Source organism: Sphaeramia orbicularis, chromosome 13 (assembly GCF_902148855.1).
Source record: "Sphaeramia orbicularis chromosome 13, fSphaOr1.1, whole genome shotgun sequence".
NCBI lineage: Eukaryota > Metazoa > Chordata > Actinopteri > Kurtiformes > Apogonidae > Sphaeramia > Sphaeramia orbicularis.
The window spans coordinates 27673430-27817608 of record NC_043969.1 but is presented as its reverse complement, the minus strand read 5'-3'; the positions used below and the strand labels follow the sequence as shown (position 1 = coordinate 27817608).

The window sequence follows — 144179 nt, the reverse complement described above, 5'->3', positions numbered from 1 at the left end:
TAGAAATCCACTCGAGTTTTGCTGGAATGAATATAAAGATAGCTTTGCAGCACCTGGAGGATTCAAATTCAAACTTTATGAACTGTTGGGGTCCACAAATACACAAATAAATGTACCAAAGACTAATAAAAGTGGGTTTAGCAAAATATGACCCTTTTAAAGAGCTTTTAAAGACCTTTTTAAGACTACTTCGAACAGAATTTAATGCCCATTCCACAGCCTATTTCACAGCCATACTGGCAAAAATGTGTGACTCCTACAATTTAGGAAAATGTACTTATTTACCCCAACGCCTTTATTCTCATCATTCAGAGTCATTTCTCAAAGTTGCTGCAAAGTTAACGGTAATTGGTTCCTAATTTCAATATAAATTGTTGCGTGGGATTGGTTGGAACTGAGTAGACTAACGTTACTTTCTTTGCAGCTTAGACATTTTACAAACACATTTAAACACAATACAAGTTTATGACTACATAACTTAAGACCTGCTATACCTTTTAAAGACGTTTTTAAGGTATTAAATGCAGATTTATAAATTCAAGACTTTTAAGAGTTTTTAAGACCCCGCAGGAACTCTGTTGGTAGCTCCAGCCCTGGATATTACATTAATAGATATTCCTTTTGAGTTTATGTTGTGGTGGGTGATGGTGTGAAGTGGGTGGCCCACTGAGCTATAGCCTCGTTCAACTGTAAAACCTCAGACTGCCGTTGAACCAGACTAACGTAAACCTACCTCCTTACATAACTTTCTCAGAATCATTTAAGTAACAGCTGAACTCTGACTCTACATGAAAGAGCAGCTTCATAATCAGTTTTGATGTCTTAAAGTTGGTGAAGGATTTCTTGAGCGCCCTTCTGATAATTACCAGCATAATGACTGGAGCTCAGTCCACGGGGCGGGATTATCGTGGGACATTAACCACATCGGTCAAGTCTGTGGGGTGGGAAAAGATCCAACCAGTAGACTGTAGTCCACTTTGTACATTGTCTTTAGGATTAACTGTTACTCAAGCTCTTGTAATACGATGCAATATGTCTGGGGCCCTGATTACAAGACATTCACATGTAGACTTAAGTAGCAATTAAGCATACTTCATTATTTTTTGACAGAAATCCAGAAAAAGAATTTGTATACTTAAATGATTTGTTCTTATGCAATAAAATAAAGGTGCTTAGTGCTGAGTCGCCAGGATTATAGCTCACATTTTGTACTTTATTTTAAAATAGGAATAAAATTAAAAGATCTTGTATCTGAAAACAGTTTTTTTCTTAATCCTCCTGAGTAAAGCCTTTACAATTACACCTGCTGCACTTTGCACTTTATTGTTACTGCAAAATTATGTTCATGTCACAACTGCTCCAGTTATGTGGTGGTGACCCATGTGGAAGTGGAAAGACTGGTCACTGAGTGTGGAATATTGTGGATTTAGCAGAACAGGGAGGAGGTCAGGAGAAATAATTACATTCAGGATGAGGATACAGTGTGGTATAACATAAGGAGGCATGTGTACACACACAGGAACCAATCAAAACTAGGAGAAATTATGGGCTATGTTTTTGTTTTATCACTAGCTGCAGCACAGATGTACTCGCCATTACATCGGCTTGTGGTTCTCAACAGTGAGTTTCCTGCAGTGGTCTGAACCTCTGTTCATTAGAGGAGAGTATGGTTTCACACTGTACTATCCAATGTTGAACCCACATTAAAAGCTACATTTTTAAGAGAAGATGATACAAATATCGTCTAATGATCTGTTAGATCAAAAAAAAAGTTATTGCGTGTGTAAAGCATTGACTGCACTGACTTCCTCAAACATTGTTTCATGTCCATGTGAATTGATGTATTTGACTTTACATATCGTTAGCCTAATAGCATAATTACCTAAGTCATACACTACATGGACAAAAATATTGGGACATGTTGAATTCAGGTGTTTCTTTTCTAACAGGGATCTGGGCAACAAAACAGTAATGACAAATGTCATAATATAGTTTTATATTAAGTTAAATATCATTGCATTGCATTGGTTAGTTTTGTTTAAATTATTATCTTTGCTTCCAAATTGTCTCAGATAAGTTTTTTAAATTAATTTCTCTCAACATTGATTTTGTTTTGTTGTTTTTTATCCATGACCGTGATTTTAAATGTTCGACCTCTAACTTTCTAAAATATTTTTTCTGCTCTAACCGGAAATAATAGGTTTTGTTTTTATCACAACTAACCATCTACTGAGGAAGAAAAATCTCCCATTAAACTTTAAGGAAATATTGATGTTTATAAACTATATAGACAAAACATTGAGACACATCATGGCCACAGCTGTAAGACGTCCTGTTCATGCTGATTTGAGATATAAACATCAATATTATTAATCAATATGATATTTATCTCAATATAAAACTATATCATGACATTTGTCATTATTGTTTAGTTGTCCAGACCCCTGTTAGAAACGAAACACCTGAATTCAACGTGTCCCAATACTTTTGTCCAAATAGCGTATGACTTAGGCTATTATGCTATGAGGCTAACGATATTTACAGAATGTATCAGATGAGGTAGTTGTAGTTCTGCAGCTCCTTTCTTCTGCCACCAACCTGCCGTTAGCTAACACTGTCGTAGTAGGAGTGGCCTGTCTGGCTACAGTATGGAGTTTGCGAGTAGGATTATGTTTTAATAAGCTTATATAAACACCCCCCACAGTGAAGTCTCATTATGGGAGGCTAATTGAGTCGCTGTGTCTCAGGGTCAGCAGGGCCTCTTTGAACATCTCAATGTTTTGCTATAAAGAGGCCCATCTCTGCCTCCAGAACATCTGTCCTGTGGTCTGTACAACATGTGTCTTTGCTTCAGGCACAGTATTTGGACATGATCATCTTTGCCTTTTTCTGCATCTGCACATGTACAATGTGTGTGTGTATAGGTGCTTCAAATGTAGCCTTGAGGCGACACTTGGAGAATAACCATGAAAATGACTACACTTGGTGACCTTATTGCTCACGGAGTTAACTTCTAAAGCAATTTAACCATTTGACAGCAGGACATAGTTCACAATTTTCTTAATACTCCTATTTTTCTTTGTTTCCCGTGGCTCTATTGCATTTCAGTGTGATTTTAAACAGTGGTTGAAGGCTAAACCTAGTTTAACACATGTTTTGCATCATCCAGTTTTTGCATTTGTTTCTATTCATTCTGTCTTTATCTTTTACATGTAACCTACAAAAAAATAAGGCTATGCATTTTGAAAGTAAGTCATCTCTTACTCTGAATATTTCATGTGTGAAGTCATGACTGTTTTAGGGACTGTATTTAGCATCTCTATCTTTCTTCCAACTAATTTGTCAGGATAGTATTTGTCATAATTGTAGAGTATTACACTCTACTAAGTTATTAAGCTATCGTCAAGTATTCATGCACCCACTTGCATGTGTGCACTTGTCACATGTACCTTTAACAATATATTGTTATAACACCAATTGCAGAAGAATGTTGTGTAACTTCACCCTGTTTATGGTTGAGCACACAGCTGAAAAGATAATTAACCTGTTAAAGATAGAATGAGATGACAGAGGTGCCTCCATATCTCTGTCTTATCTGCAGCTACACAATAGAAACTCCTTTCCATTGAGGATTGCCGTTAATAATTAACACATGTTATGTCAGAATATGTTGTGGCTCAGATTCATGGGTAAATATTTTGCATTTATATTCTCTGGTGTTTAGAGACTAACCAGATGCTCCAAGTCTCTTGATAAGGAAAGCATCTGCTGTTTGCAGAGGTTCTCAAGTTGCCTGTACTGTACTTGGTTTCGGTGCTTAGTCCCAAATTGTATCTGGGGCATAAAAAGTCTTTGCCTGACTCTAGAAAGTGATATTGCTGATGAAACTGGAGCACAGGAGTGGGGACTTTAGGGTCTAATTCAATAAGGTTTTAGTTTCCTAGAGAAACCACCTTTTTTAAACATTTTTTTCACCTCCAGTAGATTATGTTACCTGGTTTGAGTCCAACTGTACATCTGATGTCACTAACAGAGATCCTGATTGGCTCACAGCTGCAGCCCAGTTGGCTGATGTTATCTGATTGGGCTCTAGAGACATACATTGTTCTCTGCAGAAATGGCTCATGGGCGTACTGACCTCATTTACTCTGGGACGTATATGACTATTGCTTCCTTGTTTCTCTCTCCCTTGCTGTTTTTTTTTGTAACCCCATGCTTCCCCTTTCTTTCTCTTGCCTCTATCACTTTACTCTCTCTTTATCAGTTTATTTTGTTGGCGTTCCCTCATTCTCTGTTTGATTGCTGACAGCCTGTGGAGCTTTGATCTCTCATATGGGACAGATAAGAGCCTGGGTGTGCGTGCGTTTAAGCTCTGGCCTTCGTGTTGTCATCCACCACTGTTTGGACTGAAAATCCAATAGCCTTCAGACTGCAGATAAATTTTGAGTGACTCAAATGTTTTAATATTGATTGTTTCCAAAAATCTATGCAGAAACCTTCAGAATCCACATTTTCAACAAAAGTGCAATTTTATTCCCCAAGGTAAACAAACTCCAGGGGAATCAGTCTACAGGTTTAGTGGTTACTGATAATGTCTGAGGTGGGAGCTGATTATTTACCCACCACTGTGACTCATTAGTGGCCTGACCAGCTCAACACGACCCATGGACTAAAGTCTTCTTTGTTGCCAAAGTAAACATAGATAATTTTGCTCAACAAACACAGGATAGACTGGGCTTGAGGTCATCAATTCTAGATAGAAATTCTGAGATTGCCCTATCAGAGAAAACAACATCAACAAATATAATGATGTGATGATAAATGGTGACAATCAAATAATGACGCTCTTTAGCTTCTGTAGTAATGATTGTCCTTATCATTGGGAGCTAAAAAGGAAGTGTTACAGAGCAACAAAGTCCCCAGATGAAAGATTCAGATGAAGTTAAATCATTAAACTAAATGACCAACTGTCTATTAGTTGGTGTTGATGTGAAATATATGCATATGAAACTGGTGCCCAACCTCAGCTAAATATTAGAGCATGATGATTCACTTTCCTTAAAGCTGTAGGAACCAAAATAAGGGAAGAAAAAAACACCAGAATTTGAGACTACATACCACTCTTCTGCAGATCGCTCCTCTCTGTTCATATAAAAAATATAAATATAAATGCAGATTAAACTGCATTTTATGTTGTGATGGAAAATGACTTCTGCTTCCTTCTTGAGACACAGAGCAGAGCAGTGATCTGATTGTGATCAGTGATTGGTAAATACAACTGTCAATCACGTATTTAACTCTCGTACTGGTCTGAAAATGCCTACGATTAGAAAATCTGGGCGTGACACAGTGGATTTTCTACAGCCTGAAAATAAAGAGGTGCAGAAATCTTGTGTTGACCACTTGAATTACAATATACCAGAGGTGGGAGGGGGTCACATGTGCAAGCAACAAGTAAGTCTCTGGTCTTAACCTTTATGTCCAGCATGTTATATGTTTCTATAGTGAAAGTCATGTCAGTGTCAAGCAAGTGACGAGGCAAGTCATACAAACTTCTGATGATCTGTTATCCATGAAAGTCAAGTGGTTTTACTATTTCTGTCTGTTATTTTGATTATGACTAAATCTCCAGGCTTAAAAATTAAGACTTAAGTCATGTGATTCAAGTCGTCCAACCTATGTAATATGCTAAAAGGTAATTATTACTTTTTCTTAATGCTACAAAAGTAACTTATATATATATATATATATATATATATATATATATATATATATATATATATATATATATATGTATACATAGATAGATATATAGATATATAGATATAGATATATATATAGATATATATATAGATATAGATATATATATATATAAGGTGTAAACTAGGGGTGTCAAACATGTGGCCAAAACTGGCCCTCCAGAATTTGGGCCTACATAATGACTTTGCCAAAATTACTCAAAAGACATTGATAGTCAAGAGTCTCAGTTGTTTTGATCATAAAGTTAAATGCTATATTTCTCACTTCCAGATGCCTGTTACTAATCTTTTTTGTGCTCTTGTAGATCTTCTGTGATCTGTAAGTTGTAATGTACAAGTGTGAATGAGAAACTAAAGCATAATATGTTAAAATTGTAGTTATTTCCCCTGTCAAATTTGAGGCTGTTAATGGTTGTTCATGTTACTCAAATTTTTTGTAATATTACTTTTTGCTGTTTAAAAAAGAGAGAGAATAATTACTGGTAAGTATGGTGGACTTGTTGGGACTGAACAGAATATCTTGTCAAACCTGTTTGTGTTTGAGTCTGTTGGTCTGGGAGCTGGTAGGTTGTTAAGGTTAGCCGCCACTGTCTCAGTTGCCCATGTTGAGGATAAAAGCTTGTGTACTGATTTCTGGGTAGAAACTCAGGTCAGGTTTTCAACAAAAATCTTAACGTTCACACTTGAGTTCTTCAGTGACTGTGTTTCTCTATAGCAGCAAAACTGGCAACCATTAGCTTAGAAATATAACTGGTTAACATCAACAAACACACACCAGACTCCAAGACAAACTTAATGGGAGCGCACATGCATACCCAAATCTCACAGTATTTCTAGTTTTCCCTCTCTTATTCCTTACTCTTTCATCATAGTGTGTTGAACTGTAGTCTTCCAGTTTACCTCATGTTAATCCATTTTAACAGGTCAGTGCCTGAAGCTGGGAAATGTTATGTTCCCTGTCATTGGTTTCAAACTGTTTGAAATGAGTAAGTGGATCAGTGTTTTGGTGACTGTGATCTCTTTCTCAGCTCCTGGAACTCAACCAACACATATCCTCTCCTGGTCAGACAGAGGAGATTCATCTTGACAAAGAACAGAACAACTCATGATGAGGGACTCTCTGTTCTTCCCTCCGCTCTAATGTACTTACTGATAGATACATGAAATCTGGATCTGGACCCATAGAGGCTTTAGAGCTGCAAGCCTGGACCAAACCAGCTGCTGGCAGTTACGGGGGCCAGTTACGTAAGCACGTCCCTCTCTCCCTATGAAGCCCGGCTGCTTGCCTCACGCCACACTGTGCAGAAAGCTCTTTATCTGTAACTGAGATAACACCTGCAGAACTGCTCCACTTGTCCCTGTGAAGTGGACCAATTTTATAACCCACTGGAAAACAAGATTCAACTTGTGCTTTTTATGTACTTTAAGTTCTTGCTTTTTCTTCTGTACATTTTGCTGCTGTCTCATTGGTTTGCACTCATCTGGGCTGCTTCTCTCCTTTTATGTTCTTTCATTCTCAGCAGTCTTTGTCTTGTCTTCTGCTGTTTCTTCCACACCCACATGTCCTCCCTTTTCACTCCCCACTCTGTTTTCTTTCTAAACTCACCCTTTATCTTACCGTGAATTTGTGCATTCATTTTCTTGATCAAATAGAAGAAACAACTTAATCTTGAGCCTCTGGTTGGCAGAGTGACCTTTACCCTCTCCTCTTTTGCCCTCTCAATCCCTCTGTTTTGTGCCTTTTTTGGTTGCGATGTTTGTCCCAGTTTTTGGATTAGTCCATTTTATAAAACTCCTCTTCTACGCCCTTACTCTGTCCTCTTTTTCTTCAACCACGTAACCTCCAGCACCAGAATCTGCCAGACCAAGTAGTCTTTTATTCCCAACAGTGAGTTCACACTGAGGCTGTGTTTGTCCACTGAAGTCAAAAGCAGAGCTGCTCTCAGTGATTGATTGCTCAGTAATCACGCGGTAACAACATAACACACGCTGACGTTGCTGTTCGATGTGTGTGTGTCGTTGCACAGCAGGTAAGTAGACCCTGGAGACTGATCACATCACAGGACCGGAGCTGAGCCCTGTTGATCATCATTGTCCTGTTCTTTTACCAGAGGAAATAAATGCTTCCATTTTAGTGTTTAATTGCGGAAGCCATTACTGTGATCCACAACGACACGGCGGCCCTAACTAGAGCTGAGCTGCACACTGTGACCCTGCGACCTCAGCCCCCAGCAAGCTTTGAAACCTGAGAAAGCAGCCCCGACCTCTGACCTGCAGCCTCCCACCTCCCACGGTAAGAGGAGCTCCGTCCTTCTCCCCCTTCGGACAGGATGTGACCTATGAGGAGTGCTCTGTAGGAGGGCCTTGACCCCAGACACTGTCCAGACTAAATGTCTGGACCAGGCTGATCTGAGAGTGGCAGGGTGACAGCAAGACCTGACAACAAGATGTGAAGGGTTCAGATTAGTGGTAAACGACACAGTGTTCACTTTGTTTTGTAGTTAATTATGTAAATCACAGCCCATCATTTCTCAGATCACTACTTGTTGTGCTTCAGTTTCTTGTTAGTTACTTCTACCTTACACACAGCTACTGGTTTTCATTTGTTTCCTTATGCTGTTTTTAGAGTTTAGAGCTGAAATGATTAATCGGTTAATTGTCTCGAAATGATTAAAACAATTATTCACTTTCAGTTTTCCTGAACCTAAGCTTTGTTTCCTTAATTTTGCTGCCACTAGACATTGGCTCCACTGTTGTGTTTCACACGGACGCATATTGCGACACACATTATGCCAGGATCACCACAGAGTTGTATGTTAGTTACATCTTAAGGTGAATCTAAATTTGTTGAAGATTGTAGTGCAACTATTGTTTGTAGATATAATTTGACTTGTTTTTTTTTTTTGTTTTTTTTTTTGAGTGTGTGTGTATATGTACTTTTATACTGTTGTTATTTCTATTAGAGCTGGGCAGCGATTAAAATTTTTAATCGCGATTAAGCATGTGGATTTCTGTGATTAATTGTAATTAATCACATGGTTATATTGGGGGGGGGGGGGGGGGGTTGCCAGCATCAACAGCGTGTATTGCCTTTCAGTGATATTTCAGACTGGAAGTACTCCAGTGATAAAAAAGTAATTCCACATTGCACTGCTTACAGACAGCTTTGTCCTTCTCAACCCCACCATCTGAAAACATTTAAAATGAAAATGTCCATGGAAAAGACCGGTACTTTTCTCCATGTTTATGTCCACACCAGTTTATTTCCGGTTGTGAGTGATTGACAGGAGTCTTAAGCCCACTAATAAGTACTAATACTAATAAGCCCAATAATATGTGATGTTCAGTTGTTCAAAGCAAGCAAAGGGGGCCCTCTAGTGGTCGGAATAAGTTGCACTACCGTATGTTTTGTCCTTGCGGTGTTCCCGTAGCCAGTTCGGACATAAGAAGGAACTAACAGACACATTTCTTTCACTGTGTTTGTGTGGCCCCAAAAACGTTTGCCTGTGAGTATTTTATGTTCAGATGTTGTAAGAATGAATAGTATTAAATATCTCTGATGTGAACCTTTGTCGCTGGATAAAATGACATAAATCTTAAATTAATCTGTAAATGCTGATCGTTAGCGTGTCTATGGGTTTTCCCATTCAAGTTAGCATCAAGCTAGCGGTCTTTTTCCCATTCATTTAAATGTATAATGCCATGTAAATGTACTAAGGCAATGAACATAACTGAGGCATATTTTGTATGTATGTTGCAGTTTTACAGTGAGTCTACAGTAAAAGATTTGGACAGAAGTTTTGGGCGTCCGGCTTTTCTTGGGAAACCTGTTGTCTGTCTGCCGAGCTAATCGCTACACACACACAAGCTGAGGCAGAAGAATAGGAGTATACTGTCCTCACTAAGACGTCTGTACTTAGTCTGAGCTAGACAGCGAGCTAAACTCTGAATTGACAATGCAAGATATGTCCTCTATGAAGTTTGCAGCTTTAATGTACATACCTGACATCATGCAGATTGACAGAGTGAAACTATAAAATAAAGACAAAATAATTCAATTAGTTATGTCTATTAATGATATGCTAATTCACAGAGAATGCATGGATGTAATTATTATAAATTTAAATTGACTGCTAAAACAACAATCACATCGTAAATAAGTAAAGGTTAGTTCAAAGGCTGGCATATTAAACACAACCAATGAATTTACATAAACTTAACATGAGCCTGCATAAACAATTAGCAACCCATCTGTGACTGCTAGCATAAAGGAATTAGCTTAAACATGTTAATAACATATTGTAATAAACACATCCAAAATAACGTCATAAACATATTTCTAACGGCAAGTTTGCATGTGAAATTATTTAGCAAACAACAGAATGATTGAAACATACAGGTATTGAACTGTAGGAGTTAAAAAAAGTTTGATTCAGCATTACTCGGAAAGTTCGCTCACTTTCCTTCTTCACCGGCGTGTGGAGTGCGTGTGGAGCGCCAAAATAAAAGCATGAGTTTCAAAATAAGAGTCCGTATGTATAAATGAACTAAGACTTGCTTGAAAGGCAGAACGGCATTAACAGGAGATTTTTTTAAAAAATAATAAAAAATTGTCGGCGTTATTTAATGAATGCGTTAACGTGGTAATGACGCGTTAACTTGCCCAGCCCTAATTTCTATATATCTATAGATATTTACATACTTGAATACTGTTATTGTTATTTCTATATAGATATTTGCAGTACATGCTTTTGCTTTTATACTTTCTGTGGTTGTTGTCTCAGCTGGTTCTGGAATAAAGGAAAAGTTGTCTTTTTCATATTTTACTTTTTTTGCTGATTCAAATAATAGTTTTATTAAATTGAACTGAAGAAAATAATGGGATAGTTTAATTGATTCCAAAAATAACCAACAGTTACAGCTCTAGTAGAGTTAGATAACTTATCACTGAGAACAAAACGTCCTCTTTTTGGCCAAAGTTATTTTATCATTGTGTAGTTAATCAGCTGAAGAGTATTACCAGGCAACAATAGTTTATCTTCGACAACAAACAGACATGATATGATGGCTTGCTGAGGCAAAGCAGGTTTGATCAATTGGAAAGAGTTCAACAGACAAATGGACAGAAAGTAAATGCATATGCACCTTACTGGGTCACATAAAATGATGGTTGGATTTTAGTGGCAGATTTTAGGTTAAAGATGTGAGCTTCCTGTGGTGTTTGACATCATCACATCACTTTTATCCTCTTAATGAATTTAAAATTTGCTCACACCCTAACATTTTTGTTTTACTTTCTTTTCACTGTCTTCTTTTACCTATTGTATGCCCTTTCCCATCCTCCATTTGACATTATGATTGTGTCCGGTCACTGCCAGTAAAGTTTATAAGAGCAAACTCTCTTTGTGAAGTGACTGAGCAAATTGAATCCACCTCATCCATTCGCTTTTGTCGCACTGTTTAGCTAAGGCTTTTCTCAGAGTGCACCATTGAAAAGTAGTCAAACCACCATCCAAGCTTCGCTATTCATTTAAGAAAATGGCTTTGATGCTTTTGATTGAGGTGTTTTTGTCCCGTTCCTTTTCACTTTGGACTGTGGATTCTTTCTTTGTTGGTCTGCAGAGCGTCAGCCAACAAAACATTAGGAGGAGTTGAGTTGTTAAGACCAGGCAGAGGGCTTGGACACGTAGGGAACGAGGTTGTGACGTCTGGTGTGTGTCAAAAACAAAGCTGCTTTCACCACCACAAGAATGAGAACAGAACAAAGACCTGCCGTAGGATTTCACTGAGCCCAAATACCTACAGTTCAATAATATAATGTGTTGTTCTGGTAAATGACAAATGACCAGATCAGTGTGTTAGTTAACAGTTTGCACAATGACATTTCTTGAAGGGGAATGTGTTCAGGGGCTTTCTGACTCACTTTATGTGGATTGTGAAAATCATGTTTTCATTCAGTTTTAAGGAGGTAGAGCTTTCATTTACCACTGACTTGACAACAATAGAAACACCATAAATCCAAAACAATAAAAGCAAGGTGTAAATACTGATTTCTCATGTGTTTTATTTACAGCTAGAATAGGCTGATGTTAAATTCTTCTCAAAGGTGACTGTGAGTACAAAATTCATCCATAGTGAATTTAATGTTTATCCCATTAAATAAGGAATGGTAATTAGATAAGGGGCAAAAAACGACATACTGTAAGTCAAGTATTATTTAGAAACTTTCAACGTTGGATGGCATTTAATTGTCCCCCTCTCCTCCCAAAAGTGCAGCATTTATTTGTGGTAAATACAGTGATTTTTACCCAGCACCCCCAACAGGGAGGCAAGGGGTAGTGTTTTTGGTGTGGTTTGTTTGTTTGTTTGTTAACACTCTAGCAGGAAAACTATTGGTAGAATTCATACCAAATTGGGTTTATAGATTGCCAGTGACCCGGAATAGATCTGATTACATTTGGGAAAAGTAGGTCAAAGTTCAAATTTTTCAAATCTTTATTTTTCCCATTTACTTAAAATAGGCGAAATTTAAAATGTCTATGAAAACATCAATTTTGTTTCAATGTACTTCAAACTTGGCACATATATAGAGGCACTTGATATGCTGGCATCACCACAGACATAGACATGATGACATCAGCTGGGTTGATGCCAAAATAAGCTATAATATGTGTGAGGGGCGGGGTTTGTTGTGGCACCACTTGTTTTTCTTATATTCAGTATCAACAAACCATCGTCACTGTTATGTATTAATGTTTTGGGCAAAATATGACATAATATCGTGTGAGAGTAATGTTTTTTCTCTGTAACATACTTCTTGCTTTCTGAAATACTGTAATCTTATTAATGCATTCTAAATAGATCTGTGGTTTAGAATTGAATAACACCATACTGTGAAGGTACAGTATGTACTGGATAGATGAACTACAGTCAGCAGCCTGTTGCTCAAATAGTTGTTTTTGTAAGTGTGTTTGTATATCTGTCACCAGTTGCATTTCCTCAAAAAAATATGTCATGCGCATTTTGTTTTGTAGTTTGCCTTTGTAAATGCTTTTTGAGTTTAAATTCAACATTTTCCTCTTAAAAAAAAAGATCAAATGTGCATGATACTCCTCAGATAGTCCTATAATATGCTAAAACCTGGCTGGTAGCAAGAGCCAAAAATGTAGCAAAAGGTTGTTTGGATTGATGAGAATGCCAAATTAATTTTTCATCTTATGTGTACATGAAAAAATACAGTATAACAGCAATTTAAAGCTGTAGGAACTGAAGTCATTAGAACAATAAACCCCAAAATATGTAAATGCAAACTTTGCTTCTGCAGCTCTCGCCTCTCGCTCAAAAGGTTAAATAGGGTACAGATGATTGTGACACTGTTTCATGCCAGTATGGAAAAATGAAGGTACTTTGGTGCTGAGTAGTTCCATTGTGTCCATTGCATCTAGAGGACTCTGATCAGTGATTGGAATTAGAGCTGTCAGCCTCCCAATCTGTCTGAAAATGCCTTAGTTTAGACAAACACCTGCATCGTGGGGTAGATTTTCTACAGCCTGAAAATTCAATCTGTCTCACGCCACTTGAATTACAATATGGCAAATGGTAAGTATAGATTTTTTTGCTCACTTGTGCTAGAAAACTATCAGAAACTTCTGCTTTACCCTGTTGAGCCCCAGGGCCATTTATTTCTTGTCGGAATCTTTTCAGTGTAACACAAAACAATGATAGCAGAAGCATCATGTATATAAAACCAAGTTGTGATCGGAAAACAGCAAAGATAAGACCAAATTCGGGATCATTGCATCAAAATTCTACCTTTACTTTTTGCTTTTCTTTGGCTCATTCAGAGGGTTGTAATGGTAGTGAAATAATACTTGTGGCTTTGGATCTGATTAGTGACACACACTTCGTGCATTGGTCTTTTGTTTTATGATATTATTCATGACATACGCTGGTCGTGGGCTGTTAGCTTCTTTTTGATGTTTTCCCATTTAAGTGCTTGTTCTTTGAGTTGTTTTCTGTTGTCCCACAATTGGTTTGGTTGAAGTTTTAGCTGACACCTCTGTTTATGTGGATGTATGGTGCATGATTATGGCATTACCATGGCAACACAGATGGAACTGCAGATTGAGGAGGCTAACTTTGGTAACTTTGATACTGCCTTCTAATGACATTATTAGGCTTAAATTATTCACCTCAAACCGGTTTGAGGAGATGTGCAAAATTATAATTAATAACACATTTTTTAAAAGTTTATTTAGTTCAGATCATTTCATTTGTACTGTACAGGCAGTACACTGTGTACTCACATGCAGTGACTTTTGGTATGTCTCCCATTGAACAGGACCATTGTGTACCTACTGGAAATGATAGTTATAACATTTATCAGATTTCTTTTTTATTGCAAGGTGTAAATGTGGTCAAAGTACGAGCCCGCTCATGTGATGTGATGTGACGACTTCATGGGACCAAAATGCAGAACCCCATAATGTAAATCATAATTCAGGTGGAGACTTGAGGATTAAGGTTAGGGTTAAGGTTAAGGTAAGTCTCCAGGAAATGAATATAAATCCATGTAATGTACCCACAAGTGATGGATACAAGGGTCTGAGTATATGTGTGTGGATTATGGGAGTGAACCTTGGAGAGACATGAGGGGAGGGAGTGAAGGGTAGAATCAGCTACAGACAGTCTGGGAAAGTCGGATGGAGGCAGAGCACAAGCATACTAGACAATGAGGGAGTAAGATAGGAGTAAAAATGAAAGAGTGAATCAGAAGTGGTGCCATTTTGCCCGGCTGTGGGAAAAGAGTCATATGACAGCTGCAGCCAGCAGCCAAATTCAAGGAGAAGCTGTATTTATTGTTTTTAAGGTTTTTGTAAAAATGTGGATCGTTTCCGAGGACAAAGTGAGGCTTTATTCCTGGTGGGATTTGAGAGGGTTGGAGACAGAGAGGGGGAGACAGAGAAGTAGAGAGATTGAATACCTCCTTGCGGCAGCCTCCTAATTGGTCTCATTACTGTGTAACTTCCTGGTGAATGCAGGCTGCTCTGACCTTGGCCTTTGAAATATAGACCCATGGCGTCTCAGAGCTGCCAGTCGAAGGAGGACCGAAGGAACAACCGGCCTCTCTGTCAGCAAGTGCATGCCTTGTGTGTGTGCGTGTGTGTGGATATGTGAAAGAACTTTATGTGTGCCTGTGTTTCGGAATAAGAATTGGCCTGAGTAGGAGTCAGTGGATTCAGGCTGAGACATCTGACATAAATCTAATACACTGACACAGAATCTATTTCCATGTCCAGGGTGCATATGATTATGAATAGTGCAGTGGGACGCAAGGGGATTAGAAAGCCAGAAGCAACAGTTTGTGTCTGTCCTGTGACTGTGATGACTGTCGACAAATCAGTACTTGAAGATTTGTGCGTAATCTTATGAATAAGAGGCCTATAAAAACGTGTCTCTATTTCTTTCCACATCCTTCCTTATTTTTTCTCTATTAGACTAAACCAGGTCAACTGAGTCCGTAATAAACTTTGCAGAGTTTTCTTCTCCTGTCACACATATGGATGCATGTCACTTGCTTGAATGCAGACCAGGAAAAATCCCCCAGGCCAGTTAATGGACCATCCGTAACTTGTCAAGATGAATAACTCCTGTGTAATCGTAAATCTTCACTCGTCGTTTCGTCTATACCCCCTTGTTTTCTTTTTCTTTAGGTCTTCCTCTGTCTTTGCCTGAATTTCACTATGAACCTACCATTAGCTCTGTCCTTGGACTTAGTTGTGGGAAACTTCAAGACAAGACATTCAATACCTAGTGTAATAAAATTATATATTCTTGGAATTTGTGCAAGAGGTTTTCAGATTATACAGGATTTGTCTTTAAACCGCATTATGTCATGTTTGAAGACAGCTCTCTGTAGTTTGTTGTGTGTATATCTATTGCCCTCAAAATTCTGAGAATCTGAAAGTACCAAGACTGTCTTATTTTATTTATGTGGTTTAATTTGCGTTTATCCTGACCCCTTTTCAATAGGCTTTACTTCTTAACATTTCTTTTATCTCCCCTGTCATTCACTGCAGGGAACACACTAATTCTGTCTAGTCATCCTCTTTCATTTGGACATCCTGCCATTCTGTGTACCCGTCTGTTTCTTAAAATGAATGTTTGCCTGGTGACTGTATTGGCCAGCTGCTGCAGATGTCTCAACGGACCTATAGATAGAATCACTGTAGACTGGCAAGACAACCTCTGTGCTGAAATCAGCTCATCTAAGTACACACACCGCTCCCACTGAAAGTTTTAAGGCTGCGATACATATCACACTTCACCAGAAACACCCCTGAGTGCAATGTTTACATGATATTCTGTAACTCCACAGTCAAAGCAATAGCAGGTTTTACATATCAAATGCCATAGTAACCTGATTGTTGTCATTAGTATCACATTGCCATTGAGTGAGTTAAGGTTGTGCAGAAGCTCTGTCGGACATGGAAAACCTGAACCCAAGCGACACCTGACATCTGTTTAAACAGTGTTGTCATCAGGGTGTCTGTCTGCTGTTCCACCTGGTGATGCATGAAGAACAATGCACCTTCATTGTTCCAAACTGGCTCTAATAGCTCTTCTCCACAGTGGATGACTATGAACATACACTTCAGAGTTCATCCATGTTACTTAGATATATACTATGTAACTTTTCTACATTAAAATACCCCAAAACAGTGTGAGAGTTGAGTAACAGTTGAAAGAGTTTTGTCTTTTATTTGGTACTAACATGCTAACAGTTACATGAGAATGAAGAGACAAAATAGATATAGGCCACTAAATGCGACATGAATAAAACATGAATAAATTACCTCATCTCTGAATGTTATTTCTGCCTGAGTCATGGCAGATAGATTTTCATCGGCAGTAGCAGTGAAAACATCAACTCCCTTGAACCCACGCTACTTCACAATGCACTTCTATTATTGCTGTTTTCAAGACCCCCAGACCTCCAGCAAATTTCATGGAGTGTCTTTAAGAAAAGATATGTATATGGTTTTTACACCAGTATTAAAGGGGTTATATGTAGTGTTGATGTTCCAAATTAACAACTGAAGAGGAAAGTCAAACAAGAACTCATGGCTGGATATTTAGACAGTTGGTCAAAATAACACTGTGTGTCCAATAATCTTTACGTGCTGCATAAGCTGTTAGTTTACATAATGGCTGTGTTAGGTTAGCACTGTTTTTGAACTGAAAACCGCCACAAATCACCTACATTTTCTTTTAGTTTGTGTTGTCAATAACTGAAAGGTCTCTCTGGAATCATCCGAACAAGGTCAGAACTATCACTGTTTAGTCTGAACTGTGGATCAACAAATGATAATGTCATATAATAACTTTATACCTTCATAGACGAAACGCTGTGATTTCAGCACCAAACTCCATTCGTTTCATTTCAGAGCTGTGTCCAGTGGTGAAAACAACAACTGTGCTTCCAGCTTTTTTGTTTCTTAGCGGTTCTCGTCCCATATCATCTCATGCTTTAAGCAACTCATTACTCCCTCTAGTGGTCACATTAATACATCAGACTGTGGGTATGAACTGATTCAGTTCCTGTCTCTATAATCCAATACATTGGCATCGTTGGTATGACTTCAGAACTCTTTATTATAAAACACTCTAATGATTATTATTAAGTTCATTCATTCATTCATCTTCTGAACCTGCTTTATCCTCACTGGGGTTGCAGGGGGTGATGGAGCCTACCCCAGCTACCTATGGGCAAAGGCGGGGTAACCCCTGAACGAGTTCCTCGCAGGGCTGACATATAGAAACAAACAATTATTTCAAGTTATTTTTTAATATCTGAAAGCAGAAATAATACATATGGCCTCTTTAAACCCATTATGTCCAAGTTTTTGAATTGAAGTTTTGTCTCATTAATGGAGGTGGGATACAAATGGGAGTGTTCGGAGGTTTCAGGGTCAAATGGTGGGAGGGAGAAGCAGGTTGACGGATGGCATACAAAGTATCTCTGTCCCTGTCAAAGAGCTTTATTGATGAGTTTGTGGAGCGTAGACGTAGATAAACAAGAAGAGGCATTCTCTTATCCCAACGTGTCACAGCATGGAAAGACAGTGTACAGTATGTCCGCCCTTATGCATTACTCTGTCCTTCCATCACCCCCACTGTTACATAACCCACCCCAAATCTAAGCACTGTAATGCACTATTCATCCACGCACTTGCACACACACTGCAATGAACAATGGGTTGACTGATAGGCACACATGCATACACACCCACACGCACTTTGCAGACAAGCCCGACTTTCTGTACAAATTTAGAAATGGATTTGCACACAATTTCAAGTGCCTATGAATTCAGTGTTTTATAAGTGTCTAAATGTATCAGACAGACTTATTTGCTCAGACACTCACAGCTGCTGGACCCCACTGACAGAAGAGTGAATCAGACACTAGAAACACCCCAGTAACATAAATATAGAAAGATAAATGAAACTCAGATGGGGCCGCTGGGTTATATAAAGCCTTCGACCTATTTAAGATCTGGTGGCTAATGCAAACGGTGCCTCATTTCTATACATGCAAGGACAGCAACTTGGAACAAGTTACTCAGAAATTATAGAAAATAGGTCATAAAACAATACAGTGGCACTGTAAGTGTGTGTGTGTGTGTGTGTGTGTGTGTGTGTGTGTGTGTGTGTGTGTGTGTGTGTGTGTGTGTAGGTGTGTGTGTGTGTGTGTGTGTGTGTGTGTGTTTGAGGTGATGGAAAGTGCAGCTTTATGGCCTCTTGATTGACAGAAGCCTCAGGGTGCAGACGGAGGGGGATGACATAACAGGGGGATAGAGACGTTAATGATGGGCACAGTGGTGTAACTCCAGGCAAGAAAGTAGTCAGGGCTCGGGGGAGAAAAGGGGGTGTTGAAAAGAAAGGAGATAGGGAGGACACAAGGAGGAGGGAAGCAGATGAGGAGGGGGCAGAGGGAACAGATAAGGAGATGGAGGTAAAAACAATATGGAAACTTTGGTGAAGAGAGCTGAGAAGTAAGAGTACAAAGAGGAGAGATGTTATCATAAATCTTCTCATCGGAAAAAAGATATCCATAAAAAGAGTCCCCAGAATGAATTGCTGTTAAATATACACTTGAACTCCAGAACACTCAGCAGTATCTGTGCAGTGCTGACGTCAATGTCTCAGTAAGAGGGAGAACAGTAAATATCAGGCCAATTCTGAAAGCGCTTTGTGAGGATTAGGCCTAACAAAGCACACCTGCTTACCAAAGAAAGTTGCAAGGCCATTTACTGGAAGTTGAACACACTCCCTCTCTCTTACTTTGAAGGGTTATTATTATGGTGGACTTTGTTCATCTATTAAACAGAGGGAGCCCCCTCCAACAGCGTAGATAAGACCAGAGAGTCCTGTATGCCCGTGTGATCATTGAACCATAAAATAAAAACAGGTCTGGAACGTCTGTAAAAGTCTCTTTGGTAATCTAAGTGCACTAACACACATACAAAGCACATCTGAGTGGACACAGTAGATGGAACAAAAGACTTTTTACTAACTATGTGTAGTGTGTTGACCCTCGGTGAACAGCTGAGGCATCGATAGTGTAATCAATGAGGTGGCTTCAAAAACAAAACATTGCATAACATGTAATCAAAAGGAAAAATACTGTATGTGCATCCTGTACTGTAGCTCTGTGTTCCCCAAATTTAGGGTCAGCAATCAAAATAGATTCTAGAGTATATGGTAAAAATATGATATGTGAATTCATCTTTCTAATTAAAGCTAAAGAAAAGCATCTTCTGGAAATGTTTATAATATTACTTTCACCAAAACCATGCGAAATACAGAAAAGAGGCCTCAGATTTAACAAAATTAAAATAATGTAAAGCTGTAACAAGATGGACTGATGTAAAAGATTAAAAATATGTAAAAGGCTAAAAGATTCAAAAGAAATAAAAGATGCTAGATGATTAAAATGATACAAAAGATACAAAAAGAAAAAAAAAAAATTTCAGAGACACAGTTTTGAAAGTGAAAGAGTCTGTAAAAACATAGATTATCGTATATTTTAGTTAAGTTCTGGCCCTGAGGTTTGTAGAGTTTGTAAAGAAAGACAAATTTTGATAACACCAAAAGTGTGTGAAATACAGAGATGATGTGTCAGTTGTAAAAAAAAAAAAAAAAAAAAAAAGAACAAAATCAAAATTACAAAAAATGTAAAAATGTCTACAATAAATTACATTGTTACAACCATTTCATGAGAAGAGTAAAAAAAACATTTTATTCCAACTTTATGGCCAATTTTCCTGTATGGAGTATAAAGTATAAACCTGTACAAAATAGAAATGTTGATAGTCGTACTTAAACAGTACTTGAGTTAAAGTACTTTTTGCATTGCAGCAGGCTTTCACAGAGAGAAGGAAGATGTGATGAATAGTGAAACTGACAATAATGAAACAGCATTTTACTGTTGCATTCAGTTTTTCACATGAAAGGTGTGATTGAGTCAGTTAAGTTAATTAAGTGACAAATCATCTTGTCACTTGTTAGTTTTCTGAGGTAAAGCCCCAGCGTAGTGTGAAAATAAGGCCAAACAAAAAAAAAAACAAAAAGTCCGATTAAGGCCACAAAGTGTGAACATAGTCTTACACAAGATACTTGACATCACACTTTGACATTTATCCACTGAGAAGGAGAGTATGAGCAAGGAGAGCTGGAGAGAGGAGAGAGATTACACACCCCCGCCGGGCCAATGAGGGCAAATAAGGGGCATGTCACACTGTTGAGAGCAGAGCCCCTTTAAGCCCAAACTCAGGGTTTATCCCACAGCCCAGGGCTTTAAACCACATATCACTTTTAATGCCAAATATCAGATTTAAGGAAGCACACAGCATCATTTTTATGCTTTCAGTTCTGTTATCACTCCAGCCTTACACGGTCATAGCAGCATGTGTGAGTCTGTAAAAGGTTAATCTGAAAACTCATCCAAAATGAAAGCTGTGTTGAGTGAAACTGTTATACTGTATTTGGTGTTTACTGAATAATGTCTCAATAATATCCCCTATGACCTACATAACCCTGAGTCTGATGTTTTGCATAAACATATAGACACGTGTCTGATGTGAGCCAAACAAGTGTCAGTGTTCAAATATGTTCAGAGTTCACTGAAAATCAATAGAAAGAAAGATGGGGTGAAAATAGAATCATTTCTACAGGAACAATACCCAGTTTACATTCTACTTTTCATAATTTGATGTTATGTTCTTTTGTGTTACTTTCCTCATTGTCCTCTCGAAACAAACTCCTTTATGAGTGCATTGTTTGGAAACAAAAGATTTCATCAGCACCTTCCTGTTTGCAGTGTATCCTCCTCTAACTTACGCAGACTTTGTTTTCGTGGAAACACACAAATACAGGCACGTGTCGATCAGTGCTTGGCACAAACAAGGAGGAGTGTTGTCTGATGTTTTATTGGAGGAGCATGTTCGGGACAGCATCAGCATCACTGTGGCTGTAGTATGAAGACCACCTACTGTCAGTGGTTTAGATAGATAGATAGATAGATAGATAGATAGATAGATAGATAGATAGATAGATAGATAGATAGATAGATAGATAGATAGATAGATAGATAGATAGATAGATAGATAGATAGATAGATAGATAGATAGATAGATAGATAGATAGATAGATAGATAGATAGATAGATAGATAGATAGATAGATAGATAGATAGATAGATAGATAGATAGTCAACCGTGGGAAACACATGACAACTGGCTATCTATGTGTCAGGCATCTGCCCATATGTCACATGTGTACGCAACACACATAACATGTGCACAGATATGAAAAACACACACATACCATGTTCCCCAGCTGCTGTGGGTCACCCTGTTACTGTGACCCGTGTCGTCTGTTGCCTGGTAGAAAACCAGAGCCAATCTCCAGTTACACACAAACATCTGTCACATTTGATGTTACCCTCCCTGTACTCGTGGTGTCGGAAGAGGTACTTGAGTAAAAATGAGACAACTGGTCAGTAAAAAACAAATTGCATGAAATATCTCATAGTGTGGTTGTAGAGTCATTCTTTGCTAAACTAGCTCCTCACATCTCCAAGCTCTTGCCCTGGCACACTAGTAACTTTAGCACTAGATCATCTGAATGTTCCCAGGGTAAAGTCTGAGCTATTTATGCACTATGGGAATGGAATGAACTGCAAAGCACCATAGTAACAGAAATACTCATTTAATAAGATGGCTTAAAAGAAACATGTCACTACTTTACAGAACATCTGTAGAAGTGTATAGTATAGTCTGTATGCCTCTCTCTTACTCTATTTACTCCTTGGTCTTACGTAGTTGGTATGTTCATCTGGACCAGGACCCTCTCAAAGAAGAGATCATATATCTAAGTGGGGCTTTCCCAGTTATATAAAGAATGAATGAAGAAATACATTACAACATACAAAAAAAACCACTTAAGTCAGAAATGTACACTCCCATTAATGTTAAACTTGTTTCTCTAAAACATTTCCATTAACGTGTGTTTATCACAAGAATCTGGCTGTGTGAATGTGTTTCCACTGAGCCACATGAGCATTAATCCACTCAGTCACTGATAGTGGATGATAAGGCCTGATTTGCAGCTCATCCCAAAAGTGACGACTTTGGAAACTGAAACATACGGGAATGGTGATTTCTTAACTTGTTTTTAGTTTGTTTGCAGGACATGAACTTTGGCCTGAATTATTGCCACAGAAAGCTGTCTCCTGTCCAAAACAGACATGTTTGTTGTAGCGCTGATGTCCCTCAGTTCTGGAGAAAAACAGTAAAAGAGAGTCTCTAATTAAAACGGGTTAACTCAATTCCATATTACACACATTTTAAAAGCCAGATAATGTTAACATTAATCTAAAAAGTATCTTGTGTCTATTTCTGTTAAAGTCTCCTAATGTAAATATTTGCAGTCATCTATGAACTCCTCTTTTTATTCCACTGACAAACAAATATTCATGTACCTGTAAATCATAAGTATCTATCATGTAAATATACTTGTTATTACAGTGTGTTTGCAAAAATGAAATCTAGTCTGCTCATTCCTCCTCAATTGCAGAATTGGGGGATTTACTAAAACAATACACAAAAGGCCAAAACATTTGTTTCAGGGGGTTTTGGGACTTCATATATTTATATAATGTTTTCTTTAAATATGAGAAAGAAAAAATATCATTTTACTTTTTGACAATGCACCAAATTCCCCCTGGTTTCTCCAAGAAAATCCCCCATTGTGTTGATATCCCAGCACACAAACACACACACGCGTGCGCACACACACACACACACACACACACACACACACACACACACACACACACGCACATGCCCTCCTCCCTTTAATTTTCTCAAACCAAATGTTCAGCTCTTATGATATAACATAGTCTGTAAATAAAAACGTAACACATTCAGACTTGTACAAAGCCATCATTACCTTCACTTCTAATTGAGAAATTTGAGTGCAATAAAGAGCCACACAGCACATTTAATGACCTTCTCTCCGTATGCAGTGCCAGAAAATGTGTTAATTTACTCTGTGATTTAGTGTAATTACAGTAAAGAGCAGGCAGAGCAGTTCATTTACAAGAGTTACTGCACAAAGGACAGTAGGTGTTTTCAGGGTGATTTTGCAGTTGGTAGAAACAACTCAGGTATTTCAAAGACTGATATTTGTTTTAGAAAGCATCTGACATATGTCTGAACCATTTCCTCCACACCTTATCTTTGCATCAATTAATCAACGACTCACGTCTGTTGGGGACATGCACACACACATGTACACACACATTCCTGTGGTTGCATGAATAGCAGCCATTGATGAGTCTCCCTTTGAGGCCTTCACCCAGAGTGAGTGTTGTGCTGAGCAGGTAAGTGGTGGTGGGTAAACCGATCCACCCCTGAGCTCAGCAGCACCCAACCAAGTACAGTACCCACCCAACCACACATGCACACACACACATGCACACACACACACACCACTACTATTGTTCCTTCCTTCATGTTTTCCCATGTCTCCCTGCTTCCTGGGCCCCTGCACTACCTGCCGGCACATTCCTGCCCGGCCCTGTCAAATCCCTTTGTGTTCACACTCTTTGTTGCTCTGTTTCCACTGTCACTCTTTCTTTATTACCTTGTTTGCCTGATTCTCTCGGCCCCCTCTGTGTGAGTTATCTGTAATGCTCTGCACACCGCTGACCAGCCGCTCGCCGCCAAACATGACATGAGGTCAGGACATCATGACAGTGGCTGTGGTGCATCATCAGACAGCTGTCCATAATTTTTGTCATTGTTTTGGAAGCAATCTTTTTGAGGGCTCACTCTGTAGTTGAACTGTATTGTAATAGTATAGAATAAGAAATAGTGAGCATCTTAATGAGCTTCATAGTGTAAAATATACATTGTAATCTGTATTTAGTACAATAAAGTACAGTTAAACACATGGTTATAGTTGTAGTTTTCAGGTGCAAAGTTTTCATGAGTTCAGGGTTCTGATGAGGGGTTGTCTCTACACTAATATGAATTCTCTATTTGCACCAAATATAACTTAAATGGTCAAACAATTTATGTTTTCTAAGCAGTCACTACATCAAGGCATATGATTTTGGATGCTTTTTTAAAATTTCACTTTCATTATTTTTTCATACAGGGTCAAACCTTGAAGTTATTGTGTTTGATTTTTGTCAATGTTAAATTTTAGTTTCTTTTTAAATTGTTTGTTTGTGTTGGTTGCTTTAACACACACATATCACGACAGCAGTCCTCTCAAAAGTTTATTTCAATGTGCATTGTTGAGCAAATACTAAAATTGTCCTCCATATCATTTAATTATATCAGGTTTTAAACGCGATTATGTGACACGGCTGGGAATTGAATATAAAATATGAAAGAATATGAATGTATTAATGTCACGAAAAACTAATTCTATGATGTGAGTCCTTGAACACAGCAAGGAATTCAAGCTTCAGCAAAAACTTTTTTAACAAAACAGCTCAATGACAGCTCCTACAGTGACACTCTGAAACACTTGTAATGCTTTCAGACTTGATGATGTGTTGGCACAATCTGACTAGCGTTATGGAGCAACATGAAGACCATGGGAACCTTATTTGGTAGGTGATAAAGAGAGATTTACAACTCTGGGACAGAACCAGTGTGTCACCCCCACTCACTCCACCACTAATGTTTTCACTTCACCCTCTAGCAACAACTGTAATTGATTTCAATCAGTGAGGTTTTTATCTCTGAGATGCCAGAACTACATGAATCAGGTGAAACCCCTGCATTCAACAAAGAGATACAAGCTCCTGGAGGAGTATTTTTCTGCTTTTTATTGTTTGTCCTATAGTGACCCCAAGACCCACTCGTTAAGTTTAAAACCACCTCTCCCCCATCCTTCCAGTTTCTTCCCATCCTCCGCTCATCTCCACTGCATGTCTCTGATCTTCTTCCGCTTCCCTAACCTGCCATAACACTGTCCCCTGAAGTCTTAGCCCCACACCCCTCAGCCATCCCATCCCCAGGGGGCCCCCTAAGAGCCTGACTGGGTGGTCCTCCTCTATGCCCAACTCAACCCCCCTCCTCGGGGTCAGAAGTCAGAGGTGAGCCCCAGCAGTGTGTGGGAAACGTGCTGTGCAGTATGCTGAGCTGGGCCAGCCAAAGGAAAAGAGGAAGAAGTTCAGGCCGTCCTGCTTCCTCCTTGCACCCCTCTAGAGTTGGTTAATGGGGCTCCTGGGGTCAGCGGGACAAAGAAACACAGGCGTGGTGCTGGTGTCGGTTACAGTTTTGATTTATTGGACCAATTTCTTCTCCAAATGTGAGATTGTTTGGGTTGAGAAGCAGGCAGAGCAGACTGGCTTAGGCTGAGAGGATCAAGCGAGACGCCGAACAGGATGATGGGGGGAGATTGTGTGTGTACTTCTCTCACTCGTCTTGTGCTTATGTGTATTAATGTGTCTGATGTCTGTAAATGTGTGTGGTAACCTGGATCTTTCGTGGACTGTGGGTTAACTTGAAGCATTTATTAGGGGCTGTCTAGCCAGTGCTGTGTCAGGAGGGCTTAAAATGATTTATTTGAATGGCTAGTGGAAGCCGGTTATTTTACTGGCAAATTGCTGTGTATTTTATAAATGATGGCCTTGATTCTGTCCAGCAGAGGATAACAAGGCTGGCTGGCAAGCAATACCTGTGCTGAGCTGGAAAGATCTGTGATAATAACCACTCAAGTCAGCTAACTGAGATGGTATGATACCACCATTACAATATAGTAGGTCTTAATAACTCAAATATACACAGTTAAAATGGAGGGATCTACACTAAATTCACCCAAAACCACTCACAAAGCCAACATGTTGGTTTTAGTAATAACATTATTAGTAGAACCACCATAAGTTGTTATATACTTAAAAACCCTTTTTAAAATTCACCCCTATGTCATTCTAGTCCACAGAAATGTCCTGTGTTATTATATTAAGTCATTCTCATCACTATGGAATGTCTCATGTAACAACATGAGTTTGTTTACTCATACCACATGTTTTGATTTTTTTAGTTTCATAATTACAGTATTTTTAAGAACACTAATCACTGTGCTTAGACGTCAAAATGGTAAAGTTTTGATTTACAGTGAAAATTGGTATTAGAATATCTATATGTACGGTTTGGTTGCTTTTTCCATTATAAAGTGTCATGAATAACTTGACATACCTTTCAGATCACACACATACAAGTGCTGTTGCCTGTTTAGACATAAATGGTGCAAAAATCAATACATTTCAATAGGAATAAATTTGAGTCAGTGGCTGTTATACATAGAAATGTCCACATTTAAAATCTAGATTAACTTGACTGTATTTAACAATAGGGAAAGTCACACAAAACAGTTTTAGGAAAAGTCAAGCAATTCATCTTTATTAAAACAGAGTACAGCTGTAAAGGAGCTGAATGTGAATTCGCCCTATTGGTGGTTCTACTGTTAAAGTCACAATACTAAACCAATAAAAACAACTGCAGCAAAAATAACATTCTTGTCTGGTTATTTTAGAGCCATAATGAGCAAACCCCTGGAGTAGCAGTTAATACATAGATCTCAAAGGAGTTAGACTCATCTATAGACAGACTTAATCTCTGCATTCCACTTCACTGTATTGTGTACTTATGTATTATGACATCTTCTGACAGAGACTGAGATGTTATGAAACGGTGCTACCTGGTGTATTTATTGTGTTGAAACTTCCAGTACTGTATGTGTGCATTCCAGTGTAAGTCCATAAAGAGGCCCATTATGCCCATACTGTTACAACATACTGTACATCCATGCTGCCAAAGTTGTGTAACATATGTGCTCCATTAACCCATAGTTTTGTGTTAATAGGGATGTCAAATGGTTCCTCCAGAAGGTTAGTAGGGCTGAGACACAGACTTCAAGTGGAAAATATAAAACAGACAGTTCAAGATGATCATTTGCTACAGACCCAGCTAACTCTTGGCAGGAAAAAAGGACTGTTTTTATTGACTTGCAGACCAGCCCTTGCAACACAGATAAATATTAGACTTGCTTTTGACAGCTATTAAATATGAGGCTGCTAATGAGCATGTTTATGATGATGCAATGTTTCCACTGGACAGAAGAACATGATGATGAGTTTCTGTTGTGGAGGAACATTGTGTTTATTTGGGACTATGTTCTGGCCCGGAGCAGTCAAATGTCACTTAACAACACAAGAGATAGAAAACTTCTGTCTTTGCAGGTGTGCATACAACCTAAACCACTCACAAACAGATGCAAGTAATCCATATAAACATACTTACTGTTGCAAAGCACATGCCGTCATTCAATTCCATATGTGCTGATAGATTTATGTATCACTCACACAGACACACTACATTTAAGGCAGTGAAAATCCACTCCTCCAGTCTATATTATTGTTTACAGAACAGCCATCCCCCAAAGCTGTTCATATACAGCACTTCCTCTTCATGAATGGAAAAAAGAAATGCATTTAAGTTGTTGATATTGTTGTAGTATACAAATTCATGTCCCACAAGCAGTGATATTATCAGTGAATTATCTGTTTTCTATTTGCAGAATCATCAGGCTTTTCATGGTGACTTCTTACAACCAATTGTCTGTTGAGTTGTTTCAAGATAAAACCCTGGAGGCAAACACAATATCTGGAAGTCAAGAACAAACTTCCTGAGTTACTAAGTCTCTGTAGAAATCCACAACAACAAATACCTAAAAATAGCTTCAGGTTATGGTAGCCTATGGTGGCTCTCCCCCGTCACGAGTGTGGTGTGCTGAAATTTGGCGTACAAATAACGTGCATGTTTTTTTTTCTTCCTCACTTAATGTTTTAACCATCTTTCAAATGTCACCACTTATATTATAACAATATTATTAACTACCAAATCATATTTTAACATTATCAATACATTTGTGAATGAAAAACACACAACCAGACAGTAATGTTTGCAAGTTTAACCCATAAAGACCCAGTGTGACATTTGTGGCAGTTCCCAAATGAATTTTTCTCTATATTTAACCGTCCTTAAGGGGTTTATCACCATTTATTTAAAATTATCTTCTGTACCTAGAGTTTTTTTCAATAAAAATCAGGTATTTTCCAACACTCCCCTTGTGGGACTAATAAAGGCATATCTTATCTTATCTTATCTTATCTTCTTATCTTATCTTATCTTATCTTATCTTATCTTATCTTATCTTACCATTTAATTTACTAATCATGTAGATGTTCATGAAAGCTCAGAGTAAAATTGAGGATTATTATATATAAAAATGGAGAAAACTGAAGAAAATCAGATTTTTTTCAGCAAAATCTGTTATTAACTGAATATAAACCAAGTGTCTCCATCCACTAGCATTGATCCAACTCCACTGGGTTTACTGGTGAATCAATGCTGTAGAGGATGACGGTGTTTCCATGTTCCACTACCGAGCCTCTGAGCGTCCAAATGGGTCATATTTGGTGACCATGAAAAGAAGACAAACTTAATTTTATACCAAATATATACATTGATTAGTGGATCAACAGGTATTAAACATTTTATATCAGTAGATGATTTTGGTAGATGGTGGATGTTTGGGTCTTTATGGGTTAGAACATGAAGGTCAGTGTATAGATTTGTGTGTCTAGGTGGAAAGTGTGTGTGTGTGTGTCTGTGTATGTATGTGGGGATTCTAGAAGAGGAAGTGACATCATGGAAAGTGATTACTGTGCAAACAGAGGGCGCAGTCCCCAGGTGGGCTCTCTGATTAAAAGATTACTGAGGAAATCAAAGCGCGAGCACACACACACACACATGCATAGCCAATAACTAACCTGAGCCTTAGTGTGTGTGGATGTCTAGAAAGTATTGGAAGTTGTGTGTGTGACTCAGTGTGTGTCTAGAAGGTAAAGGATGTTAGGTCACTGGGGTTGCCTTTTCTGGCCGACAGCCACTCACGGCTCTGAGTCAAGGAAGAGGCAGCTGATTCAGCATGGCTACAGGCAAACAAATCCTAAATAATCCTCCTCTAACATCCATTCATTCACACACACACACACACACACACACACACACACACACACACACCAATAACAGTCTCCTGCTGACTTTCCTAAGGCTTTAATTTCATTTTTTATCCTTGACAGTTAAATTTCACCTTTCCTAAAAGCACCACCCAGATCTGTCATTTTCCACCTGAGCGACTTTGTTCTATTATGTGGAGATTAATTAACTGTACAAGCTTCATATGTTGTGTACTTGGTTGCTGTTAGTTACGTCTGAGGTGATCAAAGGGAAGAGCTTACACAGTTTCCATCGAAATCACAACATCAGGTTGATATTTGGCTTTGGTTTCTAATCAACTCCACATTTTCAAGACAAACGAATTGTGTTTTCCCTGAGAGTTTTGCACTTCAGGCAAAGAAGCAGGCATCTTGTGAGGTACTTTGCACATGTTGTCCATATGTTCCCATTGTTTACTGTAAAGTAAATTCGCACTTTTAGACAGATATGCACCAAAAGGTTCTCATCTCTCCTCCACATTAGCTGCTGGACACGGGAACATGATGAGCAGCTCTGCACTGCTCTGCCTCCTGCTGAGTCCCAGTGGAGGTTATTTGTTTGTGCCTTCAGGGGCCATAGGGGAAAGGGGAGTGGGTGTTCTGGTGTGGGTCCCTGTAGAGCAGGGGTGTCAAACTCATTTGATTCAGGGGCCATATTTAGCCCAATTTGATCTCAAGCGGGCCAGACCAGTAAAATAGGGACTTAATAACCTATAAATAATGACAAATCCAAGTTTTTCCTTTTAGTACAAACCCCTCCCCCCAGTTACATTATGATAATATTTACATTTTTAAAAAAAGATGTGAATAACCTGAAAAAACAGAAATTTCATTGAAAATTAGTGCAATTTTAACAATATTATGCCTCAACTCATTATTTATACATGTACATTACACACAGTGTTACATTAACATTTAGTAACAGGCAGAATATTGTTAACATTTTGGAGTTTGGAACTAAAATTTGAACAATTACTACAATATTACATCTCTTATTATTAACACAACTACAGATCACAGTGGATCCATAAATGCACAAAACATTTAGTCACAGGCAGAATATTGTTAAAATTGCACATTTCAGGTTGTTCATCTTTGTTTTTATTTATGTATTTATTTGCATTTTATTGTGAAAGAATAGTTTTGTAAATGTAAATATTTTCACAGTGTAATGTTTTGTTTTGTTCTTCACTTAAATTTTTTCCACATAATTTTTCACAAAGAAAATTTGTAGTTGTCATTATTTATGGGTGATTGTGTTGTTATTTTTACTGTAGATCACATTGGTCTGTTTGTGGAACCTGAACCAAAATGATTTTGACAACCTTGACTGTTCAAGTTAATTTTTGCACTTTCATCCCGTGGGCCGGAATGGAACCTTTGGTGGGCCAGATTTGGGCCCCGGGCCGCATGTTTGACACCTGTGCTGTAGAGAAACTGACATAGCCTAAAGATCTGTGCTTTTGTGTCTGTGGATGAGCAGGTTAATCAAAAATTAAGTGTGTAAAACTGGGGGAGATCATTATAAGGAAAAGGCTGAGCAAAACAGGATATGAGGATTGAGTGGATTATAACGTGATGAATGTTTACTCTAATGTGTGAAAGAAGTGTGAGGTTGAGACATTGTTGTCATAGTAACCAACAAAGGGATCGACTAAATTGCCACTTTCCCATGTTAGCTCAAAAGAACTCCTGACCCTACTTCTTTGCCTCAAAACTTGTCACTTCCACAAAAGATAATCTTTCTGCTCCATTGTGTCCTTTTTACCCACCGTTCAGTCCCCTGGAGGCGTAACTCTGAATGGTGTGGCTAATCAACCGCTACGCTTCCAAAGGCTTACTGTTGGTCCAGGTCTTAAACTTTATTGATCTCGGGTTCTTTAAAGCAGTCAAGCCAGCCCTGACCCTTCAAGGAAATGAGTCTCTCTGGAATTATTCAGGAAAATAGTGACATAGAGGCCAAAGAGAGAGAGAGAGAGGAGAACAGGCGTGTATGAGTTTAACTTTTAATTAAGCCAAGATGACAAGTCTACAGCCTGTGTTTGCAGTGGGGGACACAGAACTGAGAAATGATGAAAAGGTAGTTAGACAGAGGAGGCTCAGCAAACACAGAGGCACACTCCTACTGTAAATGAGAGACAGTTTTGTTTGCACAGACACTGTCATTTGAGGTGAGGAGCAACTGCAAGTGAGAGGAAATAAGGACAGAGTTGCAGCTGGTCTCCATCAGACTAAGATGACAGTGCAATTTACCATCATCATCTCACCACAATAATCCAATCTGATAGTGTCTGTAATTTTCTTTTTTTTTTTTATTCTTTGTAATAAATTTCATCTGCAGCTGGTAAAGAATCAAAGATCTAAGTCTGTGTGAGTATCAAAGGTAGCATTACTGCACTGTATGATTGTTGTTAAAGTAAGATTTTATTAATTATTCAAAACAAATGCTTCAGTAGTATGCTGTGTGTAATCTTTTCCCCACCATGCTGTTTTCTTTTCTTGTGCTTCATAAAAGATTTACTTATTCTCTTTGAAAGGGTTTGAAAGGAAAACTATTGATGTTCCAAACTCACAACTGCAGGGGGATGTCACGTACCGTAACACACTTAGGACTACCAAAACCACCAACAAATCAACGCTATGTATCCACAGACTGTGTCACTCACTGAAATAAATATAAAGCTCATTGTTCACACACATTATGGAATCATCAGGATTTCTCCTTAAACAACAATTCATAGCTGATTACTTTGCCAGTCGGTCAAAATAACACGGTGTCTTATAGCCTTCTCTTCACATGCTGCATTAGCTGATAGTTTACATTATAGCTCTGTTAGCTTAGCTCTGTATTTAGACAGAAAATAGTCAAGTAAAACCATAAACCACCTACATTTTCAGTAGTTTGTCTGAGTTCACAACAAACAATAAACTTAGTGAAAATGATAATATCACATAATAACTTTATAACCTCATAAGCCTCATAATCAAACTTAGCCGTGTAGAAGAAACCCTGTGGTTTCAGCATTAAACTCCATTCTCGTCATTTACAGTTGTGTCCAGTGGTGAAAACAACAGTGCTTCTAGCTTTTATTAGTTTCTTTGACTCTAAAAGTTGTTTCTTAGCTGTTCTCATTCCATGTCATATTCTGATGTTTTGCTCAAAGGCCAGTGGTGTTATGTTTACTCACCACCAGCAGAGTGACTCACCACTCCCTCTAGTGGTCACATAAAGCCATCAAACAGTCAAGGCAAGGCAAGGTAGTTTTATTTCTATAGCACATTTCATGTACAAGACAATTCAAAGTGCTTTACAAAAAACACTAAAAGCAGTACAGTAGAAGCAATAAAAAGTATAGGCATGAGAGAAACAAACAAACAAACAAACAAAACAAAACAAAATCAGATAAATAGATAAAACAGATAAAAACTTAAAAGAATAAAAACTATTCAAATGCAGCTGAGAACAGGTAAGTCTTTAACCTGGATTTAAATAAACTGAGTGTTTCAGCTGATCTGAGGCTTTCTGGGAGTTTGTTCCAGACATGTGGAGCATAGAAGCTGAACTCAGCTTCTCCATGTCTGGTTCTGACTCTGGGAACTGACAACAGACCAGATCCAGATGACCTGAGGGGTCTGGTGTGTTCATACTGAGTCAGGAGGTCACTGACTTATTTTGGTCCTAAACCATTCAGAGCTTTATAGACCAGCAACAGAACTTTAAAGTCTATCCTCTGACGGACAGGTCAGTATGAATAGAGTCACTTCATACCTCTGTAATCTAATACTTTGACATCTTTGGTATAACTTTAGGACTCTGTACTCTAAACACTCTAATGATAACTGAAAGTAAAAAATAGTGCATATAGTCCCATCACTGTTAAATATGAATCTTTGTGTATATGTGTGAGGTTAACATAGACCTTTGTTTTTGTCCAACAGCTAACCTATTGTCATATAATTTGTCTGACTTTCCACAAACTGAAACAGTACTCGTTCCACTGAATGAGAAGCATAAAGGCAGTATGAGGCAGGGCGGAGTTCGTGTTTGGGGCTTTTCAAGGGGATGTGTGATGAAAACACAATTACAGGAGCTTAAAGGAAGACAGTGGAGATGAGGGTGTGCTACACACTCACCTGCAGCAGCGGTCTGACCAAAGCACAGGTGCTGCACACCTGGGGCTTTGGGAGTCCCCATTACCCACAGATTAACCTGATTCACTGAGGTCACTGACCTTCTCTCTTGTTTCAAATTGAGAGGGGATTTTGTGTGGTGGAATTAGTACGTATTACAGGTTTAAATGTCTCTAAACTTACTGAGGCATTTATTGTATGGACTGTAACACTTCACTGATCAATCTGTACTGCGTAAATATATCATAGAAGACTCTTATTTGCATCATCACTGTTTCTTTTGTCTGATCCAGAAGTCAAAACCCAAACATTCTCCTGAGACCCAGCAAAGCATTTTTGTCCTCTGTAGTGGACAAGACTTTCACAGGTTTACTCTAAAGAAAAAAAAAGTCCACTGAAAAGGACATTATATTAAAAAATGTAAATAAAAAATGTATCTGTTGCATCATGCTGTTTCCAATCAAGGCAATTATTTAATGTAAAATGGCAAAAATGTTTACTTACTGGGTCTCAGACTTTGACCTCTGAATTTGAGGTTAAACACAACAGAAGAAAGCAGCTGCATCTCTTAAAATACCTATAGTTATGTTTCTGACAATTCAATAACATGAACACTGCATTTTAACCTCACATTTTATGTACTTTAAAACATCCGAAACATTTGAGTGGTGTTTAAGGTTTTAGAGACACACAGAGGATGTGCACAGACATCTCTTTGATTTGTGGACTTGTGGTTAGTGATGTCATCCATCATGGCCCCTGACTTCATCCTCAGGGGGTGACTGTTTTCTCTTAATGACACATTGCTGCAGGGCCGGCCAAAGGCTTGCATCAGCTTGCAAGGGTGTACAAATTAACACCAGGAGTTGGAGAGGGGCTCCTGTTGACATACTCCTGTTTGGGTTTCATTATAAAGAAGTTACACTGACCTACATTGTGCCTCTTTATTGTATTTCTGGGATATATTTTAGAAACACGCCCTTATTGAATTCCTCAAGAGTTCACTACATAATTATCCTTTCAGGAGGGGCTTTGGATAACATTTGTATCTAGTTCATTGTATACAGTAAATGGAAGGTTTTGTAAATTGTTTTTGGGAGAATCAAATAATTATGAGATTATATTTGGATGAAAAGGATAAATTCACAGGCTTTCTGACAAGTTTGAGAGGAAGGATATGAAGGTCTGATATGTATTTACACCTGAGGGTGGTATATGAGCTGTGTGAGAACGCGAGAGATGTTTTCAAAATGAGCAACTGTGAAGGAAATACCAAAAGAAGCTTGAGTAATTAATGATAAAGCAGTGATTTTTTTTTTTTTTAAGTTTTTTTTTCTCTTTCTGCATATGTTCTATATCTAGATTCATAAAGAAAATCAGACAATGAAGTTTTCTGGGTTAAAAGAATTTCCTCCCTCCCCCACATGCAAACATTTGTACAATGTAAAGGAAAGAGCCTTTTCTTCCCAGCAACCATCAGCCTTTGTGTGCGTGCAGTCTGGCATGTTCCTGGATAGCCTGATGTTTTCTGGAGGGCTCTGTTCAGTTAAGTGTGTGTTGAAAGACAAACTGACAATCACATTTGCAAAGTACCCTCAAATGAAGAAATATGAGGTTCACTTATTTGCTGTGCTGGAACAGAAAAGAGAACAAGCTCTGACAGTGAGCGCAAGGAGAGGGGAGATGTGCCGCCTCGGGTTATTCTTTCACTTTCTACCTTGGGGACCTGCAAGATGATCTTATGTACCCTGTACCCTGCATGAATTCCTCAGATTTTGAATGACATCATGCAAAGATTCCTTAACAAGTTGCATCCAGCAGGCACGCACTCAGAGCACACGATAAGACCTTCCATATGTCAATATTTGTCATAACATGAAGCAAAGGATGATGATTGATTAGTTTAACGGGGCCAAGAGAAGGCAGGAACATATCAGAGCACGTTGATAAATGAAATATCATGTGGTAATGTTTTTCACTTACGAATTCAGAAGTACACTTTGATTGGTAAGTCCAAGATTTTTTTTTGCAATGCTGACTGATTCAATATGTGAAAGTAATGATTTCTACTTAGCTGAAACTTGACGTAACGCCTTCAGAGAATGTATCACGGCTGCTTACACCTCTTTTTGTCATACTGAATGCAATGTCTGTTCTCAAGATGTGTGCTGCATTCACTTTCACTCACTATTCCCTTTCTCTCCAGGAAAAATAATTATTTCCTTCTCTCAGAATTCAAGCTATTCAGTAGCTTGAACAAGCCTGCACGTGAATAAAATGTCCTGTACAAGAATTAAGGCTAGTCCGAGATTAAGACTGTTTTTTGTATTATTAGCGCAGGATGTCTGACGTCCTTACGTGCGTTCAAAAACTGCTACCATGTGTTGTTGTTCATACTCAATCAAAGACACTTCTTGTATGTTTCTTTGCCCAAGACAGTTTTCCCTGTGGAGAACAAATCAGTTATGGGTCAACAAACATTATGAAACCTTGCTGACAGTTCCAAACACTGGACCACAACCAACATTTGGCTGCACTCCTTTCCACCTCCGGCCATCAATCCATTTTTCCTGCATACTGTGGTGTGACACTGTGAAAAGCGGAAGGAAAGCAGAACTGGTGGTTTAGAGGTGTGGAGAGGTGAGATTGCACACTGATAGAAAAAGACATATGAGATGCTACTGGAGCTTAGATAGTGATCTGTCACTGGTGGGGTCAGTAGGATTGTCCTGTCCATGCTCTTAACCTTTGACCTCCTTCGACCACATCTCAAACTTAACCGAGCTCACTCACTCTGCAGAGCAAAGCATATTTATTTACACATTAGTTTCTTCTTAAGCATCTCACCAAACTAAATTGTTGAAAATGATGATGATGTTGAAAACTGTATCATAATTTAAGGCATTTTCAGGATGTAACTATGCCATTATTTTGCAGATTTTTGGCTTTTCTTATGAATTTTCCATGAATTTTAATGTTTCTGTTACCTCATTGTGCTTCTATAATTAACCCATAAAGACCCAGTGCTACTTTTATGTCAGTTCCCAAATGATTTTTCTTTCTATTTCACCTTTCTTACTTAGTTCATTGCTGTTTATTATAATATTCTCCTTTATATTTTGTGTTTTTTCAGTGAAAATCAGGTATTTTCCGAATTTTTGATTTACTGATCATGTAGATGTTCATTAAAGATCAGAGTTCAGATCAGGGTTGTTATATCAGAAATGGAGAAAATTGAAGAAAAAGTGACTTTTTCAGCAAATAATAGCATTAACTGAACATAAACAAAGTGTCTCCATCCACTGTCATTGATTCAACTCCATGGGTTTTACTGGTGAATCAATGTTGTAAAAGATGAAGGTGTTTCCACATTCACTACGGAGCCTCAGAACGTCCAAATGGATCATATCTGATGACCATGAAAAGATGACAAACCGTATTTTTTACCAATTACTTACATGGATTGATAGGATTAGTGGATCAACAGGTATTAAACAGTTTACATCAGTCGATGGGTTTGGACGACGGTGGATGTTTGTGTCTTTATGGGTTAATACGGACAAATCTTTGACTCTGGTACAAAGATCATACAGAATAAATTTACTATGTCAGTGCCCAGATATTACAAAACTCATCCTAACGCTTTCTTTTACGTGACCAACGTGTGCAGAAGAAGACGTGACATCACGTGAAGCACACTGTGTTTACGTCCCACTTCTTCCAGGGCAGAACTCTGATGTCTGTCACATTTCAGTAACAGAAGTCAAGTGAAAAGTGACATGACCATTCAGACTGAAGTCGCATTGTAAAACATGTATGTATCATATTTAGGACCACATATGAAAGTGGCCTGGGTCTTGTTTGTGAAAAAAAACTGTAATTATGCTGTGTAGTTTAAAAAAAGTCAGATATGGGGCACAAAAATGGGTCAAAAAAGTTGGATTTGGGCCACTTTTACCTACAGTGTGAACGTAGCATTACACACAACTCAAGGCAAAGAAGATTAGGAAGTGACGCTAATTAATAATTAGCATCTGACTGAATAGAGCCCATAGTTGCATGGTTGTACGTGCTGTTTTCCATGTACAAGCAGGAGTCTGAACCCGTTGAAATGAACCAAAGATCCCACTCAGACCAGTAAGTAAGAACAGACAAAGATGCTGCAAAAAACACTGAAAAACAAGAAAAAACACCAGATTGAAATTTGTGCCCAACACCAAAGAAACCTTTAACATTTAATTCAGCAAAACTCCAGCCCTGCGATGAACTGGCGACTTGTCCAGGGTGTACCCCGCCTTCGCCCCTATGTAGCTGGGATAGGCTCCAAGCGACCCCCGTGACCCTAGTGAGGATAAAGTGGGTTCAGAAAATAAATGAATAAATGAATCAGCCAAACTCGGAGAAATCCACAATATCATTTCTCCCAGCTGAAAGTGTATTTCTGTTTGTATTAAAGATAACCATTTTTATGCTAAAAATTGTATTTTAAGATACATACAACTTTGATTGTACAAGTCAAAATTCAGATCAACATATCTAAAGGTCTGTTATAGTTCATATATATTGCAGATATCTTTAATTAAATTGTACTTGGCTAAAATTTACTTTTCTGATAACCACAATTTATCTGTCATTTCAGAAAACCAAAACATTAACTCATTACATTTTCATGTCTATTGGACTTTTAATTTCAAATATCTATGATTACAGGTTTGATATGAGGAATGAACAGTTTAGATACTCATAAAACCCAGGTATCTGTAATCCATTGTTACAAGTCATAATATTAACATGAAATATAGTAAAAAGGATTTATAGAAAATACCATTGAAAACATTATTGAAGGTATCCACAGCTGGCAGTTGGCATAAAGACTGGTAAAAATGCTGTTTCACAAATCAGATTACATTGGAAATAATAGTAGAAATCAAATGTATTATGAGTAACAGGTGAAGATCACATGATGGAGGTGCTGAATAAAATGAATAACTATAATATATGTCCAGTCTAGCATCCAAATGTTAAAATTACTTGTCACTGTCTGACCAACAGCCATCTGAGTATAATCTGGAGCAACGGCAGCTGTGACTTCAGTGCAAGGGGTTAAGTGGACATTTGTTGCAGAGGTAGTCACACATGTGCAGGCAACAAGCAAGTCTGGAGTCTTAACCTTTAGGTCTCAAGTAATGTTTCAGTTTCCTGTGTTGAAAATTTAGCAAGTCAAGTCAAGTCCCTGCTAAAAGCCAAGGCAGACAAGTCCAGTTATGTTCAGGTCAACCAAATGGAGAGTCAAGTTATATGAGGTTCTGATGATCCATTATCCTATGTGAAATGTTCTAATAACTCTAACAGTGTACCATGTTCTTCATTCCTTCTCTGACTCTTATTTCAGTTGGAGGTTGCTTTATGATAATTGGTGTTCATTGCATTAGAAATCGCTCTATCGTGTCTCAACATGGCATCTTGGTATCTTTCTACGCAGGATATCTATATTGAAGTCAAGTCAGGTGAAAACAAATTCTAGGTCAAGTCAGGTCTTTTATCTGTGTTACTCAAGTAAGTCTCATGTCCTAAAAATTGTGAATTACTTCATGTCATTGAAGTCCTTCACCTATGATCTGTCAGATGTTGGTTTGTGTGGTCTACGCGCCTCAGCTTCATCACCAGTGAGTAACATCAGCCCTCAAATCAACAATAATTTTGACCACTAATTATCAATATACTTTAAAAAAGTGAATTAAACTTAAGTGAAGTTCCTCAGCTTTTCAGTGATGTTACATATATTTTATTTGGACATGCAGAGCCTCCGCTGTCAATGTGTTTTAACACTAAGCAACACTGATTCATCATTATTTCCTACTTTGAGTCAGTAAATGACACTAACTTGCTTCGGAAGTATTAGATGCAAACAGTAATGTATTTAGTGGTCTAAGATAATCATTCATTCATTCATTCATCATCTGAACCTGCTTCATCCTAGGGTCACGTGGGTCGCTGGAGCCTATCCCAGCTACTTATGGGTGAAGGTGGGGTCTAAGATTTTAACATTCTATTTTCTAAGTAAGAAAAAAAAATTGTAATAGGTTCTCTCTGAGTATAATTGTAGAAAATATCACATTTATTTTGATTCTTATTATTTTTCAGGAAAATTGTGACTTTAAATGAACCGGATTGAAACTGAGGTACTCCTGAATAAGATGATGTTGACTTCTGATTCTGATTATACAAAGGAAATATTTCAGAAAAATCAGTAAGATGGTACATGTCAGGTACCACAAAAACCATTCTAAGTCGCTGAGGGTTAAATCAGGTTGTGCTAACAAGGTTACTTTTGTTGGAGTCTTATGGGTTTGTCTTGACCACAGACTTTACTGACAGCTGTTTCTTTGGAATTATTACTAGAGTACCAACTGATGGATGAAAACTGACTTGCAGCCTCATAATAAAATCTAAATATTATTTATTTCAATGAATAATCAAAATCAACCCAAACAACTATGTGACCCTCATTAGCTTCATGTCTGTAGGTTTGTGGGTCTCTGGGTTGATTGTACTTCCTATGACTTTATGGATCACATGTCTGTATCATTTGTTTCTCATAAAAGAAGCTGCCTTTAAGCATGAAACCACGATTTGTTTTAAATATCAGAAGTCCCCCAAACTGAATATGTCTACACTTTTACACTGTATAGTGTTAAATAAAAGACACAATGAAACTAGTAATGTGATAAGAGAACAATCAGATAGTCACACTTTAGACTCCTATTTTCTTACATAAAAGACTGGGTAGTAGTAGACTACTTATAGCTGACTGCAGGGGATCCACACCACTACATGTCTCCATAATGGAAGGATGAAAGAGCATGATCTATGAATAGCTAAAAGGAACCTGATAGGCTGCACCTTTTATCTCTTACTCTAAGTATGATGTTAAGGAAGACCCTTCTAGTCTTCTCAATCATTTCTTGAATTTCAAAGATTGCACTCCAGCTTTGTTCACACTGGGTGCCCATACCCTCTTACAGTTACTCAAATAGCCTGACATATCTCCCAGTGTCGCAACTTAAAAGCAGTTGACTGTCTTGAGCAGCACAAAATGAACTGAAGTGAAGTGGGGTAGAAACTGAGGTGGATGCCCTGGCATGCAAACAAATAATTGCACAAGAGCTACTGTGTATGCATATAAATACACCCCCTCAGACTGAATAAGCCGTACTGTTCATTCTGTACGCCAACACATTGGCAGCACACAGGCCTGTCTGTCACGCATTCAGTTTTCTGACAATTACATGTTGCATTTCTGATTTTTAGTTCAGTACAGGCACGGTGCTGCCTGTTAGCTCTGATACTATTACAGCCACTTGAGGTGTCTTATATTTTTTTCAACTCATTATTGTGTTCACACCATATGGCTATGTTTACAGCTCTGTGTCGTAATAAGCCCTTACTTCATAGAATCCTTTTGTTTCTGTATATAAAACAGCATGTTGTCAGGGATCCCGTTGTTTTACTGTATAGTTAATGACTCATGTGACAAACACCTTTGTATTTACAGTGATGAAAGCCAACTGCAGAGCTCACCTGTCTCAAAAATGATTCATGCAAACTGTTTTCTGGAAAATGACTCATTGTTTGTTGTTAACATTGTGGATGCTGAGATATCTCATGAATGTTCATGGGTTTTTGTGGGGTTTCCCCTATGTGCTCATCATGAACTCATCCTTTTTGATGTTGGATGGAAACTGTCTGGACTGGACATGAAAGAGTCTGATTTCTATGTCTTTTCCCCCTCCTTTTCAGTTATAACAGTTTATGTCAGCCCCTCTACTTTTAGTCTACTGCTGCCATTAGTGACACAGCGATTAAAGACAAGGTCAAAAGCACCAGACATCCTGTGCACAAACAAATATCTGCCTTAGTAATGGCACCTGCAATGGACAAGGGGACAAGAAGTAGAAAAGACTGAGAAACAATGAGCACTGAGACACTAACAAAGGTAAACAAAGCACCTAACGGAAGCACAAACCTCCCTCTTTTCTTTCTGCCTGCTGCACACCTTTGAGGCTGGTCTTTCTTGTAGCCCACCTTAGGAAAACATCCGTGCCCCCACACGACGCTGAGCCGAGTGTTTCCTTCTGTCTTTAATCTTAGTGAAAAGAGCTTTTAACAAGGCTGGGGAGGATGAGGGGATCTGCCAAAGCAGAACAAAGGCAGGGAGGAACTAGTAGAGATAGTAGCGGAGTGGAGGGCTCTGTAATTTATCACCTGTTGCCCTTGGGCAGACCTGCACTCCACACCATGGACTTTGTGTGTGTGTGTGTGTGTGTGTGTGTGTGTGTGTGTGTGTGTGTGTGTGTGTGGGTATGGAAAGGTGATGAATGAATAAGCAAAGAGCAAAGAGCAAAAAAGAAAAAAACATTCCTCATTCCTTTTAAACCTCAAACGACATTGCTTCTTTGAGCAATTATTTCCAGGGGAAAGTAGTTCTCCTCTTGCCAAAGATACCACATTTATGCATAACTCCCTCAACCACAGGTTGTGACACTACATGTTGATGTTCTGATTAATACGACGAAGAAATATCTGTCTAAGATGTGGTGACACACTGAGTAGAATTGGCCACTTGCATGTTTTCTCGTAGGAGATATTACATGGGTATTGATTGCAACTGCACATAGATAAGATACAGGGTGATGCAAATACAAAATAAATCAAAAAATATTGTATTATGTATATCAAAAAATCTAGACACTTTATTCCTGATATAAACATGGACGTGTGTCGCATACAACAGCTTGACGTCTCCAGAAAATTCCACCATTTTCCTTTATCCTTGTCTGCCACCGTGTGGCCTTCTGTTGTAACTACATACACACAACTCCACAAACTAGACAGGGTTGCAAGTAACAGGGCAACGACCCTCGATTTAGGACTATAAAATTACCAAAATTCAGATTTTTTTTTTTTTTTTTCAAATACATAAGCTTTGCATTTTCTCAAGTGAAACATGTTTTAAAACAGAATCACAACAATTAGTTTACTAATGTGTCAAGGCACAGAATGGTGTCGTTCAAGCTGCGTTCAAGTCACCACTTGAATACTCTTCGCTGTGTCAAAATATTAAATTCTAATTAGAAAAACAACAGTCTATGGGCATCTATTGTGTTAATACCATCATCACCGTACCTTTAACAAAGCACACTTGAGAAACGAGGGTTTAATAGAAATTATACTAATTTTACTCTAATAATTGCTGTCACATTGAATCTAAAAGGCACTAACTCTGTGTTGTTTCCATGTTCCTTTTTCCTCTTTTACTTGTAATGTAAATTATTTCTATACCATAATAAATCAAACATATTTTTCTCTTCTCAAAGAAATGCCAGTTTTATTGCGAGTCAGTCATAAAACTTAAAATTCCAACGTGGCCGAATACCATGTAAGGCAACACGAATGACGTAACACGCAGCTGCCGTGGTTGGTTGTGGTCGGAGCAAAGGAAGCTAGGAGGCGATAAAGGAAACATCTAGCATCGTAGATAAACACCCTAAGAAGGTGTGAACCCAGCGAGCAGACAGCTGCCACAACCCCAGGAGACCAGAGACCAGTAAAGACACGACTGAGTCCTAACAGCGAAGTACAACATGTCTGAGACGTACGGTATGTTACAGGCCGACAGACTGTAATTTCATGCTTGCTAACCGTAACATGCACTCAGCTCAGTGGTCTGATGTGACAGCCTGGCTAGTTAGCTAGATGTTTAGCTTAGGTTAGCTGTTGGCTAATGTGCCACCTCATCATGTCTATAGATTTTAATAGTGATAACTATGCATAGTTGGTACATTTTCATTCAAATAGACAGTTATAGAGGGCGTTCTCCTTTGTATATTGACTGGTACCTGCGTACGATGGCGGGGTGTCTTGCTTCCTGAATCGGTCAGTAATAAACAGATGGTGATACGTTGCCAGGTAAAAGTTGGGCAAACTTCAGTCACACAGATAAAGACACAAGTGGACACTTTGAGTGATGCGTGTGCAGACGCTGAACTGACCTGAATGTGTTTAGATTAAAGAGTCGGCGACCTTGCAAACTGTAAAAATGATGCATTTGTTTCTTGATGCTATGAGTGTTTACTTAAGACTTAGCCAGTGGCTTCAAGGCCTTCACGAGGAAGTCAGGTAGTAACCTGCGGCTGATCTTTCTGTAATTATGGCACAGCAGCCAGCTTTGTCTCTGGTTTCCATCACAACTAATCTTATCCTCTGTACAAGCACTACTACAGGTATTTAAATACAAGCTTCACCGCAGATCAGTATTGACAGAATCAATGAATTGCCCTTTTTTGTATGACTTGACATTGATGTATGAGTCTTGAGTTAATTCTAATTTTCTTTAACAAATTTTAACATGAGTATACCCGATTGTATCAGAAGAACAATATGCCAGACACTCTAGACTCACTTGTTTTGAAATAGCACACCATCACCTTCTCGTTTTACACTCACCACACACACACACACACACACACACACACACACACACACACACACTCTCTCTCTCCATCAGTTTCTACTTATACGCTGTCTCCCTAATTCCTTGTATGAAACTTTATTCCAGTGGGCGGTATGTGTAAAAGTGCCAGCATTAATGGCATCTGTAATAGCCCTTTATTGATTTCTGTCTCAGTCTCCAGTATTTCCTCTTCGAGGGCATGTAGTGGAAATGACAAAAAGCCTCACATGTACAGCTGCAACCTTTGTAGACACTCGGTGGAGCGCATACCTCAGACAAGGCCCTTCAGCCATGTAATTAATCAAATGGCATATCTCACAATGTAATGCTTTTATGGATCTTCTCTAAAATTTGATTGTTTTCTCCAAGGGCAATACCTTAACCCTGCACCAAGTTTTATGAAAGTCAGTGCAATAGTTTTTTCCAAAATCCTGCAGTGAGACTAACAAACTGACAGTAGCAATAACAGTGTTCTTGGTGAAGTTAGTAAATGCTTTGTCAAGTTGCATCATCCTAGATGAAATTCACCCAATTTGAAGTCATCGCAATCAGGCATTTTCATTAGCTCATCCTGCATACTTTCAGACATAAAGAATAAAGGATGAATAAATACATGTTTCATGGTGATGTTGAGTGTTTTCTAGTCTGTAGCAACTGCTAATTATTCATTTACTGATCTAAATTGCTTATACAGAGAGCTTTTTTCCCTAAATGAGTCTTGCTAGTATTATGCTAGATGTTAAAATATTACAGTTTGTGTTCAATAGGCTTCTCTTACAAATAATGTTCATCACTAGCAAAATTCTAGGTATTTCCTGCAGTCTTCATTTAGTCTCATTTGTGTTGCATTCTCAGACCATGCATATATCATTTCAAGTGCAAATGCCTAGTGAATTTGGTCAGTAGTTCAGACAACACAAGAGTTGTCGCTATGTAAATGAATGCACAGAACAGAACAGTGCAAGTCTGTTCCCTCAGGGGTTATTTAATATTGATGTGTAAAGAATACAATAGCCTGAAAAACTGCTGTTGAGAAGGCAGCATAGCATTCCTTTCTCCCCATTGCTTTGACATATTGATGGCTTGATTGTTGTATGCAGATCTCACATGGGACTATGTGATGTCTGGAAAGATGCTAAAAAGCTGAGGCAAGCTTTTAAACCAGAGCAGTTGGCTTTTGATTCTGTCAGTTCTGCTGTCATGACTATTGACAACATGCAGTTGAGATGTAACACAGGCCGCTGTTGGAGATGAAAACAGTCTTTCCAGCTTTGCAGTGTTTTAGCAGTTTTAGATCCGTGAATTTGACCTCTAGCTTGTGTTGCTTGAGAAAGCACTCCCTTCAGCAAACAAAGGTGCACTATAAACTAGGCAGGGACGCGCGTGTGTGTGTGTGTGTGTGTGTGTGTGTGTGTGTGTGTGTGTGTGTGTGTGTGTGTTGATGAAGGTGGCTCCAAGAGCACTTGCATAATAAGTTTAAATGTCACACAGGAACTAAAGATCAGTCTTACTGCCTCTCTGTCTTTTCTGAACAACTTTCTCCTCTGCATGTTCACCTGGCTGCTAATCTGTGCAGAAGCTACTATTCATTTGCCAGCCAAGCACTTCTCCCTGCAGAGCCAGCACTTAAGCCTAAACTTAAATCGCACACTATCCTGAAATTCCAACTGAAATAAGCTCTCAAGAGGAAAGGTGTAGTTTACAATCATTATTCTCTCAAAGCTTCAGGAAACCCCAATCTCAGATTCATTGTTATTCTGTATTAATTACCAAACAGACTCTCTAATGGCTTTTATACAGATTTGCTGACATATTCACCTCATCATAGTGTTTTATATCTCATGAAATCTAGTTCAACCTGCAGTACAGCCCATATGTAAATAACCCCTGTTCTATCTGGTCACAGCACACAAAGAATATTTTTACTCTGGAGATGACTGTGCATGTCAGGGGCCCAAGTCATTTGGGCCCTGGATCATATGCGTGGGTGGGATTGTACTTTCCGGAGTGCAGGCCCACTCTACTAAAACAACAACAACAACAACATCTGTAGGAACAGCTGGCCATAGTTATCCAATCCCTCAAGTCAGTTACTGTAAGCCATGTTTAATAACAATAATGCCTTGGCTTTGCACTAATGACATGCATTAGTAAGAACTGCTCTTTTTATACACTTAATTTTTCACCTCATGCAAATAAGTAAATGAAATTTGTATCAGTTGTAGCATGACTACAGACTGAGGCTTAGTGATTAAAAGGCTAATTGTTGGATGCTAAATGTAGGGGCTCAATAGGATTAAAAGGAATTCAAGGATTGTCTCTGAGGAGGTGGAGCAAATTGCAGCAGGTTTACAGTCTCGGCTGATATTTGTGTACATTGATCTCTCTGTATCTCCTCTCCTTTGCCTTCAGATTTCCTATTTAAGTTCCTGGTGATTGGCAGTGCTGGAACAGGAAAATCCTGCCTCCTCCACCAGTTCATTGAGAACAAATGTAAGTTTCAGTTGGAAACTCTATTCAGCTACAAAAACTGAATAAAATGTCATGTGAATGCTACAGTCATTTTATTCCATGGTAGGAACCCACACAGTCATGTAGACTACAAAAATGTCACTCACCTGCTGAATTTTCATTTCCTCATATGGGTTACTCATTGACTTTCACATGGTTTGAAACCATAGTGGTAGAATAATTTGTGTTGTATGCCCGTCCATTTACAGAAGGTAAAAGCTGATCCATGGAAATGTAATGCAAGACACCACAGTTTTCTAGTTCAAGCAGCATGAAAAAAGCTACTGCTACTCCAGAAATTCAGTGTTTTGTTTAGGTAAAGACATTTGAGAAATCAGACACATACACACACATATTAATTAAAGACGTGTTACATCCCCATGCTGTCAGCGGAGAAAAGACGGGAGGCCAAGGTGACGGTGTTAATCTCCTCTGGGCTCCTGCGGGTCCTCTGATGTGGATAAGATAACAGCTAATGTATTTTAAACAAGCCCAGCACACCAACTTATAGATCTGATCAGGTTTGATGTGCACACCTGTACAGGGACATGGAAGGACTACACCATGTCAGTTCACAAAAAACACTGAGCTTTCCCAAAGCTCATGTCATGTTTTATCCAGACAGAAGAAATAATGTGAAAATATCGATTAGGTTCAAAATGCTGAAGTTCTACTTGATACTTTTTTTAGTTTGTTCATCTGAAGTAAATGTGATCATTAATACATATATATTCAAAGCCTTACCAGTTTCTTATCTAATTGCTGCTAAAATGTAAAACAAAACCTTAATAAAGATGATGGTTACTTCATTGTTGAATCTTTTATTTTCAACAATTATCTGTACACTTTCTTATGACCAAATTTTGACTTTGTGCAGCATTAATATATTCCTTGTTAGAGCTGTATTTTTTTCAGTTTTACTCAACTAATATCTGGCTACATTAGCAGAAACATGGTTACATAAAACTATCAAATCTGCCAAATCTGACCTGAAAATTATTTCAGACTTAATATATTACAAGACACAAATAGCTTCCAAAGTCACGGAGGAATAATCTTTGAGTCTGCAGTTGAGGCATTTTTTGGTAGCCTTGATTAATTGAATTAATTAAATGTATTGCCCTAGTTTCAATTATATCTAGTGAGTTATTTGGTAATGCAATGAAAATAACTGCTACATACATAGCTAAAGTTGGCTCCAGAGCTGGAAAAACAAAGCAAAAAACTGTTATCAAGTGAAGTGTTACATTTAGACTATTATGAAGAAAACTTATTAAAGCTTCCATCATGGTATTACTATAAGCATGAGCTGACATTACTATTAGCACATTACCTTTCCATTTTCCACATTCTTCTACCACCTCTTTTTACAGTCAAACAGGATTCAAACCACACTATAGGCGTGGAGTTTGGTTCCAGGGTGGTCAACGTAGGAGGAAAGACGGTCAAACTACAAATCTGGGACACGGCCGGGCAGGAGAGATTCCGGTAATAATGGATTTAAGTCAACTTCTGAATACATATGCTGTCAGTGGTTTATATTTTGTACCAGTGACATACGAAGTCATGTGGGTAAATCCAGAGTGACCACAGTCTTGCATCATAGGAAGTGCAAAATTAACTGGTATTGTATGCTGACGATAAGAAGAGCTACCAATTCACCTTCAACAAAAAACATTAAAGGGGTCATATTTTGCTAAACGCACATTTATTAGTCTTTGGTAGATTTATTTTTGTATTTGGGGACCTTAACAGTTTATAAAGTTTGAATTTCAACCCCCCAGCACTCAAAACAACTTTTCTGGTGTTTTTAGTCAGAAATAGGGTTGGAGGTGGACCTGTGGAGTTGAATTAATGAAGAATTCAGAACCAAGCATAGCAATTAACAGTTTATGTAGACCACGGGGAAATATTTTAAAATGCATAATTCCAGGTTGTTTTTGTCTAAGACAGCACTGTCTTTTTATGTGTTTGTCTATGCTGGTTTGTGTCTATGTATATTTGGCTGTTTATAGTGACATGTATATGTGAAGGAACAGAAACTGTTTTTTTATTTTTGTCACACATGGCATAACCTTCCATTCATGGCTCTCCAGCCTCTTGCTTTATATTTGTATTTATTCTTTTTATTTTTTAGTGTTCTTTGAAAAACTCAATAAAGATATGCCCAGAAAAAAAGCTAAATATTACTCCTTTAACTGAACATGAAACTGTAAATATAATAAACTCATTTCTTCTTTTCCTTTCTCAGTTCTGTGACACGCAGCTATTACCGAGGAGCAGCCGGTGCACTACTCGTCTATGATATTACCAGGTAGAGCCATACCCGGACTGTCATGCCACTTTTTTGTTTCCTTTTGTAACGCATGAGGAGCATGCGTAAATTATTTGTTCTTCATATTGTGGCTACTCTGATAGCGTGTCTTTATTAAATAACAAAATGATTGGAAACTGCTGAGAAAACACAGCAGTTAGAGAAGCACACCTACACGTTCACACCATTTTCAGCTTTTGAAATTGGATCTGGCTGAAGTTGGATTAAAATTTACTGACCCATAAAGATAGATGGTAAATAGTATTTCACTTTACTCACTGTTTACTGATCTTTTTTTTTCTTTTGTGTGAGCTGTTCAGTGACCATACCATCCATGAATTGCACAGTTTGATGACATTGTACCGAGACCGATGTGATATGAATACCAGAACCCATTCACAGGCCTGTATTTCATAAACTGTGGGTTTCCATAGAGGGAATGGGAAATCAAGACAGAGCAACGGCAGTAATGCAGAGAGACAGAAATGTAATACAGTTTGTGTTTGTAAGAATGTGTGGGCTTTTGTGGCATGGAGAGTGGCAGGAGCTGTTATTTAGTGATATCGTATCACATCATCATATCACATCGTCTGGCAGGCTGCAGTGGTTGGGGAAGCACGAGTTCATCACGGAAATTGTCACCTGTGGGGAAAAAACAGGAACGGAGAAAGCTGCTGGGGGGAGGGAAGGAAAACACCAGACCAAGTAGTAGACATAGATTTGTGGCACATTAAACAGGTGAAAAGATTAACAGGAAGATGTATGTGAAACTGTGTGAAAGAGGAGCGTGTGTTGTATGTAAAGCAGAGTGCAGCCGAAGCTTTGGGATGAGAAACGACGTCATCCTGTAGCTGTTTGTGAATACAGCTGTTAAACATTATTCTGCTGACCCACACCCTTCTGCTCACCTCATGGGCCTCATGCTACATGGACACCAGAGGGCTGTTGCCATGGTGAGGTGACTTCAACGCCTCCCCCCACCAAAAAAAAAATATGTATAGTAATAAATGCATATTTGAGAATCATTTTAAAACCATATGATTTCATTAACTGAATGGAGAATGACAGAATTGTAAGTAGCCCTTTACTGACCTGCTACAGTCTGCACATATGGACTATAACCAGCCCTATAAATCTAGTCTATTACACTAGTAACCATGTAAAAGTGTCTGTTGTTACAGAATGTTTCACACAAATCAATAAGCCCATCATTTCAGATTTTTATTCAGTATATCCCAGCAAACTATGTTATTTGTTTGCTTGCTCTTTGAAAGACTTCCATTACTTAAACCCTTTTTTAGGATTTATCTTCTTCTAACTTACTGTATGAAACGTTAAAATATAACATTTGCATAACTAACTTGTTTTCACTTACTTTGAAATGCGATATATGCTAGCCATTTCAGCATAGCTTCAGTTTGTAATGTTATTTGATTATGTTTTATATTTATTTATTTATTTTGCTTCAAATCTCCTTGACAAGTACCTTATAGTAACTACAGTAAAGCTCTTGATATACTCACTAGCATATGTAGACAGTGGCAGTATACTGTTTACTGCTGCGTAGATGGATGGACATGTTCATGATGCACTCTGAGCTGGTTAATCTGGTCAGTATTTGTAGGCAGGTGCAGAAATGATTTACGTCAACAATAAACTGCCCCATATTTATATTGTAGCCATTGTCGCCATATGTCTTGTGCTGTCTTACAGCCGGGAGACGTATAATGCCCTGACCAACTGGCTGACAGATGCACGAACACTGGCAAGTCCCAACATTGTTATTATCCTGTGTGGCAACAAGAAGGACCTGGACGCAGACAGAGAGGTGACCTTCCTAGAGGCTTCACGCTTCGCTCAGGAGAACGGTAACTGATTTGTAAAACCTCCTCTGACATCAAGTCTCCATCTCTTCTCATTCGTCTTCCTTTTGCTTTGTTTGTCAGAACGTATGCCTGCTTATCTTATCTTTTTTTTTTTCCCTCTGGCTTGTTATATTCATTGTTTCCCTGATGACTGGATGTATTAAATTTGCCTTTGCAGAGCTAATGTTCCTGGAGACCAGTGCTCTGACTGGGGAGAATGTCGAAGAGGGTTTTCTCAAGTGTGCTCGCACCATTCTCAACAAGATAGATTCAGGTACAGGTCTTCATTTGTTTGTTAAATAGGTGTGTCTGCATTGAGAGCATATGCAAATGTTTGCATGTTTTCTGAGCTGGTTTGGAGTTGCCTTTTAGGGTGTGTGACAGGTGTTATGTTATGTTTACTGTGTCTGTTATTTCATATCATTCAGTGGCTGCTTCAAGAAATCCAATAATGATTTTTATAATAAAAAAATCATGGAAAGGAATGCTTCTAGGACTCAAATAAGAGTTTGTTTGAGGTGCTCTTTGGAAAAGGGATTCATAAGGTAGATAAACAGGAAGAAAACTCCAAGGCACTCTCTTTAGGCAGTAAAATGCCTTTATTCTCACAGCATGGTCATGTGTAGACCTTAAAAAACACTTAAACGCATTTCAGCTTCAAGCCTTTCTGACTTCCTGATGAAGGCTTGAAGCTGAAACGCATTGGAATGAATTTTATGTCTTAATACAATGCTGACAGGTCTGGAAAAATATATTGGATTATGAAGTTAACATTATTTCTATGAAGCTACTTTAAGTTTAATCTGCATTAAAAAGTATATTGGAGCAAATGTATGTTTATTATGTTTAACACAAATGCAAAAACAACACAGAAACATTAGCCACTGAAGCAGCTGGTATGTTACGATGTATGTGCACTAATGCATGTTTCCTCTCCTCTAAAAATATCGCCTCCACAAGTAAAAAGTAAATTATACATTTAGTGAAGAAAGAAATCCTGTTTGGCAATTCAGTTTGTTGAAATCTGCAGAGATGCAATTGCAAATAACTTTCTTGTATTATCTTTTTAGCTCACAGTGTGATTGTGTTGTTTTTCTAAGGTGAGTTGGATCCAGAGAGAATGGGCTCAGGTATCCAGTATGGAGACGCTTCGTTGAGGCAGCTGCGACAGCCAAGAAGCAACACCACACAGAACAAACAGCAGTGTAATTGCTAGGGAATGGGCCCCACCCTCATGTCAGCCCACAAATCCACACAGACCACACGTCCCCTACAGGTCAGTGTCTTTTTTTTTTTTTTTTTTTTGTCAGTCTTTAAATAGAAGTACTTGACACTTTTCCTGATTGATGGTCACACACTGTTCTACCTTCTGTCCTCACGTCTCAGCTCCAGGTGTTTTGGGGTGTGTCGGACCCTCCTCTGCAGTCTCACACACCTTGGATCACCTGGATTTAGTGGTCACAGAGATCACTGCAACCCCTGACCTCTGACCTCTGGTAAGAGTTTCTCCTTCTTGTCTGAGGAGGTCACTTTGCCCCTGCATCTGGACCAGGGAAACCCCTCAGTGTGAACTCGGTAGGATAATAAAGAAGAGGAATGGTTTCTCAGTTACTTACCAGACAAGGACGTGTCACGGGTTGTGTATGGGCTGCCCTGCTGTTTTATCCTTGTGCTTTTTGTTCTGGTTTTTAGTCACATACTCCTACATGCTTTGCACACCATTGTTTGTAAATTATTATTTTGAAACTTTTGGCATTTATGCAACATTCAACCTGCCCAGGTATGGTTTCACCTTTTTTTTTTGACATTGACAAAGGTATCATATTTTCATTATTTGATTTCTTATTTGCACTCAACAGAACTCCTCTTAAATTAGCCTGTCCCTGATGGTGACAAACTAATATACATCTCCTCTTGTAAGTAAAACTGAGTCAACATGAGTGTCACATTTTGATTACGTGTCCGTATAAGTATACTTTGACCCAGATGCATTTCAGATCTCTGTGAAGGTTTCTGCAGTTGTTATTCATTCACTTTTACTAGATCTGATTGAAATTGAAGCAGCTCATTTGTGGAATTTGGTGTATTTGAGATCTTTAAGTCATTTTTGGTTTGTATTGAAATTCATCATGTAGAGTATTGGCCTTAGTAATACACTCAATATTGTGATTTGATTTGATTTGATTTGATTTTTTTCATTTTTTTTTTTTTCATTTTTCAGTCACTGTGTCTCTTATTTGTCAGTGCCGTCTTTTTAATGGGTCAGGTTGAAAGCACAAAAAAAGACTTTCTGTTGATTTTACTGCCTAAAGTCCTGAAGTCTGTAGACTTGCATTGTCAGATTCAGACCACGTGTAAGTCGCGCGTGTAAAACTATCTTCTCTTTGCAAAACTACCGATGTCTTTGACTCCTCCTGCTGGGCTTTTTCACCATTTAATCTTGACCTCCCTTAAATTCATGCTGCTCTACATGCACATACTCTACAAGGGACGTCACAGGAAACCACAGCTGGTTTAGCCTCAGTGCCATGTTTGGAAGTTTCACCCACCCACCCGGTTCCCTTATAAAGGCTCGACACTGTTTTAAAGGTTGCTTGATAAAAGTGAACATTCTGTTTTTCACTTTGCATTTTCGCCTGTTGTTGCCGAGCACCGACGCAGCCCTCAGTCCCAGCAGATTGAGTCACCAAGCTTGCCGAGCTGACCCAGATGTTTTCTCCTTAGAACAGCCCCTGTGTTGCTCTAGAGCGAAACGGGGAATTTCCACTGAAGCACGGTTTCCTCTATGTAACCCTGAGAGCGGGGTTTGTAGTGTTGCTGGAGGAGCATGATGTTAACGTAAAAACATCCCAAAGTCCCGCCTGACTGAGTTAAAGGCACTGCTTCTGTCTTAACCACCAAAGGCAGGTTGCACTGACCCAGCCACAGGGAGATCAAAACAAACTGCCTGAAAAACGTATTTCTCCTCAAGTGTTAGCATATGTTCACGTACACAAACCATATGAGTTTAAGCTCCAGTGAGCCAGCACACTTAAGGAGGAAGGATGGTGGATTGTGCAAACATGGAGTAAATGTATGATATCAAGAGACAGATGGTCAAACAAAATTCATAAAATATTGGCATTGTGTGATAGTTTGTCTCCTTCTGCAAGTGCACTTTTACTTTTGAAATTTCATTTTTGTTTTGTTTATATGCTGTAAGTATAGAATTGTACATTTTATTTTACTTGAACTGAATACTGTAATAAAGATTTTAATTGTAGATGTCATTATTTCTTACTAAATAACAACTGAGATGGTAATTAGATTTCATAATTCTGTTACCACTAAAGACTGATGTGAGGTGACAACTCCTGCTATGTGAGAGTTGATTTGTTGATGGTTCACTGCAGACGTGGATGTAATGATGAAAGGATGTAGACTTCCTGAGCTGCAGGAGGCTGTCAACAACCGAATCATTCATATTCACAAGTTGTTGCAGACACAGTAAAGTGTTTTCCTCTAAGTGGTTGTATACTGTTGAATTTACTTAGAATACATCTGTATTTATGATCCTGTACAGCTCATAACAAACACTCATTATAAGTCATTTAAGCTTTATTTTATGATGGAGTTTATAACTGGATTAAATCATATAATGAACACAATCCAACTCAGTTGTTGCTTAGTAACAAATGTTATATAATCAACCTAAATACTACTGTACATCTGAAGTTATGCTGTAAATAAGATTTGTCTATTGTCAGTTGAGGGTGAGTGTTGCTCATTGATTGTAATGAATATGCAATTCCCAGTAAACTGCTTGTTTTTTCAGTTATCTTTGACTTGTCTCCAGTTTTTAGTCCGACATTTCCGCCCTGCTCCTGATTATTTAATCTCAGTGCTACACCTTTACTCTGTGCACCTTGGCCATGAGTTACTGCACATAAAACTGATAACTAGCTGAATCAAAGGGCCTTGAAATTTAACAACAGAATCTATGTGTGATTCATCTTCCCTCTACATTGAAGTCATTTTTCTCAAAGGCACTCCAAGTGAGGTTAGGATATCAAAAGACTCGTATGATGAAGAGTAAATGCCCTCTGTGTCAAATTGTCTGGATTTATGTTCATGGGTCGATAGAGCAATGGCTAGAGTGGTTTAATGCAGCTGAAGTGGATATATTGACGGATTTATCGATCCTACACAGGCTGTCAGGATGACCTCATAACTAAAGTAAATGTTAAACTGATTCTCACCACTAGATGGCGTTAATACATCAAAAAGAAAATTCTGAACTGACTCAACGGGAGAAGCGTGACATTTGTGTATCACTTCATCTGTTTATTTTGTTATTTACATAGAATTGGACATATTGACGTGAGTAGCTGGATAGGAGACAGTAACACGCACACATCGTTCAACAACAAACTCACAGGAGGATGAGGAAAGGGAAGCAGTACATATTTCACTATTGCCTAATCATAAAAAAAAAAAATACAAAAGTTCAACAACGGTAACATTTGGAACCACCTTTGACACCTTGATAGATATGGATGAAATTAAGTGTGGCAAGTAATAACATTGTCCAGCATAAGAAAATGAATACAATATTTTGCAAAATGTTTATGAGGGCTGTGAAGGAATTAAAAACCAAATTACTTTATGCAAAAGTAACTGCACCATTCAACATACTGCTCGAACCTTACAGTGAGCCAGAACCACTCTTTCTGGAATGAATGTATTAATTTCACAAAAAACAAATGTAAGAGACACATATATACATACCATTCAAAGCAAACGTCACAGTACTGCTTTAAGTAAAATATACTTTATATTATCACTAAAAACACTCCAGTTCTGCTGTATTTTTGCAATCTAGGTGTGTTTAAGTGTTCTAAATGTAACCAACAAGCACCATTTAATGCAGCTTCGCATCAAATGATGATTTGAGATGCGTGTTGAATGACTAGAACAGATAAATCAACAGTACAGGGGTCTCATCTAATGTGACCATCAAAGTTTATCTTCATCAACCACAAGGAGGTGTGACAGTGCACAGGTTGCCATAACACACTATCAAAATAGCTCTCGATCCAAGTACACTCCATTCAATTACGGACTCAGCGATGGGTCAATTACTCTAAAGGGCTTTCAAGTTGTAGTTTGCTTGCACTGAGCACATGATGAGTCGTACATCACTCCACTAGCAAGGTCTTTCTTTACATAGGTTTTATCCAGGTTGAGTGGCTGCTGTCTGTACATAGATCATAATAGGCCTTTTCTTTGTAGATGGTGCTTGTTAGTTACAGTAGTGCTTTTAAATGAATGTTGAGGCAAGAAAGGGGGGAGGAGAAGAGGAGGGACGGGGAGAACAGTGCCACACTGGTGGATCGACATCAGCGTTTTCACACTGCACAGCAATGAACGAAAAGACAAACTATTTAATATATGAAATACGGAATTTCTGCAGCCTCTGGCTTTTGGACAAAAGAACAGAATATCAAGGTGAATGTAGTTTAGGCAGTATTTGAAATGTCAAAAGGTCACATTTGTCACATTGAAATGAACAGCCTTCATACTGGTTAACCTCATTTAGCAGTACAACAGATAGAGAATACTGCGACATGACAATCAGACTAGTTGAACTCTACATCATATATCTATATGTAAACAATTCTATGTATGCATGTCTGGTTAAAAACATCCTACTCCTGTCTAAGCTCTGAAGAGGCAGATCAATCATAAAGGGGTTCCTTCCAGAATATTGTGATCGAGTGGTGAGGTTGGTTTAGGCGCCAGGGCAGCAGGTAACTGGACAGGTAGGAAGGATGGCTGTTCTTTACTCAAGCGACTGGAGCATGAGGAGCTGCTTCAGGACCTTGGTCTGGCTCGTCTCCCTGATCTCTCCTGCTAGGAACATCTCATCCACCACCGTGTATACCTTCAAGCATAGACACAAATGCTGCTTTAGAGAACAGACAGAAGCCAGCAGAAAGGATCAGCTCAATTAGAAAACTAATTCCACAAACCCAGGGCTCAACGATGAGGATTACCCGATTACCCAGGGAAAATTAAAATGCCAAGTTGGGCTAATAAATCTAGTAAACCGCTTGCCCAGTTGGGAAAGTGGTAGAAAAGTATGCACACATAATGCATTCTAGACATGATGATGAAATATCAAAGGAGTGAACTGTTTCACTTCCCTCTCATCTGTAGTGACAGTTGTACATGCCGACTAAACATAGAAATTAGAGCTGCAGTGGTTTATAATTGTTTGGCATCATTTGGCAGAAAGTCCCTAATTAAAGAAAATTTTAAAGTAAGTAGAACCTGAGTATTCACCTCACTCATTAGACTTGGTTTTCGGCACAAATCTACACTGCGATGGGATGTTTTGACGGGGGTGTTTTCAGACAAAAGCATAGTTAAAAACAGTACATGACTGACAGCTGTAATCTATGGTCCGGATCAGATTCAGTCAAGCCAAGGCCAAGAGAAGAGATGCTGGGTATATATTTTAAAATGTTGGTGTTTTTTTTCTCCCCTGGTCTCAGCTCCTGCGACTTACAATTGTGTTATTTGATATCCTGTAAACCACTTGAAATGTAGTTAAAAGTGAGAGCAATTTGACCATTTCTTCTTCTGTGCAAATGAAAAAGTTGGATTTCATGAAAAACCTACCTTCAAGGTGTCATCTACACACTGGTCATCATTATATAGTTCTACAGATGTTATATCCCAAAAGTAAAAAGAACAACTGAGTGATATGGTGGAAAAATCCAGATGAAAAATAATTAACTATCCACGTTGTATAAAAATAAAATGTGACACTATTTTTCTCTAGGGCATCTACAAATGTTGATTTCTTTTCCATTTCTTTCACTCTGTGGTTGTAACACATTAAACTGTACAGTGAGTGATGCTTTGTTAAGTCAACCGGGATGGCTGACGTTCACACACCTTTAGTAATTAACAAGCCCACCAGCAGCAGTGACAGAGAACAAGTTCAGAAGTGTTAGTTGCTTAGAGTTTTTTTTTTTTTACTACACACTGACGTGCATCCCACTCCTCCAGAGGGATTTATGACTTCTGTAGCTGTGAATGACAAATCAGTTTCCATGGCATTATAATTAACATTCGTGTCATCTGCTTTCTCTTGTTTCATCTGACAGATGTGTTTGCACAACAATTTATGTGTGGAAAAATAATTATCTCTTGGTGTCTTTACCTTGTAGAAGTTGAAAACGAGGTCCAGTTCACACACATTGTGAAAATACTCATTCAGCACCTTGGAGAAAAGAGACAACGGTATTTTAATTTAATCACAAAACAGATAACACATTAGATATAGTGTGGTAGTAAGCTGTGATGTGATGCATTACAGCAGGGAGACACTGACATTGTGGTGTATTGTACAGCAGATTCCACTTAACAACCATGTAATTGGCTGATTTCCACTACAAGGACATCCATATAAAACATGGCGGTTTAACATTAATGTGATTCTCCTCTCATCTTGTTTCCACAAGGGATACTTTTTGAGAAGTGATATAGTGCCATTTACAGTGTCAGAATTACTGACCTCTAATTAAGTTAATGATTAAACAAGTATCACCAAGCTCTGCCACGAGCTGCTATGTGCTTCATCTTGGGTTTATTTAATCCTTAATTTCAAACCATTTTGCATTTGTGTAAAGTTTAAAAAATATCACACTCTCTCTCTGTATTTCTACTGCCTTTCAAATTACTATTTGTCTTGACTGTGTGAACACCTCAAGCTTCATAAGCACAGATTAAGACTGGGCTGTGCATTACTGTGCACTTGTGCATTCCTTTTAAGTCAAACATTATATGAAATGACCTTCAGTCCTGAGGACTGTGGATACAAAAACAGACTAATGTTTGTCTTAGCAAGAAAACAAACAGTACAATCTAGTTCAAGCTCACATTGGAACTCCCTGATGCAATTAAAAAAATAATAGGTTTAGAAAACAAATTGGTCTGCAATTTAGCAAAGATATGTCTTGTTTTATACAAGTCATATTTGAACTGTCTAATGCCTCTCAATAACAATCAAATCGCTGTTTAATAGAAGTAACACTCAGTTTACTACATGTCTCAAAACTCGGCTCAATTACAACCCTAATTTCTGAGGTGACTCCAAAATAACAGCAGATGGCCAATGATGTCAGATGTATGCGTCTCCACAGTGAATTTATAATGTTCAGTACCTCCATTACTGAGCATATTTAGTCATACTGTGACAGGCTGCAGCACAGGAAAGACATGAGGTTTTCACACCTACTTTAAGCCGCATTGGCAGAGGGGCGAAAGGATCCAGGGCTTGTCCATCAAGCCACCTCTTTTTATTATTCACAAAACCATTTCTGTCACTTCACAGGTTTACAGCTCAGTGCAACACAGGAATTCCTTTCAAGGCTCTGGCTTGGATTTGTCCATTAATCTACATTTAATATATTCATGTTTATCTTGAGTCACTTTATTCAACATAACATGTAAAACATTACTTGGTTAGAAATGTTTAATCCCAGAAAATGAATAATAAAACCATGTCCTCTGAGTAGGTTCCTTATTGAGAAATTTGTGATCTATAAACTGAAAAAATTGATTTATAATCAAATGCCATAGATTCCTTGTATACTTGCCACAAACATGTGGACAGGACTAACTTTTAAGAACATTTTTCATAATCCAGCATCTAGTAACTGTACACAAGCAATCAGAATCAGATTAAATGACTGACCTCCTATTAAGCAACATATCATATAGTTTTTATATACTTTTTTGCAGTAATAGTACTTTTAAGGCCAAGATGAAAACTCTAAATGCAGGCATTGTGCTGAACCAGGCCAAAGTTGTCACATTATTAGGAAGTTGTAAACCCTTTATCTAAATAAAATGCATACAAGTCTGGTCAGAAAAGAATTTGTTCATCTCCAGTAAACAATTAATGAAAACATCAAGTGAATGGTTTACAGTATATTATCTGTGTAGTCAGTTGCTTTATTGCTGAAAGCTTAATCCCAAAACCTAGCACTGTCTAAACTTACAGTGTACAATACAGTTATTGTGTTTTGAGTTACTTCACTAGACATTCACTTTAATCTGATGACGTATTTATTTATCTGTTTCCCTTAAGAACATGACTATCCTGCTGCTGAAGGAAAAACAAAGCCTCTAAAACACATAAAACTCTTGTAGGGACATAAAACTCCAAACCACAACTACCACAAAATGTCATCTGACAAAATGCATATTTAATGTTAAAGAAGTGGAAAATAATAGACGGGGAAATTCTCCATGAAATCATTAACCGACATTCCTGGAAACAATCAGACCATGAGAACAAAATCATCATAGTTCATTTACCGAGTAAGTCTATGTATCTCGTGTTGCATGTGTAATTTACCTCTACAAAGTTGTGGATTCCCTCAAGGTATGCCAAGTTATTATCAGTCACATCCACACAAATACAGAAGTATAGACCAGCATAGCGCCGGTAAATGATCTTGAAGTTTCTGAACTGTGGGAAAAACACAAATAAAGCCTCTTAACAACTTTTTCTTATATTATGGCAACAGTATTAGCTTTACAAGGGCTTAATCTACCCAGCTTTCAGCTAAAACACACCAGCTTACTTCTAAAAATCTTGGGACAAATCTCATATGAAATCTCATAATGATAGGCTTTTTTCCTTTGATGGTTAACTTTCCCAGACTGCAATCAATTACTTTCTTCAATACGAAATTCAAAATTGACTAATAGTTCTTTTTAGAAACCAGTAAATAATGCTTGTAATATTGACGTTACATGAGTCATTTAATTACTTCTCCCACAGAAGTGATGACAGAGCCTCTAATGACAATGTGGTTGTTATATTGCAGTCCTTGATTGGTTTTATTAAAAGTCTTGAAAAGGAGCATCCCACATAAAGCAAACACACATGCGAAGTTTTTCAGACCCATACCTCCACAAAGTTAGTGTGTTTAGCATCCCTGACAGTGACCACAGCATGGACTTCCTCAATCAACTTCTGTTTTTCATCATCATCAAACTGCATATACCACTTGGCCAGTCGTGTTTTTCCGGCTCTGTTCTGGATCAGGATGAAGCGGATCTGCATAACAGAAGAGACATGAACATCAACAGTGCACCTCTGTGGATTTGACTGTAGACTTAATGCTACTTATTGAGTCTGATGCTTATGATTCATAATTACGTACTCTAAATTCCTTATAAACACGGATCTGTTAGGAGCAAGTAACACACATCTATAGACACATGAAACCCTCATTCATGTATGAAATAACTACCGACTATAGTTGTTCGGATACAGATATCGATGTTTTTAGCTAACATGTCAGTAGCATTTAACAAACCACACCCTTGTCAACGAAATGACCGCGCAACAATTATGAACACGTAAAATACAGACACAAACGACTTAAGTGACATTATAGGTACTTACTTTCTGCGGTAAAACGGTGTGACTGCACATTTGTGGCCTGCATTAACCTGCTATAGATCTGAGCTAACTAGCTAGCTAATATCTTCTACTGAATGAAGAGGATATCTGGCTAACTGTTAAACCCTTGCGGTTATGTGCTGTTACGAGTAGAAAACATAGTAGTGTTAATTCGTGACATATTTACCATTTCGTCTCCTTGATGTGGACCTTAAACACTCCAGAAGTACTAAGTTTATGAACAACTATGCCGCAATTTTACACAAAAACATTGATACTTTTTTAGCCGCTCGTCCGCTGTCGTCTCCGAGCTAACAGGAAGTGCAAGGCTACCACAGAGCGCGTTGCTTGATGGGTTATGTAGTTTTTATTGCGTGAATTCACAACGCACCAAAGGTACGAAGGCACTACAATAACCACAATTCTTCATGGGTGTCGCATGAGCAATCGTACTTTGGATCACATGAGAAGGGAAGCCGTGGTACTGTACCTCCACGAAAAAAACTACAACAGTTATGTATTTGCAGATCCCCCCCCCCCCCCCCCATATGGTGACTAAAATAGATTTTTATATATTTTATGATTTTTCATAAAATATTTGACTTAGATGAGAAGTTAATATGACGAACATAAATTAACATCAATAATAAAAGCCTTTTAGGCAACACAAAAAGGATCACTATGCTTAAATTCACTTTATTCATATATTCTTGAGGTCTATTCTTATAATATCTAATTACAACACAGTAATTGCAAAAGTTGGGAAAGTGTTTATGATAATAATGGAACAGTAGGCTTCTATTTCAGTTGTTAATGTGCGTGCCGCATTTGAGCAAAAATAATCTATTACAGCCCATATACAACAGAGTATGAAAAAGTATATACATTTCCGCTCTCTTGAGGATAAATCATTCGGGGCTGCTTTCTGCAGACCCAAGCTTCAGAGTTTGTTTACTGGTGTGGTTGGGCAGCCAGTTCACCGCAAACACTGCCCAGACAGCTTGGACAGCTTTCCTAAGAGTGTTCTGGGTGTTTAGGGAGTCAGAGGGGGATGGGGGAGCTGTGATTGTCAGGGATTGCACAACTGAGAGGAGGAATGCGCCTGCCCTTGGGACTCAAAAATATTTCAGCTGCAAATATAGAGAGGGTAGAGGTGGGATAGGGAAAAATAAAATCAAAGGGGAAATTAACCAGTGAGTGATGTGTTTCGCCGTAACCCTGCTACTGTGTTTTGATACTGGTAAGTGTGATGTGGAGAAAGAACAAGAATTAAAAAGAACACAAAGACTTATTTCATACTGTAATGATAAAGTGGATAAACACTGTATCATAAAAGACATGGCCCATTATGAAAAATGGGATGTAAAACAGAGACTGATTATTCAGTACAAACTTTGACCCTTTCTAATCTTGGTCTGTGTGATTGAGGTCATGTAAATATTGCTGAGAATACAATGACTAATGTGATTGGACAGACGCTTGTGGACTTACTCAAACAGAGGGCACTGCACCTTGAACCCTGCCTGACTTTGTATTAAATGGGGCCTAATTTTTCAACTTGTCAAATACACATAGAAGACTTTGTACTTTTACTTTTATAAATGATGTGGGAATAATAGCCATAAACTATTATTTCTTATGTTTTAGTTTTTTTAATCCATCTTCTAGTAGACTGATTGTTTCATAAGAGCTTTTGTCTAGATGGTAACTAAAAAATGCGCTTTGAATAAGGCTCGTAGACTGTTTGGGAAGGACTGTTTCACTTCTAGATATTCTTTAGTGTCAAATTTCTTTTCAGAATCAATAGTTTTGAGGTCATGGGCCATGTGAAGTATTTGTTTTCATATCGCACAGGGTTTAGATCACAAGATTTCAAGTGCATGTTTAAGTTCAAGCAAGGAGTGCCAGGGAGAGAGAGGAGAATTTCTGGAGAAAAGTCCAAATGAAAGACACTAAACATCTGTTTGAGTTGTTTGTAAAAGAGGCAAACTTTTCAAGTGCACAGAGATGCCTCATCATTCTAAAAATGCAGAAAATCTTGTGAAAATCGTGAATATTTCTTTTTTTTTTCCCCTTATAATATTTCCCTTTTCTTTATCATGTTGTATATCAATCAAAGAAAAAGTTAATACATTTAATACCTCACTCATCCAGGATCTGAAATCATCGAACAACTTCACAGCAACTGTTTTACTAAGCTGTTAACTCATGTTTGAGAGTAACCTCTGAAATGATTGATTTTCTGAAGAAAGATATTACACATTTTCCTTGTGTCTTGGTTGGTGAGGGTTTTTTTTGTTAGGGGATCTGCACAGCAAATCTAGTACAATTCATGTGGCCATGGAGCATTAAAACCTGCTAGCTATAGAGGATGACTAATATTTGCATTTGGACAAGGAAATGGAGATCAGTTGTGGAAGGAAATGGGGTATAAGACATGGGGCCAAGAGGGCAGATGGACCAAAATAAAGTCAATTAATTATAATCATGACAACATGAGCACATTCCTTTTTTGCTAATGCCTGGAAATGGTGTTGCAATACAACAGACTAGAATGTAGGAGCATAATCTGATGATGTGTCGCACATAAACAGGCAAGTAAACTGCTAATACAAACAAACACTAATAAACTAAACTAAACTGATAAAATGAGTCTTGGCGGTAGATTATTGCTGCTGAACCAGTATTTCAGAGTTATAAATGTTATGGCTGGAGGCAAAGTTTATAGTTTACAAGATATATAAAATGACTCAAATGAAAACTAAACCTGATTGAGGCATTTGCTTTGTTGATGCTTGTATTGTGTTTTTTATATGTTAGAAATAAAGCATTTATTATTATTATTATTATTATTATTATTATTATTATTATTATTATTATACCACCCTTCAAAAACCTGCAATGTACCCCGTGTAAAGTTTTGTGGATTCATCACTTCTTTGTGGTCATATTTTTAATATTTGTGCTTTAAATAATGTCTACACCAATGAATCTGTGTAGTTATAAGATACCATATTCATGCAACAAACTTGAAAAAAAAAAAAAGAAAAAAGATAGATGTTACCCTACAGCTTTCACTCTGTTTTTATAAGCGTAGTCTCTTTGTGTTGGACCTACTCTGCGTCCTTCCTCATACATTAACATGGACTGGAGTGATGAACTAAGCAGTCACATTCAGGAACACATCGTGTGTTGTAATTGTGTCCATGAACCGCTGGGCGAGACTCTCTCTCTCTCTCTCTCTCTCTCTCTCTCTGTTCTCTGTGAATAGGAGGGGAGATGCTGGATTCGGGAGAAGGTCCGCCATTATTGGGAAGCCGAAAAAAATAGACTTAAACACACCGTCACACATTTAGCCTGTACGGGGCTTAACATTAGAAAGGAAAATTGTACTGTTTCCGTCGATCTGTTGTCCAGTGAATGCACCGCGGGTGTTAATGAAGGCAAACCTCGACAACGCTTTTCTTACGGACTCTTTTATTTTTGACACAACAAAGGAAATAATAATTGGTCAAAACAACGTGGTGGTGAACCAAGAAGGAAAAACACACTGAAACAGCGCTTTCCAACGCCTCCCCCTTTTCTCCTCGCAAGACATTTCTAGCCGTGGTGAAAAGCCTGGAGTTTGGACAGCATTTTTTTTTCTTTTCCTGAGGAGAATTTACTTGTTTTTTTTCCTCCTTTAGTGATAATGCATCTCGTTTTGGAAAACTTCAGACACATGAAAATGAGCACTTAATGTGTGAAGCGATAGACAGACAGGCTGTGTACAGAAAAAGTCATCGATGTGAGTGTTTGTAGGGAGTGTTTTTTTTTTTTTTTGTCTGTTTTTTAAAGTCTTTCACCGGCTGTGAGTCGCAGAGGACCGGAGAGAGAAAGAAAGGAGTGGACGGAGCTGGAGAGACGGGGGAATGCTATGGTATGTAGGCTATCCTATACTCTATTCCTTTACATCAAATAGGCTAACACGTCAGGGGACACTTAGGAGCTTTAAACAAGGATAAAAACCACACATTTCGAGGCGTTTACCTCCTTTAACATTGCAGCCTGGATGGATTTGCACTACTGCGACTAACAAGAAACTGGGAGTGAACCCAGTTCCCCTGAGGCTGGTGTGATTTGAAGAGATAATACTAATAATGATTACTGAAATGATGATGTTTAGGTGCATAATATAAAGGCAGTCCTGCTGTAGGCTGCTTTCACCCTGTGCTTGTTGAAATAGGAAGTTTAGAGAGGAGAAAGGGGCTCATAAAAATGGATCTTGTTTAAACATTAAAAATGTTTGTACAACAACACCTGGAATGCATTGCTCTTGTCAGGCCTGGAGAAACTCCTCAGTATGACTTGAATATAAGCAGCAGAGAGGACTTTAAAACTGGATGAGGGTTTGCACTATAGGACTGTCAAGTAGCTGTATGTTGCCTTGTCTTTAACTAACAACCAATTGGATTAAATAGGCTTGTGGTAAGTTTTTGGTCTGAATCTAATTGTTGTGACTATTATTCGACCTAGGATTTCATCAGCCACTCACTTAAACTCGCATTTCTCAGAGCATAAGTTCATGTTAATCATTAGACATTATTCTATTCTCTTTAATTACATGTCCCACTAATTTTGGAACTAGTTCAGCTTTATGTAGCTCCAGGATTCCTTGTCACACGGTTATCTGAAGTGTGTATGCCCAGCTGAGGAGGTAACTCTTCTCAGTTGCCTGTTCTATGTGATTGTACCTGTCATACAAACTACTCTGATACTGATGGACCTTGTACATGGTTCAATGAGTTTTTTATTATTATTTTTAATCGCTTAAATATCTGAGGTGGGGATTTACACTTTGGCCCCGCTGTGATATAAGAAGGTACACACTGACTAGATGGGATGACCTAATGACATGTAACAATTAACACTGCCATAAATCTATTTTCGTGCCCTGTGTAGTCAGTCACCTGTGTGTCACAGTTTGAGCTCACTACCTCTGCAATGTGGCCGTTGCCCTGCCACCACTCCCTGTTTGTCAGAGTCTCTTAACTGGACTTCAGTACAGTGTTTTTTCAGTTCAGCTTAGATATTTGTACCTCCTTCTGGAATATTGATTTAAGATAGACTGTGAAGGATTTGAAGGGTGAGGTGAAGCTGTGAAGCTTAGTGATATGGTATTAAAACATAAGTGTGCAGCTACAGCTTTGGTCTGCACTGCTGTGTCACTGTGGTTTGAAGCAATGGGATATTGTCAAAACAGGAACTATGAAATATGGAAAGGTGATAGATGGTTTTAGTTTTGACATCCTCCTGAACAAACCAGTTGTGTCGTAGCTGCTCTTAGCTGTGCGACAACTGCTTTGTGATTACTTTCCCTCTTTGATCCTAATCAACCTTATTGGGAAGACCACACTAAGAAGGAAGTAAACACCCACAGATTCACACACTTCTTGGATAGAAGGTCTCTTGGCTCTCAGGTAAATGCATTAGCGGCTGTCAGCACTTCTGTTCTCTGCTTGATTGGGCCCTTTGCAGTGCAGTCACACCTCTCCAGGAAGCCTCTTCTTTCCCTAATAGCCATGCCATTTGCCCAGGCAGAAGGCTAGCTACCAGCATACCCACTCATCCCCGTCTGTCTGCCTCAGGGCCACAGATCGTGTTGTGAGTCTCTGGACTAGAACATGTTTGTGGGATTAGAGGAGGGCAGGCTTTATTCGTCAGAATATAGGCCAGAGATGTGGATCCATCCTCTGATGATGGCGCTGGTTTGTTTCTGTGAGATAGAAATGGGATTCTGTCCCATATGCAGAGGGATAAACACAGGGTTGCTTTGTAAGAGGAACTGATGAGGGATATCTACTGCTCATATCACATCTAATCCTTAGTATTCACTTAACTTCTCAAAACTGGACCAGTAATCAAATGAGAAAGGTGCTGTAATTGAAATGTGCTTGAGCCTTTCAGTGTCAAACATGCCCCTGATCAGTAAGCCCATCCAAGTGGGGTATTTTAATAAGGAAAGATGTGTTCCTTGCTAATACCACTCCATTTAAAAATCTGCCCCATACCATATTATTTCCATGTCATCTCAGGCTTTTATTTCCACAGACCACTGTGCTGATGAATCAAACAGTGGCTTCTCACCTGCTCATTTGCAGATTTCACAGCTTGCATACCTGTCATCGCAGGGGAACTCCATATGCTGAGGATGGAAAATATCCCCACTCATCTAAAAATGTGGCGTTCACTAAACTCTTCTCTCGTGTATTACAGGAGAGGTTTGCTTGTGAGTCAGTGTAAGCCTGTGTTTGATGGAGAAAGGAGCTAATTATAGCGGGCAGCTTTGGAGTTTGGTGGACCAGATTACAGTCACTCTCCTCTCAATGGCTGCCTTGTTCTAGTGGCCGATTATTAGGCAGAGAGAAGTGCATTCTGGGATGATTGTATCTGAATTTCCATTAGAAAGTGTGCCTGCTCCAGTTGAACTGAGGTTCCCTTCTCTCCCCACTGTTTCAGCTCCCTCGCTCATTACAGATTTGCAGATGGGGACAGCTAGATAGAAAGGCCTCTATTCTGTTTTTGAGCCAGTCTAACTCTTTATCCTGAATGACCGAATTATGTATGAGGAGACTAAACCGAAACCAACGATGCTGAATGAATCCTAATTTATATCTCAGGAATCTAGAAGATGAAAAAATATCTCCATTATTCTCAGGAATATTCATTATTCCTTTATGGCAAATGGTTTCCTAGATAATAATAATTCAACATGAAATTAATCTGTAACTGAGATTGCATTTGCCCCTGCTATATCCTAGCTTTACCTTTATGGTATTACATTTTCAGTACAAATGTATTTTTAATGACTAACGTGGGTGTAAAGTAAGAGCTTTAATTAAGATTAAAGGCCCAAATTGTGGGCCTCTGTCTTTAACTACTCTTTAGATGTTTGTACAAAAAGATGGCAACAGTATTTCAAAGCTTGGTGACCATGGAGATGAAGAGCCAGGATGTAAGCCACAGAGGAACGATGACCTCTGGACATGAGCGGCCCTACCCTGCTATTCCAGATACAATTACACAACAGAAGGGCAAGGCTAATGGGGTGATTTGGAAGAGCTGTCGGGTGGGAACAGGAGGAAAGAACAGGGAGAAACCAGGAAAAATGACAGTGACACAACAGAGTAGTTAGTTGAGGAAAAGAAAAGGATGAGAGAGAAAAAGAAAAGTGCAAGCTATCCTCCACTCAGCAAACTGCTGCCAGTTTGTGCTTCAGGCTGTGTTCCTGGTATGTGCCCTTTCAGCTTTGTGCTCAGGGATCAACCAATCAATGACAGCCATAAGTAACCCAGCTGCTTGGCTATTGGCCACAGCTGAATTCCATGACTCAGCATGTCCGTAGATAAGATGTTATGATTGAGTCACTGCCAATGAAATGAGGCTACTGCCTGGAGTTCAATAGGTTGGACTTTTAGTGCTGTTGTTGTACACACAAAGTTTTCTTTACCACTTACGCACAGTGCCAGCAAATTTTCTGGAATGCCTGTAGCCTTTGTCTTATGAAAAAGTCATACATAAATGCATGCTCAAACATATGAAGACATTAGGGATATAAAAGTCTAATTGCTTTGAGTGAGTCAGTGTTTACAGTGAGTGTACATGTCCTAGACACTGTGAGCCTTTTGCCCCCAGAAAGAAAGAGACGGCCCTCAAATCCTCCTACAGAAGTATTAAAGGATAACAGGGCTGGTTGTGGTCTGTGGACACGCACTTATTTCCCGCAGCACTTAGTTTTCATTTTTGTCTTAACCTGTTGTGCTGACCTACCCTGACACAGGTCTCACAAGTCCCCAGGCTTCATTGCCTAAATTGGACTGCAGTCAGGAGAAGCCCTTGTGTGTCATTGTTTGACTTTCTCTCTGGAGATTCTCCTTCTTGGCGCCCCTAGGTTTCCTGTAGGAAGTCCACCTATGATGCCTGGTAGTGTTTAGGAGAATAAGAGGCCAGAAGAAGTGGACAGGGTGGAGGAGAAGAGGACAGTTGGAGGTTAAAGGAGCAGAACAGAGCTAAAAGGAGGGCAATAGTAGTGCTTTTTTGATTCAGAGTATTAGCTAAACTAGCAACAATGCCTCGTACGATGACCTTTATTTAAACTACTGGCTTTGGGTTTTAAAGCATTGTTAAAACCCAACCTTCTACCTTTGCAGAAGATAGTTCAGGATCTTGCTGAAAACTTTTTATATATGTACTTAATGAATCATGACTGGGACACATTGTTTTATTTTATAGCTGTATAGTTGTGTGTACTTGATCACAACTCAAAGTTTGATTTGTTGAACAGGTAAGGAGTAAGTGTGCCAAGCGCTCTATGCAAGTCCACCCTTACACATTAAAGAGTGGTGGAGATGAGGTGTCATGGTTACGCAAAGTGCATCAGCCATCATTATCGTTATGAGTCAAAAAAAGTCCACTAGGCTATCTAGGAGTCTGAAGGGTGGGTGGGTTCTCTATCAAGCCGGCCTCTGTATGTAAGCTACTTCTGTCTGGTATAATATTACAACTTACAAAAAACTCCCGGCTTTCTTTCCTCACATCTGCACTTTTTCCTCAAACTGTTCTGTTAACACCCTACAGGAAAGCAGAAGGGGGTGTAACTACAGCTATTTGCTTCCTTCATTCACTTTTCCATTTTTGCCTTAATTGCTTGTAAAGTTAAGTACATGATAGGTTTTAGGTTCTGACAATTTACAAACAACACTGTTCGCAGAAACAGGAAGTGAGGTTATGGTGATTTTTAGAATAATCCTTGGCCATCTACTTTAACTTGTTTCTGCCTCCTCGTGGCTGAAAAACAACCGCTTTAGATATTTGACTGCGAATGCTCATCGTTAATGCATGTTGACAGGACTGGAACATGGTATTTAGTATGTGTCTTATCCTCTAGCGTTGTTATTTATCATGATGTCTCCTGCATGCTGCTTCTGTCCAGTGTTCTGACAACTTTATTGAAAGTGTCTTTGTACACCTGCAGTGTTTAGGCAGAGACGAGAGAGGTGGAGAGTCTGAGGCAGAGAGGTGTTCTATTTCTGATGGGCTCTAATTAAAGCTGACAGGTTTAATCACAAACTGATGAGGAGAGGAGAGGAGAGGTTCACTTGACCCTTGAGTTTTTCTTACTTTTCCCAGGTTTCACAAACTCCTCTTAAGCTCAATCGATTGTTGTTGCTCCCTTGCTTTATTTTCTCGTTCGTTTCTTTTTCCTCAAATATTCCATTTCACTTTGTTTATCTGAGTTTCAGTTTTTTCTGTCTTTGGAGCACAGTGCAGCATTATTGTCAGCTGTGGTTAAGGACATGTTAAGGGCACCACCTTGTCATTAGATGTTTGTCTCAGATGCCACTTTAGGGGGATGTTGCCACCACTGTGCTGGCCTTTGGCATCTCCCCGGTGAACATGTACTGACACTGTCTGTCTTCCCCACATTCACATGAAAAGCCTTGTATTTGGACAGGAAGTACCGAATATTTTGCAATTAGGTATTCTGAACTTGGAGCTTGCTCCAGGCATTTTAATAATTGTAAATCATTACCTTGCTGTCGTTGTTTAGTATTCATAGTTGATGCAATTCAACTTTGAGACTTTGGAAATTGCTTTACGAATATGTAAAACTATTATGAATTAACTATAAAACTATAAAGTTTCTAGACATTGGAGCGTAAACGTAGACAGCAGAGGCAGTGTGGTTACTTCAGGGCTCATGGGATGAGAGTGTGTGCAGAGAAAGCAGGTCCTGATGGATGGAGGATTGATCCTTGTAAGAGCATAAAATTAATTTAAACTTGTGTCATCTTCCACTGTAGGTATCAGCTTGACTCACCTTGAACTGGCTCAGCTTTTTTTGTGTTTCCACGGCGTCAGAGCAGAGAGTATTAGATTCTATTTCTAACGCCACCTTCGTTGGGGTTCCAAACAAGCCAAAGCAATACTAAATGTAGCAACGTGGAATACTGAGCTAAGTTAGTGGGAAGTCTCGGAAAATTTTGGAAGAAATTTTAATGTTGGCTCTATTTTGATAAATTTACCACATCTTTGAAGTGTAAACAACGATATTCTTACCTGGAAAAAAATTCTTTGTTTCTTTTCAGATTTTTTTCAGAAATTATAGCTAAAGTTTTAAGTGTCATCCTCCTTTGTTGCATTTTTATAGCTTCTGCTGCGGTGGAGATATCACAATAGTTTACTCTGAGTTGCCATGACGACCAGCTGTATTGTACGAGTACTATATCTGCAGTGGAAATGCTGCATGCTAGCGCCTGAGCTATGTTGAATTGAGGCGCTATGGTGGCATTTGCTATGTATCAGCTTTAAAAGACAAGTTCGTCTTTATTCTGGTTTTCTTTGCCTTTATTTTGGTGAAACAATCAGATGCAGTCTGTAAAAAATGACAGGTTTTACTACATAAATTATCAAAACTCCAAATAAATTCAGCAAAATGAATAATTTCTTATTTTCTTTGTTGATTTTTTTATCACAGAGATTAGCACAGCTGAATTCTAGGTAGTATATATGTTGACATTGTTGAAGTCTCTATCATATGACAAGACAATTTGATATGGTAGATAGTTAAGGGTAAAGGTCAGTGTGCACGAGGGCTTGTCGTAATAGCATGCACTGGGGTCTAGCATATATACCTCATGCCACTGCTGAATATAATATGTGTATACACACAAACAGTGAGCGACAGTGGCTGACCTCTTCTCACCTTCATAACCGTAACTGTCAGAGCAGTTCGGGCCGTTAGGCAGCTGTGTGACAGTGGACATCATATCCTCTTTAAGGTGAGAAGATAAGGTGGCTGTTCATAGCTATTTGTTATCACAGGCAGCGAGCCCCCGACACCTCCACATCCCTTATCTACCCCGGTCCCAGTTTCTGGCTAAGGCTCATGCAGGCCCAGGGCTGATGAGTAAGCACTGCTCCGCCCGTGGATGCCTGGGCCAGCCGTTATTGATCGCAGAGCCATCGCCTGTCATCCAGCCACCACTTAGCTAATGATGTCCATACTATTGTCTCACGGCTGGGAAAGCAGCCATAAAACACAGTGTGGCGACTAACAGTGGCGTCGGAGGGAGAGATGGGTTTTTCTGATAGAGGAGGCACACCCAAAGCAGGCTGAGCCAAGTGATACTGTGTTCGGCAATCTCAAGACAGTAGCACTGTCATCCTTATTAATGCTAGTGCTCTCTCCCCCCTCCTTTTTCTGTTGTTGGCTGTCTTTATTGTGGCACTGGTGGGTCCATCTGCATGAAATAAAGACAGACCGCAGTTTCCATGAGTCTGCCAGTCTGCGTGCTGGCCTGGTTTTGACCTTGTTACTCTGAATGTTACTGTTGTTGGGCAAACAGTACATTTGTTGGTGCTAAATAAATACTCCTAGTGATGAATCACCTTGAATGCTTGTATCTAGAAGCAATTAGAAAAGGCTGCCATGAATGATGTCAAGATATACCAGTGTGCCATTTTAGGGGATTGTAAATGGATTTTGCTCTGTGTTGGATTTTCATGGGGCGACATGGGTCATTTCTCTTCTTGGTGCCATAATTTCCCAGGATGCAGTAGGGGCCCCAAGGTCCATAGCTCTTATGTCAGAGTTCATTTCCTGTTGCAGTGCTCTAGCAGCTCCTGAGGATCCACCATTTTGTAACATTCCTGTTGGGTACTGAAAAAATGTGTCTCAATTTATCATCCATTCTTCAAGTTCGCTTTTTTTTCTCCTTAAAGAACACATTTCACAACTTAAATTATTAAGAAGCAGTACACTTCATCAAGGTTGAGAAATGAGATTAAGGATCCTCTCACTTTGTTGCAGTCAGCCTTACAGTGAATAAATTAAATTTAGTAACGGTTACACTAAGCAATAAGCAGAAGTGAGGAAAAAAACATCCAGCTTGGATTATCCTGTTAAGGTTATTGCACTGACTCATACATTTGGACAGTTTTTAGAACAACGACGGTCTTGCAACAATGTGTGTTTATGTCTGAACATCTAATAATAATACTAATACATCATCATTGAGTGTGAATCTACCCAGAACCTGAGCCTGTGCTGCCTTTACTTTTGCTGCTACGCTGACATCCATGTATGTCATAAATTGTGGAGATAAGTGGGGGAAACATGGGTGAAGAATATAAACATTTGTAGGACTTGTTTTTGGTTTGAGAATTGTTCAGAGCAAGGACAGACTCACCATACCATGGCCCACATTAGTCACAGTCGCTGAGGAGAAGAGAATGCAGACCTTTTTGTCCAATGAGGGAGAAGGTTGTTGGGAATGCAGTCTGTCAGGTCAGGACGAGCCGGGCCTGTTGTGGCTTAAATCCATGTGACGAGCAGAAAATATTTAAAAGGAGGAAGATGAACCTCCACCGAGCTCGTTGTTCGTACAAAATGCATGTCAAAAGTTCAGCAGACTGCTTGGGTATGCAGATTATTTATTTATGTTTCATACCAAAGGAAATTTCCCTGGGGGTGAATTTTGATTTCAGTTACTTCTATTAAATGGCACTGCAGTTTTCAATAATTACTATATCTTTGCTGTTATGCCAAAGAGATGTTCATATGGTCTGTATAAAACAGATTTAGGCCACATATCCTTTTGTGCATTAGCGCAATATTTAAGTTTTGCTCTGTTTTAAAATTATTGCCATCTGTAAAGTAGTTTTTAGTAAATAATTACAGATTTTACAAATTGTTTACTGAAAATAATAGTAAGATGGATTTTAATTACATTTGAATGTATCATTAAATAAAAGCTACCCAATAATAACACATTAAAAACACTACTGTTTGACTATTTAATCACCCCTGGTTGTAAGAGAGATGTAGTTTTTATTATTATTATTATTATTATTATTATTATTATTATTATTATTATTATTGTTATTATTATTAGTGTTGTTGTTATGTGTAACCCATTAATTTGATTAATTGAGATTTTGTCTTAAACTCATGAAAAATGCCTAAATCAAATTGAGATTACTCCATTCTTGCTCCTAAATAAATACAAATTAACAAGCAATCTGTTTTCATCTTGTGAACTTAATCATGTATGGCATATAGTTTTAGTAAATAAGATAATTTTTTAATTGGGTTATGTTTTTAGCCAGAAGACAATCAATTAAGCTGGAAAATCATTCAAAACTTTGTAAAAAAAAAAAAAAAAAGGGTAATTAATTTAGTTAATTAAATAAGATTCAATTTTTTTTGCCCATATTGCCCAGCTCCAGTCTGGAAACCCTGTTTGTTCATGGTGGCTGTTGTTTTCCATTGTACAGTTTCTCCTAAAAGGCAAAGTAGTTAATCACTAATGACTCTGAATGACTAATGGGCTGCTCATTTTGCACTGATTGTGGTCTAAGAATGTCTTTTGTTCTCAATTGTTGATGATATCTGGTCAATGAGAAGACAGTAATTCAGAGTATCTTTGAACAATCAAGAAGACATTAAACACGCTCAGAGACATTGTCATATTTTCGTTCACGCAGAGATCCAGCTAATTTTCTCATATTTCAAATGGGTCATTTCCACTCTGACTCTGCTGTGTCAACCTATGATTTATTGGTTTGACATTAAATATTATGCAGTAGACTGTGAAAATAGTTTATCCAACATATAGCTTTGTCCGTTGTGGAACTTGTGAATTAGTTTGTTGTCAGATGTAGGTTCCAGTTCTTCACATCTGTCAGAATGTTTACTAAGTTCCCAGCTGAACCAGTTCCCTTTAAAAAGGATGGATATTTATTTGGCAAAGCTAACCACTGCTCATTAAGAGGAATAGAAACTTGTCCTTTTATCTGACAGAGTACCATTTCACCTACTGAAGTTTAATGTTTGATAATAAATGTACTGAATTATTTAACCCTAAATGAGTGACCTAAATGTGTTGCTTGTATCTTGCAACATCAATGATAATGTCAGTTTCCTGCAAACACCAAATGTGTTGCTTGTATCTTGCAACATCAGTGATAATGTCAGTTTCTTGCAAACACAAAAACAAACTGCGTCTATGTAAGATTTTTCCACGGCTTTAAAGATAATCAACATTTAGGCAGATTATTGAAAGCAGTAGCAGTCTGTGTTTTCCTATCAACATACGGCCTCAGTCCTATTCTGCACCAACTGCATAGTTTCATCATGACATTAGTTTACATTTCCAGGATGCATAGGCTAATCATTGTTATCAAGCCTCATTCCTTGTGTTGGTTCCTTGTCCATATGTTGCAATAGAAAACAAGTACACAAGATAATGAAAACATTTTGTGATAGTAGGAAAAAAACAGGTCTCAGTAGAGTGAACTTAATTTACTGAAACATACAATGTAACTAAAGAAAGAGGGCAGAAATAATGACTACAAAACTAGGCTCCATTCTGGTCATGTTGGGAACATTTTATTGAAATGGTGTCTTCCTTTTCAGAATCATGTGATAGAAGAAATTGGCAATGCCTTGCCTTTATGAGTTTTCTGTCAGACCTCTGCCAGAAATGACTCAAACACGATCATTATATGAAGGTTGTTGTTCCCATTATTTCTACCCCCCGCTGTGAACTTATATATGTGTGTGAGGGAGACATCAAACATGGGGAAAAGGGAATTTTTATTTTACTTTTCTATAAAAAAAAAAGAAAGAAAGGAATTGTTAGAAAACATCTAGAAGTATATCATCAGCGTAGGAGTTGACATAAACATGTAATTTGAGTCATGTTGTTTTGAAGGCAAGGCACTTCTGTTAGTGTGGTATTTAGTAGAACAAACCCAACAACTGTGAAAGACCAGTTTAACCTGCCCTTGAACTGCAACTCATGGTATTACGCGTAAGCACACTTAATGTCAGACCTTAAGCAAACTCTGTTTCAACATACTCCTATATTACGGAGACTCCCATCCAAAGTATTTTAGATTTGCTTCTCAACCATGTAAATATATCCTTTTTCTGTCCCTAGTCTGTCAGTGTTTGGCCATAGTAGATCAGATTCTAGGAAATTGTGCAACTCTTGGAATATTCACGTGCAGCTTTAGACCACAGAATAGAGCTTACATCTAGGACCTTGTCTTTTCCTCTGTTCCTTTCCCTCCACCTGCTCCCCCCGAGGTCATAGTTGATGGGAGATGTGCATGGGTGGGTGATGTCAGCCATCTCCTAAGGGGATCCGGGGGTCCTCAGGGGGTCTCATGAGGTTGGGCAGCAGCTCTAAAGGGAAGACAGGAAGCAGTGATGGCAGAGAGGGGGAAAGAACAGCTAGCTGTTGTTTTACTCTGTTTTTTCACATGTCAGTGCTAAAGAAGGAGACACAGGATGTTGATGGTTAGGGCTTCACTGCCAAGAGGAGCTCACTCCTCTGGAGATATGCGTATGTGTACAGTATAAGGCCCGTCACAGTTATTACACAATTTCCTTTTTCTAATTCTTTAAGCTAGCTGCAATTATTTTGCATAATTGTGGTAATCATCTCCATTCATCTTTATAGTACATCTGGATGAAACTAAAATTGACATATTTCATCACTATTTTACATAATCTTCCAACATTTGATAATTGACTGGTGCTCTTTTAGTGACACCATCTCCTTTTACCCCCTTGATCTTGAGGTGCCCCACTTATACTGGTACCTGGTGCTAGTAATTTATCGGTACATTATACTATTAGCTTTGTATGTTTAGATATTTGTATTATCTGCCTTACTGTTTACAAAGCCTAAAGGGAAAACATTTTTTTGTGTGTAGGTGTTCCAGTATTACTTCATTGTATATACCATATGTGTGCAAAAGTTAGTGTTTTATATTGTCCTACTGATTTATTGACATGTTTTTTTGCAGTACTCACTTTGACAGTTTGCCATAAGTTAAGGAAAGGTTGTTTAAGGGCACAATGTGTCATTGATTTGTTCAGGACTATAATGTTTAACATCATGTGCTTAACACTGGGGCAGCGGTTGTGAGAGTTTTGTGAAGGCGGTGCTGTCGGGGTCCCCTGATGATGTGCTGTGGTAAACAGCTCCCACTGCTTGCACAGCTGGGGCACAAGTAGAGGAAGGGATGAGGACGAGGAGGAGGCCGACATGTAGAGAGAGGGGGGAGAAGTGGAGAGTGAGTGGACCGACACAACACAGGAATCTGAGGTGCTTTAGGGCTACAGACAAACTGCAAAAAGGATAAGCGAATGCAGGGGAAACAACAGCAGGAAAACTGATTATAAATGACAAATCCCCAGCTTCTGCAACCAAACAGTGTGAGCTGCTGTACCCGGAGGGTTGGAAAATACAACAGTAATAGCCCTGACTCCAATCCAGTCCCTTGTATGCATTCTGTGCGCATGTGTGTGAGCACGTTTGTTGTTGTATGAGGCCTCCCTAAATTCAACAGACAGAGACAGGAAATTTTGCCCCTCCCCTCCTCTGTCCTCCCTTCATCCCCTGCCCTCTGCTCACTGCCTGGCGCTGATTGGCTGGGGGAAAGCGAGGGATGAGGTTTTGTTGTCTAATCTGCCAGAAGATCGCCACTGATGGGCCTCTGTAGAATGGCTTTACTAAATTACTGTTCCAGGGAAGGGCAAATCCCTTCTATCAGATAGCAGCTCTCTCTTCATCTCTCCCTCCTTTCCAAGTCCTGCACTCTTTCTCTTCACTGCATCAGTCAGGCTTTGACTTTATCTCTTTATCACTATCTTGTACTTCTTTTCTCTTCTCTGTAGCTCTTGGCCTCTACTTCTCCACCTCTTTCATTGCTTCGTTCTTTCTTTTTGTCATTTTAATACCTCATGTTGTGCAGCTTATGTGGATGTCTGCAGTCGACCTGTGTTTCTCTGCTTATGGGCTTCACACCTGGAGTGAATCAGATGAGTTTGTGTCACAAAGAGAAGCTCTGTTTTTTTCTCTGAGGCTACTCATTGACATCACTAGATTTCAGGCCACGTGTGAACAGTTCCTCCCATCCCCTGTTGTGTTTGTGCTTGTCAACAAGATGAACCAGTTTTAAGGTCAGCCATGTTGCTTTGCCCAGCCTGAAAGCACACGAAACATTGCTAGATCCTGCTTCATACCAGGAGGGTTGTGTTTGTGGACTAGAGTTTGTCCTTTTTGTTGTGCCTGTGGTTTTGTTGTTTTGCATACCTGTCTGACAGAGGGTAAAACATTACCAAGACAGATGGACAGATAGTAAAACAAAAGAACTTTTGGTGTTTTTGTGTACCTGTATCCGGCTGTGCGCCTGAGGTGGGGAATGTTGCCTGGCTTGGATTGCTGAGTGAAGCCTTATTCCCCGTGACCTCCCACGTTTTGTTACAGCTACCTCTAACCCCTCCTCAGTCGTGTAAAGCTGCCAACGTTGTCTTTTTGTGCTGACATATGGCAGCCAGGCATGTCTGATGTCACAGAGCACTTCTGCCCTATTGGCTGCTCTAGTTCCTAACAGAGCGATAATTAACAGGTATAGAAAAAGGTGGGGAGGCCACACACACACATACTTGTTTTATTGCTGTGCTGTTTGTGGAGTGTTACACTAAACAAGATTTCCAATAACCCAAGCCAAGAGGAAATATTTTTGTTAGAAAACCTTTTGTAGCTCCATCTTAGTTTTGAAACATATTCTGATTTTCATCATATTTGATTTGACATTTATAGCAAATGTGGAGAATCTGATTATTCATTTTCCATTTTCTTTTTTTTTTTTTTTTTTTATCAGTATGCACATTTTTATCAGCCTTGGATGGTTGGTCTTAGTGATGTCTGCTATCACTTCTTAGTTAAAAGTCAGAGCTCAGCAGTTGAAGATAAACCCATTTCAATTTCTGTCTGTCTGAACACTCTGCTTAGTTACCTGTAACAATGAATTTTTAATATATAACAGATTTCAAATGTTAGACTTAAACATAATTTTCAGACCATCATTGTGTCATATCATCACCTTTATGTTTTATGTGATTCGGTGGTTAAAGACCACATACTGTGTAGTCATTGTAATAAGGGAGTACATTGTATTTTAGTTTTTGGGGGTGTTGGCAATGTATTGTGGAAATTTCACTTTGTTTTTTTTTTTTTTTTAATTTTGCTTAATTATTTTTTGTAATATTTACATGGTGAGATGGGTAACACAGAACAACAGAAGTTTGAAAGGGAAATTTGTGTTTAGCTTATTCCTTTCATTAACTGATTTTTAAAGCGCAGCAATGTGGGGGAATATAGAACATTTAGCATGTCATACATTAATCATGTATTTGTATCACTGGTGGGTGAGTTGTTATCAAATCATGGGCCCAGCAGAGATTCATACCTCTAGTTAAGTCTGGATTCAACCAATAAAGAGCCATAAAGCTCCTTCTGTACTGTTCCTGTTAATGTGTGTGTGTGTGTCAATAGGCCACATGCACAATAGACTGCTTTTAGATATTGAATGAATTTGATTTTCCCAGAGAAATGGCTGAATCAAAAAAGTGTGCTTCTTGTAATATTTTAATTACCTCCGCCAGGAGGTATTATGATCACTTTGCTTTGTGTATGTGCATGTGTGTGTGTTGGTTTGTTTGTTTGATTGTTAGCAAGATAACTCAAAAAGTTATGGATGGATTTTCATGAAATCTTCAGGAAATGTTGATACTGGCACAAGGAAGAAATGATTAAATTTTGGTGGTGATCGGGGGCGGGGGGCAGATCTGTCTTGGCGGAGGTCTGCGCTCTCCGAGTGCTTTTCTTATTGTGAATGTGTTTCTTCAGCATGTAGATTAAGTAAAGAGTGTTTTTGAATCAAGTTTTGTCATGTAGCCAATCAGTTAATATTCTGAATCCTCCATAACACTGAAAAAAAAATAGATTTGATGTTTTGCAGCCTCAACCACTTAGATTTTAGGGATTTAATAAGAGATTATAAGATCTAGGTGCACACATACAGTTTTAGGCAGTGACTAGAAACATGCATAAGACGGAGCATTTAATTTTTTTAATGGCAGTGTCCCAGTTAGTGCAGTTGGAAGTTTCTGAACACCAGGTGTCAAGACACAATATTAACATTTCTCACCCTTAATTCCATAGTCAAGACATCTTACTTGTTCTACAGATCATGTGTGGTTTTAGAGTGGAACCTGGACTATTCATAGGGAGCGGGCTGTTGGTTGTAATCCTGGCTGGTGTGCGACCAATGATTAGAATGACTCGTGTTGTTTAGGAGGACTGGTGTTTGGTGAGCCCCACCCTTCTTTATCGACTCTCTCTCCCTGCAGTCTGGAAAGGAAGCATCTGCCTGCCCCTCTGCCTCCCTACTGCTCAGCACACATGCTCTCTCTCCTTCTCTCTCCACAGCCGACACTGCTATCGCCAAGGCTGCTAGCTATCCAGCTCACACTGATGTCAGAGCCTCTAATCTTTCTAGCATAAAGGCCATGCAAAGGGAATTTATGTTAGCCTGCCACAGCAAGAAAAGGAGAAGCGGAGAATCGTTTGAGCAGGTTGACAGATAAGGCTCTTGTGCTTTCTGTGTGGTGCTTTTTAAGCCATGTTAAGCTGCTTAATTAGACATAATCTACAGACCCCAGACTGAGGCGGAACTAATGAAGTTAAAAGACTCAAATCCCATCCTACCATCACACTCTCCTCTACTCCACACCATCACTGCTCACGCCTCTCCGTCTCATCACCACACTCCCCTCTCTGCTGCCTACCATCACACTCTGCTCATCACGGCTCACTCTGGCCTCTCTTCCTCCTTAGCATCCCACTCTGACACCCATTACTGTCTTCATCTCATCCAGACATGCTGTCCTGTACACATTACAACCTTCAACTCTCTGTCAGGAACATCCAGCACTGTGATCATTAACTAATGTTTTCTACAGCTCTGACAAGAAAATTTGCTATATGATGCATTAGAACAGCGATTATTCCATGCTCAGGCTGATGCAATTATACACCAGTATGTATTAGAAACCTGTGCATATTACAATAACCAACTAAAATTCAGCAAAACAAACTGAAATCTACCTAGTTTTCTCTCTCCGGCTTAAATTAAGGTGCTGGTAATGATTCCAGGAACATGTTTTCTGAGCCCTCACAAAAATTAATAATTCACAATTTAACTTATTTGGAATTCCTACTTTATATTCAGCACCCTGTATGCTGATTTGTTTCTCATTAAGAAATGCTGGCTCTGCTTTTCTGTACCTGTGCAGCCGGGTTTTCTCTTGGCAAACAAAACTTGGAATGAGAGAAAAGAGGGTTGACAGTTTATTTTATCCGCAGCTTGAGAAATAAGGGCTGTATAGGGCATTATAAACTGATAACCCTATATATTATAAGGTGATGACCTGTAGAAAAAACCTGTAATTATGTTGTTGTGATGGCAAAAATGTGTAAGGCAGTTTAAAGAAATTCACTGCCACAAAGTCTCAGTCCAAGCAAGGCATCTATAGAAAAGTAACCCCACAAATCTGAACTTGCATTTCTGTGATAAGTTCTTCATGAGGATGGCACATAAGAAAAAAATGTGTAATGAAGGCTTTCCGAGGTGAAGCATTAATGGTCTCTGTGATCAAATTCAAAAGGCTGAATCCAGACTGAAAACCTGGGGGAAGAAGAAGAGTGTTATAACAAGTTTCTTGGCAGTGTCTGGTCTCTTTCTGCACATTTTTATCTCTGCGGCTGTTCTGCTAGCAAACTCTGTCTGCCCTTGTTCTTAAGCCTACCCTCACTCTCTTCTATTAAGAGAAAAGATTTTTTTCATGTTGGTAACACAACTCCCTTTCCTAATCCCACCATGAGGCAAATAGGTGCTCCGGCTAGGTCTATGAATATTTATCTTTAGGTGGATGAGCGACTCCAACATTTTTTTTTTTCCAGCTTACAGAACACGTCTTTTCCTACACTAGCTCTTCATGTACCCCCTGTTATTGCTTTGGCATGTTTACATATCCATCTTATCTCCACATCTTGCAGGACCATCTTCTTTGTCGTGTTTTGAGTTGTCCCTGAAGCTGAACAGCCGTTATTTTGCTCACAGGAGGTATGGTTGGCACACTAACCGTGAACGCTCATCCTCCATCCAAGAGGAGATTGCAGCTGACCATTGTTGGGTTTCATCATCATCTTCAGTGCTCTGCATTAGCACTGATGGACTGTCAGTGAATTTTCCTCAGCCCATTATCTCTTTGCCTCTCCTTCGTGGCCTCCTTCATGCCCTGCTCTTCTTAACCTGTACTGGTTATGGCCTTTTACAGTGTCAGGCTCATTCTCTCCACCTTGTCATGCATTTGCTAGCATACATTTACATTCATTTAGTGGAAGCAAAGGCAAAATACCTTTGTAATCAAACTTATCCTGATCTCACATGAGCCCCGTCTAATGCTGCCTCACTTCCCAGTAACAACCCTGTCGCCTCCTGTGCCATGCATGGGTCCCATTGCTACCTGGTATCATGCTGCTGTTGAGTGGATCAGAAGGCTGCTGCATTCTGGTCTTGCTTGATTAGCCAGTGTGTGATGCTGTAGGCAGCTTTGTTTTGTTGCTGAATGGGCTGTTCCACTGAGAGCACAGGAGACGACAAGGAGCAGGGGAGGAAGGAGGCGGGGGGCGAAGGGGAGAAGGGTGGAGTGGAAAAGGAACGCAGGAGAATGCTGAAAAAAAGATTAAAGAAAAGAGGGGAAGCATATGAAAGGAGAGGTGGGGAGTAGATAAATGAGACAGGAGAAAAGGCTGGAGCAGAAGGGGAAGGCAGAAATGAGGAAAGGAGAAGACGGCGATCCAGAGGAAAAAAAGAAATGACCTCTCCTTCTGTGGAGAGGCAAGATAACTGCGAGTGTTTAGAAATGCTGAGGTGGACAGAAGCCATATCTTCCACCAACACAGCACCTGCTAGTCTGCCTGCCCCCTCCCATTCATTGACCGACTTTCTATTGTGGGTATTTGTGCGTTTATGTGCGTCGTCCCGTCTGTGGTCTGTGTGTACTTATGCATATACATACAGTTAGTGGAGCATTTTTGTTTCAACTCCCAAGATAACAGCTCAAAATGTGTTAATGACAAATCCGTGAACCCCTGCACTGCACCACTTTCATACATGCATGATGGGATTTAATAGCTTTTCTTGTAAAATATATAAAGCATGCAGAAGTTTCTCACTTTGTTTCCCTCTATATTACATCCATATCATCCTTGGATAAAACTTTAGGCCTCATAGACTGAAATAAGTGTTTTATTTGTATGCATATAGATGAGTGACAAAGGAAAAAAACAACAAAAATTATAGTTGAGCACCAATCTTATTGATAACTCCGTCATATGGAGTTTTTTAATTATTGTGCTGGACAGCTTTTTCTAAAACGCTAAATTATTTTCATGCTCTTCAAACCATTCATTGACTTCTCATGCCTTCAAAATGGGTGTATTGTCATCCTTGGAGGGGACCATTCTCATCAAAATAGAAATGTTTCATCGTGGGCTTAAGGTGATCACTCATAACAGCTTTGTATTGATTTGCAGTGACCATTCCCTCCCCAAGTGCACTCATACCATGCCAACTAAATTCCCTCACAGCGTAAGAAAGCAATCAGATCCTTTCACTGCAGGGTTCAAGCATTTAGGCCAGCACTGTTTCCTGGTACACATCATACATGCACTCACTGACTGGTCAAGAAGATGGTGAATAATGATTATCTGACTATCACTTCCCTCCACATTTCTGTAGACTGGTGCCGGTGATTTTTGCACCACTGAACTCTCAAATGTGCATCCATCTTTTTAATGAGGGGTTTATGCACTGCTGTAATATCCCTCTCTATTTAATTGTTGATAAACTGTTCTTGTCACATCCTACTCTGACATTCTCAGTCACCCAAAGAAGCATTGCCCTTCTGTTCCTTACAAACTGCCCTAATACACAATCATCACAGTCATTAACCCATAAAGACCCAAACATCCGAAACCATCTACTGATCTAAAATGTTTAATACCTGTTTATCCATTAATCCTGTCAATACATGTAAATAATTGGTGTAAAATGCAGTTTATCATCTTTTCATGGTCATCAGATATGACCCATTTGGACGTTCAGAGGCTCCATAGTGAATGTGGTAGCACCGTCATCTTCTACAACATTGATTCACCAGTAAAACCCATGGAGTTTGATTAATGACAGTGGATGGAGACACTTCTTTTATGTTCAGTTATTGATATCTTTGCTGAAAAAGTCACTTTTTCTTAAATTTCCTTTGTTTCTGACATAACTTTCAACTTTAATCTGAAGTTGTATGAACATTTACATGATCAGTAACTTAAGTATGAGCAAATACTTGATTTTCACTGAAAACTTGTAAAATACAGGTGATGTTATTACAATAAATGCTGATAAATCACTTAAGAAAGGTTAAATAGAGAGAAAAATTCATTTGGGAACTACCACTAAAGTCACACTGGGTCTTTATGGGTTAAATTTGTGATATTCCTGGACCTTTTCACCAAAATGTCTTTCTTATAGATCTAAATGTAGGCACTTTATTCACAGTTCGTATTGAAACACTATCCAGTTGAATGGCTTTTGTGAGTCAAGCTCCTGCCATCTGTACCCCAACAATTAAAAACCTTTTTTAGAGTCTCTTAGATCCTCTTGCCATCTTGCTCCAAAATCAGCATCGAGTAGACCTGCTCAGTGGTTTTATAAATGTCACAGAGCATGATTAGATGTTAATCACTCAATTGTACTATGCTGCACACCTGTTTGGAAACATTTGTGTTTGTAGTAAGTCTTGTTTCATTTATTCGGGTTTTTCCTTTAAATTGTCATAAGTTTATCTTTGCTCAAAACCATTTAAAGCAAAACTGGTACTTTATTTTGAACACTGACTTCTATCTGTTCTCCTAATCTATTTCAACCCATCCTCTCTCAACCACCTGTCAGTTGACGAGACTATGTGTTTATTGATCAATAGATGGATGGACAATGACAAGACAGGGCCCAGAAAATTTAGATTTTTTTTTTTTTTTTTTTTCAGAAAGACAGATTTTTGTACCATGGAGGCCTTTTATCCTGAGATGCCTTTTGTCTGACAGTATGAGTGTAATTCTGTACGCCTTTGCCAGTGTGTATGTTTGGGTTTTGTGAAAGCAGACTGTATTGTAGATGGAATAAAGCCCACTGTGAGTGTTGACAGTATTGGCTTGTTAGCGCTGATGGGGTGGATGAACGCTGAGTACTGTGGGCTAGAATGGAATGGGAAGGCTGATCTGCAGTATTTTCTTGTACAATATGTGTCTAAATTCTGCAAATCTCTTGTGATAGATTCAAGGTTGTACACGAAAATGAAAATATGACAATGCTAAGCCTCCTTCAGCTGCGTCTTTACCATCTGAGTATTTTTCTCTTCTTTCTCTTCTTCCTCTCTATGATGACTGATTTCTTTCTTCAGCCTTCTCTTATTTTTCCCTGTCCTAGAAACTCACTTGATTCTTTTCTCTTTACTCATCCCTTTTACAAATAGTCTGCTTAATAGGCGATTGGATGAGCACTCGCACAAAAACACAACCGCATACACACATCCATTCACATGCAAGCATAGGACTGAAATAAAGAAGCCCCTTATCTCTCCTACCAGAGACACTTGGTTCATGTGCTCGCATGCAGATGAATAATATATGTGGATACAAGCACGTACACACACACACACAAAACACAAGGAACACTATTGGATGGGTGGCTATGCTGACATAGGCCGTTGTATGTTGTGTGTTTGTGTTCTCCGTAACACAAGTCTGTGTGTGCGCGCCGTGCAGACTGCTGTCACTGTGAAGGGATGGAGAGTCTCCAGGGGCATGTTGATGAATAGGAGTGTTGTCACTAGTCAGGTCCAGCTGCCTTTGTGCCGTCTTAATGCTGCATGTTCTCCTATTATACCACAAGCATTACATGGTTGGTATGTCTGTAATTCGCAGAAAATGATTACATGTGGGGTTATTTTTTAATTAATGTGGCTTGTACATAGCAATTCTCATGTGAAAAGGTGTTAAAATGTTCCTGTGTGAAGACACTGTTGTAGGACGTTGATAAGCCACATGCAGAACACCACATCTTTGTTTGAAACATTGTCACATACCAGTATGAAAGTGTGATCTCATGAGCCACGCGCCATCCGTGACAGCCTCCAGACACTTACGTGCTACATCAGATAAACTAGCTTTTCTCCTTTCATTTTAGTGAATAACTGTGTGAGCAGGTGTGTTTAGCTTGCAGTCCTAAAGACAGTGTCACCTGTACCAACATGTGAATATGTCTGAGCATTCGACTCAGAGAAAACGCTGTCAAAGCAGAAATCGAATAATTTGCCTACAGACACATTCATGATACCATCAGCTGTGGACATAAATTTGCCTCCCACTAGAGAGTTGTATGGCTTACAGAAAACTCATAGTTTTCTGTGCCCCCCCCCGCTGTTCTATACAGTACGTTGGTCTCTCAGGGACCAATATCATACTTCTAACACACCACGGTACACACTTAGACGTGGAGTAGAGGAGATAATTTATTCCTTTCACTGTGCTTTACTAAGATGAATCACGGTAAATTTGTATGTTCAGTAAGTGTTGTGGTGGGTTGGAAGTTAATGTAGTGCATTCTGGGATTGCTGCAGCCCTGTTTTGACCAAACATTTATAGCAGGTGTGACTACTTGATAACTCTAAGCGCTGTACCTTTTTTAACATGCTTTAGTTTTAAACATTCTTGGGGTATTTTCACACTAAAAACAATAACTTTTTTGCAAAATATCTAAATTTAAACTCACTGACAATGCAGTGAGTAATGTCTGCTTATGTTTGAGCCCAGCTATTGCAGGTATTTACTTAGCCCTGGCTAACCTACAGTCATTTAACTGGGTCACACAAAGGGTGGTTGTGCCAGTTTGCTTTGATTGGTTACAGTTTGTACAAAAATCACTCAAAAGTAGGACAGTATTGCCCTGGTTAGTACACATTAGGTTTGACTCTGCCATAAGGGGACATTAATCAGCTCAGGTGCATTACACCATTTATGACATTAAGACCATCTTTTGTAACACCACCAAGGCATATGCTCTTGATGTTGCCTCTGTGTGAATAGCACTTTAGGAAGCTACCATATGTTTCAGTAGTTTAGTTTCTAGGAGAGCCAATGACTGTGCATAAATGGTCAGGTTTATGGCGTGGAAGGTGATTTTCAAGGGGCAGTGGTGTTTGAAAAATACTGCAGAGGTGCTACATCTCATCCAGTTCAGTGAGACAGTGGGTCAGTGTAGATTTGTACTCTATAGAATAGGCTGAACACTTGCCAGCTACATTCTGCAGTGCATCCAACTCCAGGCCTGCTGTGATGGTGATATAAATAAGCAGTGTGGATTCTTAAAGGTTAGGAGTTTTTTGACACCAAGGATCCAGGGCCCCTACAGTAACAGTGTCTGAGCTGCCAAGAATCACTTCTTAAAGTTGTATAAAGCAGACCAGTTGTTCTTTGTCTTCCTATTCAAAGTTGTCTGCGCTCTGCCTTGATAAACTGATTTAAATAGATCAGTTTAGTTTTAAGCCTGTATCTCCTTACTATTTTACAGTTCAGGTTTTACTTTTCAATCTTAAAGAGCAAAATACTGCAAGACTGAAGAAGTACAAAAACTGTCTGACTTTGCAGTATGCTTCTGCATTCCCTGACAATGCCAAATCTTAAACTTAGGAGTGTTCATGATGTCCTCTCAGGTTTCATGTCCTTCAACATCTTGATGTTTCGGAATTTGACTAGACTGGTATCACTGGAGCAGGTGGAGGATAGTTTGATGCAAATAAAGCACGGTCATTTGCATGTTGTACAAAGAGTTTTTTCAGTGGTTATGTGTCTGCTGTACACACTGCAGCATGGTAGTCATTTTATTACTTTGTAAACTTTGTGCTTGTTTTATTATGCAAACATTATACTAGAGCCAGGAGACTGAACTAACCTGGTACAGTAAGTCATTGCAGTGTTTATTTTTAAAAGCATTTAGGGACACTGATGATAATAAGAAAATGACAGCAAGCCTTTACGTTATTGTTGGACACAGGACACAAGCAGACACACATTCTCACCTCCCTCTGCTTGTACTGGGATCTAAATGGGAATCTGACGGGAGGTAAACATGTCATTGTGTAGCATAGCCCAGCAAACAGACAGCCTGACAGACCAGTTAATGGGTAGATGAAGGGATAGAGTTTAATAGACAGTGGAGAAAGAATAGTAGATTTATTTAAATAGGGCAATATTTACCAGTCTGGACAATGTCAGATTGTGTTTAAATTGGTGCTGCTATTCCCAGCTGTGCCATTTGTCTTAAAATTAATTGTATTTAATTCTGCTTATTCATTATCACACCCCCCTGATTGAGCCAAGAGTTTGATTTAGCTTCTATCAAAGGTTGTTTCTACTGAGGCAAGAGGCTCACTTGAAATCCTAAACATCAGAGTGGCTTGTGGGATGAGAGCCAGGAGCAGTTTGCTGCTACTGCCACAGCCACTGAAGGTTATTGGACACTTTGAACTAATATGTGAGTACATAGCTTTAAATTAATATTATTTATGCATTTTAAAATTTGAGATGTGCTTTGGCTGCTGACTGCATGGACCAAAGTACATACTTTTTTCTCTCTGATAGTATTCCTGGTAACAGGTTTCAGTTTGTGACTCACTCCCTTTTGTGTCACTTCCAAAGGCCCTGGAAAGGTTTCTGTTCCTCTTTTTCCATTCTAACCCAATGGCAGCAAGTCTCCAGAGTGCAATAGGAACAAGGCTTTATCTGGCTTAATTCGTTTATTCTTTTCTTTCCGGCACCAACCCCCCACCCCACCCCACTAGATCTTTATCATGTTTAGATGTTTGGTTGTGTCCCCCCTGCTACGCAGGCTCCCTTTATGAATGAACCCACTCAAGGTCATTTGGCCACTGTGCCTTTTCAAGGCTTTGCAATCACAGCTCTCACATATTTCCTTTATCTTTTTATATATATATATAAAAAAAAAACCTGAAACTTGTTGACAAGCTCACCCCCTTCCCCTTTCTCTCCACGCAAATCCCCATGGAGACGGGAGAGAAAGAAAAAAGGCAAAGTGAGCCAGCTTATAGTGGAAAAAGACAGATGAAGACAAAACATAGAACCTTAAGTCCCTTGACGTATGTTGAGTGGACAAGGCAAAATAATCCCTTTTTACTTTCACTCCACAATCACAGTAATGACATTAGCCTGCACTCATCAATAGACAGACTTGCATCTTCATGGGGGACAGGTGGGATGTATGAGTCTGTGTATGTGAGTTCCCCCCTCCTTTGTCTGAGATCAAGGATTAGAAAGGCTTAAAGATGGTATGCCTAGCAGGGTGTTCACATTTGTGTGTCTGTGTATTATCTAAGATGACGTTGGCACTAAAACAGAATGGTAATGCATCTGAGACACTCAAGTGCAGAAGCTGCAGTAACACTGACTGAGAGCTGTGAATTGGAACTTTTGGTTTAATTTCTGCAAGTCATGACCCTCCCTGCAATTGGTTTGGGGTAGCTCTGGAAACTGAAGCTCACTTCCCAATTAGAACTGAATCCACAATGTTTGGTCCTGGGTGAAAAACTCCGGTTCTGCCTTTTGGTTCCTAAATATAATAACACTTAAATGTTGCAAGCAAAGACTACATATCTGAACGACTAACATCACAACATCCTCATTCGTTTACCGGATGGACCAGAGTAAATGCACAAATGTTGTGTTACTGCACTTTGGTAAAGGAAGTAACGTATGTTGTGACTGAAGACTAAAATCCTTTTTATGTCAGTATGTTTTTATGGTTACAATGATGTGTGAGGTGTCATTTTTCACACATTTTTACAGATATCTTCAAACCAGGCACCAAAATAATCACAATTCTGAGATGGTTTGTCCGTTACACTCAAGCAAACAGGAAATAAGATAATATTATATCAACTGTTTTAATATGCTGACACCAAAGTTGGTGTGTGGACTCTCCATCTCCACCAACTTTTGCGCAGAGAATTTGAAGACCCTCCCTCAAAAGCAGTCTCTTGAAAAAAAATAAATAAATAAAAAAAAGCAGTCTCTTGATCACTTTCTACCATATTAGAGTGGCCTAAACAGTACGTGAGCGTCTTTCTCAGTTAAGCCCAGTTTATCGTCAATTGACAAAACTTGATATCTTACATCTATGCCTTGTTTTACTATTTGTGAGTTTAACATAACCACATCACGTTGTCAAGAAGACGCTATACCAAATTGCTTCGTTCTATCATTGAACCTTGCAGCTATGTTTTAAAATTGTATTTGTTCTTATTTGTAATGCATCTGTCTGGCTTGTTTTGAAAATTAGATTGAACTTATACATTGGTCTTGTACCAGAATTAGCACCGGAGGCACTGAGAAGTAATGAACTGTTTCAACATGGCACACGTCTGAAATGAAAAGAATGTGATCAATATAAAGATTACGGCTGTGCAAGGTGTAACAGGAAGAGTTTTCCCATCTTGGTGTTAACAGAGAGGTCCTTGTTTTATACTGTTAGCATGGTTGTTTATGTGTATGTTATGAGCTATGACTTCTAAGAAACTATTTTTGGAAGATACCATCACTTTAACACATAATTAAAGCTATAATATTCCTGATTCCAGATCTATGAACGACTTGTGTTTAGTGCTCGTCTCTATTTGAAGAGAAGAGGTATGGGTCCTGGAACAAAAACAACAGGAATGATTGCATAGTTTCTTATTATCCTGAGGCAGGGATCCTTGTTTTGCCTTCCTCTGGCTTGTGCTGTCAGCTAGATTTTGGAAGCGTATTGGCTAATGTAACTGGCCAGAAGGCTCATATGAGAACCCTGGGATATGAGGTAGTGTGGTGCAATGATGCCAATCAGGGAAAAGAGGGTGGAGAGAGGAAGGGAATGATGGAAAGGAGAGTTGCCATCATTGCTAAGTACAGGAATTTAATTGTGTGTGTGTGTGTGTGTGTGTGTGTGTGTGTGTGCTCATAGCGTGGGAGGTAGGGGGTTAACACTTGGATTAATTCCAGGAGAACTGCTGTAAAATGTAGTCTGGTTGTTTCCTGTTTTAGCCAAGGGAATGGTCTAATACTCACACTCTGTCTTTCTCTGGGCATTTTCTATCTCCACGCCTGGGGAGGGAACAGGGCGGGCAGGGCCAAAAAAGTTGTCTGGAGTAGAATACATAATATAGAACACATGCAACTTTAAGAAATGAGGAGGAGGAAGAGGCCAATAGAGGTCAAGATCGATTATGTTTTTGTATACAGCTTCATCTGTGCTTGTGGTTTGCCATTATGTTTATCACATTACATCTCACTGTAGAGAAATGCAGACTTGAGGTTGAACTGTGTTATTTTCTAGTATACATGACTTATACGCTATAGTCTATCCAGGCTTAGCATATTGTTGTAACCACTGTGCTCTAGTTGCCACACAAGCAAACTTTTCTGGGAGGACACATACTCTTCCTATTCAAGGAAAATACAATTGTGCAATAGAATATGGCATCATGTCATTTTTGTTGAGCAACAGAAGGTATGGAACCTTTGTTTTTTTGTTGTTGTTTGTTTTTGTTCAGGCAGTCAAGTTATCATCCCATTTGCTTTTCACCTCACCAAAACTAAAATTAAATTAAATATTTAACTGCAAATTGAATAGATAAAGCAGGAAAAAAAACAGAAAGACAATTAATGAACTGATGTCACCCCATCCTAAAGTAAAAATGACATTGATGGAAATGCTTTGGCTATGTAGTGAACATCTGGGTCAAAGTCATACATATTTGATGAACCAATTTTCATTTTTGAGTAACTATTTTCTCTCAAAATCAGTCATTTCTGTTGAGAAGACTGATTTGCCGCAATCGGGTTGAAATGTCATTTTGTCTGTCCCTAACTGCAATCCTGTGACTGCAAAATCAGCAACCATTGCCCTTTTTGATTGTACATGCGAAAGGATGCCCTGTACAGTGTTTATCTCAGCATGGTAAAAGCTGACCCACTGGAAGGCTGCATTCCCTCATCTGTGACATGGAAAGTGCACACAACTAACTTAGCCTCAGCAGTCACAGCTCAGCCTTGGGCCCTGGTGCTGCTGCAGCTGCAGGCATCAGCTCTGAGCAGAGCAGTCTTGAGCTGTAATGGCGCTCTAGTGTCTGTCTGGAGACTGATTTAAAATGGATGACCAAGCGTAACCCCTGTAACCTCTGGACTAGCTTCCCCAGAGCCTGTCAGCTTTCTCCACTCAGCCTGCAGAAGGAGTTCAGGGATGAAACTCCCAAATGTGTGCACACATGGACTGCTGCATTAGTGCTAAAGAGTGATGGGTTTAAATGCACAACATGCCAAAGCCTGTAGCTGCTTTACACTGCAGTAGAAATGTAGTCGTTAAGGCTGACGGAGACATTTCATTTCATTTATTCATGTCTGCACCTGAATTTGGCGCATCACAGCAAAGGGAAAGCACAGGCTATTTTGGTTAGAGGTGGAAATGGCTTATTTGTTTGACTTTCTGTTGCCTCTGCAGAAATTGTTCTTTGGTGGAGCTCACAGGAGGGCAGACAGAAGAGCGAGTGAAGCTCTTAGAAAAAAATTAAAGCGATAAAGGAAGAGGAGGAGGGATTGAAGTAATGCTGGGGGAAAAAGCCTCTGCAGCCATCTGCCTCTTTGCCAACAGTTGGTTACTGTGGCAACCAGTAAAAAGTCATTATCTTTAATTGACACTGTGGCAGGTTCAGGTGTTTTCAATTGTATCATTAGCTTTTTTTTCTCTCTACAATGACTCACCCGTCTTTGGCGGCGATAACGGTCCTCCAGTTCATTCTGGGGCTCTTCAGTTTTTTCCCCCATGTCATCCTTTTCTTTTAGTGTACCGTGTACTTTTCTTCCAGCTGCCTCACAGGGTGATTTAGGGTGTGTGTACATTTAAGGCACTTACCTTTCTCTGTAAAGTTATCCAGTTCCTTGGAGATGCTTCACAATGCTCCTGTGCATTGAGAATGTGAGAAGCATTGACAGATGGCACAATGACAGATACAGAAAAAAAGTGACAAGAGGACGATTTAAAGAGCAGAGTTACAGGAAGATAAAAGTTGAATGGCAGTGGAGACAACTATAGGAAAGGTGGAGAGCAAGGAAGTAGAGAAAGTGGTTGTCTATCCTTTTAAAGATGGGCTTGTTACTTTCATGTTGAGGCTTGTCAGGACGGCAGCAGCAAGAAGTGCAGATGAGCGATCGTAAAGTAGCCCTGTCTGTGTACCATTAGCCAACCACAAGTACTAAGCACTTACCAGAAGCTGCCTGTGTTAACCTCCTCCACTCCTCTCCCAGTGTTGCACATTACGAGGCAAACTCTCCCTTTCTCCCTTCACTTTTCTGAAAACTCATAATATTTTTCTTTGCTTCATTTAAGATCTCACACCCTCCCCTGCCCTTTTACAATATCTGCATCCAACAAACTCTTTCACCTATGGGTATTATTTGTCTCCTATTGTGAGACAGCCAAGTTGGGTGCATTTGCAGATATTTTCTGCCTCTCACAACTTTATGGCACTCAAAATGAAAAATACAATTTTGCTCCAGTATCTACAAACAATACAAGCTTTCAAAAACCATTTGTAGTTTTCAAATCCATTTTGTTATAATGAGCTGTTCGTCCTCACCATCACTAGCTGAGTCAATCAGTTTGAGGGTACAAAATATCTCTAAGTCAATGAAAAAATAATTACACAAACAAAGCAGGCTCTGTCTGCAACTGTTTGCATCTCGGTGTTTCTTGTAACTATTGGAAAGCCTGTCAAAACCAGTTGGCAGAGCAGTGTCCAGGCTTTCTTTTATTACTGCTGGCTGCTTTATTAGGCTTTCACAGAGCAGGGATAGGTTGAGTGGATTGACTTAAAATGAGAATGGAAGTGGCACCTATCGACTAGTTTGTCTTCTGTTGCTGCTGGCAGGGTGTGATGATGCTGCAAGGATACTGTTGCCTGGGCCGGCCCATTAGCACCTTGGCTCCACACGAGTACATGACAAGAACAGACCACATACAGCGTGGCATTCACAGCCTGCAGTGATGTACCATAGCTGTTGGCGTTTTCACAGCTAGCACTTTATGTCCCTCTGAGCTCACACTTTTCAGCATTCTGTAGAAATTGGTTTATATTATCTTTCATTTCTCCCATGTCCCATCCTTGTTCTGTCATTTCTGTCATTTTTAGATTTAATTGGTCTTGAGATTCAGCAGTGCGTGAACATTTCTCTTGGTAGAGAAGAAACAGTTTTTAGTACATAGTTTATTTAAGCTTTTGCTATTTAAGCAGAGACCAGGCAGCTCGGAGGGCAAGTGTGAGATGTGAACGTGTGGTATCTATGGTAGAGCATATGGTGTAGGTCTAGGGTGGCTGTTTTTGTGTGTGTGAAGACCATCTGTCACCTAGTAACAGTTTGAGTGATCTCAGGTTGATATAAGATCTCCCTGTAGGGATCGCAACACCAAATTGTATACAAAGCCTGCAGGTTACAAGTCCAGATGGGAAGACTTAAAGAACATTATCCTTATATTTCAAGTGTTCATTAGAGGGCAAAACATTATGTTGCTAAGTGTGGAGACCTTGGTTTCTTGCCTTGTGGTATTAATTGACAGAGCGGTAATGTGGCCGTTTTTGGCTGATGTCTTTTAGCAGGTGGTTCTTACAGCTCTCCTTGTTATATATTAGCATTTAATGTTATGACAAATAGTTGGTGGCTAATTGTACTCAAGCATCATTTTGTTTATGTTGGCTGTCAGTTAATAGGTTTCATGGTATGATTTCATTAGTCTGAGATACTTCTACATTTGCAGTACCACTAGGGTGGGGCAATCTCCCAATTTTAATTTGATTTACTTTTCAGAGATATCATACAAATTGTATCTTTAAAATTTATATATATATATATCTATCAGTTATTTGAAAACTTGCTTATTTAGTTATGTTAATTTAAATGTGTTATAACTCTATTTCAGAGAGAGTTTTGCACCAACTTATGGCAAAGACCTTTTTGAGTTTCTAACATTACTGTTGCTATGGTCACTACACTGGTGAGTTAATGCCAGTCTGTTTACTTTGCAATACTTTAACTTGGAGAGTTCTGTAAATGTTGTTTTGCCACTGTTGTAGATATAAAGAATTACCATAAGCCATCACCTTCTGAACTCTGACATGCAGTGAGTCTAATTTATACAGATGCTGTAAAGCTATGCTAGTGTGAAAATGATATTTATGCATTATAAAACTGAAACAGTGCAAAATAGGCCAACACAATCTGGGTAATGAAATGAAACACTGCAGCTTTATGTACAGGAAAATGTGTTTTACTTCTTCTAGATATTTAAAGTCAAAATATTGTATCATTTTGATCCAAAATGATGAAAAAAATGTAGAGTTTCTTTTCAGATGATAACAAAAAGTATCACACAGCCTACGCCTCCAGAAACCAGAGGAAACAAGTGGAAAACTTACCTCTCACAAAAAATCACTTTACCTCAAAGGATTGTTCTATGATCTTTTGGAGGGATTGCCCAGCCATAGGTACCATTGAGGATGGATTTGGGCTCTTGAAGATTTTGTTTTAAAGTCAGACCTTGTATCACCCTTTCTTGTGTCGTCTCACAGCAAGCATTGCAAACTAAACAGTGAACTTAGACTATTTGTAAGTCAATAAAACCTTTCAATCATAGCCAAACGTGGAAGTTATGTTAGCATTCACATAATTGTTGCAATCTTATCTATATGGAGACTTTGGTCTGGGCATTACAATAGTCACAGCAGTAGATAAAGTGATACAAATTATACTCTGGTGGCAGCAATATCGCGCTGCGACTGTGCACAGCTTTCCCGTCTCATTCACCATCTGGAAATCACACCCCTTACATCTATTAGGCATCCACTCTGGCTAAGGATGAGTGCTCTGCTGAAAATGGGTTAATAATGACAGTTAAATTGAAGGTAATGTCAGCAGTTGATCTGTTGTTTGCAAATCATAGTATTTTATGTAGATGACATTTTCTGGTATGATATGTTATTATTATAAGTGAGTCAAAGATTTGAAACTGATTAACTGAAAATCTAAAATATATAGATTGTTATTGACTTCCTTATGTTACTATCCAGAGATTAGAGGTTATTGAGTAGATGAAGTGGAAAGAAGTTCAGTCTGGCAAATATTCAATGACTGGATGAGAACACAGCTACTTTTCTCGTTTATGGGCTGTTTTTATAGAGGAAATCTATTATTCGCAGTCTGATTTTATTTGTAAACAGAGGATGTGCCAGAAGCAATTGTTCAGTTTGCTCTATTGCACCAAACCACATGTGGGCCAGATCAAGCGAAAGTGAACATCAGTGTCAAAAATTAAAGTTTCACCTATCATTTCTCAAATATGCTAATTTTTTAGCTTAAGAACTCTGTTTTATGGAACTGTTTACAAAATTTCAGTATCACTTGTAGAAAAAAAGATGTAAAGTTATGATCAATATAAAATGACACCTAAAAAGGGCTAAAATATGTAAATGTGCTGTTAACTTTGATAATATTTTTTTTTTGCTTGTATAAGTGATATTTTAAGTCTGTGAATCTGTAGGAACTAATTTTATGTAAAATCAGATTATTTGTAAAATATACTCTGCTATTACCTGTATATACCACTTCAGTTGTAATATGTATGTTAAATAAAAGTTTATTAGCATATTTGTAGTGTTTTAGTTCCAGCAAAGTCTTTTAGTATGACTGCTGTCCTCGTGTCAGAATTCCCACCTGTCGCAGTGTCACAACATATTTGTGTTCATAAAACCTTATCATTTAAACATTATTGATATTGATCACAACTGTAGTTTAACATCATAGCTAAAGCCATGTATATCAATTTCTTATGAGAACAGAATGTTTTGTACATTTGTGTAAATTGAAAAAAAAGTTCATTTTGAGTCCCTGTGTCATGCAGCAGTAATTTAAGTATTTTTACCCCAAAATTTTATATCTGTAAATTGGAACATGTGTCATGTGAAAGTACTTAATGAGACCTATTTATACATGTATTAAACATGGAGATAAGTTATTTAGTTTTCAACACAGAGCTTTTTGAATATGAAATGTGTCCCTGTGTCATCCCTTGATCTGGCCCATGCATGTGTATATTGAAGAAGACAAAATAAGACTGGTCCATAGGTGTGACAGCACAGGATATTTATAGATGAAGGATGTCTACAATTTTGCAATGAGACAAACAGACAAAATTGCTGTGGTAATTATCCTAGCAGTCAGAATTAGAGGCTCATTCAGGTGGAAGATTAGCAGCTGGGTTTGAGGATCCACTTCTCAATCTCCCTCTACTAAGAACAGAGCAGAAATGCTGACATATTTAACCACATAATGCATGTGGTATGTGTGTGTGTGCATTTAATACCCTCCTTTGTTGATTCTATTGGACATATTTGCGTACATTGTGGGTTGTAGCTGTTTGTTTGTGCTGTTGCTTCAAGTTTGGCTGGGAGGACAGGACAGTTGTATTGGATGTCTAAATGTGTGTATACAGTTGTGCTGATGCTGACAAGCCTTCTAGCAAGGGAGCAGGGATCAGATGTATGCTAATATCACCAGCAGACAGTCTGCTAGTCTGACAGGGGCTGGGCCGCGAGGTTAGGCAGTACTGCAGGAGAAGACAGAGCTGAGAGAGATACAAGGAGCACGGCGGAGACGCTAAGACAGAGAGCGAGTGAAAGGGAAATACTGGGGGAAATAGACAAGGGCCAGGGGCACTGAATGAAATGAGGAGTGAGGCAGTTCATGCCTGGCAAAGGGATTTAAGAGGGAGGGAGCGTACAGGCCCACAGATGAGCCTTTGTGCCAAAGGAAAACACAGGCTTGTCTGTCTTTCTGACCTTGCATGTAAAGCAACAGTTGTTGTTTTTGTGTAGCTTGTTGAACAGGGAATGGAGCAAATTTTTTGTTGTACAACAGTGTGCTCTGGAAGTACAGAGTTTTAACTAATTCACTAATGATTAATTCGGTTTTATCTGTTGAAATTATCAAAAAATATTCTGAAATTTTTGAAAATGCTTGTTTCGTCTGACAGTTAAATTCACCCTCAGCAGAAGCAGAAATAGGAGATCATCTGCCAGTGTTGTTGGAATTAGTTTTTCTTTTTCAGTCTGTCTGTGGAACAGGCTGAGCTGAACCAAATCTTTTCACCTGATCAATGACCAATCAACCAACATGATCAGATATCACTGCTAGAGATGTATAGATCATTTTGTCATTTGAAATTGAACAATAAACTTTAGTGACAAAAAGTGCCAAAGTGAAAATGCATGTGAATGTTAGAAATCTGGTGTTTGAAGTCACATTACGTTGTGGTGGTGAAATACTGTAGCCTCTCACTTTTCACTTGCTTGTCAGCTTGAAGAGATGTGACCTTATCATAGGAGAAGACACTGCCCCGTGAGCTCTTGTGTACGAATGTGGCGTATATCAGTGAGACTGGATTTATGTGGTGGTGGTCAAATTTATAGCTGTCACTGTTCGTGTTTCTAGCACATTATATTTAGCCATGCTATCAGCAGGGCCTTCTGGCATAGCTGAAGAGGTTAAACTTCACAGACACACTCCGTTTCTGCCCTTCCTACTCTATCCTTTCACACTCCAAATAGGCTGTCCATTTTTTAAAGATCTTAAATACTCAAACGTTACCCTTTCCTCCACCTGCGCTCCTTGAACGTCAGTCTTGAATTTTTGATTCGACTGTGGCCTCTCCCTCTTTCTGTCTCATGCCCAATATCCTGCATTGTTTAATGTTTGTTCCTTAACAGTCTTTGTCCTTCTTATCCTTTTTTTCTGCCTTTATCCTGCATCCTTCCTCCCTCTGTCCGTCTGTCTACCTCCCTCCTCAGGGGGTCCATCAGTTACCCGCCCCCTATCTCTACCATGCCAGGCTGACTGAGGAAGTGGAAGTGAACTTATAGCCAAGAGCCTGGTGCAACAAGGTCTGGCTATACAGCAGCTGGTCTTTAAATGACTAAAGGCTGTAATGCAGAGAAAACCTAGAAAATAGGAGATGAGTGTGGAATAAGTGATGTGTGTTTCGAAATACTGTTAAAAGACATGGAAATGCTAATCATTTGGTAGTTGATGCTCATATGTGTGTTTCTGTGTCAGTGTGTTTACTGCCTGGCAGCGTTCAAATGCAGGGTGATGGAGCAACCGAAGGGGGATTTGTCTCGTCTTTTTTCATGCGGTTATAACACCATGCCATCGGATCATGCTAATGCACTGACAGCACCACTTGTGATCCTGCGAATGGAAAGATGCAAATAGCTGTGGCTAATCCAGAGACAGTTCATAATCGCAGTACCGACTGACCAGCTCTCCTGGATCAGCATCTGGAGATATAATGGCTTTTTGTGGATTCCATTTATATATGTATGTGTGTGTTCACCATTTTCTATGCATCTAAAGATGAAATTTCTAACATTGTTTTGTATTGTGAATTGATTCATGCTGCGCTATGCTTTTGTGGTTGGTCTTGTTATAGAAATAATTTATTACTGCTGCTCATGTGGTTTGTTTGGGGTACTTTCTATGCCTGCCCACATGTGAAATGCATTAGCAGTGAAGTGATTGCAGTGTTTATGTTTTCTGTTGGTGCTTGTACACATCCAGTAAATGAACAGACTGAGGAAATTTGTATTTCCAGTTTGGCGAGTGATGGATGCGCTGCATTTGTGGACAAGACAAATGACTTCTGTTTTTAGTGGATACACTGCACTGCATATTGCTTCATTTAAAATTCAATGCAGGTAATGTGTAGAGGAGGATTTTTTTTTACCCCTTAGTAATTCTTTAACACAAGTATGTCAGGGTGTGTGCATTGGTGGTCATACTTAATATTGGGTAATGGTGCTGTATGCTTGTATTTGCTCTTAGATCTGTCCTCCTTGGCATTCAGATTATATTTGTCATTCATTCTTATGTTCTGTACATCCCTCGGTCCATGTTTTACTTTTGTCCTTTCAAAGAGCACAAGCTGAGCAGGAAGTGGTGTCACTGTAAGGGATGCATCCACCCACAGACCCCATTTCATTGCCCACAGTCCTAGTTCCTTACTAATGGATAACAAGTCTCCGCAGAGGGGAAGAATAATGTGGGAGAGTGATTCAGAGAAAACATAAGTTGGATTAAGAAAAAAACCTTGACGGATGAGGTGATGTGATAATGTTGTGGGTGAAAGCACAAGAGAAATAATAGGGAGAACGGAGCGGAAATACAGGCTGTTTCACACTTACATCATCCAAAGTATTGGAAAAACATTTTCTGGACTGATGTAAAGAGTTGGCAGGCCAACTTTGTGTTTTAGGGAAGATGGGAAAGAATTTTTCCCTTTTGCCTCTCTGTCATCATCAACATCACAATCACATTGCTTCATGACTATTTCATGACCTTTCTGCTCCCAGGTCTCCGGAGTGCTTAATACAGTACAACCAGAGCTTGCTTGGAAACGATACAAGTGGTCTTCCTGTTTTATCCTGATTTAGCAGCACATTATTTTCATGTCTTTACTAAGTTCTTAATTGTACTCTATAATGTTCAACTTTGGAGCTGAAGAAGAGTTATTTGGCTATACTTTGTTATATTTTTACTTTGAGATGTTGACTAGTGTAAGTTCAGTCTATATTTAACTTTAGTGGTTTTTATTTATTATGAGGAAGCTTTATTTTATAGATGAAGAAGAATGTATGACATGAAGTATGATTCTGGTTTTGTTTTAGCCTTAAATTTATTTTGCTGTTATGATTCTAAAGTGAAGTTTAAAGTTAAGAATATTTCGTCATATCAGAACACACTTCACTGACAATTACTCAACTCAGACTCTTGGATATTTCCCCCTGCCTTACGTCTCTTCTTGGCTCTGTAATACAAGGAATGCAGCCCTCCTGTGAAGGCTACATGGTCCTTCCTCATGGGCAGTGAACACAGCTTCTTCCCTGTTGCCCTTTGTAACACGTGTTATCATGAACTTCACGCCCTACCGCCCCAGTATTAGCTTCGAGCTGCACTCCAATACCATACAGATGCATCCTATCGTCCATGGCTTTTCTTGTCCTTGATACAGTCAGTGACCTAGAAGGGCTGCTTCACTAAGGCAAGATTAAAGGTGTTGTGTGTTTTTTATCCATGTTAAAAAAGAATTTTGGGAAATGCTTGTAAGACACCGCAAGGAGAAAAAAAACAATGGTGAAATGGATATGCGGTATTTGGGCAGGTCGTACTTGTAATGCTGTTTGTGATTAGGCAGAGAGAGAGTGATGTGGCAGGTCAGACCCTGACCCTTAACTCATTCAGGCCTACCACACCCTGCCTCTCTTCCCTCAGGGGATTCCAATGTGCAGCTCACATGACCCAGGCCACTGACCTCTCTCCCTCTTATCCTCATACCCATTCTTCTCCATACACCCGTCCTCGTCTATGTGCACTAACTTCCCACCCTCTGTCTCCTCCCCCCAGTGCCTTCCACTCCTTCCTGCATCTCTTCCACCTCCTTCAACTCACCCTCTCCTTTTCTGCCTACCCTCATGTTTCGGGGTCAGAGGCAGATGCAGTGCCGGCCCTAACCTATCTCTGCATCAGCCCTAAACAGCCCTGGGCCTCTAGGCAGTGGTATGTGGCTGGATATGCGTGCCAGATACCACTACTGACTGCCTGATTGCTTTACAACTGGGCTGCTGCAGTAGGGCTAGTTCTATACACATTATACTTCTGGAAAAAGAGGAAATGTGTTCCCAGAATGACTACATCTCTTGTGGATAAAATACTGTCATGCCAGTCGACAGGCTGTTGAAACAAACTGAATTGCGTAGTTGAATTGGCTTGTATATATATTTATATATATATAGACTTTGTTTGTCAGTGTGACCTGGGAACAACAGTCAGCCTTATGAAGCATTTTGTTTTCTTTCGTTATGGGCTGCAATGTTCCAAACAGGGCATTCTCAAATCTCTTAAGACTGAATTCTGAGCTGTCTGTTTGCTTCTCCCACTGACATATCATTCAGACAAACCAGAAAATAAAGAAAATGGCAAAAGGTCTTTTTTGTTTGCCAGTACTTTAAAGCTCGCTATAAAAGATGCACAACTTTTTGTTCCATGTGCACCTAGCCTTAAAACGTCAAACCGCAGCAACTGCATTGTTTGTTGTGTCGCAAAATATGTATGAACTTCTGACTCGCATACATAGACATATAAACATTGCTACAAAAATATAGGTGGGGCAGGGGAAGCAGATGACAGCAGTGTATTTGTGAGAGAGTTTAGCCTGGTTAGCCTCAAGGTCAACAGGGACTTTACCAGAGAGTACTTGACTTTATTTAAGCCAGGCGCACTCACAGCTGTATAAATGACTATGCAGAAGTATTTGCTCATATAAGCTTATATAGGTTGTTTGTGCTAATGTGGGTCCACAGAAGGACTTCAGCACTTATCTCTCACACTAACACCCTCTGTAGGTCAATAGGCTACTAGAAACATGTGTAGGGACGTTAACAGCACTTGCACAGAGATGTATGTATGTATGTATGCAGAATTTAAAAGGTAGTGATTATTTAACCTATTGTTTATCTACTAGACTATATTAAGGGGCAGCAGGTCATGTTTTTAATGACTGACTGTGTTTGAGAGCTTGTAATGTGAACAAGACAAGGTCAGGACACAAGTGTACCTTTAACCTGCCGACTCCTGTTATCAATACCACACCTGCAGTTCTTCTCATCTGCCCAAGGCCGTAATGTTTTACTGACTTGTCAGAGACTTAACACAAAATGGAGCCAAATAAAATATGAATGTGTGCACAGATATGGAAAAGCAAATACATGTTTATACTCATGAAAGCAGCACACAGATTAAAGAGGATATAGGCCTGGCCATTTATTTACCATAATTCCTGGGTCTTGTACGTATTTGACTGTATCAACCAGCCAGTCTGGCTGAGCGTGGGCACACTCATTATTAAAGAAGGCTCCTCTCTCTTTCTCTCTGGGCACCTTGATGCATTTTTCATTCATGTTTCCTCTACAAACATCAAAACACAAGACATTCTTTTTGATATTGATAGTTTTTGTTGTTTTTGGTTTTTTGGGGGGTTTTTTTGGCTTTCACCTGGTGAATCACTGTAGAAGTCATGCCTCTGTAATGTTCATTTACAGCTTGACTGAAATTTGTCTTTTATTATTCTTTTGTCATAGCCCCCTTTTTATATTAAAGTGTTAAAACATGTAATATACTGTATGAAATGTTTGATAAATGTCAAGAGTAAAGCTGGATTTTATCTACAGTTCGACATTTGTGAATAGGGGACTTTGAAGTTCATTTTTTACATACACAGTTCCTCTGTCACTCAACAAACTCTGTTCAGCAGCAGTGAGCACTTTGTCTGCCTTTGTGCTTGCTGTCAAAGGACCTATTCATGATTAATAGTGGTTTTAATGTCTGTTTTACTAAATTAACTGCAGAGTTTTGACGTGATGGGGATGGTCCCATGCAGAAAATCTGATTGTGTGTTGGTTGTATTAAAGCTGTAAAAAATGTACAAACTGTGCTGTCAGTAAGGGCCATTCCAAGTAGAACATCCCCCATTCAACACTCTTTCATTTATATATTTTTAGATCATGTCTGCTAATGGAATAAATTATATTCAGACTGGCTAATTATGTAGCCTCAGTGTAAATCCCCAAATTTAGGTGCTTTTTCATGACAGCACAGTGCCAGTTTGTTGCATCAGCTGTAGATACATATGTTGAGACATTAGTGATGGTACATTAGCCAACTATGATCTATTTGCAGAGTGTTGTTTGGTGAGAAACATAGGAAAACATGTTTTTGATGGAGACAAGTCAGCCAACAGGCAATGCAGCCTTTTAAAATGCAGATGGCTTTCCCTAGTTGGCCAATTAGTAACTTTAGCTCTGGAACACTTATCTACTTTCATCTTTCTGTGTATGTCTTTCATTTGGGTTGCAGGGAGCTCAGTGTGGCTGTTTCCACCAATGTGTGGTGGTATGTGTCTGTGCCTGTATGCACATACATGTGCCTGTTTTCTGTGATAGTGAAAAACCCACGTAACTTCCTTCTGTTGTTGGCAGAGTCGAACAACCATACTGTTAGATGTCAGATAATAAGACAAAACACATATTGAGTCTCAACAAAGATGGGACTGAAATGTGGAAGGCACCACAGTTAGCAATGCAGCCCGGCAGTATAAAAATTAAATGAGTTAAATGGGTAAAAATTGCCTTTCACTGAGCTACAGCTGGGTTAAGTAATGCGTGCAGCATTCCAGCAGCTTTGCTACTGACCTCAATCTTTTCAGGAAATATTCAGTGGAGAAATAGGATCGCAGATTAAGCATTATTAATAGCACATAGGCACACAATAGGAATTTAGCAGAGAGACACAATAGCTCTCAAATGATAATGGAGCCTGTCATTTAAATGCTTCTTCTCTGTATTTTGTGTTTTATTAATTATTTCTTCTGTTTCTGTCTCTCTAACATGCAGGGCCAGACCCCAGCCCAGTGAGCTCCTGTGCATGGAAACCCTCCTTCCTTGGCAGGCTCCTCCTCTCCCTAGAGCTTGAGGCCAGCATGGCAGGATGAGCCTCTGCCAGCGATGATGATGACCAAAAAGCAAGATGTCCGGGCACCCACCTACAACCTGGTCGTGGTTGGGCTGTCCGGCACGGAGAAGGAGAAGGGCCAGTGTGGTGTGGGCAAGTCCTGCCTGTGTAACCGATTTGTCCGGCCAAGTGCAGATGACTTCTATCTAGACCACACCTCGGTTCTCAGTACCAGTGACTTTGGAGGGCGGGTGGTGAACAATGACCACTTCCTGTTCTGGGGAGAGGCGGGCCGAGCGATGGAGGAGGGGCCAGAGTGCCGTATGAATGTGGTGGAGCAGACGGAGTTCATTGATGATCAGACATTCCAGCCACACCGAAGCACAGCACTGCAACCTTACATCAAACGGGCAGCATCTACCAAGTTGGCCTCAGCTGAAAAGTTGATGTATTTTTGCACAGATCAGTTGGGGCTGGAACAGGACTTTGAACAGAAACAAATGCCCGAAGGCAAGTTGATGGTGGATGGCTTCTTACTCTGTGTAGATGTTAGCAGGGGTATGAACCGTAGTTTTGAGGACCAGATGAAGTTTGTCACAAACCTCTACAACCAACTAGCCAAAACAAAGAAGCCTGTGGTCTTAGTTCTCACCAAATGTGATGAAGGAGTTGAGCGCTACATTAAAGACTCGCACACCTTTGCCCTAGCTAAGAAGAATCTGCAGGTAGTAGAAACATCAGCACGCTCTAATGTCAATGTTGATCTAGCTTTTCTAACACTGGTTCAGCTCATAGACAAGAGTAGGGGAAAGCCCAAAATTATCCCTTACTTTGAGGCACTGAAACAGCAGAGTCAACAGATTGCCTCAGCCAAAGACCGCTATGAGTGGTTGGTCAACCGAATTGTGAAGAACCACAATGAGACATGGCCCAGTGTCAGTCGCCGGATGCAGTCTGCCCCTGAATACAAGGAGTATGTTTTTCTTGAAGGAACAGCTAAAGCCAAGAAGCTCTTCCAGCAGCACGTGCATAGACTTAAACAAGAGCATATAGAGAAGCGTAGGAAGGCTTATCTTAGCACTCTGCCACAGGCTCTGTCTATACTGTTGCCAGAGTTGGATGAGATAGACCACCTGAGCTGGTCAGGAGTCCAGAAAGTCTTGGAAACAAAGAGAGATTTCTCTCAGTGGTTTGTGGTGTTAGATGACACCCCTTGGGAGACCACATCACATATTGATAACATGGAAGATGATCGAATCCCTCAAGACCTCTTGGAGACCCCTTCAGCTGAAGCTATCTATGAGACCCACCTAGAGCAGCTACGAAATGAGCGCAAACGGGCTGAGATGAGATGGGATTTCAAGGAGAAGCTAAGTGTCTCTCCATTCATTACACCAGGGAAACCCTGGGAGGAGGCCCGAAGCTTCATAATGAATGAAGACTTCTACCAGTGGCTGGATGAGGCTGAATATTTGGATATATACAACAAACACCAGAAGGAAATCATTGACAGAGCCAAAGAGGACTTTCAGGAACTACTTCTTGAGTACTCTGAGCTCTTTTATGAGCTGGAAGTAGATGCAAAGCCAAGTAAAGAGAAAATGGGAGCTATTCAGGAGGTGCTGGGTGAGGAACAAAGGTTTAAAGCTCTGCAGAAGCTGCAAGCAGAAAGGGATGCTCTAGTTTTGAAACATATCCACTTTGTATACCACCCAACAAAAGATACATGTCCCAACAACCCCCATTGTGTGGACAGTAAGATAGAGCAGATACTGGCCTCCAGATTCCCTACCCGCTACCCATCATCAGACAGTTCAAGACTGGAAGGAGGGAGGGCTGAACGGATAAATCTTGTCATTCTAGGGAAGGATGGGCTAGCCAGAGAAATGGCAAATGAAATAAGGGCATTGTGCACCAGTGATGACCGGTACGTGTTAGATGGCAAAATGTATGAGTTAGCTCTTCGTCCCATTGAGGGCAATGTACGTTTGCCAGTAAATTCATTCCACACACCAACCTTTACACCCCATGGCTGCCTCTGTTTATACAACTCAAAGGAATCCCTCTCTTATGTTGTAGAAAGTATAGAAAAACTAAGGGAGTCCACCATAAGCAGAAGGGAAAGGGATAACAGTTTAGCCCAGCTCCCTCTGTCCCTCCTACTGGTCACCAAGCGAGGGGTGGGGTCCATAGGGGATATTGGGGGGGAGACAGCCCAGATTCTTATCCAACAAGGGCAGCAGGTGGCTGGAAAACTGCAGTGCGCTTATCTAGACCCTGCCTCCCCTGGCATGGGCTATGGACGCAATGTCAGTGAGAAGCAAATCAATCAGATGCTCAAAGGTCTCTTAGAGTCACGGCGAAGCATAGGGAGCAGCTCCCCTCCCTTACCCCCTCCCTCCTCGGCCTTCAGAGACTCTCAGTCCCAACCCAGTCTCGAAGCAGACCTGCGCATTGTCATGTGCCTGATGTGTGGAGACACATTTGACCTAGACCAACTCCTTGCTCCTTTTCTGTTGCCCCAGCATTGTCGTCCTACTTCCAGCCTCAGTAGTGGTACCTCTGTTCTGCTGGATCTCAGTGTTGGAGGTCAGAGGCAGAATATTGAGTTGTCCCTGCTCTCCTTCCATTCCTCATTCTCCCTCCGCAAGACCAGGCTGGTCCATGGCTACATTGCAGTCTATTCTGCTCGCCGCAAGGCTTCTATGGAGACATTATGTGCTTTCCTATGTGAGGTCCAAGATATCATCCCAGTCCAGTTGCTAGCAGTCGGGGAGAGCCAGATGGAGCTGTCAGACTCAGAGTCAGCTAAGGAGCAAGTGAATCAGGGTGAAGAACTGGCCCATGAAATAGAGGCCAGGTTCAACACAGTAATATGCGGACATGGTGGAGTAGTAGGGGGGCTTCATAAGATAGACCTTTTTCAATCCTTCCTCAAAGAAGTGGTAGAGAAGCGGACAATTGTTGAAGCCACACACATGTATGACAACGTGGCTGAAGCGTGCACCAATGAGAGCGTAAGCCCTCGCTGTGGCTCTCCCAGTCCAGTTAACATTCTTGTTGACTCAGAGGATGATATTGATCCATCACCCCCCTACCCTCCCCTGACAGAGGTTGGTAGTCTCAGCTCCCACCTGGGAAGCTTCAAGCTCCCAGATTTGGATTCAAGTGATACCTTCTCTGTCATTTCTGAGATCAGCACCTTTGAGAGCAAGCTAAACAATAAGGTTCCACCACAAGTCAAGCCCAAGCCTGTCCGTAAGGTCAACCTTGGCCCCTACATGGATCAGCAGGGTGGCACTAACCGCCGCTCATTGCCTCAAGCGGTCACCTGGGCACCAGGAAGTGACGGAGGCTATGACCCCTCAGATTATGCAGAGCCTATGGATGCTGTGAGCAAACCTCGGCCAACAGAGGAGGAGAATATTTACTCTGTGCCTCATGACAGCACACAGGGTAAGATTATCACCATCCGCAATGCCAACAAGGGCCATTCAAATGGAAGTGCTGGTGGTAATGGGTCAGACAGTGAGGCCGATAGCAGTTCTTTAGAGCGAAGGAGAAAGCTCTCAGCCATCGGGGTGAAACCTAAGCTTTATAGAGACCGATCCAAACGGCTTGGCAAGTTCAGTAGCTTCAGGACAAGCTTCTCGATAGGCAGTGATGATGAGATGGGGGGTCCACCCAAGGCTAGCCAGGATGAAGGAGGAGCCCAAAAGGACAACTCCATTGAAGAGAGTGAGGACCCCAAACGCAGAAATATCCTCAAGAGCCTGCGCAGAAATACAAAGGTATGTACTGGTTCATATTTTTCATTTAAATATGAGACTGTATGTATGTGAAGATGTCTCAGATATGTTGTGTACTAAGTGTTACATTCTAAATTTAAAATGTCATATTTGATAACTAAACATGTGGAAACACAGCAGTTGACAAATGTTTTTCCCAAATGTTGAATATTCATTTTGGAACGTATCCATAGCCCTAGTACATCATGTAGTAACTTTAAAATATTGAAAGCGTAGTTAATTAAAGAGTAAAATAACCTCTAAACTGATGAGCACCAGCTCATGATGTTGGTAGACAGAGGACTTTTAACTTGTTTAATTTACTTTTACATATTCACAATTTTTGAGCTACTCTCCTGCTTCTACAGTGCATTATATTTATGACTTTATGGACATGATGGATAAAATGCCCTTCAAGTGTATAATTAAGTTTTGGCTGAGATTGAAATTGTGTGTAAATTGTGTTTCTCACTGCAGTCTAGAAATAATAAATGAGTCTGGTACAATGTCTCTGCAGCTCAGTTCAGTGAAAATATGACTGAAAACATGCCTGCCATATTTTTCCCTGACTGCTCTGTAGGAGCCCGCTAAACTAACCTGATCATCAGAGGAAAAAGAGAGAACTCCAGCCTGTAAACTTCTGTACCAGAAGGCAGAAACTCTTAATGAATAGGAACAGTGGCACAGTCTGCACAGTGACATTTTTGTCTGTTGGTATGTGTGTATGCCTGTAGGCTTGCATTAGGTATAACATTAAATGAGAAGCAGTATATTTATGTATGAATTAATTTATAACGTCTGCATCCATCTTTCAATTCTTGCTAAAGGAATTAAAAGTAATGTTATTCCCAACAAATAAGCTCCTTGCCCTAAAACATCCTTGCTCTATAATGTGAAGTAGTGCTAAAAAGCTAATGAAGAACACAGAATTTTAACATTATTTAAAACCTAGCTCATGATAAATCATTGTTTAGTTGACAGTTTGCATAACCTGATTGTGAAATTGCATTGTTTTTTGTCTTGTTTTATTTGGCTCCTAAGTGTTTGAAGATGGCTTGTTGTTAAAGGGCACAGTGCCTGAGCCATTAGTGAGATAGTGATAGACATCAGTGTCATTTCAGCAAGCGGGTTTGATTTACTATAGTAGGAACTGCAAGTATGTGCCAAGGCCAGCAGATATAATTTATTGAATGTGTTCAAAAGATGCCAATTCTTCATGACAGCTTCGCGTTCCTTGCTTCCTTACTTTTATTCTCTCATATTTAGAGTGCTAGTCTTCTTTTATTGCTGATTCATAGTTTCTGTTACTCATTCCTGTCACACTTTCTCTGTCGGTCTCTCTCCTTCCTTGCTATGTTTATCCTATCTCTCTCTTCTCTTTTCTCAGCTGCAGGCTCAGGTATCTCTCCATGTGACTTGCTCTCACTTTGTCTGTCTATGGCTGTCTTGTTCATTTCTGAGGTGTCCCTCACACATGTTGCAGTGATACTTTTGACCTTACACTGTCAGCTTATCAGTTTGGTATGCTGTTCAGTTCTACACATGGCCTGGTACAGAAGTGCAGGCTGAATACAGCTGTGTATGTTGTGCTTCTGTGTCTGTGATAATTACCACGGCTGTCAGCAGGGTGGAACAGGAGGGGATGATTAATGTTTTCACACACTCAGCTGTGATGTCCAAGTAGGTGAGGGCTGTCTTCTCATATAGCTCCTTACAACTCAAACAATGTTCTCTTTCACTGGTCTGAGTGGCTTAGCTTATAGAGTACACAAGTCGTTTTCTTGGTCTGATTTGTAAACATTTGTTGTAGATTCAGCATGAATGCAGGGCACTGAAGTTTTCTGTTAGCTACACTGGAAACACAGCATAGCCCTGTATCAGCAACAGTACACCACGGTGTTTCCCCTGACAGGTCATTGATACCATGCTGCTCTGACTTGTAGCTGACCTGATGCTGTGACCCTTAGTCCATGTAGGGGGGCATGAAAAGAAAGATCAATGAAGTATCACATTGCACATGATGTGCCAAGCACATGCTTAAAAACAAATCAGAAAAACTGGCAGACTTTCGATCAAATCAGTGTTGTCATGCTTCTCTAATTAGATACTGGCTGAGATTGGTGCCCTATAGGCAGTTTATATTTTGATTATCCTCATTGCAAACCACTATAACATAATTGTGGTGCAGATCAGATTGCAACAATTGTTTTCTAAGCATCTGTCTCATAGAAGACTCCATTTTCAATTTGCTGCAGTCTGAATTCCCCTAAGGATAGCTGACATCTTATTGAGTTCTTTGGTCATCCTAGGAGGATGTATTGTAGCAGCAGTACCCAGGGTCAGCACAGACCACTTGTTCCTGTTAGTGTTTTGTCAGGGTTGACACAGAGTCTGCATTTGGGTTGTTTTTTGTTTGTTTTAGAGAGACGATTTTGGGCTTATGCTGTATAAACACTTTCCAGCTCTGAGCCTTCGGGTACTGTCTACTGCTCTAAAAGTCATGACAAGCAGGAACAAATAATTGAAACTAGACTCTGAGCCCATGTTAAAAACCCCGTACACCTCAGGCAGTGTCCAACTGTGTCTCTGTCCCGCCCTCCCTCAGCAAGAGGCCGGAAATGTTTCCTCTCTCCTGCAGATTTTTTTTCCCAAACCTCCTCAGCCAGCAAGTGGAATGTTTTAAATTCCTCAGTCACCTAGTTCCAGTCTAGTGTCCCCGTGCAAGAAACAAGAGGGAGGGCGGCAATCAAGGAAAAGGAGAAAACACAACAAGGGAAAGAAAATAAAATGAATCCTGAGAGAAGCCAGAGTTCTAATAGAGCTCATAGTTGTTGTTTTTTTGTATTGTGGCTTTGTGTTTCAGCACCCTACAGTGTGCAGTGTATGTAAACTCTCACTATGGTGTCTGTATGTTATTATTAAGAATGTGTTTTGTTTGTCTTTTGTGGTAGAAGTCTGTTTTGTCTTCTCAGTGCTGGCAACATATCCTGTCTCAGTCAGCAACTAAAAGGAGTGGCCAGAAGGCTGAACTGCAGGGGGAGAAGACAGTGAGAGAAAAAAGCGTGTTGAGGGGAGGGGGGAGAGTATGGAGACAGTCTGCTAAACTGAGATAGGCCACAGATATACAACACAGCCAGTGTGATATGACACAAATAAATTATGAATTGCTACTTGGAGCTAAAAACCAAGCTGTCAGTGAGTTATGACAGCGCAGCTTTCTACTACCACAGAAGCGCCTGTCTTGTGCTGTCATGTCATTAATAATTTTGTGCACATGTGAACCAATATATACACTATTCACATGTGTAAACACAGAGGAAGTAGTTTGGAGTGATAAGGATATATTTACCTTCAATTAACACAGTATAGAAGGAGAAATCTAATCTTAAAGTGTACATCGATTGACCAGATTCATTTCAGTTGAGCTGATTAATCACCTGCAATGTGACCTTCTGCAAATTATCAGTATTGGCAGTAGTTGGCGCAGATAGCTGCCAATATTGGGTTTGTAAATTGGAAATATTGATTTTTTTAAGGAAAATAGTAGGTCAAAAGATAAAAATCTATCCCATAATAAATCCCATCTAGATTTTTGATGTTCACATCCACATATATTGATGAATTACCCTTTGTTTTGATGGTCAGTGATTCTGATTTATTTGATTATTTCATACTTTGCCCTGGTTACTTGCTTTCTAAAAGATTGAAATTTAATGTCAGAGATGCATATTGCATATTCAGTTTGAACATTTTTGATAAGAGAGTTGGGGATGATCAGCTTTTTCAGTGGTCCATATTATTGTAATTACATTTTTTGATTCATTATGTTATATGTTGCAATACTGTAAGCAAGGCAATGTATTCTATTTTTATGTTGTCGAACAATTGTAGAAACAACACCCACCATGTGCACAAAATATGAGGAAAAAAGTTTGTTCTATGCTGGAGTTAAAGTCAAGTGGCTAAGAATAAGTGACAATACTTTTCTAGCTGTCAAGAATTTAAGGACAATACAAAATAAACTGTGTGACAGAAATATTTGCCTATAAACTGCTATATTTAACATCATTACTGATTTTTTTTTTTTTTTGGTATTTACCATTACTGTTCATGGTTGATGTGTCATAAATTTACTGTCAGCCGAAGATGTATTAAATGTGCTCCTACAGGACTGAAAACCAGTATCAGTCCACAGTCCAGGCTTGTGCCTGTATCATGAAATGCTGTATCATATACCCTGTATCAATGAAGACCATAGTGCAGCACAGCTGAGATGGTTTTAAGACAAACAGTAATCATTTTCCTAAACATTCAGACAACAGGCAGTGGAGAAAAGGCCCAGGTGAGCATTTGTTGATCAATTCAGTCTTAATTAGCGTTTCCCTCCTTGTTTCCTTCAGTACCGCTGTGAGTGAGCGTGAATATGTGCGGTATCGAAAATGTTTGAAGTGCAGTGAGGCCAGTATCTAGAGCAGAGGGCACGGCAGGCTCCTTCTCTCTAATGAGCACTACTCTGCTTGGTTCCTGTGTCTGTCTGTCAGGCCTGCACTGTTAATACAGTCTTTGTGCCCAACCAACCATACATCCCTGCCTCACCACCCAGCCTACCAGGGCACAGCCTCAGGGGGCTGACAGACTTACTAGAGATCCAGGCCTCTAGGGCCTTCAAAACAGTCCCACTGAACACCATTAAAAAGCCGTACCATTACTGCCGGTGCCTCAGACATACGGAGAATGTTGCAGCAGTGTATTAGCGGTCTCTTAACTGAGTTGGATAGTAATTAAACAATGAATAAGAGTTTGATTATCTGAGAGCTGCAGTGCAGTAGAGAGTGAGAGAAGAAGAGGGAATGCAGAGGGCATGGATGAAGAGATCAGAGCTCAAGACAGGAATGTATGATAAGTTAAAAAAATTTAGAGCCGTTGCGTAAAGTGGGTGTGCACATGAGTTTGTTCACCACTTTGCTCATGTAAGAAAATAATCTGAGAAACTTGATCCTTAACATTTCCATTTGATTCAACACTTTTTAAGAGCAATGTGTCTGTTCTAAATATGATCTGTTTATGTCTGCAATGTCATTGTTAGTGAGCCTAAAGTAATATAAATCCATAATAATATTTATATGCTTTGTCTGGTTCCTCTCAAAAAATCTTTTCCTCCTTGTTATTGTACTTTTTTCAGAAACCACGACCCAAACCAAGACATTCCATTTCAAAACCCATCGAGAGCAACTACTTTGGCATGCCACTGTCCACTGTGGTCAGCCCTGAGAGGCCAATCCCAGTCTTCATTGAGAAGTGTATCCGTTTCATTGAAACAACAGGTAAGAATCTTTTTTACTCTGTACGGTGCACAGATCCTTAATGGTATTCACTCTGCTACATTACAAGCAGCTGTTTGTAGTTATTTTAAGTATAAACTGTATCCAGGGATACATTTTCCCTCTGTATGCACTATACCTGCCACTCTTAATATATATTCCAAGTATTTTTCTTATTATCTTAATCCACCCTCCTGGTGGGATTGTTGCCCAGTACGGCCTTCACAAGGTATAATTCTGTCGTCCTCCTTAAATCACACGGTGCCTTTGTGTGTATGTGCACAAGCCCTCTCTCCTTTGTGTTTCCGTTATTCATTGTGCAGGTTTGATAAATGGTACTGCCTCACTGAGCTGTGTGACTGGTACTTGTCCACCTTCAGGGATGAAAAACTGAGTTGGTTTAAGTATCCAAAAATGGGTATTTTTTCCAGTTCCATAGAAGGGAGTATTAATATAGTATTTCATCTACCTTCTGTGCAAGAGTTTGTTAAAGACATCATATGTGAACTCTCAAATTGGCTGATTCTATTTCCAGTGGTTACAGTGTTAGGTTTTTATTTTTTTGTTCTTCTTGTAGAGTGAGTCATCAAGTCAGTGTAATGAGAAAAACCAAGTGGGATTTTAAGATATAAACAAGTTCATGTATTTGTACCTATTTTGGCTTGTCCTCATCTCTCCTTGGGAAGTCGCGGGTGCACAGATCTTGTTGGTTGGGCTCTCTTAACCCTGTCTCCCTGTTAATCAGATGCCAGACCTCCTGCCAGGCTGTTCTGGTGTCCAGAAGCCCCAGGACTCCCAGCTTTCCTTTAATTTTATTGCCAGCTGTGAGACTAAAACTGAAGTCAAATTAGTGTATGATTAATATGTGTGTTAACATGCAAATTTTATTGTGTATCTCAGTAACATTTCCTATAAATTCATATATTCCAGGCTAAAATTGTCATTAAAACATTGTGTTTGAGTTTGTCAAAATATGGCTGTTGCTCACTGACATGCCAGTGCATTCCACTGTAATCTCCTTCCTGATTAAAGACTGTATTTTGGATTATCAAAGCCTCACAAAGAAGATCCACCGCCTTCCTCTGTGTGGGAGTATATGGGCACAGATCTAGATAACAAGACATCACATTAGATTTCACCTCACCCTGTTCAGATGTTAACTGGAGCAGTTACAGCAGTTAGTTCTGGATGAAGGCGAAAAACAGGTTAAATATAAGTTTTAAGCACTGTTCACATGGGAGGTGACCCGGTAGCTTCTTTAGAGGTATTTTCCACCTCTTACCCTCACTTACTCCCTGAGTGTTTATCCAAATCCTGTTTCCTTTGCCTTCTCTGCACCCATGTCCTTGTTTCTTTGTTTCTTTCTCCTGAACCACTCATCCTTCTCCCTCTGTCTCACTGAGTACCTTCACTTGTCAGGTTTGATTTCTTTCACCTTCTTAGCTTGTATATCTATTTCTTCTCCTGTCCTATCATCACCTCTCTCAAGTTCCTGGTTATCCCTCTATCTCACTTCATGCTTGTCCCATGCTTTGCTTCCTCCTTCAATGTGTGTGTTTTTTTAGCCAGGTGGTGTACTTCTGTCTGTGCATGTGCGTGATGTAATAACAGTTTGTTGCAGAGATATTTTGTTTATATACTAACGCATCTAGAGCATAATGGTGCACCCTCTCATAGAACAACCAGGAATGTACTGTGAGTGAGACCTGAGATATGTGAGTATAATGACACTCGTAGGAAATAGTTGTACCCTTCTGTCTCTAAGTTTGTCATTAATGAGTGACGCTCAACTGTCAACCCTGAACCTGCAACTTTGACCCACATCCTTCCCTTCTCCGTCCACCTCAGACAAACATTTAGCTAAACCCAACCAGCTTTTTTCAGCTTTATCTGTGTGTGTGTGTGTGTGTATGAATAAATGTGTGTGTGTGTGTGTGTGTATATACATATACATATATATATATATATATATATATATATATATATATATATATATATATATATACACACATACACAGGGTGGGGAAGCAAAATTTACAATATTTTGAGGCAGGGATTGAAAGACAGTGTATGACCAATTAGTTTATTGAAAGTCAAGAGAATTTATTTGCCACAAGAAAATTGACATAATAGAAAATGTTTTTATTTTATGTGTCCTTCTTCTTTCTCAATAACTGCCTTCACACGCTTCCTGAAACTTGCACAAGTGTTCCTCAAATATTCGGGTGACAACTTCTCCCATTCTTCTTTAATAGTATCTTCCAGACTTTCTCGTAATAGTTTTGCTCATAGTCATTCTCTTCTTTACATTATAAACAGTCTTTATGGACACCAACTATTTTTGAAATCTCCTTTGGTGTGACGAGTGCATTCAGCAAATCACACACTCTTTGACGTTTGCTTTCCTGATTACTCATATGGGCAAAAGTTTCTGAAAAGGTATGGAAAATAGTGTTAGGTATGATTATGACATCAATATATGTTTGGTTTCAAAACAATTGACGTAGTGCCTGCTGAGAAAAAACAACTAAATGTTCATTGTAAATTTTGCTTCCCCACCCTGTGTGTGTGTGTGTGTACATAAATATATATATATATATATATATATATATATATATATATTTATATGGCACTGAAATCCTGCTTGGAATCTTATATTCATGTATTAGAATATTTGCTTTCATTTATTAATTTTCTTTACCTTTGGGATTATAATGTTGGTCCATGTTAGAAGTTAATTTATCAGACAAAATAGAACTGTAAACTTTTTAATGTTATGAATGAACAGACAAATGTCTTATTTCATAACATGAGGTATATTTTGGCAGAGCTCAATAATGCACTGCACTGTTTTTATATTTTCTATTCTGTCTATTATATCTTTGTTGCTTCTCTTATTTGTGCTCAGTAGCTCACTTCCTTTGTCCTTGAGAATAATAGGAGAGGATGTGGTATTTTGTGTTATTTTCATGCATTCTGAGCTTGTAGAAAAGCAGCTATATAAAATCAATCTATAGTGACTGCTGTTATCTCTCCTCAGTTCTAGCTTTCTCTCAGCACGGTAGCTGCAGTGTGTTGTGCTCATGGGTGCTGAGGTGATGAATGTGTGTGAGCGTGTGCGGACATATCTACTGGCTGTAGGAGCCTCCATAGCGACGCAAAGGGCAGCACCCAGCGACTGCCTGTCTCCATGGTGAACTGTGAAATCAGCCTCTGGCGGCTGAACCCACAGAGACACTTGGGCCTGGGCTGATGTGGTATCAGCTGGAGTTTTGTCAGAAAGTAGAAAGCTGCAAGAGCACATTCACAAACTGCAGAGCATTTACTCCTCTGTAAAAGTTTGTGTGACTGCAGTGTGTTGGCCTCTTACTATCACTGGAGGCTATGAGGTCACCAATAATCAGTGTTTAAAGCCCCTTTTCCATGTTTATGAGATAGCAGAACCTGATGAATCTTATAGTCTACTCATTATCTGCATTAAACTACCTAAATATACACAGCTATATTGTTTAATTATTGGTAATGACTTGAAATAAAGATTTACCAGAGTTAACATAAAGATTTCCACCAGAAGTAAAGGAAAATATGTAGAGGATGCAGATAAATCATTTGTTTGCTGCAGGAAGTGCTCGTATTTACACTGACCCCAGGAATTGCTTTTGCTTTGTTTGACCCCAAAGGAAGAGGAAGTTTCTGTTTTAGAGAGCTCACCTTTTAAGATAATACTGTCTTTACCTATTGGATTTTCTTCTACCGCTCATAGCTTTACTTCCAATCTTTTCATTCTCCTTTGTTGTTTCAAGCACGTTTTCCATGCCTCTATATATCCTACCTTATCTTAATCCTTTCATTTTTTTTTTCATTGTCTCTTTCATCAGACTGACTCACACTTCTGCGTGTCCTCACACTCTCCTACTATCTTTCCCATCCTTGTTTGCTTGTCCCATTTTACCCCTATCTCTCGCTCTCTCCCCACTACTACTACACTACTCCCCTCTCCTATCTCTCCTCCCATCCCCGTTTTCCTTGTGTCTGGCTAGAAAAGCTTTTGTGGATAATTGATTGGCAGAAGGAGGAGATCGATGCTGTATGCCTTCACTGAGAGCTCTCTCATTTCCTCCCTGCCTCTCTCTATCTCACCCTTTTTTTCTGCCACTCCCTATCTGCCTCACTCCCTCTGGATTGCTCTTTGTCTTCCTGAATTGCCACCAAACTGTGAATGTAGCAAGCGAAGGAGGTGAAACCTTATCTTAAATTGGAGACTATATTAATGAACCAAAATTCACTCACAGCAGCTATCAGCAAATATCTTTCTAGTGTCCTGCCTCAGCTCAGTTGCTTGTGTTTTCATGAGTACTTGCTCAAATTCAAGCTGAAGTGTGGCCATAGCAGGCTAGTGCATTGCATTTTGTGAAGTGTAGGACCACAGATGTGAATGAGCCAAGCCACCGTTAATGTTATTTGCTAAATAGGATCTAGTTTTGAGCTGCAGTCAAAGTGTTTTTTGCATATCTGGGATACAGTGAAGCTAATAAGAAAGTGTTTTCTGCTACTGAACTTGGGATATTGTTCAAAATCTTGATGTTTATGACACATAAATGTGTGATTCTTAACTTTAACTTAACTCCTGATTTCTACGGAGTTTCTGTTGTATATGCATACTGCTTTAAACACAAAACAATGCATTCAGGTACACTTTGTAAGTGTTACTGGCTGCTCCAGTTAAATCTAATCAGACTAGACCTCCTGCCAACCAAAGAAAGAAAATATAAAGTGTATCGTCAACTAAAAGCCCAGGGAAATAAAAATGTGTAAAAAGTATTTGGCTGATGTAATGCTGAGTCTTTCATATTGTATTGTTGTGGTGAATAAATACTTCTTGTAAAGCTCTTGTATACATCCTTTAATGTGCTGCAATATTCTTTACTGCTGAGGTGTTTTTGTCAGATTTATTAGAAGTCAAAGTTGTGTGTCCTTGTGTTTTTGTTTCCTTCTGTTCCCTGATCATGTTTGTCTATATGTTCAATGCAGCAGTGCCTCTGATTTGCTTTCCTCAGATGTTAAATATATGTAAAAATACAACACTGAATAAATACAACGTGAACCCTAATGTGCAAAATGCTGCTTTATGTATATTTTCCAGCACAAATTCTTATATCAATGCAAATGAATGTTTAGCATCTCAATAAGGGCCACATATTGTGTCGTTTTTTTTTAATTTATTTATTTATGAAAGCATAGAGAGGTAGAAGAGTAATGCGCATAGCAGCCACAGATCTTCAAGTCATTTGTAATGCTGTAGCACTAAGTTAGCCTCAGCTTGTCACAGTGCACCAGTGAGCTCTAAGCAGTCCTACTTTATGGGTTTAATAAATAGTGTTAATAGAGTTTAGGGCAACATAAGGTGACATCAGGAGATGCTAATAGAAAACCTGTTGTAAATCAGCTCTTCGTTTGCAGCCTTATAGACTACATAGAGATATATCGAAGAGCTCTTGGAGATTATGGACCAGTTTCTATAAATGCGTGTGTCATGATGCAAATTGCACTAATTAACTGAGCCAGTGACATTTCTGTTTTCTTTTTTTCTTCTACCCACCAGGCTTGAGCACAGAGGGCATCTACAGGGTCAGTGGGAACAAAGCAGAAATGGAGAGCATGCAGCGGCAATTTGACCAAGGTGTGTAACTTCTCACATACACCACTCACACATACATGAGAGCGGATGCACATTCTTGCTTCATCTGTACACTTATAAACTTAGTATGGAACAAAAGGCTGTGAACGTGTGTTTTTATGTCTGCTTCCATCTATAACAAGCCTGGATCCCTTTAATTAACCAGGGTGCATTAATTCTACCAGGGGAATCGGCCTTTGCTTCGTCTTAGTTTGTAGAGCTTCCTCCTTTATCTTCTACCTGCCCTTGGGTGCCAGTGCATGTTCACACATGTGCATGTACAAGTGCTCTCGGTGTGTGAGACCGAGTGAGTGTCTATCTGGTATGGGCAGTTAATTACCTCCAGATTGGTTTGGTTAATGAAGCGTGGCGCTGGTGAGATAGATAGCTGAGTGAGATGGCCTGTGTATGCGTGTGTGTACGGTCGTATCCACGCCTGGTTGAGGTTAAATCTAACTCAAGTAATCAGACTTGAAGACCTGTGTTGAATCATTCTGAGCTTGAGGCACATGGGACAAGACAATTACAGGTGAAGCTCCAGTGCAGGTGTCTTCTAGCCATACTGAAGATGGCACTTCATCAGCTCCCTGAAGATTCAAATACCTCATTACAGGAGAAAGCAGCAACAGAAGCGCTGCACATTCAAAAAGGGAGCTCTCAGTCTGTTCAACAACTCTCTAACCGCATGTGGGTTGTTTTTTTTTCTTGCCTCTCTCCTTTCTACTCAGACTTCCCTTATAAATTAAAAAGTTATCAGAAAATGCCTTTTTTAATTAAGTCTCTTGCTCACACATACTTTTTCTGTGCTTGTTGCACTCTAGTGGTTTCAGCATGAGGCTCTTTGGGTTGTCTTTCAATTCACATTCAATAGTCTTTGATTCATTTTACGTTTATGAAAGTATATTCAGTAAAATGCTTCGAAACTAACACCAAGCATCTCCAAAAGAAACAGATAGGCTGATAAAAGAAGGAATTGTAAGGTCACTGGTCAGAGTTATGCTGAAAATCCAAAACATGACTTAAAAAGCAGTTCCCTCATACATGAATTTATGAATTTGTAGTGGCAGATTAATGTTTCATAGGCATGTATTGAGAATATTGATACATTTGAGGACTTAGTTTGTTGTAATTGTTGCAATATGATGTATTTATGTAAAGGAATTTTAAGTTGTATTTATTATACTGGTCTTCAATAAAATATTTCCAGAATAGAAGTAGAGAAACTGTACCAATTTTGACTCACCATTAAAAAAAAATTAATTCAAAAATGCTGGTTGGCTGTAGTTTCCAAAATACAGTCTTGGCTCAAAATGTGAAATTCTGAAAATTAATGAGAGAATATTTTTACTGTCATTGTATCTAGTGGAAGATTTGTAAATCTATTGTATTAATGTACATAAACTAATATATATATGTGTGTTGTAAAGCTTTATCATATATATTGAAAACATCAGATAAGCCACACTTTTGCCATTTGTTTTCCATTTCATCTTATTAAAGTGTGTAAGATTTAACACTTTGAATATTTATGGCAGATAATTTCTAAAATAAATCATAGACCAATGTAATCCAAACTCTCACCAGCAGGGGGTAGTTGTGTATAAGAGCGCACCAAAACCACCAAGGAATTAACATGTATCCACATACTCATTGAATAATGTATAAAGGTCATTGTTTACACACATCTGTATTATGGTAACATTAAGTCATGTGCAGCTTCAGGCGATAGTTTACATTATAGCTCTATTAGCTTAGCTCTGTTTTTAAACAGAAAACAGATATAGTAAAACCACATTTGTCCATATGGAAGTGTGGTCTGTGTAATATGACCATTTTCCTCAAATTAGACCTAAAAATAATTGCTCATTGCCTCAGTGTTTCACCTCTGGATGAACTTTCCAAGTGTTATTTTTCTGGTGAGTTAACTTTGTGCTAGTATCTGACTTGGTTGACTTTCCCTTCCATGTTGAGCAAGAAAACTCTGTAAATTTAGCGAATAAAGGTGTTTATTAACTACCATTTTTTCTGTCTCATTTCTTTGTGCAGACCATAACCTGGACTTAGTGGAAAAAGACTTCACCATCAATACAGTAGCTGGAGCCATGAAGGCCTTCTTCTCTGAGCTACCTGAGCCTCTGGTGCCCTACAGCATGCAGGGAGAGCTGGTGGAGGCCTTCAGTAAGTCCCCGGGCTCTGCTGTGGGGGGACAGGGGCACGGGGAGGTGGGGAAATGGCAAGAATGGGAGACTTCTTCAGTAAAACCCGAGGTGTATTGGATTTTGCCCGAAATCCTTTTCCCTTCATTGTAAGTTTTCTTTAACCTAACAAGCAAAACTCTTGCGGTCCAAATCCATCCATGGGGAGAATTGGATTTGCCACTTGCTGAGGACCTGGGAAATGAAGGAGAGAGGAATGGAGGAGTGAATAGTTTAGGCTTGGGGAAGCAGGATGTAAGGATGATTATACATGATGGAGAGATGCAGGAGGAAGGTGGAGCCTTAAGCAGAGTCTGAATGATGTCTTGAATAAACAGTCATATGTTAGATAAATGGCAGCGCCCCTGCACTCGCCACAGTGTCTCTTTTTCTCTATGTCCTGTAATCTGGCAGAATGGAGATTTAAGGCATAGCTTAGTCGTGCATTGCGCCGCAGAGATTTACTCCAAGCCAAGGAGGCTGCTGTCACTCACCAAGCTCTGCATTTGCCTGAGACTGTGTGTATATGTGTGTTTTTTCAACGGCCCCGACGAGACCCTTCAGCCGTGACAGAGACCTGATAAAGCTCCAGCAGTCTGAGCCACAATAGAGGAAAAGAAGAGAATGAGGAAAAGAAAAGTGACGTAGAGTAAGAGAGAAAAACATGTCATTTGAAAGCCTTCATTTGTTTGAACACATCAAATTGTGCTTGACATTTTCAGAATGTTTGGGTTTTTTTGTTACTTCCAGACAGCGCTGTGGAGGTAGAGGGTGATTTGGGAAAAAAAAGCTGGGCCGAAGGTTTGTGTATTTTTCTGGTGACATTACTTTAAATAAGCTGAAGAGAAAGTTAGTAAAGCAATACTGAGTTTTGATCAGTTGTGATTGATGTAAAGCAGGAGGAACCAGAGATGTTTTTCTAAGTCAAATGTGTTTTTGATCTGCACTGACCTCATTGTGGGAATATATCCTAGGATCCTCTGATTGTAAATCATGTTTGTAATATAGACGAGAACATCTGCTGTTCTCACTGCTGCTCTGTCTCGATCACATACACACAGGATGGACTGTGTTAACCAGTGACGTCAGCTTTTCTGACTCACTCTTTGCTGCCATCAGGCTTAACACACCCTGTGTGTTTTTGTGTGTGAGTTTATGTAATCTGTATGATACTGGGATGGGCGTATGCTTGGTATGGTTCTTCTGTTGAATGTGTGCGGCCTTAGATTTTCTTTTTTTTTCCGGATCGCAGTATTTCAGAGGAACTTGAAGAATCATATTTGTAAGATGTTCACTTAGATGTGTGCGACTTGTTCTGTTGTAGGATGAAATCACTTTGTCCTGCACAGATCTCTCTTAGAGCTGAATTCAATTGCTTTCACTATGCTCTTGAAACCTCCCTTCACCACTATACTCCTCTCATCCTTCCTCATTTCTCTTTGCTCCTATTCCCCTGATGTCGGCTACAGCTTCCCCTAATCTTTTCCTTCAGCCACTCTTCCTCTCTTCTCTAACCTCTCATTTCTCTCCGTCACCATTCAGAGATCAACGATAGAGAGCAGCGCTTCCAGACGATGAAGGACGTTCTGCGCCGCTTCCCCAAGGAGAATTACGAGGTCTTCAAATATGTCATCAGCCACTTGAACAAGTAAGTGAATGACGAGGTCAGCGCTGGCCTCTAACAGCCATGCTGACTACACCGCTGGTCACCCTGTCAAGTGACCGAGAGGTGACATCACCACATCCAGTGAGCTGACAGAGGTTTATTCAGCTTGACTCATAACGTCTTTATGTATGAACCATAATAGATGTTACCGCCATTCTTCTGCTAAAAGATGTCTCTGTTATGTTTTTTTGCTGTACTGTTGTTTCCTGAAAATATAAGAGTTAAAGGAAGTTTTGACATGTATGACAAGTTAACAACTATGTTCCAAAAATGCCAGGAAAACTCTGTAGTTTATTTTCAAACTTCCTCATAGTCAATGAACAGACATGAAATCTTTTCAAACTTTTAGCAAAACAAAAAGAGTCAACTGCATTTTTCTGTCAGGTTATTCTTTTAAAGGCTAAGAAGAAATGCATTCATGTTTTTTAACTCACAAGTCCAGTCCTCCGAAAAAAAGGGTTGTGATTATATCACAAGTAGATTCTAACAAATTGTGAACAGCCACCAATATCTCATGTATCATCATACTTCAATAAGCTTATCATTTGATCAATGTATTATTTAGGTTTTTTTCAATTGATGTATTAGCTTATTTAAATGTTTTGCATCCTTTTTATGCCCAATGTGCATGGACTAAGAAGTCGCATTAATGTGGATGAAAGAAAAATCATTATATGTAGTTAACAAATTCTGTTTCGTAACATTCATTTTATGTAACAGAAATATCCTGATTTATGCATGCAGTATAAACATTAAGAATACTTCCCAACATACTGCATCAGCATTAGACAGACAAATCAGAAACAAAAAGAAAATGGGTCAGTTTGCTCTAATGTCTTTTAACCAGGGATGATTCTGTGCACAATCCCAGCTAAATATCTTTTTGGCTCTCATATGTCCTTTTTGTTTTATGTGTAGTACACTTACTTGATTTTTTTCTCTTGTTTCTCAGGGTGAGCCAGAACAACAAGTTGAACCTGATGACTAGTGAGAACCTGTCCATCTGTTTCTGGCCCACACTGATGAGACCGGATTTCACCACCATGGATGCCCTGACCGCCACGCGCACCTACCAGACAATCATCGAGAGCTTCATCCATCAGTGTGCATACTTCTTCTATAATCAGCCTCTGGCTGACGGCCTCCCTGGCTCACCCACCTCTACACTCAGCTCCAGTGGAGGAACTTCAGCCTATTCCTGCATGGCCGGAGGATATTCTTCCTCACCAACTCCGTCCCCGACCCCCTACGTCCTCCCTGCCACCCCTCCTGTTATTCCTCACTATGGTCCTCCTATCCACCATCACCACCACCACCACCATCATCATCATCAATCCCCACCACACTCTCCACCTCCTACCCCTCAGTCCCCGATCCCAGCCCTGTTGCCGCCCTCTCTTCACCCCCATCACCCCCCGACGGAACAACACACGCTGTGAAACAGGGATCAAGGGAAAGAGAAGGAAAAAAAAACTACAATGACAAGATTTATGGGAGAATTGAGGGTTTAGAAAAAGACATTTTGAAGTTTTGGAAGGAAAAAAGAAGATAACTGAAATGAGAACAGAAAGTAGGAAGAGAATTTGGGAGATATTAAGTGAGATGCAGTATGTTTAGGGAGAAACCGACATGATTGGGAGAAGGAGGCATTTGAGCCTCTGTCGCTTATATAAAAATGGACGCACGCACAAGACAGAAAAGGGGAACACTGAAGAGACTGGCCATTTGATCTTTCTCCCTCCTCGCCACTTTATCCCTTTGCCTCTCAGTCTCACTTCATCTAGACCTGCCCTCCTTGCCTTATAGAGAATCTACACAAATACACAAATGAAGAGTGAGATTTTGCCAGTAACTGTTAAAAGGACTCAGGGAGGGACTCATAAGTTTAGCGCAGGGGGAATGTGAACTCTGTTATGTTGGAATTTGTCCACCACACACAAATAAACACACACTTGACACACACTCAGTGGCCAGTGTGCCTCCAACAACAACCCTCCTCAATCCCTTAGCCTCTAACTTTGCTGGAAACTTTGGTGGCCGGCACACCTTTTGTGAACAGAACCTGGAGGCTGTGGCTGGGACAAAGTGGAGCAAAGAGTGATTTCTGTTTGTTTATTTCACCACTGTACAGAAGACTTAAGGAAAAGACATGTTACTGCTCACCCAACAGGATGTTCTGTCCTCTGCGACTCACACATTCCTATCTATCAATCCCTCACACAGGCAAAACACTCAGTGCATGCAGACAGTTGAGGCAGTATGCCAAGCACAGACAAAAAAAAAAAGAAAAATCTCAACCGACTAGATCTGCTGGGCAGCAGATTGGAGCAAAGCATCATGGGTCCTCTCACACCCTTGTCATTCTAGGACCTCCCAGTCTGTTGTTTTCTCTCTCAATCTATTTGAACTTCATCCTTGTAAAAAGTGCAGAACCTGAAAAGTGAAGTTTTGTAATTGATCAAATCCTGATTCACCTCCATATCCCATTCAGTTCACTGCCCAAATGTGGTTTTATGTTCTCTCATCTACTTTTGATTCACTTTTACATTTGAGGAAATCTTGAAAAATGAAGAACCTGGCCCGTCAGTCAGCAAACAGCCTTGTGTGTGTGTTTATGTAAGCCTGTATCATGCCTTTTCGTTGTACCTGAATTTCCCCTGTGTTAGGGAGATAGTGGGAATAATTCCAGTGTTGGACCTTCACTTGTCATGTTCCTTCTTTCATGCTGTGGTGGTTTTACAAGAGAGTCGGTGCTGCAGTTTTCGTAGTAAGGACCTTGTTCAAAAGCACTTTCCTGAGCACTTTGAAGGCACAGTTTAAATTGGAGCTGCCATGACATGACAGCCACTGTTCACTTTATTGTCAGTCAGTCCACCCTACTCTCGATCTCTCTCTCTCTGGGAGCACACCACTGACATCTAGAGGAAGAAAGGGGTATTGCAGCTCACTTCCACTACTGCATGGGCGTAGCACTATTTTCCCACTGTGGTTTTTGTAACGTCAGATTCTCTTAATGGATTTATCTGCATTGTATACCAGGAGAAATGAACTTTCTCCTGAAGAGTGTAAATAAAAAGAACAACTTACTGTTTTAACTTTGGCACAAATGAGTTGAGATTATAAAGGTCCAGACCATGTAGCCACTAGGTATGTGGCCACATGGGAGATGATTAGACATGCAGTGAATAAAATTGCTTCTGTTTCTTTCTGTTGTTAGTTTTTACATCCCTGTGGACACCAAATCACTCTGTCTTTCTAAAGGAGTGCATGCCCGCTTTCCAGTTTTCATAATGAAGAAGCTGAGACATTAGGCCACAAAGTTAAGAACTGAAAGCGGGGCTCAGTTTGACAGGTGGGAGGCTTTTTATCATCGGAAATAATTGGCAGCCACCATTTCAGGCCTCACCATGCTATCCTCTTAGGGCACAGCATTATGCCTCTGGAAAGGAGTCTCAATCCTGTTCTTGGTGGACTAGAAATATAATTTAACCACTATAACAGACAACCCCTGCTGTCACTGTTACGCCACCGCATGCCCTAGTCATTCCCTGTCCAAGAGACGGTTGGGTTTTGAAGAGACGGCAGAAAGAACAGACAGTCCATTCATCCGTCTGCATGTCTGGAATGGAGCATCACAGAATTCCTCAGCCTAGCCTGCTGTTACCGTAGAAACCAGCAAGATGGAGCTTGAGGAGAATTGCTGAGCTCTGATTGAAGTAGCCTTTAAAATGTGTATGCATTTGTGCACATACGCGTCTCTCCGTGAGCTCCAGAAAGCATGTAAACTTCAGCGAATTAATGTTGCCAAGTCTCACCAAGGTCACTTCCTGTGTTTGACACTGAATTGTATCCCTGCATGTCTCTCCAGACTGTCCTCTCTGCCCAAAAGGAAATGAAAAAAAAACCTTTTAACCAATCACTGAACTCTCAGAAGAGCTTTTATCAGTCTACACTACCTATTTACCTTGTGTGTGGGTGTATGCGTGTGTGATAGATGATAGACTTGGAGTGTGTGTTTGGGTGGGTGGGTGGGTGGGTGTGAGGTAACATGCTAGCGTGCTGTGCTTGGCAGATGGCCAGACACCAGCATGATCCACACAAACGTGAAGGAGAGGAATGCAGTTTTCCTTGCAGTCATTACCCCTGTGTTTAACCCTGTTTGCTCATCTAGGTTACACACACTGATCCTCGGAAAAAAGTGTGAAGGGAGACGAGGAGAGTGAGAGTGAGGGAAGACAGACAGCAAACGGGTGAATGGCATCATTATTTGGGAGATGGAGGGAGGAAGGATGGGTGACCACTGGTACTTGTGTGTGAACAGCGACCAGTGGCGTCCCCTGTGTATATCAATGTGTTAATACTGAACTGACTGTGAGGCAGCCAAAGACTGGGGGAAAAAAGGGTAGAGAGAAAGATGGGAAGCAAAGTGACAGTTTAGAAGAACAATTGAAATTAAAAATGTGACTTTGGTTCAGCGATATGTGGCTGCAATGATTTTTTTTTTTTTTTGGGGGGGGGGGGGGGGGGTTGTTTTGTTTTTTTGTTCTTTTTTGCAACAATGGTGACAGATGTCTGTTAAGTTAAAATGAGAAGCAAACAAAAGTATATTCAAATGGTTGTTTATTGGTATGTTAGGGGGTCTAACACATTGCCCTTTAGTCAGTGGTGATAGAGAAAAACTTTCTTTTTATGTTTTATTTTAATAATTAAAAAAATACAAAGCGTTTTTTTAACAATTTCTTTGTGAACGATTGAGAGACCAGCCCAGTATAGTGCATGATTTCTTCCCAACCAAGGAAGAGGGCTCCACCACTCTCACTATTTAAGAGATAATAAAAAAAAAAAAATATTAAGAAATAATGGGAGGAAAGAAAATAAGAAAAAAAATAAATGAAGTACTGTAAACTAAAAAAAACAACATCAAACAAAAAAAAACTGTCATTATTTGCTGAGTATGGTAATTTGTCTCAATGGGAATGGTGTATACAGCAAGGCCTTATGTGATCTGTATCATAGTTAATAAATCAAATCTTGTAAAATCCTGTTTCATGTCTCTTTTATTACAAACAAGTTAAGTCAAAAGAAGCGGTGAACCTTCCAGCACAAAGACTTCCACCTGTAAATGACTCAAAGACTGAACGCAAGGGCAACAAACTTCCTCTGGTGCTCTCAACTGTATCCCATCTTTTGACCTTCACTGAAACTTTTTTTTTCATCACTAAGGTTTTGAAGTAAAGGGTGAACTTCCATGGTCAATGTCTACTAGTTTTAACAGCAGCTGAGGCGTTTCTACAAGACAAATACCCCGAAATACAGTTTGAAACTATCAAGAATGCAACAAGGCTGTAGTCTGAATGGTATGATAATACAAAAGGTAAAAGAATGTAGTATTTTTTTATGAGGATTTAATCAGAAGACTACACTGCAAAAATCTAAATCTTACCAAGTGTATTTTTCTCATTTCTGGTCAAAATGTCTCATCACACTTAAAATAAGACATAATCACCTAAAGAGTAACTTTTCAGTGAGACATAAGAAATTATTTTTAGACAATAGATCTTGAAAATCTTATTTCATGAAATCTTACCAAGATAATTTCCACTTGCTCCATTAGCAGATTTTTTCCTTAATTCAAGATTTATTTATTTATTTATTTTTGCTTAATTCAAGCAGTGTTGTTAAACTATGGAAATGCTGTTATTTCAATTTATTTATTTCAATTAGTCAATTTAGACTAATTAAAACAACTATACATTAATATTTTTACGCAATTAGCCTTCATCAGGAAAGCAAAAAACAAAAAAGAGCACCTTGAAGTTCACTGTTATCAACTTTAACAAAACATCGTCTTTCAGTCCAACATTTTTTGCAATTTTCTAAACTTAAATCAATAATTAATTGTCTTTTTCTTTGGTTTACTATAAAATCTAACCCTGTCGACACCAGATATGGTCTCATGGAAAGATACAAGCCAGCTTTGCATTACATTTTACTTTATTGAATAGGTAGAGCAATTCAGCCAAAAAAAAAAAAAAAAGTATATAGGCCAACGAGCTTATGGGGAAATATCTCAAGTTGTAACCTGCAGATGAGTGACTAAACAAGGGGGAAATCACCGGAAGTATTTTAGAAATGTGCTGCTCCAACACATGCTGCCAGAATAACTGCATCTCACCTTGGAGGAGGAGAGTGCATCAATCTGAAAAGTCTAATAGGAGTTTAGGTTCAGATCTGGGCACTGTGAAGGTCAGAGCATATGATTCACATCCTTTTCATACACATTACTCCACTAAAAAGTGAGCCCTACTGTCCTGTACATATGGGGGGGCATTGTCATACTGGAGACGACCACTCCTTATCAGGGTTTTCCTTTAATTTGTCATGAATCTGTATGTGCTGTGAGAAATATCCTTACTGGTAAATATAAATGCACATATTCAGTTACTGTGCAAATGCAAATTAAATGGCAATGATGAAACACCAAAAGAAAAATACAACACTGACATGAACCCACTTTTTTTCAGTGCATATCAGTAAGGAACTAGATTGTACACAGGAGCAACAGTTGCAGAAAAAAATATTAGACCATCAAAAGTCATCTTTAACAATAGTTATACAATCAAGTCCTAACTCCTGTGTGTATCATGTGACTAAAACAGACAGAAAAGAAAACATGGAATGTCTAAAAGCACTGTTTTTGTCCGTACAATGCCATAGCTATTGATGTAAGAACTGAAGTGATTTTGGTTATTATCAAGAAAACATGGAAAATGGATAGATATCAGCTCTGAAATTAAACTCTTATGAGCTATTTTTGTTGTTATTATTGTACTTCTGCAAACAAATGTACCTTTAGTTGTACTAGGCATTATAATGAACAAGAAATTAAAGAAAACAAGGATGGTCTAATAATTTTTTCCACGACTGTATGTATAGAATGCTACAGTTTTTTCTTATGTTAAACTTTGTGTTTCATAGAATGTGGTATTAGTCTTGAACCACAGTCTGTTCTGCTGTATCTGTGCACACAAACTACTGAGGAACAGTACAGCCACAGGGGAGACCAGACGGGGTCAGAGCGGCCCACGGGACCCTCCCTGTTCCTGTGAGAGCTGCCCGAGAAGGGCTCAGTCTGTGCCATTTCAGGGTGATGTAAGGACTCTGGTCCCGATGAGGGCGGTACGAAGGCCGCGCTGCCATTTAATGGTGCCCTCAACTGACCTTTTCATTGAGTCAAACCAAAGGAAATCCATGTCCATGACCTTTGAGGTGCATCTCTCCATTCTGGCACAGGAAGAAAAAAAAAGAGCGGTTGATTGGGATTGAAAAGGGCAGGCCTGTGTACACACAGGACACATGACCCTTGAACTCTAACCTTTAAAAAGTGTCACGAGGGAGAGAGTGGTGTGGGATTCGATTGGAAGTCAAATATGAGGATTGTCAACATTGTTAGACTGACTGTGGTGGAAATGAAACCTGTCATATCAGGTTCAATGCCATAAAGTATGAGAAGTTTATATGTATCTATTAGGGATCAGCTGTGTTCATAAAGTCATTGTCCTGAATTACAAATATGCAGTATACTCAGCGGCCATAACCGGCTCATCACAGGTTCCAATCTGGCCCACAGGATGAATTAGTGAAGTGCAAAAATTACACTGATAATATTAACAGACAAGAGTGTCAAAGTCATTTTAGTTCCAAACTCTAAAATGTTAACAATATAATGTTTATTACTGAATGTTTTGTGTCTTTGTAGATCCACTGCAGTCTGTAATTTGTAATGCACACGTATAAACAATAAGCTGAGGTATAATATAGTTGCAATAGTTCAAATTTCAGGTTCATATTTTTTGTGAAAGGATACTTTGCAAATGTAAACCTTTTCATAATTTCATTTAACTTTTTTTGCACTAAAACAAGAGAAAGAAATAAAGAAAGAAATAAAGAAATAAAGAAATAAAGAAAGAAAGAAAGAAAGAAAGAAAGAAAAGAGAAAAAATGGAGTTCTCATTATTTCTAAGCTATTATGCTATTAACAGCCTATAGTTAAGATGATATTGTCCGGTATGTGCACTGAACTAAAATGAGTTGGATACCCCTGTTGATCTTAGGATATAGTATGAAGAAAGCTACTGGTGGAGACTGCAAACCAGTAAAAAGGTGTGTCTTCCTTCTCAGTTAAAGGTCCTCAGATCTGGAATAAAAAAAACATCAGCTAATGTAACCGTTTTCAACCATGAGGCAAAACTGTGGCTCAAACAACTCAGTGCACACTGACTCACTTCCAGTATTGATCCGGTCCATCATCCTGTTGTTTTACTCTGTTTTATTCTCTTAACTTGCTGTGTTGTTGACTGTTTCTAGATCTGTGCTAACGGGGATGCATCTTATTAAATATCTGGTCTTTGTTGATTTTACTGCTGTTTTGATGTACATATTTTGTTTGTTTGTAATAGTGTTGTTTCTTAACCCTTTATAGGGTTCATATAGACATACTCATACCTTAGTGTGTTTTCGGAGGACCTAACAAGACTTTATCACATTAGTGAAATTTTGCAAAAAAATTTTATTGTCATGTACAAAATCAAGGTCAGTGAAGTTACCATATTTGTTTCCTTGCCTGTAAGTGGCAAAAAATCCAAGAAGTATATTAAAAAATACAAAAAAATAACAAACAAACAAACAAACAAACAAACAAAACATGTAAGGTGAAAGGTGTATGTATTTTATAACATTAGAACATCACTTTTAGAACATTAAACCAACATAAATGCTGATCCAGACCCCTGTCCACATCCACATTATCCCTTTGAACATCATTCCTTACATTAGTACCATTACTTCATGGTACCTAACAAAGAAGGTACACTCACTGTTCATGCAGAGGTGGACCTTACAGACCCTGGAGACCACATTGGACTTGAGTGTGTTGTTACACTGTCCTCGCTGCACTGCAAAAATCTAAGTCTTACCAAGTGTATTTTTCTGATTTGAAGTCAAAATATCTTATCACACTTAAAATAAGACATAATCACCTAAAGAGTAACTTTTCAGTGAGATATATGAAATTATTTTTAGACAATAGATCTTGAAAATCTTTTTTCAAGAAATCTTACCAAGATAATTTTCACTTGTTCCACTGGCAGATTTTTTTTTTTTTTTTTTTTTGCTTGAATGGACTCTGCACAGCCTCACTACTTTCTGAACTTCAGGTAGGTCTTTTATTTCTTGTCTTTCATTATTGGACACACTGATTAATCCAGGTGTGTCTGCTACTTGTTGGGACAACTGATTGATTAGGCACACCTGGATTAATCAGTGTGTCCAATAATGAAAGACAGGAAATAAAGGACCTACCTGAAGTTCAGGAAGTAGTGAGGCTGGGCATAGAGTCCATCAAGAAAGAAAAAAAAAAAAAAAAAGATTGAATTTTAAGCAAAAAAAAAAAAAAAAAATCTGCCAGTGGAACAAGTGGTCTAATCTTGGTAAGATTTCTTGAAATAAGATTTTCAAGATCTATTGTCTAAAAATAAGTTCTTATATCTCACTGAAAAGTTACTCTTAAGGTGATTATGTCTTATTTTAAGTGTGATGAGATATTTTGACTAGAAATGAGAAAAATACATTTGGTAAGACTTAGATTTTCGCAGTGTGGAACTGTTGATGTGTCTGTCTTGAAATGTATGCAGAAATGACCACAAATAGTCACTTGTCTGATAAAGGGTTAAATGGATCCAAGTCCTGGATGGATTTCATCAGTTACATGTTTTTAAACGCAGCAGTGGTGGAAATAAACCTTTTCTTCCAACAGCAGTCCACAGGTCTTCCTGTGCCTTGGCTTGTGCGTACACACACTTCCCACTAGGAGGCTCACTTGTCTCACACTACCCATCATCCACCGCTTTGCTGCTTTGCTGTATCCGGGTAAAGAAGGCAAACTCGGAGCGTGGACCTAATTGATTGGGTCAAGATTTGGATGTCAACAGTGAGACGACAGTTTAATCCTGCAGCAGCGGTGAGATGAATGCAGGAGACCATCATCTGAAGCCCCTCCGTATTGATGTGGAGCCCCACTCCCCCCTTCTCAGTTTGAAGTTGGGGGAAGAAAATAGGTTTGACTAAACTCCTGAGATACTGAGGGATGGAGGTGGGGGTGGAGGGAGGTGGAGGTGGGGGTAAAGCCTTAGAATAAAGACAAAGAAGTTAATTTGAAGTCATTGTTGGTTGGTATTAGAGGCGTGAGGTGCTTTTTTAGTGAGAGGCATGACCAAAAAAAGTTCTGAGGTAGACAGCAGCATCAGGAGGAGGAGGAGGAGGAGGAAAGGGACATATATGGAGAAAAAGAGACTGCTCTTATGATGAGTCGAGGCACGTATCTCCGCTCAACCGTGTCTTTCTGGGCTTGGAGCTCGCAGCTGCGGGTATTGAATTCAGATGCGTCCTGTGTGTGCGCACAGGCCGCTACAGGTGGAAATGCTCTTATCAATACGGACTGTCCGAGCCTGACTGCCGGCCGATCCGTCTCATTGATGATTTTAGGGGCCCCTGCCCTCCCTTCTCCTCCCCGAGGAGCCCATTGATTAATGTCTGGGTCACCGTGGTATTTCCATATTGATACCTCGATTGATGACGGCGCTCCAGGAACAAGCCATATTGACCATCTGGAAAGTGATCCGTTCAAAGTGTTTGGCGGATGTATTTATGTATAATGGGCGTAATGAGAGGGGGACATGTGTTGGGACCCCGGAAGATTTAGGTGGTTTTACCCTGATGCCTCCTCTTGCCTCATTCCTCCTTTTCTTTCAATGTATATTTATCACTAACGTTGAATATATAAATATAAGAATATACAGTTCCAACCAACAATATACACAGGTAAGTAAATGCACAGCATGTCATTTCCTGTGTTCCTATAGTGATGACAAGTCGCCCATAAAGCTGGAATAATATTTTTAGACACATTCCTCTTTTTATTCCTGTTTATACACATTTTTTATGCACATTCATACTCATCACTGGACCTTTGACCAGGTCCAATGATTACATTTAGAGTCCCATTTACACTTTATCAACAAAAGTATGTTATTCCAGCTTCATGGGAAACTGCATATGATGCTTTGATGTTAAAAGTGCAGAATATCAAATATCAGGTGTTTGGTTTCAAGAAAACAACCATACAGATGATCATGTAGGTTTAAAACCACAAGTAAAATCTAAATTATTGCCTATTAAAGTTATGTTTCATTGGGTTTAAGGTCACAACATCCCCACTTCAAAACCTGATCTATTGATTATCATGTTTCACTATTCAGTTGTAAAATATTCTATTCCAACATTATAAGTAACAGTGTTAAGTAGAAATAATCCCTTCAGCAGTATGCTCTGTGATACGACAGTTCAACACCCCATCAACATCTTTCCTTTTTTACTGGCTGTTTTCAGACCTCTAAAAGCGATTTAAAGTTTTACATATACAGGAAAACACTCCAGTTAAACATCTGTGATGAGGCATCGGATGGCTGCACAGAATCAAAGCATACCGTTTAGTGAACCATGGCTTTAAGTGGAGTCAAAATTAGTTTTTTATAGCAATACATTTCCAAAATGAATTTGCACATTTGTTTACTTAAAGTCAGTAGATAACACTGGTCTACAAGCAAAATGTGTCCAGAGTAAAAACAGTGAAACTTTACCAAATTTGGGTTACTTGAAAATAAAAATTAAATCAAAAGTATTATAGTCTTTGAGATATAGTATGTGGTCAAAATCTACCAGTTCTACTTCAAACCCTGCACATTAAAAGACATAAATTTTTCAGATTCCTCCTAGTTGTCGATTTCTAAGTATATTATGTAAATGTGCGTCAAAACTATGTCTATGCAGCAAGACTTGATCATGCATCTAAAAAACATCAGCAGATCAGATTGTAGACCACTATAAATAAAAAACAACCCACCAGGAGAATCACATAAACAGCTCATGAACTTTAGTTACTAAGTTACTAAATCATAATGATGTCAGGTCAGATTAGGTTAGTTTTCAATCTGTTGCGGGTGTCAGCTAACAGGATGGTGATAAATTAGTTTTCTAAACGTCATGTGATGACTAACAGAGCCTCAAACTGCAGGGGACCAATCAGCATCAGCATGTGCCAAATACAAAAAACAGCTTACGTAAAGAGAAACATCTGTCACAGCTGTATGTGTGCTACAGACGGGCGAAGTGTTCAGGGTCGGACCGGACTAATAATTATTATATAACCTCATGTGACCTTAGTGTCTGTGTTTTTGTTAGTGATAGACTTATAGTATATTTGGGAGGTGTTTATGTCACGTTGCCAGTCTGCTGTTACATGATCATACTGCTGTGATGTTTCCACAGTATCTTTCTAAAAGTGTCTAGTTTTTTCTTCACCAGGTCAAGTGCACACACTGCATAATGTAGAACAACTCCACAGAGAGCTCAGACTTGTGAACTCAATTTTGCAGACACCCTAATTTAAAGGACAGAGAGACAACAACACGATTCTGTGGGACTAGTTCTGCTTGTTGTGGAGATTACTTTAGAGGCAGAGGGCATTGTGTGGAGATGATAGTTGGTGAGAAAAAATAAAGAGCTGAAAAGACTCGACTTTGCGCTTTTAGGGTCAGTGGTCGAAATGGGCACTCAGCCCGCGGGTCCCTGTGACATGGATCAGGGCCCCAACGTATATCTGCTGATTACATTTCCTGAAGTGGAAAAAATGCAAATAATGTATGAGCAACGTGCTTGTTTTTTTGCTTGATTAATTATGCCGTTTAATTCCAGATCCACCACGCTGCTCCACCGTATAATTTCCCAGTGGTCTTGGCTGTTTCTTCTCTCACATGCGCTCTCTCCTTTTTTTTCCTCATTGCAAAATGAATCATGGATCCAACCGTCTGTACCCGGGGGAGAGCGGCGAGCTGGCGAATGGGCTGACCAATCATGAGCATCAGAGGCAGACACACAGACGGAGGCAGCCTTTTGTTGTGCACTGCACTCATCAAGTTAGAAGACAACTACCGATTTGGCCTGAAGAAAATTAAAAGATGGAGTGTAAGGAGGCAAAATTACTAACTTCATTCCTGTTTGTCAATCTGTTTTCACTCTGTTGTTAGAATAAATGTCTCCTTTCCTTTCCTTTCCTTTCCTTTCCTTTCCTTTCCTTTCCTTTCCTTCTCTTTCCTCTGCAGTTCTAATCAGACAGGTACCATGCATTTTTCTGAGTGGGTGGCAGAGTTTCACCGCCATTCACAGTGTCAACAGGGACCCTGACCACTCTTCTATTCCCATCCTGGCCAACCTTCCCTCAGCCTCCTGACAGTTTCAGGTTAGCCCTCTCTCCCCTCTCCCCTGGCCCTCCTTTTCTCTCCCCTCCAGCTTTCCTCTCTGGCTCTCCCAAGGGCCCCACTGAGAATACTGCTCAGATCCAGGCCTCTGAGCCCCAAAGCCGGCCCTAATCCGCCGCATCGATCGCCCTGAGAATTTCCTCCCCAGCACAGCAGGCCTCGATCCCCAGCACTCACGCTCCTCGACCCTGAACAGACAGCACTTCTCAGTTAGAGAGACACAGAAAATCAGTCCAGACACATTACCTGTGTCTTCTCACTAGAGGGGCCTTTGCTGATGTGATGAGTGTTATTAGGTGGGTACTGCATGTTACTCCTCAGAGAGATGCTGCTCTTATGTTGACTTGGCTGCCCTTAGGTTGTGAACATCTCTTACACTTTCAGACTGAGATATTTATCTATTTATCCATGCAGTCTATTCTAACACACCATAAGGTGCAGTACAACCATTTCTAAGTGTCATTTAAAGGTGGGGTGCGAGATGTTTTCCTGGAGCATTTTTTACTATATTGCTTAAATCCCCTTCACACCCCAATTACAACCAATTAATTAAATGCTCTAACACAAAAATAAAAAAATTCAGTCACCTGTGGAACGGACAGGACTGAAAAAACACCAGCCAATTATTTTGAGCGCCCAATCGAAATGATTGAATGGTGATACATCTATCAAACTCATCTGCCATTTGTCCCTCCCCCCTTCCCCTCTGTGCGTACCCCTCTTCGTGCGTTCTCAGAGACTTGGAGCACTTGTTCAGGAAGCGAAGCTAGAGCCAGAGCTTGGCTATATTAGGATGGAAAGTTCACCAGCAAACTGTTTTGTCACCAACATAAATCACCAGTAAATGTAATGGTAGTCAGATAGGTATGAATTGGGGCTGATCTGTAAGAGCGGAGGTGCTTTGAGGAGACTGATTGAGGTATGCATGGATCGGGGCCGGGGCTGCCGGAGCCAGGGCCGCCGGACCCAAGCGAATTGTTGCTGTACAGTGCTTGTGAAGCCTCGAGAACAAGCATTGCGCATGCCAGCACTCTGGAGGCGTGGCTTCGGGGAGATGTCTGAAGAAAGGGGTTTGGACTTTTGAATTGAGTATTTTCAAAATGTAACTTGCTCCAACTGTTTTTCTAAGATCTCATACCCCACCTTTAAGTCTTTGTCTTTTCTGTTCCTCTAAGTTACAGAGTTATTTCAGCTCGTTGTATAGAAGTATAGATCTCCTGGCAGAAGGATAGGCTGTATTTCCATCCATCATGCTGATGAAGATATAGTAAAGGAAGGTGGAGTATGCTGTTCAACTCAGCTGGAAGATGAGAAAGCATCATTACTAGTGTCCTCCAGGGAAAGCTCCCAACCAACAGTCTATCCCATGTAACATACTTGTTCATAATTTATTTACACGCCAAGCCTCCCCTGGACTCTGCTGCGTGCGCTTTACTGCAAATGTGGAGGTATTGGAGTGGTGTCTTCTTCTATCGCTGTCTCTTCCTCTGCTTGGGAACCAGACTAGTGAGGCTATAGCCAGTACAATAGTAGATGATTAAACCTCATACTTTATTAACACACTTGTTGTGCGGTTGGCATGCTAAGTGTATCTCAATCATGAATGAGAGGGAGGAAAATCTGGAACATTTGGCCCAGTCAAAATGTTGCTCTGTGGACCAGTTAGAGCATCTCTGTCTATATACTGGCATTCGAGAACCAGTACAGATGGTAATGTATCAATTCTCTGTCTAAACAGGGCTTGGAGCCACATTTCTAAATCAACCCCAGAGATATTTTTGTCAAAAACTGTTTTTTTGGGGGGAGTAAATTTACAAATACAGTTGACGTGAACTGCAAAAACATCCTTCATGCATGAGTTCTTTGTTGTATATATATATTTGTATATTGTCTGTGGTGTAAATTTAGTGCTGTACTGTCTTCCGTCCATGATCAAAGTTCTTTATTGGCTTTTTCTACCTGAGCTGACCACACACCTCACACCTCCCTTCCTAAAACACAAACACAAACACACTCTAATTCTGCAGGTTTCTCTCCATCACACCACTGCCAGCCTTCTATACTCGAGTGTGTCGCTCTTTCCTCCCATACCTCTTCCTCCCTGCCCTTTCCTCACGCCTGTTTCCTCTCCCCTGCTCTCCTCTTTTCTCCATCCTCTCTTCCCGTTCTACCCTTGCTCTCCTCTTGTCCGCTCCCTCCCTCCCTCCCTCCGTCCCTCCCTCCTTCTTCTCTCCTCTCTCTCTCTCTCTCTTTCTCTTTATTAATTTATTGGGTTGTTATTCTCCTTGCCTGGCTCCGCTAATGAAGGCAGGATGCAGATGAGGGCGAAGGTCGTCTCCGTAGCGATCGACCCCACCGCCCTGCAGCATGGCACTCTGACTGGCACAGGTCAGTGGCAGCTGTCAATCAAACACATACACACATGAACACACATGCGCACACACCATTACTGAAATAAATTCATACACAAAGATACTGTAACTGCTGTGATACGGAACAATTAACACCTTATATCTGCTCAAACTCAGAATTTTTGCAGCATGTAATGACTTTAAACAGTAGTTTACAACCTTTCTGGCTAAAACCCTTAATAAGAAGCAACAGTTACCTGCAAGTTTGTCATAGGTTGTATGTCTTTGAGCTTTTGACTAGTTATACCAAGACTTTTCTCTCTTAGACTACTCTATTTTAAGCATTTTAAGAGGCTTGAGGCTTAAAAACCAGACAATAGTAGAAAAAGTTTCAATAATTAACAACATTTTAAATAGCAGAATTGCATCATTTGCCAACTACTGCAGTCTAGTACAACAATTCATCAACAAATCACAACTTTAAGGTCCAGTGTGTAAGATTCAGCATGACTTAGAATGAGCTAATCGCATTGACTGGAATTTAACATAAGTATGACGTTAGTGTATAATTGTGCAAAAATAAGAGCTGTTATGTTTTCATTACGTGGGGATGAGTTGTTTTTACCTACAGAAAGAGCAGGTCACCTCCATGGAGACTACCATGTTGCACCATCTTGTTTTGTACAGTAGCTCAGAACAAACTTCCTCTTTTTCTGTTTCATAGTGGATGGCATTGCCGTTAGCAAGCAGCAGCGTCTTAGCAAGTTTTCAGACCAGGTTGCAGGGGTATATATGCGCACACACACACATACCATACATTTACAATGAAATTACATCTTGATATCTTAAACTACAATTTTGAAGGACAACAATTAGGTCAGTTGTGTTAGTTTTGCCGAGCTTCACACGATGAAGGGATACTAATTGTTAATGACAAAAAAGCAAATTTTTCAGTGTTCAGTCATCTTCAGTGCTTCAGACTGACCCCTCTAAAGAGACCTGACCTGATGGATGGAAACCACTTCCTTATAGAACATCAAAATGTGTCCATGAAGACGCTTGTATATGCAAATATTTATATAGACAGTATTTTAATTAGCGCACCAGGAGATGCATTTGCGTAGCCACAGGTCATTGTCTTATAGCACCGTGTCTAACCTCTGTTCCATTTGTTCATTGGCCCCTGCAGAGTGAAGCCCTCTGAAATGCTCCTCCCTGCCTTCTGTATCAATGCACTTGTAGCATTTCAAACCTCTGCTCTTCATCACAGCACGCTGGAAGACTGTGTGTGCTTGTAGATGCACTCTGCGTTCAGACATCTTGTATGCATGTCTGTTTTGTTCATGGTTATTGTTGTGGGTTTATTTGTGTGCTCAGCCATGTTCATGAGTGTGTTCACCTGCATCTGGGCGTACGCCAGTGTGAGTGCACGTCAACCACACATACACACACATATCTCTATTAGCAGTATAGTAGTGTTAACAGTGTTATGCCATGCGTGAACCTCCCCACCTTTCCCTCATATCTATGCAAAGCTGGGGTCCTGTCAATCAGTCACCTTGGTGACATAGAGCCCCACCTCCCCAATTAGAGCTGACAGGGCAGGATTAGGAGGGGGGGCGGGCCCCCGCCGACCTGCCTACGTGTCAATCACGCGCCGGGCATCCACACGCCTGTTTACTGTCAGATCCCATCTCCGTCTGTCAGACTGCACGGCAACCGTCGCCGAGGGAGGAGAGGAGGAGGGTGGGGGAAGGCGGAGAGGGGGGAGGAGGAGATCTGATCGGAATTAACTATGCTTCTCCCCACAGACCGGCCGTGCTTTTAATTCATGAAAGGGATGAGAGGAAAGTGGGAAGAGAGAGGGAGTAATAGAGGGAGGAGAGCATTTAAAACCCAGAGCAGGGCCTTCTTTAGAAGTTTTCAGAGTGATGTTTCTTCTCTCCCTGACAATCACTTTTTTCTCTTGCTAACTCTCCCTCCTGTCTTTCTCTCTCACAGTCTACTTTGGAAGGTGTGCTCATACCACGTTAGAGGTGCTAAGTTTTTCAGCACACTCTCTCTCTCTGAAGTTATTTGACCCTGGTTCTGTAAAAGTCACACAAATATGTATTAGTAATTTTTTGAGTTAGAGTTAAGGTCAATTTGTTTAGTTCTGCACATGCTCATGCAAATTTGTGTCTGTTTCGGTGCATGTCTGGGAATGAGGGTCCTGCCTACACACCTACAGTTTGTGAATACATAATGGTGTTGTGCTCCTTGGACTGTGGGCTTTAAAGCAGCGTCATGTGCACAGAGTTCACATAATGCTAATGTGTGTGTGTGTGTGTGTGTGTGTACTGCTTCTGTGGTCCCTGTTGTATGTGCATTTCTTCTTTTTTAGGGTCTGTGGTGGTGGCTTCACTTTGACCCCAGTGACCTCACTCTAATCCCTTAGCAAATGAGGGCTGTGTGGGGCTGAAGGGGGTGTTTGGGGGTCTGCACCAAGTCACTGTTTTAGGATTAGAGGACCAGAGTAAAGGTCTAGGGGCTGTTAGGGATGAAAAAAAGGAAAACAATAGATGGTCCTGGAGATTAATGGAAGGATTTTGTTAGGTTTGTGTTGGCTACCAGTGGTTTTATTACATCTGCTAAGGAGGTTATATTTTCACGGCTGTATGTTAGTCTATTAGTTAGTAGGATTAAGTACCACTGATTTTCAGATAAGTGTAATAAAAGGTTACACTACAAATAATAAAGCACTGATTGTTTCTTGGTGTAGGTCACTCATGATTTATAGAGAAAGCACTTACTTCATATTCACACGGTGAAGAGTGAAATCCTTCCTGGTTTCTTTAGAAGTTCAAGATAAATATTCCAGCCTAAGCCCTGCCAATTCCTGCCTAAATAAACAGGACAATCATTCAGATGAGTCTGAGAAAGTTATTCTGTTGTTAATGAAATGCCATATTGTATTGCCAGATGGTTTCTTGTAACTTGGTGCTGTGAAATCATTGGATCCTTCAGCTGCAGTCACAATTATATTACAAACAATCCAGCAAAATGTAATGCTATTTCACTACTTAGGCACCACAGAAAGACAGAACTTTAAATGGTTGCATCATATCAGCATCACTTTTGTGCAATTGTTCCTGTAAAGTATTCCTAAAATTTAGAGAATCTCAAAAATATTATGTGTTTTAAGTCCAGATGAACTCAAAATGCTTGTTTTATTGATTAAACAAAATATTTAAAGGTGTAGAACACTGACAGGCAGCTTGATTTTCTCAATGCTTATTTTCTTTCACCTTGTTTTTAGTGTTTTTTCCTGCATAATTTGTCAGGTGAATTAATAAGTGTCAGTTTACTCCGAATAAACAGCTTGTCTGCTTTTTTCTGCAATATACGACTGACAGGTATACATGTATGATGCCATTTTTGCTGATAGCTGTATGTTCTCAGTATTTGTTGGTACCAGGAATATGTGGGTTGTACGTGTGTGTGTGTGTGTGTGTGTGTGTTTGCATTAGAGATGCGTTCCAGGGTTGTGTCTCAGACGCAGCTCAGGTGTCTGTTGGTGTCTGTTGAACGACCTCGCTGCAGGGAACAGGCTATCAGGCTGAGAGGGAGGCTATCATGTTAATTACTTTACACACACCCCGCCAGCCAAGCGTGCAACACAACTGCTGAGCTCACACACACACACACACACACACATACATACATACACAAACACACTTACACATGCACCTGAGCACATATTCTGTAAGATGTGCATGCAAACACACAAAATCACCCGTCTTTCTTTCATTTTGTCATTTTTCTGCCTTCCCACTCTTTATGTTTGAAGACCTTGGACATCAATTCCCTTCTGCTTTCAAGAAAGATCGTTTTATATTCTAATCAATTCAACTCCGTCCTGTGAAATTAATTGACATTCATTCAATGATTTTAAATTCCTCCGAGGCTGTTCTTTTGTTTCAGCCTGTCAGTGAGCTGCAAGTGAGATTGGACTAAATGTTTTGTCATCTCACACTCCAGGGTAAGCCCGCTCCAAAGCATGAGCCTGAGGTCAGCTTAACCTCCTCAAATCTCGCCTTTACCGCTTATGAAAAGGGGGGGAACAATACAGATTCATGATCAGAAACGTGGGTGAAGCTCATTCTTCTGTGGCAGCCATCATATGTCTCCTCAGGAGGATATTTTAAGGGGTTTGAAAGGCAGGTCCAGCGCTCTCAGGCCGGAGAACGAGAGGAGTGGTATTGGCTGGGGCAGCTTGATGCCTTTAGTTAAATGATGCTGGCACACAGAGGGATTGCTTTGGGAAGTTGTCATCCATCATGATTTTAGAATGACTCAAAGCAGCACTCTCTGCTTTTGGGGTTATGTTCTGGGATTTGTGATTGATGTGCAGTGGATGTGTGCTAGAGGAGAGATTAAAAAAATAGACTGTATGTGTTTGTATGCTACAAATATGTAAAGATAGGCTGTTTGTTATCTGTTACTGATGAGAAGTTTAATTTTCTCTCTTCTTTTGTTTTGTTAACCCATAAAAACCAAGTGCTACTTTTGTGGCAGTTCGTAAATACATTTTTCTCTCTATTTAACCTTTCTTAATAGATTAATCACCATTTATTCAATCAATCAATCAATTTATTGCAAAATTATTACAAATATTCAAACTTGACCTTTATTTACAAGATACATTTTGTAATAGGATACCCCAGAAGCAGTCCTCAGCTTATGAATGGGGGACCTTAATCATGTGATGAGAGACACAATTTACATTATAATCTTGAATAAATTAAAATGTTTTAAATAATGACAAACATCTTTTAAAATATTTACTTATCTACCCTTAGATATGTGATAATATTATAATATTATCCTCTGTATTTTGCATTTTTTGCTGTAAATCATGTATTTTCCCTATATTTATTTTC

The 144179-nt window shown here is 39.5% G+C and overlaps 3 protein-coding genes across 4 annotated transcripts; 2 read left to right on the top strand and 1 right to left on the bottom strand.

Moving 5' to 3' along the window:
* Positions 1-43005: 43005 nt before the first annotated feature.
* rab4b (RAB4B, member RAS oncogene family) lies at positions 43006-54556 on the top strand. The gene is made up of 8 exons (XM_030151598.1): positions 43006-43196; positions 46462-46542; positions 47934-48048; positions 48812-48874; positions 50588-50742; positions 50918-51013; positions 51840-52015; positions 52126-54556. The coding sequence occupies exons 1-7, from the start codon at positions 43181-43183 to the stop codon at positions 51953-51955; spliced, it is 642 nt and encodes a 213-aa protein (XP_030007458.1). The 5' UTR covers positions 43006-43180; the 3' UTR covers positions 51956-52015; positions 52126-54556.
* A 485-nt stretch (positions 54557-55041) lies between these two features.
* Positions 55042-61543, bottom strand: ap2s1 (adaptor related protein complex 2 subunit sigma 1). Its single transcript, XM_030151600.1, has 5 exons — positions 61395-61543; positions 60710-60859; positions 60152-60265; positions 57950-58009; positions 55042-56662 (listed from the first exon to the last, which is right to left on the bottom strand). The coding sequence occupies exons 1-5, from the start codon at positions 61395-61397 to the stop codon at positions 56561-56563; spliced, it is 429 nt and encodes a 142-aa protein (XP_030007460.1). The 5' UTR covers positions 61398-61543; the 3' UTR covers positions 55042-56560.
* Positions 61544-64458: 2915 nt separating this feature from the next.
* On the top strand, positions 64459-128572 carry arhgap35a (Rho GTPase activating protein 35a). Of its 2 annotated transcripts, none has more exons than XM_030151492.1 (7): positions 64459-65126; positions 104829-108677; positions 113857-113998; positions 119598-119675; positions 121719-121850; positions 123410-123515; positions 124486-128572. In XM_030151492.1, the coding sequence occupies exons 2-7, from the start codon at positions 104940-104942 to the stop codon at positions 124970-124972; spliced, it is 4683 nt and encodes a 1560-aa protein (XP_030007352.1). In that variant the 5' UTR covers positions 64459-65126; positions 104829-104939; the 3' UTR covers positions 124973-128572. The 2 variants fall into 2 exon arrangements, with proteins under 2 accessions (XP_030007352.1, XP_030007353.1); XM_030151493.1 differs by lacking the exon at positions 64459-65126 and adding an exon at positions 99625-99702.
* Positions 128573-144179: the final 15607 nt, after the last annotated feature.

Coding starts and splice junctions, on each gene's coding strand:
- rab4b (XM_030151598.1), top strand. Junction 50,743..50,917: donor ACGCTTCGCTCAGGAGAACG/GTAACTGATTTG, acceptor TTGCCTTTGCAG/AGCTAATGTTCCTGGAGACC. Junction 51,014..51,839: donor TCTCAACAAGATAGATTCAG/GTACAGGTCTTC, acceptor TGTTTTTCTAAG/GTGAGTTGGATCCAGAGAGA.
- arhgap35a (XM_030151492.1), top strand. CDS start 104,940: ATGATGATGACCAAAAAGCAAGATGTCCGGGCACCCACCTACAACCTG. Junction 108,678..113,856: donor GCCTGCGCAGAAATACAAAG/GTATGTACTGGT, acceptor TACTTTTTTCAG/AAACCACGACCCAAACCAAG. Junction 123,516..124,485: donor GTCATCAGCCACTTGAACAA/GTAAGTGAATGA, acceptor CTTGTTTCTCAG/GGTGAGCCAGAACAACAAGT.
- ap2s1 (XM_030151600.1), bottom strand. Junction 60,266..60,709: donor AACACACTAACTTTGTGGAG/GTATGGGTCTGA, acceptor TTTTTCCCACAG/TTCAGAAACTTCAAGATCAT. Junction 56,663..57,949: donor TCGTTTTCAACTTCTACAAG/GTAAAGACACCA, acceptor CTATGCTTGAAG/GTATACACGGTGGTGGATGA.